Below are 126,323 nucleotides of genomic sequence, written 5' to 3' on the forward strand. Positions count from 1 at the left end.
AAATAGAAGGCATGAGGCATACCTACAAATCATTGGGAGGATGTGGAAAGATAGAAAATCCTAGAGGAGGCAGACATTAAGGAAAGCACCTTGGATCTTCTTTCTTGCTTTTCATGCTTGTAATGGTCAATATAAGTGACTAATTCTTTCCTTTGGGATTGGAAGTAACATGTTCAAACTCTTATGTATTGAGGTGATATTTATTTATAATATTGAGTTATTGATTGATGATTTATATTATCATTTTATTCTCAAAACTTGAAACTATTCAGGATTTTGATCCTTAGATTTGACTGAAAAGTACTTTTGAGTATTTGACCTAAATGATAATGCATAACATATTTGAATGTTATGAATAGATTTAAAATGTTAATTTCTTTATAACATATGTTCATAATGATAAGGAGTTTTTATAAATATGAATGATTTTTATATGTGCATCGATATTTAAAAGACTCTCTTAATAATTTTGTATGCGAGGAATCAATATGAATGATTTTTATATGTACATCAATGTAAATCAAGATGGGATGTTATATGTTTTTATGCATTGAAACTACAAACGAGTAAGAAAGATTAACTTCATTCCCAATTTTCCTAATTTACTCATCCAAATCATTTACTTTACTTTTATTTAATTTTCAGGCAAACTATGTCAATATTTTTCAAATAAAATTATTGTACATATTCTTATACTTAGTGAATGCTACAATTATGATTTTAAATAATTATTCTTTGTGAGTTCTATATTCTTCCTTAGGAATAAATTATTACTTTTGTCTCAGTACACTTGTCCTTAAAAAGAGTCCTCAAGTTTTTGATCCCGTTGTCGGGAAGTATTTAGTTTTAGTGTATTTATTATTTTATTTTATTTATTTTTTGTTTTTATTTATTTTTTATATTTTATTTTATTTAGTTTTAGTGTATTTATTATTTTACTTTATTAAGTTTTTGTTTAGTGTAATTATTTTATTTAGTTTTTGTTTATATTTTTATTTTCTTTAATTTTAGTGTATTTATTTATTTTATTTTATTTTGTTTTAAGTGTATTTATTTTATTTTATTTTTGTTTTTAGTTTAGGTAGTTATTTTTTATTTTATTTTAGTTAGTTCTTTATAATTATAAGTTTTTTTTAGTTTTCTAGTTAGTTAGTTATAATTATAAGTTTTTGTTTTAGTTTTATTTAATTTTATAAAGCAATTAACATTTCAAATTTATTCCTAGCATTCATATATGTTAAGCATTATCATTTAGGTCAAATAATCAGAAGTACTTTCCAACCAAATTTAAGGATCAAAATCATGAATAGTTTCAAGCTTTGAGAACAAAATGATAATATCAATCATAAATCAATAACTGAATATTATAAATAAATATCACCTCAATACATAAGAGTTTGAACATATTACTCCCAATTTCAAAGGAAAAAATTAGTCACTTATATTTGTTGATCAAGAGTGATCAAGGGCTTTGAAGTATCCAAATCCAAGTGTTTGATGCAAGGCTGAAGTTGTTGTTGTGTTTAGGGTGGGATCTGGGCAGTTTAAAAGTATAATCCACTTTTTGTTGAATCTAAAGCTAATGTGTTTTAAAACGTTTTTGAATTTAAGTGTTTTTCAAACTAAGTGAAAAACAACCTGTTGTTTTGTCAAAACAACCTGTTGTTTTGTCGAAACAACCGATTGTTTTACTCTTAGGTGTTTTTGAAAAGGTTGAAAATTGTTTTGGTTGGTTGACTTGCAGTCAAACCAAAACAATCGATTGTTTCGTGGTTTTAATCGATTGTTTCTTTGAAAATTCTAACAGAATTCTGTTTTGGTGGTTGAATCTGCTTTAAATGATTTCCAACTGAATACGCTCCTTCATTAAATGCTTTGACCAATCTTTGGAAAATATAAAAGGTTTGTTTATGTTTTAAAACAAACAAGAGGAAACAGATTTGAGTTTTTCAGTTGTGAGAAAGATTGCTTTCAAGTTTTGAACATTCACATCAAGTTTTGGGTTTTCTCAAGAAAGAGTGGAATCTGTATTGATTTCAGATTGTTCTGTAAACAGGTGTAATTCTTTCTGAATCTTCTATATTTTCTGGTGTTGTTGCCAAGGAGTGTTGTGTGCTTTTGAGGTGGTCAAGATCAATACTCTTGGTGTGTGTTGTGGCAAAGTGAGTGTGTTTCTTAAAGGGTTCAAGGTCATTGCTTTGGTGGTTTGTGTGTAATCTGTTTTGATTGCTTAGTGGATTACCTAGTGGCTTCTGGGGACTGGATGTAGCTCTTGGTTTAAGAGTGAACCAGTATAAATTGTTGGTGTATCTCTTTTTTCCCTTAAACTCATTTAAATTCAGTTTTTATTGCTTTACTAGTATAAACAACTGATTGTTTCGCGGAAACAACCGATTGTGTTTTCTGGTGCTTTGTTGTTTTGTGCTTAAATTCTTGGCTAACTGAAATTCTGATATGGATTCACACAAAGGATTTTGTTCAAGCTGAAAAAGTTTTCAAAAACCCCTCTTAAGCGAGTTTTAAGAGAAAAAAACCCAACTTCACTTGAGCAAACTCGCTTAAGCGAGTTCCTTTGGAGTGATCTTGCTTGGACGAGTTTTCAATGTTCCAACTTTATCTTTTCATCTTTGTATTTAACTTGTCAAATCTACTTTAGCCCTTTTATCTCCATTTTCCCTTAGAATCCAAAAATTTAGGAATAAATCGTTCACATTCATCTTATAATCCAAAAAGATGTAAAAAGATTCAAATTCCTAAATTAGTAGTGGAATTATAACTATTTTATCAATTAAAGTTCATAAGTGCCTATCTTTTTGTATGAAATATTATTGAATTATGACACTTATCAACATATTACTAAATTATGACTCTTATCACTAGGGAGTCATGAACATTGAATTCGAAGAACTTTTATTTGAATTCTTTGTACTTAAAAGTTTAAAATTTTTGTTTGGAGTAGAGTTACAATAATGGGCACGATTTCGCTTATTGGAAGATTCACTAAATCTGGTTTTGTTATCCTACTGGTTGTTTGGGAACCTTAGACTCAAGGCAAGATTTTCTTGAAGATAATTTTGTATAGCAACTTTATGCTTTTCAAAACATTCTTCCTTATTAGAAGAGTAAAGCTTCAATTTCTGTAACAATGTATGGATCAATCCAAGACAGAAAAAACGTGACAAATATAAGCATAGTCTTCAGACAACCATTCAAGATGTCTTCTACATGATCATCAGTGGAAATAGAAGATCCTATGGTATCTGAGGTGTCAATAATCTTATTTATTTCAAGAAGATAAACATATATGGAAATACCTTTCTTTGGTGTGCACAACTGTATCTTGAGTTTCTTCACCTTTTCTCTAGTATGAGAAACATAATAAACACAGTTTTTTCCATGTTTGGAAAGAAGTATTGAGACCTACCATTTTGGTTAGAATTGGTGTGGTCATAGATGCAAGAAGGCAAACAATAAGTAATTGATCTTGTCATTTACAGTTGAGATATTCTTGGTTGAGAACATTGACAACATCTTCTAGAGTGTTGAATTTTAGAGGAATATCTTGACCCTCCAAGAACTGTGTCAATTTAAAGCCTTGAATAGTGGCTAACACTTGTTCAACATGAAAAGTTGTCATCATCTAATTTGAGAGATATATGGGTGTTAAAGGTAGGAGGAAGAAAATAAGAGGTAGTAGAATAATTTTCAAAGTTCTTGTGGAAGAAAAAGAAGTGAAAATTGTGGTCAGATTTATGAAGCTCCGAATACCATGTTGGAAAACATAAAGGAATAAATGAAAGAAAACTATTATTCATTTTTTATCGGCAAGAAAAAATAAATAAATGTGTCTCACTTAAGGGGTGATCTAACCCTTATACAGAACATAGAAACACACACTCCTCTCTCCAAACACAACTAACCCCACAAAGTACCTCCAACTTCCAACAGTAACCGTACTAGTTAAAACACCCTATCCTCTCAAAGACACCAAGAACCATTCAGCCTACCTAAAAACATCATAAGTTTTTAATCGATAGCATAGATACCAGGGGTTTTAAGCACAATTCTGAGAAGGAAAAGCCCACAAAATGCAACTTTGAAGAGATCCAAGACTAAACCTTTAATTGTCCAAGGAAAAAATTTCAGAGTGGTCAATCACTCCACTTTTAAACATATAGTTATTCATATGTCTCCATATCTAGCTTACCAACACAATCCAAATATTACCCATAATAAGATTAACAAACATAGGTGCATCAAGAAAAATGAACTGCATAATGTGAGACAAGTGTAAGAGGGTCTATCGAACTCATTCCTAACCATGCGTAGGAAAGATTCTAAACTAGCCAAGAAACCTTGCACCCAAAGAACAAATGACTTGTTAACTCCTTTAGAGCCCCACATAAACAGCAAAGGCTACTCCTTTCCGCTCTTTCAGGCATCTCCAACCACCATACTTGGACACAATGATCCCCTGCCACAACCCACCCTTGTCTAAACTCAAATGTCAGATCCACTTTCCCAGCAAGGCTACATTGAAAAACATAAGGTTAATAATGCCTAGACCGCCCGCTTCCCGAGACTTGCAGACCTTATCCCAAGCAGCCCAACCTATCTTCCTCCCTTCAGACCCCCAACACCACAGAAAATTCCTCTATAAACTCACTATCTTCTTCATCACACTAGAAGACATCTTGAACAAAGAAAGATAGATCAGAGGGATAGACAACATAATTGACTTAATCAAGCAAATCCTCTCAACCAACAAGACGAATCTGCCCTTCCAACTAGCTAATTTGTTTTTGACCCTATCTACCACTTCATCCCAAAACACACCCCTCTTATGACACCCCTTACTAGTATTCCCAAATATTTAAACGGATTTTCATCACTTCACAATTGAGAATTAACAATTGAGAATTAACGTAAAGCGAAGAATAGATGTTTGGTTGATCCCACTCTACCCCACCAATTTTGCTCTTTAAGAAATTTATCTTTAAGACCAAAAGCTAGCTCAAAGCAATTGAGAATAACCTTAATGTTAAAAACTATTATTCATAAACTTAAAAAAATATCACAATCGCACCGTGAGTGTAGCTAAGCCAATATAAATAGCTCACAAAACAGAAAAGTAACTACTGATATATCATATCATTCTTATATAACAAATTGACTAACATATCGAGATAAAAAAAAAATAAAGTAAAGAGAAACATTAAGTATAGTTTTTCTGTTATAAAGAAAGAAGCATAAGACAGTTAATTCTTCTACTTTCTTTAATTCAAAAGTTTATATATTTTTAGTTTCCCTTCCAATAAAAAATATTCTAATAAAATTAAATTTAATTAAGTTTTAAATAATTTATAAATTTAGATATTTTTAATTAAAATATTTTTAATTTTCATCTAACTACTCATTTTTTTTGTCATCAATGACATCATTACTAGTCTTGTTTTCTCATCTCCAACTCACCAATCAATTTACTTCTTTATTTTTTAATCCCTTTCAACTCGCTTATTCTCTCTTTAAGAAGTTGATCGATGAATTAGAGAATATTAGAGAGTAAAAAAAAGAAAAAAAAGAATCATTTCATTCACAACAAAATCAAACACCACAATACTTAAATGAAAAAAAAAACATTTCTAACACTCGATAGAATAATTTTTTAATAAAAACCTAATTAAAAATACAGTAATTTATGAAATATTTAGAACTTAATTATTCCTAAAAATTAATCTACTTCTTTCTACAGAAAATAAAAAATAACTATAAGCATACATATACTTTTTTTATTATATTTCTACCTCATTTTCTTGCTATCTCTTCCATAGGGCACATTTATCATTTCTTTTCATCCTTTTAGAGAAAAAAGAAAAGTCCTCCAAAATCATTCTACATTCCTATAGTATTTCTCAAACCAAACTCCTACAAAAATTGAGGTCTACAAAAGTCTTCCCTATGTTTCCAAGTTTCCTAGGTCATTATTGTTTCAGGGAAAACCACTAATAATATTTCTATTAAGTAGAGTTGTTTACCATATGAAGTAGTATTTTAATTTAAGTTTCATAAACTTTAGTTTCTTAAATTTAATAAAATTATCTATATAAATTTCTAATTTTAAAAGTTATAAATTTATGAACTTCATTTTAAAATATTATTTTTATCGATGAAGAGAAATTTTATATTTGTGAATTTTTTGGCAGACTTCCTATTAAGTCAAATTAATCAACCGATATGATTTCATTATCAATGTAATTAAATTAATGTCAGATCAACGACCACTTCTTCCACAGTTCTTTCAAAGGAATCTCAGAAGAAAAGAAAGCTGAAAATATCTTAAAACATTAACTACTTTTATATTATAAATTTAAATACTTAATTTTAAATAAGGAAAGGGTTTATTAAAAGTTTAAATTTTAAATTTTCAAATATAAGTAAAAAATATAGAGCTGGCATATCTTTAATGTAAATATTTGATTTTGAAAATTATATAAGTAATAAACACTATATTTTGTTTCTTGAAATATATGTCGTTGATCATTATTTATTTGATAATCATTTTTATTTTATTTTTACTTTTAAATTTCACATATTTCCAAAAACACCCATATAAGTTACCATACACAAGAAATAAGCTATTGGTATAAACTATTTCAATCGATTATTCCTTATTATTTATTAAATTTCGTTGTTCACTTAATGTTCAACATTTTAGAGTGCATATTAGAAAGTCATTTTGCATCATACTTTTTTAAAATATAAAATAGAGAAATAATATTTTATGAATGTCCACTTAAACATCATTTTAACCAATAGTCAATCAAATACTCACTCCTTTGTGAACATTGTTCCTTGAACACAAACATTAAAAAAGAGAAGATATTTTATATTTTATAAAGACTTGGTATTTTTTCCTATCGTGACAACAACTACAGCAATATTGCATTAAAATTAAAAAAATGTCAAGCCAAAAAGGGGTAAGGGATGACTTTGAGTGGGTGGGTATTGAGCAAGAGTTTTGGTCTAGAATATATGATCATTATCCATATGGACCAACTTGTGACTAAAGTAGTGCTGCTATAAAAATGATTTTTTCAATCATGCATGATTGCCTTGTATGAAAGATATCCCAGCTGTGATGCCCACTATTGAAAGAGAATATACTTTGCATAAAGACACCAATTCAATTGCTACTACATGCACTCTCACACTGGAAGGTGATGTTTGATTTATTAGAAATTATAGTTTTATTCTCATTGGAAGATGCTATTTCATTAGAAATTATACTTTTATTTTATATATACGGAAACCATTAACTTGTTATCCCAAGTTATCAAAAGTTATGCAGAGAAAGAGTACTCCTATAAATTATCATACTGTTCTAAACATGCCAACATGTGAACTAAACTCAAAACATTAATTGTTGGAGATCCCACATCGATTAGAGATTAAAGCCTTTCATTGTATATAAGTGGATGCAAACCTCAACCCTATGAGCCGGTTTTATGGGGTTGAATTAGGCTTAAAGTCCATTCTTCTATAACATGGTATCAGAGCCATTTCAAGCCTATTCTAACGATTTCATTAATTCAAATTATATAACTCGATCTCTAAGCTACTTGGTTCAAGGTCGGGTTGCCCATAACCTTTACACATACTTATAGTATTATTTATAATTTTGATAATAATAACATATATCATATTTTAGTTATGTTTAACATTTTATCTAGTGTAAAAAAGTACAAAGATAGATTGAGAGAGACATATAGAGAGAGGGAAAGAGAGAGATAATGATACTAAAAGATCTCCTTGTTTATTCGTGAAAAGCTAAATCTAAGAAACAAACATATCACCACAAGCTCAAACTAATAAATATTTATCTTTTCTAGTTGAATAATATCCACATTGGAAACATAAGAACAGAAAAGAGTGTTTGAAATTCTAAGAGCACAACAAACCTTACCTCGAACAAAATTCTTTTTAGTTAAGTTAGACTTACTATCAGTTATCTCCAAACTTGTAAACTTAAAAAGAGAAGGATGAAAATGAAAATCAATTATATTTTGAGAAAATGTAGAGAAGAGTTAGATGATTTAAGATTTTAGAAATACTAATTTTTAAAAAAAAACACAAAATAAAATTCTTTAATTTTCTATTTATAACCTTTAGAATTTAACTTTAGAACCCAATTATCAATATTCATCACTTTTTACCTTTTTTTTTCTAATAATTATCAAAATATAATCATATATTCATGGTTTAGAATTAATTGCTAGTTATTTAATAGTTGTCAGCTGTATAGTTGTGAACGAAGAAAAGAGGTCCAAAATAATGAATTTATTTTAGAAAGAAGAGAAGAACTGCGAAATATATCCTTTGATAAAAAGAATGAAAGAAATGAATTTAACCAACTTTAATATCATCACTGTTGAACACAAGTTAGAAATGTGTGTGTATATATATACTTATTTTTCCCATCACTTGATGATGAAGAAAGATATAAATATATAATTTGTAAATAATATCTCAGTTTCTGATTGAAAAGAATAAGAAAAACTGAAATGAAAGCATGCAAGTTAAAGTCTTTTGGAAAAACCGATGAAAAAAGTTAAAGGTGGAGTGGATAACTTGGAAAATCCTGAGTGGAACTTTTTGACCCAAAAAAACTCTATATTTGATAAAGTAGTTGTTTCACCTTCTCCACTGTTCTTTCTTTTTGGTGTGTTATTCTACACTCATTGGTGTTGTAATTCATTAGGGTGAGTCATGCCCAAGAAGTTTGGATGATAAACAAAAACTTATTCAACACGAAATATTTTTTCACCTCCTAATTTTTTCGAGATTTTTGTTGTTGTAGTCTCTAAGTAAATGTTTGATCCATTTTTGTTTCTAATTTTTTGTTCGTTAATGCTTTTAATGTCTCTAGATAGCAATTAGGATGTGACAGTCAATGCTAATTCTCACATTACTTAGTAATATGGAGAATGCAAATTTAACATTACAATCATGTATAATTTTTTTTGGATAAATTTTGTTTAGTCTCTTTTACTTTATAAAATTTACTTTTAATCTCTTAACATTTTAGTCATTGGTTTTGGTCCTTCGACGATCTTTTTACGAGTCTTAATTCTTCAATTTTTGTGTATTTATTTTTATGTCCTTTTTAAAAAAAAATACCTTTAATCTCTCAATTTTAGTTTAATGTGAAATATTATCATATAAATGCATGATTTGAGATTATAAGACAGTATAAATTTCCCTTACCAACAATAGAAACTTGTTCAGAAAGAGTGAACTTTAAAACAAAATTTAAAACAAGAAAGCTAATTTACTACCCTTTCAAACTCTATCCAGATCTCACTTTACATTCAATCTAAAATACTTGGATCACCGTAGGATGATAGGTTAAATAGATTGGCACATCCTAAATTTAAAAAAATCATTTTTGAAAAAGAAAATAAATTTTTAGATTTTTTTTACTAGGATGGGCCTTTAAAAGTACGAGGTGGTGAAAGTATGCAATATGTGAGTTGGAGCATGTTGGATTCTTAATATATTAATGGGTGTTTCTTCCTGCATCCCAATAAATTTCTCCCTGCACCTCATTATTACTTGGAAAGACTGTTCTATCTCTTTTAAAAATGACTTTTTAATTACTCATCTCGAAGTGTTTTTGGAACATATTTTTTGAAAAACATTTTATGAATTATGGATTAATCATTCTGTAAGTCAAAAAATATGTTTAAGAAGATATTTTAGAATGATTTTTTTTGTCTTCCGAATTTTCTATTTTGGAAACACATTTTTCTTACAGAACACTCTCTATTTTAGAATCACCTAAAACTATCAAGGGTAATTTGGGTATTTCGGAAAAGGTAAGGGTATAAGAAGAAAAATGTAGGGGTGTAGGTAAAAACACCTTATATGTATAGTTATTTTAGGTGCGTTGGTGGACAAGGTTTCATTTCATGATCAGGCTTCTTCTTCCTGCACCCCCATAATTTTAAAAATTCCATAACTAGCCTTGATCTTTTATTTGGAAAAGGACACTGTGGTGGAGTGTGCTATGGATTCATCAATCCAGAAGTGAATCATGTTGTTTTCTGGATGATGAGGTGTTCCAGAAGTAAATTGTTAATAGATTGTTGAATCTGGAAACCTAATTTTTGTTACGGATTGATGGATCCGGAAGATTTATGAATTTCCCAATTTGAAAGATTTACGGATTCTCCAATCTGGAAGATTTATGGATTTCCAAATCTGAAATTTGAAAAAAAAAATGTGGATTCCTGATTCCGTAAAATTACCGAACTGCATTATCTGGAATACTAGATATAAACTGTGGAAGCGATAATCCGAGACACTACCGACCACCACCAAAAGAAACACCTTCCAATACTAAGAGATGAAACAACATCGCCGCTGTTCAGAGAGAAATGAAATCCGTGTGTGCAATCTATGGGCAAAGGAAGAAGAAAGAGTAGTGTGGGTCTTATGTGCATTTTGGAGTTTTTAAAAATAACAGGGTTATTTTGGTCTTTGCATAATATTGTGGCCGTACAAGAAGAAAAACGTAGGGGTGCAGGAAGAAACTACCTCATGACAAATGGTAAAAATACTAAGGTTTTTTCTTTGTGCACCCTATTATTACTAAATGTGCACCCTATTATTACTAAATGCACCTTTATACTAACAAAAAAAGATTGCAATATCCTTCTTCACTCTATCACGTCATCGCCGATGTCGCCATTACCATCGCTGCACCTTCGTTGTCCACTACATCTCTTTCCACTGCACTAAGAGGGTGAATAAGATGAAGGAGAGCTTATTCTAGAAGCCATCATTTATGTAAAACTTATTTTGGAAATTTTATTTTAAAAAGCTCATTCTATAATGCATTTCATATATTTCAGAAAGTTTGTTTTGAAGATTATTCTGAAAATCTTGTTCTAAAATATTTCATATCTTCTAAAAAAACTTGTTCCATAAATCCTATTCTAAAAATTGTGTTGCATAATTCATGTTTTTAAAATTTTAAAAAACTTGATCGGAAAGATTTTCACAACAGATAATCTGTTACAAAAAGTAAAATGATCATTTTAACAATTATGAGATGCAGCTAAAAGTTATAGAAATGAAAGAAATAAAAGCCCAAATTAACTTTTTAATTAGATCCAATATGAAACCTATAATAATCTAGATTAACTCATGAGTTTGGAGTTATTTCGACATATAAAAATTAAATGGTTGAAATTGGTAAAAAAAATTATTAATGAATTAAAACTAAATTTTGTAAAATAATATAAAACTAAAAACAAAATTTACCTACAAATTTTGGTGACATCATATTCACAATTGACGTGAAAATCAACATGTTAGTCAACATCACTACCATGTCACAACTTAAAAGGAAATTACTAGTGGTATAAAGGTAAAAATCTTTAAAATGTTGTGTTTGGTTCTAGTGGTAGGCTCTTCATGATAATGGAAAAATAGGATATACATTGGTTTGGATCTAGTGATGTGCAAGGAAATGGGAGTGAGAAAAAGTAATGATAGGTACTGTTGAGTGTCTCGCTCACATACGAAGAAAATCACGTCTACATGTGGGAAAATATCGTTTTAACCTCACTTTTGTTGGGCATGACAAGATCATTTTGCATTGTTGAAGCTTAGAGATTCATGACAAGGTGCATTGATTCCTTGATTTGATTAGTTGGGGTAGATGGAGTTTGAAGTTTTGAAATAAATACATGTGTTGGCACATGCAGATTCACACCTTGTCTTGTTTTTGTTGGTGCTGAGTTTGTTGTGTGTGAGTTCATGATGCAAGAATTGTTGGTGTGTGAGATTGTTGTTCAAGGAGGGTGGTGGTCTATGTGATTTGTTGTTGTGGTGGTAACGATAGTGTTGCATGGTGGTGAGTGGAGAAGATGAAGAATGGTAAGCATAATTGATTACCTTGTATTCCATAATTGATTATTCAAAAAAATTGTCTCTATTAATTGATGTTGTGACTGTGTTAATCGATTATGGGATGTTTTATGTATAAATAATCAATTATCGTGCATGAATAATCTATTAAGAGGAGCGAGTAATCGATTATGTGTGTTCTATGTGCATATTTCTTGGTTTGGACGTTGGTTCAAGCTTGGAGTCCTCGGTTGTAGCCCTGGGTGTCCACGATGGTGCATCGATGATGGTCCAGGTCAAGTGTGGTTGTCTTCTTTTCCTTTGAATGAGTTGCAAATTTTTAATAACATTTTTTTATGTTTGAATAGGTGCTTGTAATTGAGTTTATATTGTTATTGGAGTGTTGGTGTTGGCTCGTGGTGGGGTGCAGGTTCTTGGTTGAAGGTTTTGGTGCTCAAATGAAGGCCTTGGCATACAGGGTGGTGCAACAGGAGTGGTTCAAGTATTGTGGACTTGTGTTGTTAGACTTGAATGAGTTAGACACGGTTAATATGTTGTTTTTTTAGGTCCTTGTAAAACATAATGTTGTGGTGTTGTTGGAGTGGTGGTGTTGTGCTTGTTTTCCTTGAAGCCCATTCTATTTGTTGATCAAGGTCAGAATAAAGCATCATTGTTAGTTATTGAATGTGTTTTATGTTTTGGATGATTTGTTGAGCCAAAGTTAATTTGAAGTGAAATTAAATTTCTTTGAACATGTTACTTTGTTTGACTTATTGGTTCCATGTGTATTTTATTAAATTATTAATAATTAATTGAATGATTTTTTTTATATATTTTAGTTAGAAAAGTATAAACCTAAGATATTAAAAAAATCATATTCATTTCTCACCCTTTTTTATATGCAATGACAAATTTGTAATCATACATTTTCATCAATTAAAAAAAAGTACAATTTCAATCATACTCATCACATCACTCTCAAATTTTCATAAATTGTCCATACAATTTACCATAATTCAAACAACCTCACTTTCTTACATTTTCCCTTCAATAATCTAAAATTCACTTCCTCAAATCCAAATAAAGTATAAAAGTTGAGAAATAAAAGCACACTCTCTTTAAAACTCTTGTATAATAATAATTATTTTCATAATATACTTAGTCACTCCCTTTTTAGTTGTAGCATCAACAAATGTTATAACATTCTAAATAGGACGACAACAGGAAGGGGTAAGTGTGAGTTTGACTATATCATATCCATATCTATTTTTGAAATAAAAATTCACTTCCATCTTCGTTCCCATATCTAAGGATATGAATTTTTTTGTTCTATCTTCATCCCTATCAAGAAATGGGAATACTTGTATCCACCTCTCTATTGTTCCAAATATTAATTTTTTTTTTAAATTACAATAAAGGAAACAAGATATTGTTAAGTATTCAATATTAAAAAAATATACATTTTCTTCTCTCCAATGTCCAATATCAAGAAAGAAAAGGTCAAATCATTGTATAAAAGAGTAAAAATGATCAAAAAAATATATAAATAAGTTACAAAACTATGGACCAAAGAAAAGATAACATATATTTTTTTAGGTTACTTAATAACTTAAAGGTATTTTAGTTATTAAAATGGGGATGGGTATGAGGAGAGTGATGGGTATTTGGATATAGGGACATGGACGTGACAAATATGTACTTACACATCCCCATCTCCATACCAAATTTAAAAATCGAGTATTACTCATACCCAAACTTGTATTCAGTCAATGCGATAATTCTCCATCAAAACCAGGACGGGTTCAAACAATACCGAGAATGGATTCATTTGCCATCCCTAATTCCAAATCTCCAATAATGCTATTATTGATTCATTATGTAGGTTGGCGGTTAATATTCTGAATAAAAGATAGATTGCAAAATCATCTTTGAAAAAAAATATAGAAAAAATTACAAAAAGAATGCAAATTTAGGATATTTTAGAAAAAAATTATGCTTAAATATTTTTTTCATAATTTTTTAAATTTTATATAGTCTTTTAAAAAATTAGTTCTCATTCTAAATAATTTATTTTTAATTTTATTATTTACTAGCATGTGTTAATTGGTCACATGTTAGGTGTATGGAAGAGAAATTAACATAAGTTATGAGTTTTTTTTTTTACATTTTTGTTTTCTTTCGTATAAACTTTTTATTATTTTTATTTTTAGAATTAAATATGTTTTTCATCCCTATACTTTACATGAATTTAGTTTTAAATATTTTGTGTGGTCGTAACTGATCCATGGTTATATTTTAATATTTAAATTATTAGAATTTATTTATTTTAAATTTATTTAATGTATAATATGGTAATAAATATTTTAATTTTTAATAGTTTATTGTATTTATTTTAAATAATTTTTTTAATATTATAATAAATATTTTCATTTTAATAATTTTGATATATGTTAGTTAAATTAAATTTATTAAATTGATTAAGTGTTTGATTTTAAATTATTTCAAGAAATTATCTTAAAAAGTTTAGAAAGAATTGAAAAATGTTGAAAAATAATAATTGAGTAATAGAAAATACGTATTTAAATTTTATAAATGTTATATAAAATACTTTAATTTTTTTAAAATTATTTATTTTATTGTAATTTAATTTATAGTATTATAATAAGTATTTAAATTTTGATATAAATTAGTTAAATTAAATTTATTAAATTGATTAAGGGTTTAATTTTAAAGTTATTTAAAGAAATTATCTTATAAAGTTTATAAAGAATTGAAAGATGTAGAAAAATAGTAATTGAGTAAAAAGAAATATGTATTTAAATTTTGTAAATATTATGTAAAATATACATAAACTTAGGAATATGAATTTAACATGAAGTAATTAATTAATGCAAAATGTAATGGATGTATTTAAAAATAGAGAATCCATTTATCTTAAAATCTGAAGTAAACTTAAGAAAATAAAAAGTGAGATAAAATTTTTTATTGATAACTTAAATAAATTTGAATGTCATATTTATGTAATGGATAAATGGACTAATGGTTTTACTTTGATATCCATTGTGATTTAAAAGATGTTACTTCTCATAAATGAATCATAAGATCATTTTAAAGATTTATCGAGAATGTTTATGAAACAAACATATTAAGAATAAATGTGTAAGTAAGTAACTTATTCTTAATCCTTAGATTGCCCCAAACTTGACCACATGTTCTATAAATGCAATTGTTATAGATATTTTCCAACTGAAACACATAATAATGTAGTAAATTTTGAGTCACGAGATGACACATGTGAAATTATTTCATATAAGTGTGTTAATACAGTTTTCCAACACATCGAATAACAGATTCATAGATTTAGGTTCTTTTATTGTATGTCATTTACCTCGTATTAAAGAACATAAATGTTGTACCATGTAAAACAATTCTCAATGCATGAATAATAGGTTTTTGATATAGTAATTTTAGTAGACTTAGTTCTTAATAAATGTAACATATATAACTCCATTTCGATTGTGTACGGTATAGAATGAATTTAGAATCATGGAATAGAGTTGATCATTAGATTTTGGATTATAAGTTCATAACCCTAACCCATTGGCATTTTGGGTGGAGCATATGTACTTGGTGTTTTTTTATTACCGCTAATAAGGTAAGAGTTGAACTAAGAACTCGATTGTAAAGGCTAAAAGAGAATTTCATGAGCAATTTCAATAATAGAGTTCATTGATATTCGTGGTAGTAGATGCTATGACACATATAAATTATACTTAATTTGATGGAATTGTTGATAGGGAACTTTTTTTCGATATCACACCTTAAAAGTTATTTTTTTATTTCATCAAGACATTAATAAATTGATTATTTTTAGATAATAGTAGATAAAAAGAACACTTGTAAGGATAAATGGTTTTTCAAACCAAAGTTTTAATTTAATTATGTATTTATTTTTTTTGTATATATTAAATTAATTAAATTAAAATAAATTTTTGTTGTATAAATTAATATATTTTTTATGTATAAATTAAATTAAATTTTTGTTGTATAAATTGAATTAAATTTTTGTTGTATAAATGAAATGAATATTTTTTTTGTATAAATTAACTTAATATTTTTTGTGTAAATTTTTTTTATATAATTAAATTAATTTTATGTTGTATAAATTAAATTAATTTTGTATAAATTAAATTAAATTTTTGTTGTATAAATCAAATGAATATTTTTTTTTGTATAAATTGAATTATTTTTTTATATAAATTTTTTTTTCTATGAATTAAATTAAATTGTTTCATATTAATTAAAGAAATTTTTTGTTCTAAAGATTAAATGAATTTATTTTATACATTGAATTAATTTATTTGTTGTATAAATTTAAAATAATTTTTTAAAGTTTTAATTTTAGTTTTTAATTAAATTAAGTTTTATAAAGGCTATGCGTCGCCACATCCGACACATAGTCTACCTATTTCCCCCAAATAACAAAACCTAAATTTTTCATTTTCCCTCCCTTTTACACTCTACCTCCACTGCCCACTGCACTCCATTGCCCCCTGCACTCCACCGATGTTATTGCTTTGTTGCTCTAGTGCTCTCTATTGATTTGTGTTAGTCTATAAATGTTGTTGTGTGAATGTAATGACACATTTGACTTAACTAAAGTTAAATTTTTAATGTGTTAGTCATTATGATGAGATTAAAATTCTAAAATTTCTGAGCAAGTTAATGGACATATTTCTGAACTTTTTAAATATGGAATATTAATATGGACTTTTATTAATGTTGTTCTGGAATGAGAATGAAATTAAATTTTGAGTTTAATAATTGATAAAATATGGTTGAAAATTAACATAGAGAGATATAATTTGGAGAATTAATTAATAAAGGGATATGGAGCACTCATTCTACCTACATAGAGAGATATAACATATTTTTGCTCTCATTATTTCAAACGTGTCAACTTGTTGTCAAATAGAAGTTTGAGAAATGATCCTCAAACATTTGTAAACGAGGAAGACCCGTACACATTATTGGTTTTGAATAATGTGGACGCCCAAGTGGTTCTAGCAAGGACTATTGGTTCAGTGATAAAGAACATAGTTCTGCCCATGTTCATATCCTCATCAATTTCGATGAGGTCAAACCATTTCCTGAGTAAGTTTAATTGTACATAATTTGAATTAAATTATTGTAGGTTGTGGAATTCGCTAACTAATTCCGATCAATGTTTAAAGATTTTCTTACAAGTGTACTCAATCAATAACGAAGATGCTTCGACAATCATACATGCTAATTTTTCCGAAGGGTTCAAGAGCTACGTAAGTGTAACCTAAACCCATACGTGCTTCTTATTAAATCACAATTTCATAAATAAGTGTAATTTTTTCTTATCACTGAAACACAGGTTCTTGATGAAAGGAATGTAATCAACCAAAACTTGAAGGGACTTTCTTGGGGACCTAATTCAAATACAACATCATGGAACATTTACTTTGTTAATGGATATAAATTTCATACAAAGGCATGGGTTGATGGTAAGAAAACAACAAATAGTGGGTTGCATGTTAAAGGTGTCACTGGCGGAGGAGAAGATGATTTTTACAGTACAATTCATCGTATATATGAATTGGAGTATGTTGCTATCAATAAGAAGATCCCACTTTTCTACTATGAATTGTTTGATCCTACAATTAATGTTGGGACTAGATTTCATTCATAATATAATCTAGTGGAAATCAAGTTAAGTGGAAGATATGAGCCTTATGATCCATTCATTCTTCCACAGAAGGTCAAACAAGTTTATTATGTCACTTATCCAAACATATGTAAAAACCTTCATGGATGGTGCGTTCCAATTAAAACAAAACCTCGAGGACATGTGCAAGATGACAACATGAACGATGAATTGCCATATCAAGCTGATGAGACGTCTAATGTGTTACCAGTTACAAGAATTGAACATTTACAATGTTTAGCTGACACATCTAATGTTGAAGTAGTTGATGACAATGATGATATTGAAGCACATAATGATGACGATGATGAAGATGTTGACTTCTTAAATGAAGATTATTCGAAACATCACATAGACAATGACGATAATGAAGATGTTGACCTCTTAAATGAAGATTATTCGGAACATAACATAGAAAATGACGATTCAAATTTTGATAACAATGATGACTAACATATATTACTTTTAATAAATTTGCCGATAATTTTTTTTTTAATAAATTATAAACAAACATATCATCATTACATAATTATACTAATATTATGAACGGATAATTTTTTCAGGAAAAATGGTTTGGACTAGAGGGAGGGATGGTAAAATTGTTAGGCATGGGCAACTGAGACGTAGAGTTTCTACATCAATGCACGATAAGCTAGCTATCGACTTAGGAAGCATCCCTTATTTTGGTATTTACCACCTCTAATCCTGGTAGTCCATATATTTCATCCCATTCCTCAACACCGTCTTCTAGCCCGACATCTTCCATCCCCTTGTCCTTTGGGCATGAAGAATTTTGGTATGCTTATCCACACCCCACTATATCACCTCATCACACACATATTTCATCATCTTCACACCCTCCTAGTATTCCAATACCACCAGGGCCATCACTGTCTGTTCCGACTTACCATCAGAGTGTCCCTGCACCACTCCACCAGACTTGGAGTTTTCCACTCCAACCTACCCCTGCTACATTTCTACAACCCACCCGTGGTACATTTGTGCAGACAACTCCTCATCTCATCGTCCACAACGCATCTAATCCCTCTGTCCCGGCTACTATTGGCTTTGTGCAAGGCCTCTCTGACCATGTTGACCATGGTGTCGCTGCTGCTTTAGAGCACGACCTCCCCCCTAAGGAGGTCCAGTGTGACCCTACTAGTAGGGTCATCATCCGACTTCTTGGTAGAGGGTAAGTCATCCTAAATTTATATTTAATTTTATCTTCATATTACAATGTCTATAATTTGATTTGTTTGTATTGTAGTTGGACGCCAAATCATTTTGCTAGTGAGGCCATTGGACATTGCACTCAGTCTCAATTTAGAGGTCCATATCATCATTATGATGTCATGCCTGAGGAGGAAAAACTGAAGTGGTGGACTGACTTTCAGGTAATTTTAATTTTTAATTACAATTTCATATAGATCAACCAAAATGGGAAAACTGAAATGAACTATTTTATTGTTTTTAACAGAGTGGAGTCACTTGGGCACCTCAGGAAGAGTGGAAGATTAAAAAGGTCTATGAGTCTAAAGTCAGAAAACGACTTTGTGACATCTTGACCAAAGCCAGGGCAAAGGGTGTCTGACCTATTTGGATTGGCAAACAAGCATGGGCTAAACTTCTGAACTACTGGGATTCACAATAGTTCAAAGATAAATCAACTCAGAATAAAGTCAACAGGGCTTCAGCTCGTGGTGGAGCACTGCACTCCAAAGGTCGAAAATCACATACAGATATTGCAGTAACCTTGGTAAGTACTTGTTATAGCCTTACATGAAATTCATTTTACATTTGCAACCTATACTGCTTCTAATTGTACAACATTATTAGGAATGTCAATATGGTCGTCCTCTAGAACCTGATGAACTATTTATGGCCACCCACACAAACAAGGGTGATTGAGTTAATACTTGTGCTCGTGAAACTTATGTAAGTTATTCCTTTAACTTTATTTTATATTTATATTTTATTTTCCTAACATTTTCATCTCCTAATGACCTATGTAGGAAAACTATCACGAGCGCTTGAGGGCCCTTCAAGTAAATAGTTCTCAAGACTCTAGCACTGATGTCCATCAACTTGATCCCACAACAAAGTTTCAAATTTGGAAGGAAGTTGTTGGAGGAAATACTACAGGTCGAGTGTATGGTACAATAAACTTGGATGCTAACTTCCGCCAAAGAGTCTCTTCCCTCACTCAACCCTCTGCTTCTGGCACTTCACAATCTGATCATGTGATTGAAAATCAAATGCTTCGTGTTGAACTTAGTATGTGGGTCAAAAGTATGCACACTTGGATGATGAAATTAAGGTTATAAAGGAAAAGCTTATCTCAATGAAACGTGACAAAAATGCTTCCACTAGCACAACTCAATTTGACCACGAGTATGATCCAGAGCAGGATGACCAGTCTGTCTTTTAAAGTGCATCCCAAACTGTAAGTTTAATTATTTCACATATTTATTATATACTAAGTATTTTAATTATTTACATTTATTTATTCATAATGTTTGTATTTTTTTTTACAGGTTTTCACGTATCATATCACTATAGGATCCATTTTATATTTTCATTCACATATTCTTTAATGTAATTGAATTATCTAACATTTTAAGTTTTTGTAGTACAATCTTAATTGTAAGTATTCATATCCACTTTGAATATTTGCATGGATCACATTATCTAAATGACTTTGTTTAACTATTTGAATTATTTTTGTATTGTGAATGTGGTGTGAATGATAACAATTTGTTATGTTGAATTCTAAATTTGATTTGGTTCGTATTTGTTGTCTTACAGGGTAAAATGGTTAGACAAAAAAATAAATGATTTTTTTCTACCATTTATAAGTCGGCCAAGCCCACACAAACTTTTATTTTTTTATATTAATTAATGTATGTGTCGGCTTTTGCGTGGGCCTAACCCATGCAAAGTCAGATGCCATTTTTTTTTTTATTTTCCAGTTCGTCGGCCAAACCAACGCACAAACGATTTTATAAATTTGCATCGATTTGGCCCACACATAAATCGCTGCAATTGCATCCCTTTTACGTCGGCTTGGCCAACAAAAGTTACGTTCATTTTTCATCGACTTGACCCATCCAATATGCGTCATATTTGCTGACCAACAAAAATGTTCATTTGCTTCTGTGGTTTTTTCGTGGAATTATTGACCCACATAAATGTGACGCTTATGCGTTGGTTTTTCCCTATTTTCGTGGGTTTTTGACCCATGAAGCATCATGTTTTTCTTGTAGTGACTATATAGTTCTCCGAATATTTTGTATATTGTTTTTTTATTTTAAAATTTAGAATATTTAGGATGGTGATAGTAATAACGGTAAATGAATAAAATTTTTATAATTAGAAATAGTTTTGGTTAAATATATAATTAATTATGTTAAAAGTGACATTCTTGTAAGTTTTCTATTTACCGTTATTATCAAGCAAGATCTAAAAATATGTTTAAATTTTAGAAGAATCTAAAAAATACATTAAGATTTTAAAGAAATAAATATAACACGAATTTTTTTAAAGAAAATATTTAATATTTTATAAGTTTACAGGCACTTTACCCAATAATTAGGTGATGGACACTTGGAATATTGAAGATGCACATAGTTCAAATGCTGGTAACAAAAAAAAATGCATTGTAAAGTAATTATTTTTAAACATTTTAAAGACGTAATATATGTTTAGTTTCTGTGAAATAACGGGTTTTAATTTAGTCTTTATAGTTTTCATTTTTATTTATCTCTAAAAGATTTGAAATAAGGAATTTTAGTCATTAAAAAGTGTGAATTTTTAGTTTCAGTTTCTATGAAAAAAAAATTATTACTCCAAAATTTCAAATCACTATTTTCAATATCCTAATATTTATTTTAAGATAGATAAACTATTTTGTTTTATGAATTTTAAGAGTCGTTTTAGTCATCTATCATAAAATTAGTTTGTGTAGTTAGAGTGATATATATCCTTAATTTTCAATATTTAGTTTGTGGTATTTTTATGTTTGTGTTATTATCTTCAGTGATATTAATGGGGAAAAAACTTTGTTATATATTATGTCATTTAAAGAAGAAGTGATTCATTTAAAATAAAATATTTATAGTTCAGTAAATATTTGTTCTCCTACGAAACACACTCACATTTTTTCGTATAATAGGGAGATGAGTTTCATTAATAAAATATTGGTAACACATTATTAAACTATTTAAAATAGTGCATTAGAGAAAATATACATTAATCGATTAGGATAGTAGAAATATTGTAAAAAAAATAACAATTCAACAAATAATGTAATTATATGTGAATAATGCATATTTAATTTTTTTTCTGTAAAAAGTTATATTTTAATGTTTAATGGATATTCTTGTTGTTGTTATTTATAAGATCTAATTACTTAATTCATCAATATTAAGAAATTTTATTGATCTAATTGACAGTAATAAATGTGTCCTAAATTTATATTGTTTCTCAAAGTTACCCTCACCATTAACATTACCCTCTTTTATTAATGTTTGACAATAAAATATAATAGATACTTTAATTTAAGCAGTGAGAGAGGGAAAAAAGAGGGGAAAAGGTATTAAAAGATGGAAAATTTGAATGAAAAAGAAAGCATGGAAAATACATCAAACACAATCCAAAGCTAACAAAGAAACACAATTGATAAATTATAGTTTTAATACAATTTACTTTTTGTTCATGCATAGATAAAGTTGCAATAAAAATGTTTAATGAGGAATGAAACTCTAGACGTATTAAATCAGAGTGGAAAATACAACTAAACTTATAAATCAGAGAGATAAAGTGTTTCTTTATCCACTATTTTCAATATAAAAGATGTAGTTTAAATGTTTGATGAAATGTTTTGGTTTCTGTTCAGGACAAGGCACATGCGAGGCTATAAAAGACAAACTTTAAATTTTTGACAGTGTAGTTAATGATAAAATTTCAAATTTTCTTTCAATGGAACAAGTTCACTCTCTCATAAATTGTTTCCTTATCCTTGTGAAAATGAAGTATCAAACATTTGAAATTTAAGCGCCATGAAAGTGAGAACCAACTTTATTTAATTCACAAGATGCTTATGAAGCAAGAATTAAACAGGCTTTATTCTTGTTTCTTTTCTTTTTTTTTCTCTTTTTCTCTTTATCTTTTCCACCATTCTTTTGTCACTTTTTTCCTGCCAAATACAAAACAGGTACACCATACAGGGGTCCCTACTCACCTCTTTGTCATGTAGTACTTGACTCTAGTCACAAACTTCGATATAAGGAACTTTCCATAAACACAATTTCTCATTTTCCCCTTAATTACCAGAATATCGATTATTAAGGTAATTTAGTAAAAGAACATTAACTAATCACATAGGGAATGTTACGTGGCAAATATTGAATTGTTCCAGTGTCCTAATCAGTAATGAAGAAGTTGTTTTGTCCGTGATGTTGATGCACCAAATGGTAATAACTATGTTTGTGACATAAATAGTAGAGACCTGAAATTTTATAAAATGAAAGAGTGAATAGAGAAAGTGAAAGCGATGTATCTAATTTTTTGCATTGTTGGTAATCTTTAACTTTTGCATTCACAAATCTTGAATGGTGTGGTCACTTCCTCGTTTAACACCTAGAGACGCAATTCTGAGGACGTTCGTTTTCTTTGCAGTGAAAGTGCCAGGATCTTTCCTTGTAGAGCACAATTGAAAGTTCAAATGTGTGGTACACGTTTTGGGCGGTCGAAAAAACATAGAAACAAGCAACAAATTTAGCCTTGGCTAAACAAATTTGGGAAACATAGAAAACCATGTTTCTCAAGCTTGTAGCGGTGGTGTTTGTGCTGGCAACGACAGTGGCTAGTGAAGATGCCGTCAGTTTCACCTATAACGGGTTCCAGTCATCATCCCATTTGTATCTTGATGGCGGCGCTGAGTTCACCTCCTATGGCATGCTTAAACTCACCAACCACACCAGGCAACAAAAGGGTCATGCTTTCTTCCCTAGTCCAATAGTTTTCAAGAACACCACAAATGGAAGTGTATCTTCTTTCTCCACCACGTTTGTGTTTGCCATAAGTTCTGAGTATCCGAATTTGAGTGGTCATGGAATTGTTTTTGTGATTTCTCCAACAAAAGGGCTTCCAAATTCTCTGCCAAGCCAGTACCTAGGCCTTTTTGATGACACCAACAATGGCAACTCCGGCAACCATGTTTTTGGGGTGGAGCTTGATACTATTCTGAATACTGAATTTGATGATATTAATGACAACCATGTCGGAATTGATGTCAACGGATTGAAGTCGGTTAAATCAGTTGCTGCAGGATATTACAGTGTCGGGGGGTTTAAGAATTTGAGTCTCATCAGTGGCTCCCCAATGCAGTTATGGGTGGAATATGATGGCCCAAAGAAGCAGATTGATGTTACTTTAGCTCCAATTAACATTGGCAAACCAGAAAGCCCCTTGTTATCTTTGAGCAAAGATCTTTCTCCAATTCTTAACAATAGCATGTATGTTGGATTCTCATCCTCAACTGGGTCAATTCAAAGTTATCATTATATTTTGGGTTGGAGCTTTAAGGTGAATGGGCAGGCTCAACAACTTGCCATCTCTGAACTCCCCAAGCTACCTAGACGAGGCAGTAAAGAAGAGTCGAAGGTTCTTATTGTTGGGTTGCCTCTTATATCACTCTGTTTGCTTATCATGGTGGCTCTTGCCGTGGTTCATGTCATCAAAAGGAAGAAGTTTAAGGAGCTCCTTGAAGATTGGGAGCAAGACTATGGTCCTCATAGGTTCAAGTACAAAGATCTTAGCCTGGCAACAAAGGGGTTCAGGGAGAGGGAGCTATTGGGAAGTGGTGGATTTGGTAGGGTCTACAAAGGTGTGATGCCAATTTCAAAAATTGAGGTTGCAGTGAAGAAGGTGTCCCATGAATCAAGACAAGGGATGAGAGAATTTGTGGCAGAAATTGTTAGCATTGGCCGTCTTAGGCACAGGAATTTGGTTCCCCTTCTGGGGTATTGCAGGCGCAAAGGAGAGTTGCTATTGGTCTATGACTACATGCCAAATGGAAGCCTTGACAAGTATCTCTATAACAAACCAAGAGTGACCCTAAATTGGAGCCAGAGATTTAGAATCACCAAAGGGGTTGCTTCAGGTCTGCTTTATCTACATGAGGAATGGGAGCAAGTTGTGGTCCACAGAGACATTAAGGCTAGTAATGTGCTACTTGATTCCGAATTGAATGGTAGATTAGGGGACTTTGGTCTTTCAAGGTTGTATGAGCATGGAACTGACCCTCACACTACTCATGTGGTTGGAACACTTGGGTATCTAGCACCAGAGCACACTAGAACAGGTAAGGCCACTACAAACTCTGATGTGTTTGCTTTTGGTGCATTTATGCTAGAGGTTGTTTGTGGAAGAAGGCCAATAGAGCAAGTGGGGGGGTCTGGGAGTGAAATTCTGGTTGATTGGGTGTATAATTGTTGGAAAAGAGGTGAGATTGTTGAGGTAAGGGATCCAAACTTGGGCACAAATTATAAGGCAGAGGAGGTGGAGTTGGTGTTGAAACTAGCTTTGTTGTGCTCACATTCAGATCCTTTGGCTAGGCCAAGCATGCGCCAAGTTGTGCAGTACTTGGAGAGAGATGTGCCTCTGCCAGACCTGTCTTTGCTTAGCTTATCTCCCACTGGCTTAACATTTGGTCTGCATGAAGACTTTCAGGATTGTCCAATGTCTTATCCTTCATCCATGGATAGGCCAATCTCCCATACTTCTTCAATTGCTGAATCACTTCTCTCTGGGGGGCGTTGATTTTACAAAAAACACACATCAAATGTGCATGCCTCATTCCTCCATTGTATTTCATTTCATTGCATTCTTAATATTTGTTATTTCATTTTGTATTATATTCTAAAGAGAGATGAGTTATCATACATCTATAGTTTGGGTTATGCACTGTTTTTCTTAACATTGCCTTCCACACACGATATCAATAGAAATGTAACACATCAATGTCATCTTGCATTTGGCATGTTAAGTGAGTGTTCTTTAGATCCTATTTTGAATTCAAACCTTAAGTACTTAATTGTTCAACTATCAGTTTGATAAATCACACAAAATAACTCAATACTATTTAAATCAATCAAATTCATACTAAACTTAAGCTTCGATTGAACACAACCTTATGGTGATTTTTCAAGTTTTAAGAGGAGAGATAAAAAAAATGTTACGAATTTATTTGCTTTTATCTTAACAAAAATTACTTTTATTTTTAAAAAAAAATTATTGATATTTTCTAATATAAAAAATCGTTTAGAAGTACTTACGCCCCGAGTTTTTTTTCCATACTTTTATGTACGTTTTATGTACGAGACTATCTCAATTTCTTAATAAATTTTAGTTAATATTAAAGGACATATTTAATTCACATTCCAAAAGACTTTTTTTTAAAGAAACAAGTCGTGTAAATTTCAAAATATTTGTTCAGAATTTAATAATTTTCTAAAGATTTTTAAAAATGTTTTAGAATTAGGATTTTGTAATTTGAATTTTAAATAATTTATAAAATATGAAATTATGATATTTTATAAGAAATTATAAATTGAAAAAAATTTATTGATTTATGTAAGGATCTAGAAATTTACCCTAGAGTAGAAGTGATAAATTTTAAATGACACCTAAATATTTTATTATTAAAATGAAAAGAACATATAAATAGAAAACTTAATTATTCAGGTTTCATTTCAAAAGAATCACCATTTCTCTAGAAGTTCCTTTTTCTTTTCCTCTTCCTTCCCTCTAAGATTCTAACCTCCTCATTCATCAGTTTGACGATCAGAGTCTGCCATTAGACTCTTGGCAGCGAGATCTTGATAGAGTAACTTCAATTTTTACTCTTTTCTTTGAGTCAAATTTTGAACTTGTAGGTTTGTCTCAATCTAAGCTTATGCATGTGCCTCTTTAAGTTATAGCATTAGTCTTTGTTAGATCAGAGTTCTAGTGTTATAGTTCAATTTTTTATTAGGACTTTGTGGTGCAGATTAAGATACTCTTAAAGCTTTTGGTAGGTTTGGAGCTCTTCATGAGCATCTACTCAAGTAAAGGTAAGGGAAGCTAGTTTAAATTTTCAAAAGAACCCTAGGCTAGAAGATCTGGATGTGGAGGTGACGTGGTCACCAGCTCAAAATTTTGTTTACAGGGTTTCTTGTTTTGAGTTGATTGGAAATTGATTGAAATTGAAATGTGAAATGATAGATATAGTAGATGTTGTAGAATGTATTTGAATAGTTTGTAGAATCAAGTTAAATGAAATGTTTGATGAGAATTGGTTGTTGATTTTAAATAATTTTGATTTAGAAATCATATATATGTATAGATTGACATAATAGCTTAATGAATCAATGAGAGTGCTTGTATAATTTTGAGTAGGAAGTGTCAATGTAATGTGTAGATTTTATAAAATTATAAATTGAATGAAATGTTGATTTAGAATCTAACAGGTGTATCTGTTTATGCAAAAAAATTCTGCATATCTCACTCAGGCTAGATAGTTCTAGCTCAAGTTAGAATAAAAATGAAATTTTGGGTGCTCTCATGTTGATTCTATCTCAAGCTAGCAAATTCTAGCTCAAGCTAAACTCTTAAAAAAACTTTTTTTTTTGCTTTAAAAAGGTTGGTTTATTTATTTTTGTATAGTTTTACTTATAAATTATGTAAACTTTTATTTCATGTATATTTAATTTAAAATCTCTTTAATTAGACATTTATATGATTAGTAAATGAATTATTGTTATTTTGAAAATTCTAAACATTGGTATGACTTGATTGTTTGATGTTGGATATTGTGAGATTTAGAATGTGAATTTTAATCAAGACATAGTATTTTCAAGAAAGAAAATACCGTGTTAAGATTGTTAGGATGTGCATTAACTAGGGATTTGTCTAGAAAGAGATATTCTGACTCTCTTGAGATAATGGAATCATATAGATAAAGTTATTCAGGTGGTGAGAGTTGAAGGAGGTTCATATGAATGAGTAAGTTGTTTGAAAGATAACTAAATTAACCTGTTATATGAATTAACCCTGTCATACTAGGAGAGATGATATTGAGATTTATTTATGCGCATAGGTGTGTGGATTTCACATTGAGATAGTATGATAGGTGCAGATCTTTGAGTCTGAGTCAATGCACGAGTCTTCCGGAAGTAGAGTCAAGTATCTATGTGTTGTGAGTCAGTAGAAGTATGACATATGAAAGATGAATTTTAATAGACACTTGATGGTTTGCGAAATTGTATGAGACTTATTGAATTATGTTTATTAATTTGAAATTGAAATGATATAGAATTTTTTTATAGTTAGCTTACCCTGTTATTTGTTTGTGTTTGTTTCTTTATCTGTGATGATCATGATCATGGGAACATATGAGATTGCAGGTAATAGAGCTCTTCAGTGAGTAGCTGGAGGATGTAATAACTTTAATTTGAATGCTTTGTTTGTTTCAAAACTTTTGATGTATATATTAAAATCCCTATGAAAAGGAATATTTTTTAGATACAATTATGAGATAGTTGTATATATTCATATGTTAAGTAGATAATGTTTGTTTTACTTTTATTTTATTATATATGGGTAAAATTATGGATGTTACAATCTACACGAACTCAAAGAATTTCATGAATTTTAAAAAATTATAAATATTTTATATAAATTTGAAGCTAAATGCATATTTAAAGTTTTGTTTTGCAGTATCCATCTATTCACTACAAGAAAATGTGTTGATAGTAACTAATTTAAAAACAAAAAATAATAGTTTCTATAGAAACTAATTTAAATACTATTTTATAAACTAAAAATTATTGGTTACTAAAAAGGTATCTATTATTAATAAAAATTATAATATAATTAGATACTATAATTTTGGTAGCTAATAATAAAAAAAATAAAAAATTTAAAGACCATTTTTATAGTCTCTGGTTAAGATGTAATTAGAAACCAACTTTTTAAGTCACCTTAGAAACTAATTTTTAGTTTATAAAAATAATAAAATTAGAAACTAATTTTTTAATTTCTAATAATCATATAATTAGTTACTTAAATTTTTAGTCACTATTATTTAAATTTAGACACCAATTTTAAATTTAGATACTAATTTTGAAGTAATTTATTTTATTTATTTCTTTGTCTGACTCATTTTTTCCTTACTTTGTTTTTTCTTTCTTAAACCCTAAATTCCTTTCCCTCCTCGTACCGCACCACCGCACTGCACCCCCGCACTGCACATCGCACCTCATCTTCCTCTCTATCTACCGCTACCACTCTGGTGGCGCCATCACAGTTTCCGCAGACTCTGGCTGGGCTCCGGGCACGGTTGGAGGAGGAATCACCGTCGTTGTTGGACTTCATCTCGCTGAGGTCAGAGATCGCGTATTTGATAGAGGTCGAGACGAAGAAGAAACTGCTTCCGAAGTCAAAATGGATGAAGGAGGTCGTTCCCGACAGCGAGAAGTAAGTGCATATCAAGAAGAAGCTCCGCGAATTGAAGTTTCACATTGTTTGCGAGGAGGCTCGATGCCCTAAATTGGACGAGTGCTAGTCCGGCGGTGAGACCGACACTACTACAACAACTATCATGATTCTCGGTGACACTTGTACTCAAGGTTGTATGTTATAATCCAATTGTTTCACCTTCTTTTTTGTCTTTAATTATATGTTTATTTGGTGATTGGAATATTATAATTATATTGTAAAAATAATTGTTATATTTTCGTAGAACTTGACTGGAGTTAAAGGTCGATAAGATCTATGAGGCTGCTGAGAAGATTGTGGTAAGATATCATAGCATATGAAATTTAAGTTTTCCAATATACTATTTTAGCTTTTCATAATTTGACATTTCCTGCAATGCAGAGTTTTGGATATATTAGTGGAAGTGACTTATATTTTAAAGTACATAATCTTGTTCTTGGTGAGTCATTATAATTACACAAAATCTTATTCTTGGTGAGTCACTTTTAAGATGATTTAACAGCTATTGTTTGTTTGAGCATGTAAAACTTTTTTATAGCTAAATCTGGAACAACAAAAAGCTAACATTTTAATGCAAAATAGTCTTCAGTATTTGAACTTTAAAAAAAAAAACTAAATGTTTGTGTTGATCAAAATTCTTTGACAACCTGAAGGCCTCTTCTTAGAATAAGGTGACAGGGGGGATCCACATTGTTGATTTTGGCAATTAATGTGATGTTCTGGTTGCAGGATAGCATACACATGGTTATTACTACCTTCAAAGCAGTCTCTTGCGTTTCTTTTGGCGGATAATGGGTTTGATGTTTGGGTTGTTAACACACGTGGAACCAAATATAGCAGACAGCATACAACTTTACTACCTAATAGCTTGGTTAGTTTTGTTTACTAAAATGTTAATGCATTTCTATGGTCAACAATTTTGTTTGGTTCTATTGATTATATCAAATTTATTCTTTAAGATTATTGATTGGAACTGGTCATGCGATGAACTAGTTGCATATGATCTTCCAGTCACATTCAAGTGTGTGCATGATCTAACTGGACAAAAACTACACTATGTTGGTCACGCACAAGTGAATTTCACATTCTACGCTTCCCATTCTTGTTTTTGACTTCTTCAATGTGATGCTCACTGCAGAGTGCTGAATTCCTTTGTAGGGAACTTTGATTGCATTGGCTGCTTTTTCCCAAGACCAATTATTTAACATATTGAGATCAACTTCCTTGCTTAGCCCCATTGCTTATCAGATGACTTCACCCCTAGCTAAAAATGCAGCTGAAAACATCATTTCTGAGGTATTAGTTATAAAAATGCTTTGATTGTTTGCCAAAAGAAAAAATTCCTTTTAAAATTCAAAAGATTAACACTGAAAATCTGTGTTTTCCTCTTTACAGACGCCATACCATTTTGGAATCTTTGAATTTAATATGAGAGGGTAAGTAAATCATTATCTATATCATTCATTGCCATTCATTTCTTTGCTTTGTGGCTAGTAATAAGAAGGCTCCAATGTTGCTTCCTCATAGTTCAAACTTTAATGTTGTAAGAAAGTACTAACATTTCTCAAGAAAAAGATATAACAATATAGTTTTACAATAACTTTCTTGTCCTTATAATATTACTGACATAATATAACAAAAATTAAAGATGATAATATTGATAAAGTACATAAAAGCAAAATCATGAGAGAGATGCACAGAAAAAATAATAGGAATAGAAGAATTGAAGAAGTAAATAGAAAAATGTCAAATTAGAAGAAGTGAATAAAAGAATAATGATAAGGCTACGGGGCTCCTAAGTTAGGAGTGTTTACAGTGCAATCCAATCTATGTTTATAATTAACTAACTAAATTATTTTTTTTTCTTGTCCCATTACCCTATGTTTATCGAATGGAATAAACAAATAAAAAGAATAAAGTGTAGCCTCTTTCTTTGTTTTTTATCTTTTTTATTCCTTGAATGTACTACTTACAGTTAAAATTTCTTAAAAAGTTTGAAATCATGAATGAATACCATTAAACAAGATGTGTGACTCAAAATTTTGTGATTTACAACATTTTTCTACCAGTAACGAAAAATGTGTTCAGAATTGTTTTAGAAAATGTGTTGCTTACCTTTTACGTAGAAATAATATTATCTGGAAATGGGAGATACTTTATTATCTTCAACTCAACTCTAGTATTGCTTTTAGGCTTCTGGTAAGTGAGTATTAAATTTTAATCTTTAGTTTGTCTTCCACTTGATTTGGTTTTGAAATGTTAACATTAATGGTTTAATGCTATTGTGTATTGGAGTATGTTGAAGATCCTTGGTTTTAGTTTTATTCTTAAGTACACTCTTTAGCACTATTATGTGGGCTACTTTTTATATGAACAATCTTTAAAATTTCAATCTTGCTAATAAATTTTATTTTACATTTTTTTACAGGTAGATGATTATTGTTATAGGTAGCATCAAAAGCTCTCAGGAGTGGCTCTTCTTGGAATAAAGTTCACACAAAAAATTATAGATAAAACTTTTTACTTAATTGTTGACTTTGTAGGGTTTGATTGACCAATAATTGTTGTTTTCTTTTACTTATTGTCTTTTCTAAAATTATATAAAAGAAGAAAAGTATAAAGTTTTTCTATTGCTGTTTTTTTTTCTCCACCTGATAGTAATTTGTGATATTGTTTTGTCCATGATATCTTGTGACACATCTAAGCTATTTTGATTTCCATTTAAATGACCTATTAATTGAAGAATATTAATTCTTTTCAATAACTCACTTATTATTATATTTGTCTATTTCTAATAAGCAGTAGTTAGTGGCATTAAGCATAAGGCTATAAATAAATATAAAATATAAAAGACTTGATTTGATGAATTTTATAAATTTATTTTAAAATTAGTGAACTTAAATATATAAATAAATATAAAATATTAAAGAGTAAGTAGGTAAATAAAATAATATTTTATAATAAATTAAATTATTTAGAGACCAATATAGTGACCATTTTTTTGGTATTTATATATTTGGTTACTAAATGAGTTTCTATATATTTTGGTCACTAAATTGGTTTCAATGAAATTGGTTGTTAATTTGGTTTCTATATAATTGGTCACTAAATTAGTTTCTATATATTTGGTCACTAAATTGGTTTTTATTTAAAGGTAACTAAATTGGTTTCTAAATTAGAATCTAAATTGGTATCTAAAATTAGCGACCATGATTTTAGCCACTTAAGACTATTAGTTTTTAAATTAGTTTCTAATTAAGTTAGTGACTAATTTTATCATTTTAGAAATCAAAAATTTAGTTTCTAAAAACAGTTTTTCTTGTAGTAAATTATATATATCCAATGTTATTTATTTTATAATACTAAAAGTGTAACTCACATAAATAAGAAGAAAGTTAAATTGTATTTTTAAAGATTTTTAAAATATTTTCACAAAAGTGATAGGATATCTTTTGTATATTGAATAAGAGAAGAATCAAACTGAGAGTATGATATGTCTCAAATGATGAGAAAAAAACAAGACTGTACGTTAGCTTAAAATTTTGTTTATATAAACTGAAAACACAATCCCAAATTAAGGTAAAATAATAAAAAAAATGTTGATGAAGATAGAAGAATAACATAAAAAGATGTTTTTCTCTAATAATTATGGAAAGACCCATATTCATGTTAACTATCTTTTCAAACTTTTTTTATATGTATCAGGTCGCACATAACTAGTTATAAAGTAGAACAAGGCTAATTCTTAAAGTAATGATTGTAATTCTATAAGTAAATTACATTTTGTATTTTGAGAAGACATCTAAGAAAATGACGAATACAATTAAGATTGAGAAATTCATAGGGAAGAACAACTTTAATATGTCGAGAATAAGATGAGGATTTTTTTGAAAGAACCATCAAGACACCACTTTTTTGGAAAGACATCATACTTGGAAAAATCAATTTTGGAAGATCAAGAAAAGAAAGCTCACTCATTGATTCTTTTGTTGCTTGCACGTGAGGTTCTTTATGATGTCTTAGAAGAGCAAACTATTGGTTGGTTATGATTGAAGTTGGAGAATCTATTTATGACATAGAGTCTTTGTTACTAAGTTGCTAAAGAAACAATAGTTTGGTGTTCATATGAGGAAGTGGATGTTTCTCAAAGATCATTTTGATGAAATGAATGAGATTCTAATAAAGTTGAGTGAATATGAACATGGAGATGAAGGAATATATCTTGATATCATTTTGTTGACAAGTCACCTCATTGCTAAAGAATTTTGTAAATTCTTGAGTGCTGGAAGAAAGTGCATCATGTTGAAGGAGATGAGGCCTACCTCTATGCTACAAAGCTTAAACACAAAACATATAGGAAAGATGACAAAGTTGGAGCCTCTCAACTAAGTGTGTTCGCTACTTCCAATGGTAAGAAGAAGTTTAGGAAGATGGATAAAGTCGATCCCGTAGACATTTGCAACTACCACAAAAGCACTGAGTTATAAGAAAAAGTGAGACAAAAATTCTTTTGTTGCTACTATTAAGGATGATTCATCATCCATGGCTAAATTGGTGTTGGTTGTAGCAAAGCAACTAGGTTATTCTAAGTAGTGGGCTTTGGACCTTGGTTGCTCTTTTCATATGTATATGAGCTAAGATTGATTCATGATATATGGTAATTATGTTCTAATGGGAAATTATGCACATTGCAAGATCATTAGCATTGGGTTCATCTAGATCTGGATGCCTGTTAGAATAATAAAGACATTTTCCAATGCTTGTCATGTTCTTGGACTAAAGAAGAGCCTGATTTCAATGGGTGTATTGGATGTTAGAGGTTTTTTCATTTAGTGTTGAAGGTGGAGTGATGTGTATAACAAGGAAGAAGTTTGTGGTAATGTAGGGGAATAAGAAAGGTAACATATACAACCAATAGGGTTTAGGGTCCACTATGGCAAGTTTAACTTGGTATGTCCAAGAAGTCTTCGTGGTATCTTCGGCTAGCCCATATGAGTGTGTGGAAGATGGAAACGTTGTGCAGGAAGGGATTACTTGATAACCATAAGATGAATGCTCTAAAGTTTTGTGAGCATTATATCTATGCCAAGTAACAAAGACATTTGTTTTTTAAGATAATGCACACACTGAAAGCCTCATTAACTACATTTATTTAGACTATTATAGTCCTTTGAGAGTTCTTGTAGGCTATGCAGTAAGAGTTAAAGGATTAACAATCTGGCCACCATTAAAACAAAAGGTAATTCTAATAAGGGATGTGATGTTTGATGAAACATCCTTGCTAAATCTTAAATCTAAAGAGAGATCATTGATATGTGTCATATTTAAGTAATATTTCATATTAAAAGACAAGCACTTATGGATATTTATTGATAAAATAACTATAATTTAATCCCTAATTTATGAATTTAAACTTTTTTACATATTTTGTGATTATAATATGAATAAGAACGATGTATTCCCAAATTTGTGTTAATTTCAGGATTCTAGGGAAAAATGGAGATGAAAGGGCTAAAGGATAATAAACAAGATGAAAAGGAAAAGTTGTAACTCTCAAAACTCGCCCAAGCCAGATCACTCAAGAGGAACTCGCCCAAGCAAGTCCAATCTCGCCCAAGTGAGATCACTTTAGAGAAGTTGGGCCTTTTCTCATCCAACTCACCCAAGCCAGTTGTAGCTCGCCTAAGCAAGAAGTCACTTAGCCCAAGCCCAACTAGGTTAAATATGAGGCGTGATGCATAACCCAGGACATCATTGGGAGAATAGTGTTAGAATATATGGCCTTAAACAAGAAGGGGGGTGAATTGTTTATGAAAGATTTTCACAATCAAATAAAAAACTGTTTAAGTTGATTATCAGAAAATCAACCGGTTGTTTATATCAGCAGAGTTAAAAACAACTTAAAAGCATAAATTAAATGAGTTCATAGTAAGAGAAAAGCACACAAGTAATTTATATTGGTTCACTCTTATCTCAAGAACTACATCCAATCCCTAGAAACCACTGAGTATTTACTATGCAATCAAAATCCATAATACAAACACACCACTAAAGAAGTGACCTTGAACACCTCAAGTCACACACTTTCTTTGGCACACAAACACCACAGAAATCAAAACACCCTCTGATTTTGCACTTACACACTAGTATTCAGAAATACAAGAGATACAAAAAGGATTACATCTGATGTAGATCAAATCAAAAGATTACATCAATCCTATTCCATTTCTTTGAGAAAACCCAAAAGCGTGAATGCAAATCTTGAAAACTCAAATCTGTTTTTACACTTTCACAAATGTCTCAAAATTGTTATCAAACTTTAAGAAAGTATAACATCCTCTTTTAAATACTCCAAAAAAAATTTAAAACATTTAAAGCAAGAGCCTATTCAGTTAGAAAACATTTAAAGTTGATTTGCAAACATAATAGAAATTATGTTATGGATTTTCAACAAACAATCGGTTGAATTCTCGAAACAACCAATTGAATTGGTTTGACAGCAAAGTCAACCCTGTCAAACAACTTCAAACCCTTTCAAACCCTTTTCAAAAACCTATTCCATTTCTTTGAGAAAACCCAAAAGCGTGAATGCAAATCTTGAAAACTCAAATATGTTTTTACACTTTCACAAATGTCTCAAAACTGTTATCAAACTTTAAGAGAGTATAACATCCTCTTTTAAATACTCCAAAATTTTGTTAAAACATTTAAAGCAAAAGCCTATTCAGTTAGAAAACATTTAAAGTTGATTTGCAAACATAACAGAAATTATGTTATGGATTTTCAACAAACAATCGGTTGAATTCTTGAAACAACCGATTGAATTGGTTTGACAGCAAAGTCAACCAAGTCAAACAACTTCAAACCCTTTTCAAAAACCTCTAAGTGTCAAACAACCGATTGAAAAGATAAAACAACTAGTTGTTTTTCCACTTCTTTATAAAACAATCTTTTTCAAAAAGGTTTTTTCCAAACTGTTTTAGATTCAAACAAAGAGTGGATTACACATTAATCTACCCAGATCCCACCCACACAAGCAGCAACTCCAGCCTTCCATCAAACACCATGGATTTGGAGACATCAAAGCTTCAAGATCATCCTTGATCAACAAAGGAGACAAAAAACCCTAGACGAGGTAGTCGTCAAGGAGAAACATCTTGGATCTTCTTTTCTTGCTTTCCATGCTTGTAATGACCAACATGAGTGGCTAATTCTACCCTTTGGGATTGAGAGTAATTTATTCAAACTCTTATGGATTGAGATGATATTTAAACATAATATTTAGTTCTTGATTGATTATTGGTATTGTTATTTTATTCTTATCGCTTGTTTTATCATGATTTTGATCCTTAGATTTAACTAAAAAATACTTTTAAGCATCTAACCTAAATGCTAATGCTTAACATATTTGAATGCTAGGAATAGATTTGAAATGTTAATTTTTATCAACATTTGTTCGTAACGATAAGGAGTTTTTATAAATATGTGAGAAATCGATATTTAGGAGACTATCTTAATAATTTCATATGTGGGGAATCGATATAAATGAATTTTATATGGGCATCAATATCAAGCAAAGATAGAATATTATTATGCTTTTCAAAATACAAAAGAGTGAGAATGATGAACCTCACTCCTAATTTTCCTAATTGAATCAAACAACTCATTACTTTGCTTTATCTACATTCTTGTAATCTCATACACAACAAACTTCCAACAAACTTTTATATATTGTTTTCTATTTAGTGAATATTATACTTGAGAATTCAATTGTTCCTTGTGGGTTTGATATTCGTCCTTAGGGACAAATTTATTACTTTTGACACGGTACACTTCCCGCAAAACAGTCACAGTAGCATAACCTTTTACACTTATTCATGATTAATGTGCATAGCATACATAGCATATAACCAGGTTAGAGTTGAAAGACTCTTTATGTCAGGAATTTGATGAAGAAAATAATTTTACCTCATGTCTCAAGAGATTTTTTATATTTGATTTTGAAGGGATCCTTTTGGTATATGAACAATTGCAGACATAGAGTAAACATATGAATATTTATTTTTTAAGTACAAAGTTTGTTTAATCTATGTGTAGTGTTTGATATGTAGTTGATATGAGTTGATTTTATAATTACACATATTTTTATAGATTTCATTTAAATTAGGAATTGAATTAACAATTATGGTGATGACTTAGTGAGTATTGTCACTGGACACAAGCTTAACCAAATGATTAAGTAAATGTAAAGGTTTTCTTCAAAGAGCAAAAGAAAAAGACTCACACAAGGAATAATTGGAAATGGGATTAAGCATTCAAAAATAGACTAGAATTGACAAAATTGGAAAACATGGAATAAGATAAGAGAAATGGAAGACTTAGATAGTTGTAGACATCCATGGAGGTAGAGGAATGGAGGAATTACACCACTTGGAGGAGGAGAGGTCCAAGATAAGTGATGAAGAGAATCGCCACTTGAAACATCTTTTCCAAGATAAGACTTAGAGAAAAATAGCCACTCAGAGATTCACTCAAGCAAAGTTTCTTTATTCAAAATATGTTGTGATTTACAATAGGGGGTGATTACCTGTTTATAGTGATAGGTGTCATGTGATTAAGGCATAGAGGGAAATTTGAAATTCAAAATAAGCTAGCTTAACTCTTAAAAATGTGCCATTAATTGTGGATCTAGAAAGGTTCATGCTTCTCACATTTAAGCATGTGCTTAATGAGGAAAGTGTGACTAGAGGATGTACATGGGAAACCTTCTAGATGTTAGGATTTCTCTATTGGCCAAGAACAAGCCCAATTTTTATGTTTTTTACAACCTCCTTTTTAAAAAGACTAAAATAAAGAATAGTTGGTATCCTAGCCCATGCTCTGGTGTTTTATTCTTGATGATCTTCTGAGGGATATTGGAGCCTTGTGTCCTAGCCTGAGATGCTTGACTTAGCCTTGAATAGTCTTTTTTGCTCTTGGTCATCTTCTTATAAAGTTGGGATAGATTAGATGGTGATGCTCCTTTACGTTTTCATATGTTCTTATGTCAAACTTTGATAAAAGACTACAATGTTGTATAGTTTATTAGACAAAATATTTGGGTATTACATTATCTATTATTTTTATAAAATCCGATGAAGTATGACAATGTTTTATACTTAACTGAATTTTAAGCATTAATTAAAATTCTTGATGTGTTGGACTTTTGTCTTAACAAATTATTTTTGGCAATTTTAATTTCCAAATTTTAACTATTTGTAATTTTGGTCTCTGAAATTTTTTAATGTAATTTTAATTCTTTAATTTTTAATTACCCGTAACTTCATTCAATTTTCAGCTCAAGTATCATTTTCTTTTAGTTACTTTGGACATTATGAAATTGCGAAAAAGCACATACTATATACTATGTGACTTTTTTAAAAGGATTGAAAAGGATAAAAGAGGTAAGTAGCTAATAAAAAATATAATGTAATAGTGATTTAATATAATTTTTAAATTAAAAATTGAAAAAAGTTATAAGTAATTAAAGATTAAGGGATCAAAATTGCGAAAAATGAATTTGATGACCAAAATTATAGGTAATTAAAAATTAAAGGACTAAAATAATGGGGGAGAAATTAGAAGAAAAAAAAACTAATTAAACCTTAAATTTAATGTTATGCATATACGTCAGTCCAACAGTAATATATTATCTGCTAAAAATATAATTTTAGTCCCTAAAAAATCTACCAATTTTGCATTTAGTTTTTAATAAATTGTTTCTTAACTTTGATCCTAAAAAATATTTATTTGTATTTCATTGTGAACTATTTTGAGTGATTTGTTAAATATTTTAATTTTTTTATTTCTAAATTTTTTATCATAACCATCGATATTTTTTATTTTACTTTATGAAGATATATCATGCCAATCTATGTAATGGAATAAAAATATCAAATATAAAATTAAAAAAATTAGAGACCAAAGTAAAGAAAAATTTATTAAAGAGAACATGTAAAATTTGTAAATTTGTTAGGGATAAAAAAATATTTAAGTCCATATTTTTTTTACAGTAAAAGATCCAATATATTAGTTTTTCTGACAAGAATTTCCCTAGTTTTATTGGTTAAAGAATAATCCCGCTCACAATAGTATAATTATATATTTATTTCATTAATAATAATAATAATAATAAGATATTTCTATTTAAATTCTTATAAATATTAAAACTAAAACAAATTCTGAAAATATGTTTTTATATAATTTTAGTATTCAAAGTTAACTAAATATTTATTGTGACTTTAATATTTGAACTTAATATTTCCTATCATATTTATACTTGAATTTATTATTCATATTCTCAAAGTCTATTTTTAATAAAATTAACACTAAAATGAAAATAAGGAGTTAACTTCTGAAAATAAAATAAAATAAGTAATTAGGTTCAATATTTTTTATCTGTAAAAAGTGAAAACACAATAAAAAGCTTACAATAAAATACGTATCGTATTTAAATCATCTAGACCCATAAACATGAATACCGAAGGTAATAATAAGTCATTATAAGTCGATAAACCTTATAATATATATATATATATATATATATGAGAGAGAATTTTCTTATGAAACTTTGTTTAATTCTTTCCTAGATTTATACTTTGATTATAATTTGAAGATACAAAGTCAAATAATTTTTGTTAAGGAAGAACTGATTTTTAAAAAAAACTTAATTATTTCTTTACTTCTTATATTAAGATTTAATAATCGATTCAATTTCAAGATTTGTAATATTATTTTAATTTTATTTAAAATGATTTAATGTGAATTTTATGTTATATTATTATCATTAAAATAAATTTATCACTATGGTACATTTATATTGTTATCACATTGAATTGTTAAAACAAAGTTAAAATTAAATTAAATTTAAAAAAAAAATAGAGGAGATTGAACTTTTTAAAATCTAAAAAATTAAATTAATTTTTAATATAAAAACTAAAAAAATTAATTAAAACTATACAAATAAAGTTATACCATCATCATTGATTATAATAAAAATAAATATGACCATGTAGCACAGATATGGATACAGACACTGACACGACACGGATACGGACACGAAAATACGTATAATCTCTAAAATGTAGGATACGGGGACACGAATCTATATATTATATAATTTTGAATGGTATAAATTAAAAATAAATATTTATGTGCAAAATATGTTTTATATTCTTTTGGGAGCAGGAAGATATTTTTCATGACTGGTTCAAAAGAATTTGTTCCTTATTTTTGTAATCATAATAAAAATTTATACAATAAATTTTAGTTTTTAAAAAAATTATTTTATTTATACTTTTAAAAATTATGTTAAAATCTTCAAAAATTCAACCAATACTTTTTGAATTAAACACTTCCGGATCCATTTAAAATAAATGTACGAGCCTTATAGATATAACCATTATAACTTACCCACGACACTTGGAGTTACACGTAGACACTTTCTCCCTCCCACTTGTTCCAATCTCAACCACACAAAAACAAGAGCAAATAAGAAAGGGAAAAAAAAAGTAGATAAGCCACAGAATCAAGCACTGGTTGTGATTGTGAACCATAGCCATGGCCACTTCATCAACAACTTTGCTGTCACCACTCATACCTGCAACCACCCCATCAATCAACTCTCCAAGCAAGCAATTTCTTTTGCTTCAAAATCGTTCTTTGAATCGATCCAAGAGGGTTTCCCTGGTTGTACACGCAGTCAAGCCCCCTGCTGGTGTAAAACTTCTTCTTTTGCTTCTTATGTCATTCTCATTTCTTTTTGCACTTTTGGTTTGTTCTTTTTTTTTTTTCTCACTTTGCTGATGTTGTTGGTGATTATGAAGCAATTGGGCATGTTTGTTTGCTTCTTTCAGGTGGAATTTCCGAAAGTTCAGCCGCAATTTCAGCCTCCTTTTCTTGGGTTCACTAGGACTGCAGAAATATGGAACTCTAGAGCTTGCATGATTGGAATCATTGGAGTTTTCGTTGTAGAGTTGGTGAGTACTGATTTTAGGTGTTCATTTTAAACTGCTATGCATTTCACTTTCTAGTATACCATAGGCCTTTTATGATTTTGAATTGATAAAAATGTGGTGGTAGAATGAAATGGGAATGGGTTTATTGTGAAATTTGATTTACCATTCTTTCTTTCAGCATGAGCATTGGTTCTGAGTTTGGTTATTGATTGTGTGATCTTGCAGATAATAAACAAGGGAATACTTCAGGTGATTGGGGTTGATGTTGGCAAAGGCCTTAACATTCCTCTCTGAACATTGCTAGTAAATGCTGTCATATATAAATCAACTTTAACTTTTTTTTAATGGTTTCATGAACAATTTTTCAAATTTCCATGTCATTTGAAAATCTTTGTAATCTTGTATTTTGGTACACAATCTTCCCTAATCCAAAATCAGTGTTGAGGTGAATTTCTGATGTTCTTGGTATACTTGATGTTCTTGGTATACTTGAGCAATGCCATTGATAGTGAATGCTGTGATTCTTGGTTTGGTAAATGGAACTCGAGACTGCACATGGCAAGCTATGAACTAAGTTATGATAAATATTTTGAGATATTGTGTTTGTGATCAATATTTTGTTTAATCATGATTTTATTCTAAGGTAAATCTATTTTTTAGTTTAGTCTTTTAAATTTAAAAAATAATCAAATTTTGTAAAATTATTTTGATGATATTTCAATCAAAGTTAGGCTAAGATACTCTTATTGAGGTCGATCTGATGACATTTTTATGGAAGCTGATCTAATGATATTTTGATTGCATTTGCATTATAGTGATCTATATTAGATCATAAGATTGAGACCTGGATTTTATAATATCTTTCTATTAAAGTATCTTGACATACTATAAAAAATAAGATTCAGGGTTATAAAGATTAATAGTTATTTTTCTGTCTTGAAATTTAAATCTACCAATAACTAAATAAAATATTAATAAAATGATGTGGATAATAGAACCTACCAAAATTAAATTAAGACTTCATAATATAACTCTTACAATGAAAATGTTCTTAAACAGGTAGCCCAAGTTCGATACCTTTTGTTGTGAATTAAACAACTATCCCTTCATCAATTACTTCGTCTTTGTTGAGAGTTCATATTTAACTACTTTTCTTTGTCCTTAATTTCATTTAGGACATTTTTCACTTATGTTTGCACATGTGAATGTGCTTGTATATCCATTAAATTCTCCATAATTACTAAACTTTAATCCAACTTCTTTTTAACTTGTTTATAAATTAAAATTAACTTATAAATAAGTTAATTTATCATATCAAGTTTAATAGTAATATCGAACATAAATTTTTTTTTTAAAAGAAATTACTTATCATATATTTTTTATAAATAAGTTCGTGTATAGTTAATTTAGGTTATGAAAATATAATTTTTTTCAATTTCTTTCTTATTTTTCTCTCCTAAAATTCTTTATAAAAAATTATCTAAATATATCCATAATGAAATATAATTATTTGATAAAAAGTCACAAGTTCATGTATGAGTAGATAATATTCCTTTTATATTTTAATTCTGTATAGACTTATACAAAGATAAGTAGATAATATTATTTTTTTTTAGATTTAACTATTTGATGATGAGAGGATAACAATATTATTTTTAGGCAAATAAAGTTGTGTTCACCAATCAATTCTTCTTTGAACATCAATTTTTTTTTTTTAAATTAGAAGCTAGAATTATTTTTAAGCTTTTTCGTGTTACCTATGTCAGTTGTACTACTTACAAGTCTATTAATTAAGTTGTCTCACGTGTTAGACAATCTTTAATGTTGATCAATGATTGATATTAAGTTTCTTTCATTTTTTATATTGATATGATATTCATCCCATAATGTAAAACATATATTTGTTATGATAAAAAATATTTATGAATTAAAAGAAAATTTTAAAAATATTTTAAAGATTAAAATAAATACAAATAAATATTTTATTTAAGTACTTAATTAAACAAAAATTAATTTACTAGATACACAAGTTAAAAGGAAATTTTATTGAAAACTAAAAATAAAATTCAGAGATGACTAACCTAAAACTTATTTAAACTATGATTTTTCACTACACTAAAAAGTAGTTTTTAAGCGTTGTCCTTCAACTAAAGGTAACTTTTTCACTACAACCATTTTTTTTTCGAACTTCTCCTTAAAATTTAAAATGTAGATAACTATTCTTATTTATTTTTTGAAGATAATTTTATATTTTTTTATTGAAAATGATTATAACTATAAATTTTACGAAACTACATTGCAATTTTTCACCACATAAGTATAACCTTATACCATCTTAATTTTTCGATGTGATCTACCATATTTCCATACATCCATTAAATCAATAGTAAGAATACCAATTTTTAATGTTCTTATATGCAAATAAAATTATTATTATTAATTAAAATTTGTAATTTTTTTTTTTTTATGTAAAATATTCACTTCAATCAGTTGTGTTTGTTTTCGTAAGAGGAAAAAACATTTGTATCAGCTATTTGAATATAGTGATGTGCAAGGAAAGAGATCTGAATAGTAAAAACTATGTCCCTCTCACATGTAGAGAATATTGCAAAAAGACATAATGAAAGATCAGATTATATTACAAAATTAAAATATTAAATATATTTATAATAAAATAAAAAGTATTATATATATTAATAAAAATAAAATCAAATAATTATATTATAAAAAGTATATACATAATTAATTATGTATAATATAGTATATAAGTTTGATTATATATAATCGTATATAAATTTTATACAATAATATAATATAATTATAGAATATAAAAATAATTATATATTTATAATAATAACAAATATTATTAATATTAATAATATAAATATTTAGATATAATATATAAAATAATAAATAATAATATTCATTAAAAGAAATTTTTAAAATAATGATAATAAATATAAATTAAATAAAATTATTAAATAATAATATTAATAATAATAATATTTTATTTTATTTTATTTATATCAAATATTTAATAATATAAAAATAAAATTATAATATAAAAATAAATATAATTATTTATATAAAAAAATTATGTCATATTATTATTAATTAAAAGATAAATTAATTATTTAATTAGCTTTTTAAAATATAAAAAATTGTAATATTAATCTTTTATTAATTAAAAAAATTTAAATTTAAATAACACTCAACACATCACTCACAAATTAATTAAAAAATAAATTAATCTTTTATTAATTATGGAAATTTCATATTTAATAAGAAACTCGTTTTAAAAAAAATAATTATTCAATAGTATTAAAAATAATTTATTAAATTTTAATTATCTCAAATTTGTACAAAAATACATCATATTTTATTATTCAAATATTTTTAAAAGTAAGAATAAATTTATAAACTTGCATTTAAAACAAATTCAAAATTTCTTTACAATCATTACATCACTTACAAATTTCAATAAACTTACCTATACTCTAACATACCTTAGTCCAAACACATTTATTTACTTCACACTTTTCTTTTAAATCCTCACACATCCACTCCCTCAAATCCTCATACATCCCTTCTCAATCCAAACTCACCCTAAAGGGATTAAAATATTATGCCTATGTATAGGACTAAAAAAATAAAATACCATCGAAAAGGTTCATATAACATCTTCAGCTTCAATGTCCTGAAAAATACCTAAAGTCATTCAATGTCATGTTGGACAAAACAAAGATGTCATATTGATAACCACGATCAAATTTCAGAAGTAACAAGGAAATCAACAGTAACCTGCATAATTCATACTTCTAATAGCTTTACTTCACTGTTATAGATTAACAACACTTCTAACTAGCTTTACATAACTCTACATTATACATTGATAATTCTATGTATTGCTTCGTAAAGCACAAAGCTTTTCATAAGATCATTTCATAAAATATTACATTAATTAGCTTTTTATTATCAAATTAAAAACATACAAAATCGATTACGACTAGAACCTGTAGCAGCAAAAGGGTACCCTGAAATCGGACCAATTTAAATAATCCTACTAATTCTAGAATCTATGATATTCGTGTCTGTCTCGAGAGCTTCAGCAAGAGACATCCTGCGGTGTTTCCATATAGACTCGGCCAAGTTCTTCAACTTCTCTCCTTCATCCTTTCTATCTTCTTGGACACTAAGTACTTCTGCATATGCCCCTATAACATTAAGCAACATTTAGACAAGTCAGAATAATCTACAAGCATGCACATACTGAGTCTTAAAATTGAATATTAAGGCATAATGTTATTCAGTGGGGACTAGTCATTCCTTTGGCTTGTGTTTACTGTTTCTTAAGGTTGACACTTTGATGGGTGCATGAATGAAGATAAAGAAAGAGACCAAGAACACAACATTTCAACAAGGATAACAAAGAGCATGACAAGAGAAGATGTTCTTGCATTCAAATATAATAGTTTAGTTTCTTTATTTTGCATTTCTTGGACTCATGATATATCGGATTTATCTTTTCCTTTTATTTGTAAAACAGGTGCAAATAGTAATTTTCAGCTTAGGTTAGGTCGTAGTCGGGGGTCAATTGAGCACCAATTGAGCCCAACAAAGCTAGGGGATGATATTGGAAGATAAGGAAACGAAGAGCAATTTGAAATCATCCACGTCCATTAAGCACTAGCAATTCTTGGCCAAAGCAAGCTAAATTCAAGGCATGGGAAATGTAATGTAACTCAAGCATATCTCAGCCATTGATCCAGATCTAGGATTTGAATTTGAAATTTTATTTTTTCCTCCCTTGTATCTTGAACTTCAATACAACACAGTTTTATGAGAATTAGAGAAGTGAGAGTGATTAGGTTTCTTTAGAATCTTATCTTGGTTCCTAGGAGTCAAGTGATGATTCCACTTATGATGCTTATCATGGAGGAAGGCTTCTCAAGTGGCGCATCATTTCTCCCATCTCCTATTCATTTTCTTTTTTTGTTTTTATTTCTTGTATTGCAATTTTCAATTCAATCTTACCTCCTATATTCCATTCATGTATTGTTCTTTTTTAGTTGTAATGTTCATCTTAATTCCATTTCTAATATGTTCTAGTTCTTAGTTTCCTATCCCATATTTGATTCTACTTTTGATGGAACCTTGCAGCAGAAACTCTAAGAAGAAGAGCAATTCAATTCTCATTCAATTGAAGGTGAGTTGGACATGGGACAAGGGGTTCTATATATGGATGACCTAGCTCCCCTTATGCTTGGCCATTTTGATGTGGGACTAAATGACACAATTTGGGACATCCACGGCTAGGAGAAGGAGCGCCCAGAATATACTAAAAATGGTCTATTCTAGGTGATGTGGGGCTTCATGCTTTTCTTCTTCCAAGGCTTGGCCGAAATTTACTGTTTTCTCCATGGGTTGGTCATTAAAATCAAGGCCTTATGGAAGCCCAAGCTAGCCCAGCCCCAAAAACAAGTCGACATTTGACTCTACAAAATCCTACAATTACAATGAAATATGTACACCTATAAAATTTATACAAAACTAAGAAGAAAGAAGAAACTCATAGTATTCTAAGTCTTCTTCTTTAAGACCTCTTCTTTTGTCGTTAGTCAATAGACCTTGTTAAGGCCAATGTGTTGCTTTATAGATAGTCCTCGATCAACTCTTCTTGTGAACTTGTAATTGGAACCATTGAGTGAAGTTTCTCATGAGATTTTCATGATCTGAAACAACAAGGAGATTCAACTCTTTCTAAATTCTATGTTCAATATGCTAAATGCTTATAAGACTTTGTTACATTCTAAGTATTGATTTGTTGTGACTGTTTTCCATTCCAAGATTTTCTAACCTATTGGCCCGTAACTTGGAGCTTAGATCTATTTCCTATCTATACAGTTCCCATCAATTTGGCACTAGAACTCTCCAATCTCATGAACCTGAATGATATTGTCGACACCATGGTAGTTAGAATTGTTTGAATCGTAAGATTCAAATCAAAACTTGACATTGCCAATTCAGATTGGAACATGAATCGTTTTTGGGTGTGAATTGTTTCGTTATTTCTGATTCAATCAAATTCTGGAAAAATCCCAAAAGGAGATGAAAGATCATGATCAATGTTGTCAAACTCGTAACTTGGAGGCGGATCGGAAAGGAGCTAAAAACTCGTAACCCAAGGATCGTAACTCGACTCGGAAGAGTTATTATTCGAGTTACTACTATACATAAGATAATTAAAAATAAATTCATAATTTATGAAATGGTCCAAGAATAAGCCCACAAAACCTAATTTTAACTAGGTTTTGAACTCTTAATTAATTTTAACTGCTAATGCAGTCACAACACATTAAAATTTTATTTGAATAATTAGATTTTCCCTTTCTATCAACCTTAATTAAAATTCTCGGATCTCTCTTCCTTTTGTTGCTTGGAGCTCCCATCCATCCATGAAACATCATTTGGTAGGCAAGGATCTTCCTTTTCGTAATCCACTCATCATCAGATTTCATATCAAATAAACATATAGGATTATAAGTATCTCCTTTTTCCTCTCTAACATTTTGTCTCATCTCAAGTTGAAGATTATACTTAACAAAGACAAGAACATTTAATCTTTGTTGTTACAAGCGATTCTTCTTTTAGTATCCACTTTATATGCTCCAATTTCTTTTGCACTCAGTAGAACTACAAGTTAGACTTAAAACTCTTATTGCTAAATTTTGTAACTCTTTACCTTCTCCACCATAACTTTCCCACCAAAGTTGCAATTTCGAACAAAAAGCTAGCATTAATAAATCGTGATCCAGATTGTTATGAAACTATTTAGGATTAATTAAATGTTTTACCAGGATGCTTCTTATCCTGGTATTTATTATCATGCTTCTTCCAAACAATCTTTGTGCTCTTTTTGAATTTGTCAAGTTGAAATCTAATCCTTCTATCTCGTAACCATATAAAACTTCACTATTCGCATTGAAAACTTTGTCATAATGAAATCTGATAAAAAAAACAAAAATTATTGAAATAAAAATCATTATTAATTTGCAATGATGATTAAGGTAATAATAAATTAATAATAGTTACTTACTTAGGATTTAAGGTAGTAAGCAACAACATGAAGAGGCCTACGTAATTGCAAATTCCAACGAGTATCAATTATTTTTCACACCTTTTTGTATTGAGAGTCTTCATTGTTGAAATTTAATATTATTTGTTGTTTAGCTTTATCCATAGCTTCATATATATATATGGCATAACAGGTTTTGCGTCTCCATCTACCAGCTTTAATACTTTCACAAGTGGAGTTATACACTTGAAACAATATTGCATGGATTTTTAGAATTTATCATCACTTAAACAAATGTTATGCCATATATATATATATATATATATATATATATATATATATATATATATATATATATATATATATATATATATATATATATATATATATGAAGCTAGGGATAGAGCTAAATAACAAATAACCTCAAATTTCAAGAATGAAGACACTCGATACAAAGATGTGTGGAAAATAATTGATACTCGTTGGAATTTGCAATTGCATAGGCCTCTTCATCTTGTTGCTTACTACCTTAAATCCTAAGTAAGTAACTATTATTAATTTATTATTACCTTAATCATTATTACAAATTAATAATGATTTTTATTTCAATAATTTTTGTTTCTTTTGATCAGATTTCATTATGACAACAATTTCAATGTGTATAGTGAAATTTTATATGGTTTATACGAGACCATTGAAAAAAATGATCCTAGATAGAAGGATTAGATTTCAACTTGATCAACAACTTGACAAATTCAAAAGAGCACAAGGATTGTTTGGAAGAAGCATGACAATAGATACCAGGTATAAGAAGCATCCTAGTAAAGCATTTAATTAATCCTAAATAGTTTCATAAAAAAACATAATAATTTGGATTACGATTTATTAATGTTAGCTTTTTGTTTGAAATTGCAGCTCTTTGGTGGGAAAGTTATGGTGGAGAAGGTAAAGAGCTACAAAATCTAGCAATAAGAGTTTTAACTTGTAGTGTTACTGGGTGCGAAAGAAATTGGAGCATATAAAGTACATACTAAAAGAAGGAATCACTTAGAACAACAAAGATTAAATATTCTTGTCTTTGTTAAGTATAATCTTCAACTTGAGATGAGACAAAAGGTTAGAGAGGAAAAAGGAGATACTTATGATCCTATATGTTTATTTGATATGGAATCAGATGATGACGGGTTACTAAAAAGGAAGATCCTTGCCTACCAAATTATGCTTCATGGATGGATATACATGAATCTTTTACTCTTGAAGAGGGAGCTCCAAGCCACAAAAAGAGGAGAGGTCCAAGAAATTTAACTATTAAGGTTGATAGAAAGGGAAAATGTACCGTAACTGCAAATGATAATGAGATTGAAGACATGGTTGAAGATGTGGAGGAAGAGGATGAAAATGAGCTCCAAGAGAATGTTATATTAGAGGAAGAAGATGATATAAGTGACCTTGATCTCGGAGATGATGATTAGGATGTAGGATTTAAATATATAAAGTATTTTACATCATATTATGTTTTGTGATTGTGCGGATTGAACATTTTGACTTCATATTTTGATTTTATAGATTGAACATTAATTCATGTTACTTACTTTTATTTAAAAATATATCATTTTATTTATTATGTATCTTACGATTTATAATATGATTCGATTCACAATTCAAAAAAATCAAAAAAACAATTCACGATTCGAATCTCGATTTTATAACCATGGTCGACACAGATAGAAGGAAGGGTGGAGGCAATGGAAAATGGATACAAGGAGACTGATCAACAGTTTCAAAGGATTGAAAGACATGTTAGCTGTTATTAAGAAATAGATGGAGAAATGCGGATGGAGACAATTACTAGAGAGAAGCCAAGGAGAAAGTGTGTTGAACTGGAAAAGAGGCAGAGGAAATGACTGGTTTGGGAGGTTGTAAGTCCACACACTCTACTGGCGAGAATCCTTATAGTTGATTACAGGAGGTATTACAAGGATTCTTGCCAGTAAAGTGTACTTGGAGAAATAGAGGGAAGCAAGCTCAACAACACAACCAATGAGACCTAGCCCTCTTAAGGATGTAAACATGGCCTTTGGAGTTCAGGGGGCTAACAAAAGTATAAACAAGACAACATTTGTTCTTATGTCACCAACATCTATTGACTCTAGATTGTAAAACAGAGATAAAGACAAAATTGGTGGGATAGTGTCAAGTGGTAATGGTAGGCACGTGACAGGTCTCATTGCCTACTCAACAAGTGGTTAAAGGACAAGTTGTAGTATGAGCTTTGCTTTCACTATAATAAACATGTTGGCTATAGACACTTTTGCCAAGATCACCTATGCAATTTGCTAATTGTAAGGTTTGATAGGAGTGAAGGAAAGGAGGTTATTATGTACAAGTTGCATAAAATAGTTGTCATTAGTAAATATTACCTTCTTCAAGGCAGCATAACTTTATTAATGTCAATGATGGCCCTAAATTCCAAATACTCGTCCATAGTGACATCCCCATTATTAAACAAGGAGGAAATTGATTGATTCATGTTAAGATGTTAGTAAAAGGGAAGATTCAACCAAGTAACAATCCATCTTATAGCACATCGACCTTGATCATAAAAATGGGAGTTGGAACTTGTATTGATATAGGGCCCTAACTAGCACCATCATTTAGGATAAATTCCCAATTTCCGTGATTGAAGTGTTATTGGATGTGTTAAATGGGGAAGTCATTTTTCAATGAACTTAAATTTGGCATATCATCAAATTTGGAAGAAAATCAAAGACATCATGGAGACAGCTTTCCAAACAAAACTGCCAGAGAGATAAGATATTTAAACATACTACCAAAATTTAACATTTGTAGATAAGATAGGTTAAAGGTTCTGCAAGTTAAATGTTAACATTTGTATGTAAGATATTGAACAGTAAAATTAAATTAATTGCAGCAAGATCAACGGATCACTCGCCTTGCACATGCCCACTGGAGAAAGCAATTTATCAGTATAACATTTGCTTTAAATATTTGGCTATCTCACAGGCTTTTGAAATAACAATATTTTGAAATGCTCCAAGACACTTTAATCAGGCTTTAACATCCTAGATTATAGTACTGTAATGAATTAAAGAATCTGACATACCTCTTGCAAGAGCAGCTATATCACTTCTATCTACTAATGGGGCAGCACCTACACAAAGAAAGTTTGGTTTTAATGCCTTCATTATGTGTAGGTAGATAATTTATAGTTGCTACACGAATGTCTGGAATCAAATGGCACAACAACATTACCTTCAGTCTTGGTTTCCTCTGATGGAACCTTCAAAATATCCATCACTTTTCGGTAGAGGCCCTGTCAATGATTCTGTCCTATTATAATTATTGTTTGAATTAAATAAAATTTGTTGGTGATCAATTAGGTATAAAAAGGGAGTGAAGTAATGCTAAATAATTTAAGCAGGCAGTGTGTTATATAAATGGCAGACTACATTAGCCAGGTAAGTTAAATATGCATCTAAATTTGTATCCCCAATGCTCATTCATGCCAAATTTTCAAATTCTTTTACAAAAAACAGTATCACAGGCATGACACTCAAGACCAAACTAGGCCAATCAATTTGTTAAATACACAGTTTTCATTTCTGCATAATCAAATAACAATATTAATTGCATATAGTAGCAGAAATAGATTTCACTCCATAGCACCAATGCTTCAGAATGAGAACACAAGATATAAAACACCCAGGGGCATCCTATTACTTATCATTCTTCCTTTTACTTTTGGGAGACAGTAAAACAAACGAGCCATTGCTATAAGTTAAAATTGATTAATTTTGTTGTTGACAATTCATATATTGGAGAGTTATAACCTCTTGAATCAACAGCGAACTTGAATGTTCCTGAATTGCTTTACGCCTATACATAAGAGCTATGCTTGCTAATGCGACCCCCAATGTAGGATGCTTAGAGTCTTCAACAAATAGATAGCCACCATACATTAGTCAATATCCCATTATTAAGCTCAATGATAAATGCTGAGGTAAGACAAACAGAATGGAAAAGTCACCTCCATAGGCTTCCTCTGCCCTACTCAATGCCTGTCCCAAACGATGCTCTGCCCAGTAGTAGTTACTGAAACAACAATTATTAGTGGTATACAAACACCTCAAGATTAACATAAAAAGGAAGGTAGCAGCACACCTAAGGAAAACCCAAACAGAACTTATTATTAAGCCTACCCCGTAAGTGCCTCAAGCTGTCCTAAAGCACACATGGACCCTACAATTAATTCATCTACACTCATGTTGCCAGCCCCTAAGTATGGATTGCCGGCCCTTTTTATTTGAACCGCACCATGTACAACACTGCGGTAAACTTCTGTTGCCTTTGTATAGTCCTGTTTTTTATGTAGGAATTCTGCGTATGATAGACCAGCAGTACCTACAAAACCAAACATCAATCCAGTGTCGACAAATGCCAGCTACAGTACCTTGTGAACAGGAGGGAATACCATCCCAATACTTGGAGTCATCGTGAGATTTGTCGAAGAAATCGTCAGCTGCATCAAGCAAATAATAAGCACCATCACAAGTAACAGCAATGGGCAAATAGAACTGTAGCAGAACCTGAGTCAACATTGCCATTGACAAGTTCAATCAGCCCTTTCAGTGCTTTAGCACGTAAGAAGTGAGCCTCAAAATCTTTTGCTTGAACCTCAAAATCTTTTGCTTGCCGTTGATTCTCCACAACCTTCATGCACTTGTCAGCCACCGCTGCTGCCAAATCATCCTACATAGAAAAAAGTGAATAAACAAGAATAGTGCTGCAGAAAGAAGCCAAATATTCTACAATTGTTTAGCAAATACCAACCTGCCTCAACTCTAAATAAAGCCCAGCCTGAGTTTCAAGAGCAGCAACTACAACAAAAATCCAACATGACTCAAAATCATTGGCAAAAGTGATGTTAAAATAATAAGTGATGGTGGTGTACTCTCTAATACACCCTTTCTAACACACTCCTTGCTATTGGTCAAAATTTGTTGAAAACTTCAAAATCATAGGCAGGGTTAATTAAATAAGAAGTGCAGCCCACACAATTTTGTGATCCTCACAAGTGCGGTAGAAAGAATGTGATGTCATTTTTCTAATAATAATAAGAAGAAGAAGAAGAAGAAAAACAACAACAACAAACAACAACGAACAATAGCAGTAACCAACAAAAGGGGTGGATAAAATAAAAGAAATTACCTCTAACTCCCAAATAAGAATTGGTTAATTCTTGAACATCCTCGATCTTTTCTATTGCTTCAGTGTACTCTCCTCTGAAATCAACAGAAAAAAAATATCTCTAATGAGTTCAAACAATCACCCAATAAATTCACCAACAATAACACCATTCAACACAACTAAACAATCACAAAGGATTACCTTTCATACAAAATCGTGGACATAGCAAGCATGGCCATTCCCTTCGAATTCTCGCGCTTTGGATCCTTGCCCTCAGTTAACTCAGTGCTAATGCAGTGCTTCAACACACACAAACCCATCCGAAACGCCCCAACTAAAGAAGCACACTCGAAAAAACAAAAAGAAGTTAACTTTGGCCGAAACACTCAAATGGGTCGCCGAAAAACACGATTTTTTATCAAATAACTTACGTGATCTTTCGGTCCTCCATACCTTCAGGGCGTAGTTGATCATGCCAATGGCGTCGGGGACAACCATGTGGTCCTCTAATTCCAAGCCAATGGTAAACGGTCGGAAGAATGAAGTGGGAAGAGGAGAGAGCTTAGTGGGGAATTGGTTTGCGGTGAGAGCAGAGGAAGAAGAAGAAGCTATTGATGATAACTTTGATGCTATGCGAAGCATGGTTGAGTCAGGTGGCGAAAGGTTGGAGAAATGAGTGAGGGTTTAGAATGGTGAGAGTGAGTGAGAGAATGAAAAGGGAATGAAATGCAGGATTCAGGGTTCAGGGTTTTGCAAGCTTCATAGTTTTACCCCTTACCTAGAAGAACAAGAGAGTTGGATATATGTTTATTGTTTTTTATTAATTTTTTTCCGCTCTGTTGATTTTTTTTTTATCTGTCCAATAAGGTTGTTCGTTCGTAAAAATAATAACGATATTGTTATTTTCTCCTTTTGAGGATAAAACATAGAGATGGTAAAATAGGTTGGTGGCACTTTGTCTAAGTTGGTCTGATGGGTAGAAATTTTGAGTATACCAATTCATTCTGGTTCATATTGTTTATTCCATAAGTTAATTAATATAGCAATTTATTATTTTTTTTATATAAAATTAATTTTTATTTTATGATTTTTTTAGTGTATATATAATTTTAAAAACAAAAATAACTAAATTATAAAATAAATACACTGAAATTGTTCTTTGGTGGGATAGGTAAGGTTTTCTAACCCGTTTAATCATAGATTGTTAACCTGGTTTGTTTTTTATAACTCAAAATGAGTCGGTTCAAATTAAGTAAAGTTAGCTTGTTTTGCTAATTTTAAAAATATTATTCTTATCTTAACATTGTATAAAATGTTTTCTTATAACTTCAAAAATTTATTGGTTTAACTACTTAAATCTTCTAATTTATTTGATAGTGATCATATTTTTGAAAAGTTCAATTAGTTCATTATTTTTAAATAAGTTCAATTTGATTAATTAATGAGGGATAAGTAAATATATTTATTTGTTGTCCGATGACAAATATGCTAGGCTGAATAGATACGATTATTTTCTCCTAAATTTTAAGATTTAGTTTTTTGGAGTGTCTTTATATTCTTCTACCTCTTAACAATATTTCGTGATAAATAACAATTTAAAAAAAATTCAAAATCAAATTGACATTTATTCACATTAAAATGATTAAATTTATCTTCAACCGTGTATATAAATATATTGTTTTTTTTGTTATGTTTTTAAAATGTATTTTATCTTAATCTTTGGTATTTATTGAAAAAAAAGGATAAAATAGAAAAATAAAGAAATAAAATCCTTGCTTGAATATTTAAAATACACTAAGGCTATAGCTTGACAATAATAAAAGGTTTTAAATTAGATAATCACATTACTTAAGCATTTAATAAAAAACTAAAGTTATAATGATTCAACTTTATAGTAATGAAACATTAACACTTGAGCCTTGTTTTTCAAATTTAAACACGTTTTGGATGCAAATTGCACTTTGCTTGAGTCATGACAAAACACTCCGTTAATGACACTAAAAATTCAATTTAAAATAATGGCATAAATCACCTTGCTCAACCAACCAATAACAATGTTTAAACAAGGAGAATTACCTTCAAAGTCAAGAAAGTGGCACTATTGAGAACCTTCATAACGCTCAAGTGTTTGTCCTCATTCTTCATAATAGAGCAATCACCTTTCTTGACTCACCAAAAAGAAGTTTGAGCAAGAAGTGGATGCTAAATAATTATAAAAATGATGTATAGTGTTTTACGAAAAAAATAATCAACCACCATCATATCATGAAATTAAAGTGGAATATTTGAAGCAACAAGTTGAAAAGATTAATCTGATTTTGAAAGAACATAAATTATTTTGGAAAAAAAAATAGGTGCACAATAATGACATATAAATGGATTGATAGGAAAAGAATGACTATACTTAATATTTTGGTAAATAGTTCAAGGGGGACTGACTTTTTGAAGTCTATTGATGCTTCTGACATATGCAAGACGGTTGCAAAAAAAAATCACGATGATGGATGATGTTGTTGAGGAGGTTGGGGAAGAGAATATCATTCAAATTGTAACTGATAATGCAACAAATTATAAGACAGTTGGGGAATTGTTAATACAAAAGAAAAAAAAATTGTATTGGACACTTTGTGTAGCCCACTACATTGATTTAATGTTGGAGGATTTTGATAAGAAAATATCACTCCATCGTGAGACAATAACCAATGGTAAGAAAATCAAACCTACATCTATTCAAGAACTGGTATTATCTCCTTGTTGCGCAAATATACTAAAGGGATAAAAATTTGATAAAACTAGTCAATACTCATTTTTCCACCTCTTATTTGACTTTGGGATGCTTAAATGAAAATAAATGATCACTTACTAGGATGTTCACATCCAAGAAGTGACAATCTAGTCAATATTGGACAAGAGATTTTGGAAAAGTATTTTGAATTGCATTAGGGGTGCTCTTCCCCTAATTAAGGTGTTGCACATGGTGGATTCATATGAGAAACCAGTCATGATATTTATTTAAAGAGATAGATATTGCTAAAGAGAAGATACAAAATCTTTTCAATGGAGTCAGTAAAAGGTAATAATAATAACTAATTACTTTTAACATATATTTTACTTCTAATTTGTTTTTTAGAAATGAAGACTTATTTTGGAGATTAATTTATTTATTTTTATCTTACTTAGTTACACCCCCCTTTGGGAAATCACTTATCAAAGATGGGACAACCAATTGCATAGGTCATTGCATGCTACAAGCTATTACCTGATTATGAGGTGAAATGTGGAATGTATGATTGTTTGTTTGGAGAGGTTGGCGGGAGATATTGATGAGATAAGTAAAATTGATGCTCAAATTGAGAGATTCAAGAAAAAGTCTGGATTTTTTGGTAGTTAGATAGCTCAATGTGCACTCAAGACCAAAACTTCATCACAATGGCGATGAACATTTAAAATTACAAAGATTTACAATTAAAGTATTGAATTTGACTTGTAGTTCACGTGGTTGTGAGCATAATTAGAGTGCTTTTGAGAGGGTAAGAATTCAAATTTATGAAATTAATTTTATAATTATTTTTGAGATAATAATATGATGTGTTAAATAATTTTATAATTATTTAGGTCCACTCTAAGAAAAGAAATCATTTTCACTAAAAGATCATGAATGATGTGGTGTTTGTGATGGCTAATTCAAGATTGATGAAAAGGAAATATATTATGAAAACAAAAAAACTATAACATTGATGACTTGTTTCTAATGATGAATAAACGTGGAGGAGAATGAAGCAAATTCAAGTTTAGATGCTTTAGATGAAGACATATTAGTTGAAATTGGAGAATATAAATATGCTAGTAAAGGTGGTGTTGCTGCATCTATGAATGATTTAGAGATTCCTCCCATTTATGATAATGATGAAGGTTACAGTGAAGATGATATTAATGAAAATAAAGATCATGTAGATGAGAAAAATGATTATATTGTGATTAATATAAATTATTTTCTTGGATAATTTCTTTGTATTAAACATTTATGAATTTATTGGTTGTTTTATCCATGAACATTTTATGAATTATGAACTTATTTTTAATTCGTTATGTATTGAATATAATTTTTTATATACTAGTAACTCTTACCAATCGAGTTACGATTTTGAATTCTCTTTTTCGATCTTCTTACTATTCTCAAGTTTCACAACATTGGTGGTAACTTTAAGCTCAACAAATATCATACAAAATAGGAGACTTGAAAAACAACTCTTCCACTTACTCTCGTGAATTTATTAGCATATATATAGGTTATCATATATTACTATTTTAGGATTAAATGTTTATATTCTTTTTTAATTGACCATGAAAGTAATTTAGATGTTATATTGGTGATTTAATATGTCCTTAAATGTTTTCATCTATGTGATAAATGTATGATTCTTGACTTCAAATTCTAACGTGAGACCTCAAAAGTAATATTTGGAATTATGTTTGATTAAAGTCATTCCAATATATTAAATTATTAAGAATATATTTTAATATATATATATATATAATTGTTCTAGTTTTAATGCCTAACTTATAAAAGGAATCCTAAATCACAGCTATTAGAAAGTGATAGAATTACAATTGATTAAATTCACTAAATATGTTAAGATGCCAAGAATAAATTTTAATATATTATTTTCTTATAACATGAATGTTTAATGTTGGGGTATTTGTAAAATATATGAGGAAATTTTACATAAGTAAGGAAATTTTTTAAGGAAACTTTAGAATCATGTTATAAAAATATCAACTAGAAAATGCATTAGATGAAACCATGGATATTAAAATGAAGTTACTTTCAATTCCATGTGTTCCATATTATTTAATTAGTTTTATATCTTAGATCTTTTATGACATTGTTCATAAACGCATCACCGTACACCATACAACTATTAGATGCAAAATATACTATTAAATAGAAATTAAGAAGTAATTATTGTGGCGACAATAACTCTTACTTATAAAAAAAAATACAATGGTAAACTTACAAATTAAAAGACTATTTATCCAAAATTCCTTGTCATTCTGCCATGAATCAAGCTCTTCCATAGATGTACGCTTATCTTAGATTGATAAAAGTCGAGGAATTGTTTCATTATGTCAACGTGGGAGGTTGTTACTCTTTGAACAACAATAACATTTTGCAAAAGCTTGAAAGAAATTTTGGAGTTGCCCAAACCACAAGGTTGTTTGTAGCTTTCTTCACTTTGTAATCTTTAGTTTGATGTATTATGTACGTGATGCATCATGTTTCCATGTTGGTAAATCAGAGTGGGGAAGGAGATGTTGGGGATCAATTTCCTTCTGGGGCTCGTAGATGACCACATTAATAATAGAGATAACATTATTGCTAAACAAAAAAGGAAGATTCTCAATCTATAAAATGCTTTTGAAATGCAAAAAATGGTGATTGAAAATGTTAATATCTTTTATTTGTGTGTGATGGATGTAGTTTGTATCACCACCTTATTGTTTAGTTAATTTATAGATGAGACAAATATAGTGTTTTGTAATTGATATTTTGAGAGACTTTCAAATACTTAACTCTCTTTATGGTTTAATTAGTTGTATAAGGGTCAAATTGCTATTGTGATATTCATTTTCAACAAATTATGTAATTTTGACTAAAATAAAACGAAGTGATGAAGTTGGATTCAATAGTATAAATTGAAATGAAATCAAATGACAAGAAAGTGATTTAAAATTAAACACAGTGACAGTTTCAACTGCATTCAACTAGGATGGGTGAGTTAAAAACGATGGTGTAAGAGTTAGCGTATTTCAACAAGATGCTAAACAATCTTAAGAAAATATAAATGAAGTAGGAGGAAGAAGACAAGATTTTACTACTTCTTAACACCTTGTCAAATATGTTTAAGAATGTTAAAGACACTTTGTTGCTCAAGAAGGAATGGACCCTTATGTTGGAGGAGGTGTAGACCTCAATTCGAAATGAGGAGTTACAAAAGCTTCAAAGAGTCTAAAACAAACTATTGTGAGTTGAGTTTGAATGCCTTGAAGTCAATGGGAAATAAAAAGAAAGAGTGGAAAGGAAAGAAGTAAAAGTATTCATATGATGATAAGGCAAATAAAAAATTTTAGTGCTATAATTGCATAAGAAAGGTCACTTCTAGGAAAATTGTCTAAAGACGGAAAAGAATGAGAAAGGTAAAAATTCTCATTTCGTAAGGGAATCTATTGATGTTGTGGTAACATCTAATAGCTACAAGTATGTTCTAGTGTTAGTGGTGTTTGTGCTAGATACACAAAGAAGTTGGGTCACGGATTCATGATGACTTATCACATGCATTACAAGAAAATCATTAAATATAAACCAATTTTAGAGACTACAAATAATTAGTTGATATATTGACTAAATTAGATATTATTTTAGAGACTAAAAAAATTATTGGTATCTAAATTAGTTTCTATTATTGATAAATAGTTTCTGAATTGGTATCTCATTAGCTAACAAAATTTTACCTACCAACTCTAAAATCTAAATATTTGGTAGTTAAAACCTTGGTAGCTAATTATATACCAATTTAGAAACTATTTATCAACAATACAGATTAAATTAGATACCAAATCATTTTTTTAGTCTTTAAAATAGTATCTAACTTAGTCAATATAACAATTAATTATTTTTATCTCTAAAATTGATTTACATTTAATGATTTTCTATGTGAATAAGTTTTTTTATATCTTAGAACTAAAAGAAGGAGGAGTGATTCTTTTGGGAATAATAAAACATGTAAAGTGCAAAGCATGAGGTCAATTGGGTTGAAGATGTTTGACAACTAGGAGATGTTGTTGCAAGTAGTAAGGTATGTTCCAAAAGAATCTTTTGTCTTTCATATTTTTTTATCTTATGGGTTTGATAACCAAAATTGAACAAGATATGATAAAGATTTTAAATGAAATGTTTATATATAATTGTCAAAAGGGTGAAAGAGAATGGTCTTAAACATATTAGATGATTCAACAATGATTTTGCATGTATCTACAAAATTTTGACACCTAAAAGGTTGGAGCACATCATGGAAAGGGGTTTGGTGGAGCTAGGAAAATAGAACATGTGGATAATGAGCTCTAATGACTTTAGAAGGAGATTAAATATTAAAATTGAGCTTAATTTGAGTATATTATTCACTGTATCCAAATAATTTGTCAAAGATGCAATGACAACAAATGGATTAAGTTGTCTTCCAAGTATTTCTTCATCTCTGTATCCCTTATTTCTTTCTATTTAATGTTCTTCCTTTCTTTTTAATTTTATTTGACATGTTATGTTAATCTTTATGTATTTTTATCATTTATATAACGTGAAACGTTTGTCAACAAAAATGATTTGGTTTAATAACAAATTGAACGTGTTATTTATTAATATAAAAGTAGATATTATTTATTTGAATCTAAATATCTACATTATAGATATTATCATTTAAAAAAAATTTTATGATTAATGATGAGCTAAAAATTATGTTAATTGTTGTTAAAGAATTCATATTTTCCACCACACACATTGTAAACATCTTTTGCTACTCAAAAGCCAATCAAATTAATGAGAACACTAGATTTTGTTTTTCAAAAATAAGGAAATCCTAATTTTTTACTCTTTGGAAACCCAAGAGACAACTTCCAAAATATTTCAAATACCTCAAAATTTCATTAAACTTGTAGAACATGAGCCATTCAGTTATTCTTCTATCCAACATACGTTTTATGCATATTTTTTTAAAAAATAAAAATTCGAGGTATAACAAAACCCACATGGCTTTACTGACGAAACCAAAGGTTCTTTAAAAAAAACATTTGTATTGAAGAGTGACAATAGTTTATTGACCACTAAATCAGGGAAAATTAGTAAAAGAGATAATTTAAATTTACATAATATAATTATGGCTTCCTCTTTTATTTCCTTTGGAGGGGAAGTGACTGTAAAATTAACATTCATATAGTTGTTTGCACCAAAACTATGTAGCAAACAATTGTAGCTACTGCCCTATCCTTTGGTACACAAATACGTCCCCAACAGTTAAACATATGGCATGGAGACTCTTGAACGATAATGTACCAACAAAGGATAATTTGGTATGCAGGCAGTAGGATTACCGGATAGTCTTTGTAAATTCTTCTAAAGAGCAGATGAAATTGTCGCATATTCTATATGGAGTGCGTGATAAATAGGTTGAAATCCAATTAGTACATCATAATAACTCACGGGAACATTTTTTAGATTTTAATCTAATGAAACTGAATAATAAACATAATAAAATTTGATAAGGAGTGTAGGTAGTTATTATTTGCATGATTTGAAATCATAAAATTTGACAAGGAGTATAGGTGTTATTATTTGCATGATTTGAAATCATAAGAACATGATCATATTTAAGCAATGGAAGATGGTATAGAAATTAGGGGTTTAGGAAGAAATATATAGGATAATTTGAGAACTTGAATAGAAAAGTGGTCAAGACCAATGTGCTTTTATTATTATTTTTGTGTTCTACTAACATACTTTCTTATGCAAGAGAAAATAGTAAGGCTTTTCTTGTTATTTATTTGACTTATAATTGTGTGGAGTTGAGCAACAACATGATAAATAAGTCTTTGTAGCCTTATTGTATCGGTGGATGGAGACTTGATCAAAGTAACAAGAAACACTATGTCTACTAATATCACAAAAATACTCTCAACATACTCAAACTATGAAACTTATATTAAATCTATCAATGATGGATGGTGCTGCAAGTAAAGAGGCTTCAATGTGATGCTAATCTACTTAAAAGGAAAAAGAAATTGTAGCCGCATGATGATAAGAAGTACAAGAGCCGAATATTTTACAAATTCTTTACCTAGTTCTCCAAACATTAAAAAAATATTTTTAAAATCGAGATTTTAATATAAAAAATCACCATTCTCAATCTTGAACTAATAAATCGATAATAATTTAGTTTATAAAATATGAAAAAATGATATTTATAAAAGGTGTAACTTTCTAATTTTGATGTATATTTTAATGATAAATTGGTTTCTTAATTTTACACTCTAATATAAATTAATCTTAACAAATATAATTTAACATCAAATTAGTTTTTAAATTTGATAATTTAATAACAAAATAATCTTACAAAATTTAATAACGGAATATAATATATATATATATGTTATATTAACATATGAAAAGTTAAATTAAAATAATTTTATGCAATTTTTTAATTGAATAATTTTTTTGCATTTATTTTTTACAAAAATTAATTTTATCAAAATCCTGCAATCTCATATATGAAGTTATCAATTAATATTTAAGTAGCCGCAATTTTAAATCAAAGCGCATGATTTAAGAATCTGACTATTTCAAATAGTCACATTCATAAATGAAGTTAATTTAAAAAATAAATTACAACGATTGACTTTAAAATTATATTAAATAAATAGTCATTATTTAGGTTGGGTATGAAGTCAAGACTATTTGGGTTGGGCTGACAACACACATGTACACAGTACATTGTTCCTTGACTTCAAGTGGGAGATGGTTGGATATGAAGCCAGAACCAATTGGGTTGGGCTGAGTAGACAACATGTTTTAGTGACATGGTGTCCCTTTATTATCTCTATTTATCTCTATTTAAAGAGATTATTGTACTTGTAATTGGTGTGCAACATGATATAACGAAAACCTAATAGTTGCCCATCAATTCGTGATTGTGTGTTGCTTTCACGTGCGTTTTTCCCATCAATTTATACATTTTGCTAGTGTAAGCTTCACAGGATCCAACCCAAATTATGTTAAATTATACTTAATATGTTTTAAGAATAAAATAAATCTTAGGCAACAAGATTGAACAAAGTAGAAGGCATAATTACTGTGTGCACCAACTTTGAAAAAAAAAATGATTTTGTGCCATACCCCTTTTTCTAGTTTAAGATAGAAGCAGATAATGCTGATGTTATAAAGCAAAAATCCTACAGACATTCTTGTACTTCTATAATTCTCCCATGGAAAAGAATGGCATGTCATTGAAGTTTAAGATGTAAACATTCTCTAATGCAACTAAAGTTCATAACTTCATCTCACATGTTGTAGGTTTTCTTTTTTATTTTTTGTTTCTTGCTTTATTTTTTTCACCCCAAAGATGCTGCAAGTTGCCAAATTAGTACCAATATAATCCCCCAAAAAAATCACTCTACACTATTTAAATAGCAATATTATTATTTAAACCATTTTAATATAATAGTTACTAGAAAAGAAATCTGCAGCTGGAAGCAATGCATATATGCTCCTTTGTTATGAAAGAGAAAGCAGAAAGTAATTAGAGAAAATAAAGGCAAAAAAAGCTTAGCGAGGGTGACAGTGGGAAGTTGCAAAACCGTTTTGTTTTTGTATAAAAAGATAGCACTTGGCACGATCTATACTTGAGACCGAAATATTTGGAACCTTGAAGCCTCACAGCCACTGTCACTCATGCCTATATAGGTTGCATAAACTCTTCAGTCGTGTTGCTGTTCATTGAGCTCAAACAATGGCAAGAGTTTCCTTCTTTCTCTTCTATCTGGTTGCGTTTTGCTACATCATACTCACAGGTAATAACACTATTTCCTCTTCTTTCCTTCTATGCTTCCTTTTCAATTTGTAACTGAAACCTTTTTATGCTTAAAGGATGAAATTGATGGTTTACACTTGTATAACGATTAACATGATACGTGTTTAGTGATGATGTGTGAGAAAATGCTCTGATATGTAAGAATCTGTAGTCCATGAAATGTTATATATCTTTGTGAGCATTATTTATCTTTTGGTATTTGTTGCAGATGGTGCTCAACTTATTCTAGTGAACAACTGTGGGGAAAGTGTGTGGCCAGGGATACTTGGAGGTGCAGGGCAGCAAACTCCAAAAGATGGTGGGATGCATCTTGGAAGTGGTGAAGAAGTTGTACTTGATGTACCAGAAAAGTGGTCAGGAAGAATTTGGGGTAGGCAGGGTTGTAGCTTTGACAATGATGGACATGGGCACTGTCTCACTGGTGATTGCAATGGGAAGCTACATTGTAGAGGGCAAGGAGGGGTGCCACCTGCAACAGTGGTGGAAATGACCCTTGGATCCTCTTCCTCCCCTTTGCATTTCTATGATGTGAGTTTGGTGGATGGATTCAACTTGCCTGTTTCCATGAAGCCCATTGGGGGTGGAGTTGGGTGTGGAGTGGCTTCTTGTGAGGTGGATTTGAATATTTGCTGTCCATCAGCACTTGAGGTGAAGAGAAATGGCAAAGTTGTGGGGTGTAAAAGTGCATGCTTGGCTATGCAATCAGCAAAATATTGCTGCACAGGGAATTATTCTGACCCAAAAACTTGCAAGCCTACTCTTTTTGCTCATCTCTTTAAGGCTATATGTCCTAAGGCTTATAGTTACGCCTATGATGACTCTAGCAGCCTTAACAGATGCAGGGCTCCAAGGTATGTTATCACCTTCTGCCCTCCTCCAGTGTAAAGGGATTCCAGATGACAAATGAAGTTGAAGCTGCTGTTGTAGAATTGCAAAGATCATCATCAGTTATCAGTGAAGAAGTGCTTTCTGGATATTTTAGTTCTGTTTTTAATCTTCAATTTCCATAGTTATCTGTTTTTTAGAGTCTTAGTAATCATTGTTCTTGTCCTTAAGATAGTTGAAAAGAAGAGTAGATTGATAATAAACAACATTTCACATTTTTGCTCTTACTGTTGGTGGTACTTTGCCATGTATGAAGTTTAATTAATGAAGTTAACTAGGGAATAATTAGCTGTATACTACACATTCTACTTGCATTAAAAAGGAGCAAATATTGGAATCATGTGACCAACTTCTTGGACCCAAAATAAGGGGGAAAGAAAATCTGAGTAGCATCATTTGCAGTAAAAATTATGGACAACAACCAAAAATTCCAATTTTTTTATTTCCATGAAAGTTTCATTAAGAAAGATGAAAATTCAATTCATTCATAGAAGCTTTTGCTCATTAGAATTCTAGCAGGGTTGGTGCACCAAGAATCTTGCCATGCTGGGTCATGTACAATTTTATACGCCAAAAAATAGTATATCTCTTCGATACGAGTGCAAAAATTAGTCCTCACGATTTTATCTTTTAAGATACGTCTCAAGCAAGAGAAAGAAATTTATTCAACATTTTCTCCTCTTTATTGGATGCAAAACTTTTGTCATGAGTCATGTGGTATCATTACTTTGCTGTTGGTTATTCCATTAGCCTCAATCTATGCTGGGCTTTCACCCTGTTACTATCCCTTTACATTCTTCTCCGATAAGAGATATGTAAAAATGAGGATTCCCTCGTTGATCTACAAAGACTTTTAGATGATTTTTAAAATTAGGAAAGAAGGAAAAGAAGATCTTCATCATTTACCACAATCTCCTTTTAGGGTATATTTGGTATTAGATATGTCCTAGGTTGTTCCATGTTGGAAAACAAGAATTGTTATCCTTCATGAGAAGATTTTAGAATGGATTGAAAAGAGAATATTGAATGACATTTCACATTTTGCTTTAGTGTTAAGGAAGCCTTTTCCATTTTTGCATTAAGATTGTGTAATTTTGCTGATTTATTACTAGAATGGGTAAAAACAAATTTACAACCTTGAGTAAAGTTGTGCCTCGTTGCACAACTTCGTTCGGTTTGAATTTTCTCTTATATTAAATCAATTTTTTAATTATAAATTTATATTAATATATATACTTTTAATAAATTTATTTATTTAATTTTTCTTCAAAATTAAAGATTAAAAATGGAGGTTCTTAAAAAAGAAAATTGCTCCTATTGTGACAACATTAAATGGTGGTTCTTACAAAAATGTTACAAATGACGACATTTTATTGTTGATACAGGCAATTGGTCCTATTACATTTGGACGGTAATAACATTTTTGTTTATTTGTTTGTTTTTAATAAGTTGATTTTTCGTTATGGATACATGTAGTTGTTGGTTTTCCAGATTTCTTACATCACATGTGAGGGTTAGGAATGAAATTTGGTCCAATATAAACAAACTAGTAATCCTCATTTTGCACGGGATGAGATTGAAATTCATGAACCTTGTCAATATTGTGGAGACGTTAAATTGGATTGACAAACGTCATTAGTTACAAATGACAATAGTTACAAAGAACAATGACATAAGGGAAAGACAAGGGATGAACTTTAAACTCTCCACAATCACTACAAGAAAATCACTAAATAGTAACAAAAAATTTATAAAATAGTTTCTAAATTAATATTTAAATTAGCTACTGTACCCTCCCAGATTTGATCGAACATATATCGATCAAGCCTTAGTCGGATGTATTCCATTTCGGTCTAAATCATGAGAAAGCACACATGACGAAGTAAAATTGACCATGATTTTTTGGACTATTATTATAAACCTCACATAATTATGTTAGTGCAATGATATTAATTTAGATAAATATATTATGAGAATCAATTTTATTAATGCACAATTAAGGTGATATTGATGCACAATATCCGAACCTCTTTGAATACTCAGATTACCTGCACAATGTCCCTAATTATATTGCATAAATGCTCTTATTTACTTATGCAATATCCCTTATTATATTACATAAATGCTCTGATTATATTACAGAATACTCTGATTTATATACATGATATTTTATAAAAAGATACTATAGTATGCCACATTAAAACCTGGAGAAACCAATGTAAAATATTAAGTCCATGAAGGCTTATAAATAGATGACCACTCACAGGGACTATCTCAACTCAAATTTTAACAATATATTCACCATATACATAAAATTTGATGCTTTTATTAACTTGAGCGTCAAAGTATTTTCTGCAGGTGAAGCTCTGACCACTCGGAGTCCACCCGGATTCCGATCAACCTCATCTTGGCAAGAACATTTGACGCCCACCGTGAGACAGGTAAAACTGTTCCTACTACTACCACTCACTTAGAATATATTATTTTAATATTGATTTTACTTTCAATAAGATATAACTTTTATTACAACCTTAACTACTAGTTGTGAAATAGAGAAATAAAAAGTAAATCTAAATGAGTGGAAATTTAATTAAATATACTATAAATATGCAAATGTTTTATTATGGTTTTGTAATCTGATTTTTTTTTTATTTCAAAATTTTAATCTATGTGTAAAAGATAATTAAGGAAAAATATTAAAAAGGTCAATTTCAATGCATATATGATTTTCAATTTTTAATATGATAACTACATTAAAGGGAGAAAATTAGATATTTTTGTAAAATAAATCATTATTTTTTTATGTGAATAAAATAAAAGATACTTTAATTTTATAGAACAACGAAATATAAAGATCATATTGTTTCACGTTCATGTGAAAAATTCTCAAAGAAATAAATATTTGTTATGATTGTTAAACGCTCATCTTAAAATATTTTACATCTTACACATAAAATTATATGTCATTGCATATATGATTTCATGTAAAGATGATTAATTTTAGTATGTATAACAATTATTTCTAACATTGTCGTCTTCAATAAAATTGCATTTTTCGTATAGAATTTGTGTTATGTATTTTTGGAAATAGGCTGGAATAATACTCAAATCTGAGAAGTTCGATAAAAAGCAACTCAGACCGTATCTAGTTGTCTCCATCTCAGACTCGAGAAGTCCAATAAAAAATAACTTAGACCGTATCTGGTTGTCTCCATCTTGAACCAAGGAAGTCCGATAAAAAACAACTCAGATTATATCTAGTTGCCTCTACATCGGATTGGGAGTCCGCGAATGACAAACAACTTGGAACAAAACCAGTTGCCTCTACATCAGACTCGGGAGTCTGCAAACGACAAGCAACTCGGAATAAAAAACAAGTTGCCTCTACATCGGACCCGCGAGTTTGCGACCGAAAAGCAACTCAAAATAAAAACCAGTTTCCTCTACATTGGACTCGAGAGTCCGCGATCGAGAAACAACTTGGAACAAAAACCAGTTGCCTATACATCAAACCTGGGTTTCCGCGACCCACAAGCAACTCGAAACAAAAATCAGTTGCCTCTACATCTGACCCGGGAGTCCGCGATCGACAAGCAACATGGAACAAAAACAAATTCCCTATACATCGGACCTGGGAGTCCACGATCGACAAGTAACTCAGAACAAAAACCAGTTGCCTCTTCATCTACATCGGACCTAGGAGTCCGCGATCGACAAGCAACTTGGAACAAAAACCAGTTGCCTCTACATCGAACCCGGGAGTCCGCGATTAACAGGAAACTCAGAACAAAATCCAGTTGCCTCTATATCGAACTCGGGAGTTCGTGACCGACAAGAAACTCGAAACAAAAATTAATTGCCTCTACATTGGACCCGGGAGTCCGCGATTGACAAACAACTCAGAACAAAAACCAGTTGCCTCTACATCGAACCCGGGAGTTTGCGATCGACAAACAACTCGAAACCAGTTGCCTCTACATTAGATCCGGGAGTCTGCGATCGACAAGTAACTTGGAACAAAAACCAGTTTCCTCTACATCGAACCTGGGAGTCTGCGATTGGCAAGCAACTCAAAACAAAATCCAGTTGCCTCGACATCGGACCCAAGAGTCCACGATCGACAAGCAACTCGGAACAAAAACCAGTTGCCTCTACATCTGCATCGAACCCGAGAGTCCACGATTGACAAGCAACTTGGAACCAAAACCAGTTGCCTCTACAATCTACATTGGACTTAATGAGTCCACAATTAATCACACGATAATTTCAAAGCAACTCAGAATCAGCTCAGAACTGAGCTTCCTGACCGAACCCACACCCTCACCAAAGGATAGGCCATTTATTGCTTAGAAATATATTCTTTTTTAAAGGTAAATCCAACAAGTGATCGAGCTTAACTGCAAATGACTTTGACAAATGCTCGCGCACATGTGTCAATCAAAGCTCATGTTTGATTTTAACTTGACCTTTCTCACATAAAATGTATATTACTCTTCAAAATAGATGTATTGAATGATCAAATTTTGCCATAAACAACTTTGGCAAAAAGGCCACCTGTTTCTATGCAAAAAGCTCTCAGAGCATGTACAAGTCTTTTTGGAGATATTTTCGACAAGCCTTTTCGCCTCGCTAGCTTTGCTCAAGGTTGGGAGGTTGTGTACCCTCCCCGATTTGATCAGACATATGCCGATCAAGCTCTAGTCGGATGTATTCCATTTTGGCCTAAATCATGAGAAAGCCCAAGTAAAATTGACCATGATTTTTGGGACTTTATTATAAACCCCACATAATTATGTTAGTGCAATGATATTAATTTAGATAAATATATTATGAGAATCAATCTTATTAATCCACAATTAACGTGCACAATATCTCGACCTCTTTGAATACTCTGATTTACCCGCACAATGTCCCTAATTATATTGCATAAATGCTTTGACTTACTTACACAACATCCCTTATTATATTACATAAATGCTCAGATTATATTACATAATACTCCAATTTATATACATGATATTCAGATTTTATGAAAATATACTATAGTATGCCGCATTAAAACTTGGAGAAACCAGTGTAAAATATCCAAGACCATGAAGGCTTATAAATAGATGACCACTCACATGGAGTATCTCAACTCGAATTTTAGCACTATATTCACCATATACACAAAATTTGATGCTCTTACTGATTTGAGTGTCAGAGTATTTTCGGCAAGTGGAGCCCCCTCATTCCTTGGAGGCTTAATCACTAGAGCTTGAAGGGAGACCACTTGGAGCCAACGCGGATTCCGACTGACCTCATTTTGGCGAGAACAACTACCAAGGTTTTTTAACTACTAATATTTTGTATTCTAAATTAGTCTATTTTCTGGTTGTATTTGATCTATCTAGGAATATGCTTGTCAAAATTCAGATCACATAACGAATAACTTAGCTTGGATAGTAAGTAGTTTCATTTCATAACATGATACAATTTGATAAATAAAACTACATAAATTATTCAAATTAGACAATTTGTATATAAGCACTCATGTTTATTAATTGTCTCTTCAACACCACACTTTTGAACTTCTTGTTGAAAATGCTATATGACGGATGCAAAACACTGATTGTTGGCCATTTGCTTCCCAACCAACTTATGGAGATTGTAAGGTTGATAGTACAATTGTTCTTTTGTCAGTTATCACGCATACATTTGGTTGGAGTGTGATGTATATGCACGCAATAATTGAAAGCACCATATCATGACTTCTTTTGTTTCTCCTTCAACAATTACAAAAGCCAAAAGAAATATGTTGTGGTTTTTATCTTGACCAATTGTAGTCAACAAATTTCCATGATATTTTTCAGTTAGAGATATTTCATCAACTTGCACTATGAACTTGTAATAATTGAACAATGCAAGATTTGAAAGACCATAACACAAGTTCTATAATGTAACACTAGTTGTCTTGCACATCATCAACAACAAACGACAACAACAAACGAAGGACAATGACATATTGTAGCATATTATCACTAAAAATACACTTTAATTCATATAATCTTTCATAAAAAGATAGTAAATAAATAAAATATTCCACTGAAAAAAAAATCAGAGTATTTATAATTTGTTTTAGTATATGAAATCCTGTAATAAATTCTTTCAAATATTATAAATCCTTCGTAAATCACAGAATTCTAATTATAAAACAGGTTAAAAAAAACTTTAAAATCTTCACATTTTTTACAAAAAGAAATTAAAAATCTACCTAATTTATATATATGAATATATATATATATATATATATTTTTTTTTTATTATTTTTTTTTTTAAAAAAAATCCCCTTGACATACAATCCCTATTTTAAGGATTTGTCTTTTATACTAGATAAAAGCTTTATAAACATATATTCTTATATAAGAATAACCATTCAATCTACAGAAGACATTACCACTTCGAAAAGAAACCGTCTTTAAGTTTATTTAGAAAACTAGAGACCCCTTTCTCAAAAAATAAATTTATTAAGATATTTTCATGGCCGTAGAAAATGATGTTGAAACGTGTTTTCCAATGCGTGAGTTTTTGTGTTTATTTTTTATCCTTTGATTCTCGTCACTTAAACATAGACATCGTTTGGCCAAAAGATTGGTGTCTATGTCAAACTTATAGACGATCGTTTAGATCAATAAACTCTTAGTTTTATCTTGAAATAACGCTTGTTCGTGTTAATTTTAAAATTGTCTGCACGTTTTCAATAGATGTTTCGTAATTGTAAACCAGCGTCCATAACTACTCTATTTTGCACTAGTGCTAGTTTTTAGAAACTGTTGCAACCTTATGATTTTTGAATCCTACGCATGATAGTGTTGGGATTTTGTCCTCCCATTCCATTCCATTCCTTTCTGAATTTTTTCTTGTATAATCAAAGGCAAATTCTTCACATCCATTCTATTTTAGGATATTAGAAATAAAGAACTAAGATAAAAACAAAAGACGAAGACAATGAATATGAGAAGAAATATTTTTTCTATTTTCTTTTTCTTACTTAGATCAAAGCAGTACACTCATTCTAGGGTTTAGCTAAAAAGACATAATGTAAAATAAAAGCCAATAAAGACTAGAATAAGAAAAGACAAATTAAAGACTAGACATTAAGTACAAAAAGAAACAATTAAAAATTAGAAAAGACCAAATTAATATTAGTTTCCTTCTATAAACCTTGTATCCATAGCCTTTGTTAGCCCTTCGCAAGTGGTGGAACATATATTGATGAGACCCAGCTTGAAATAAATACTCTTGAAAGATTTAGGATTTAAGGCTTTGGTATAAATGTTAGCCAATTGCTTTATGGTAAAAATGGGAAAAAAATGTATGAGACCTTCTTCAATTTTCCCTAATAATGTGTCAATCTATTTCTGTGTGTTTTGTACGCTCATGAAACATTGGATTTTGTGCAATATATTTTTCTGAGCCATTGTCACAATATAAAAGAGATGGTTGCCCAAAAGGAACTTTAAAATCTTGAAGAAGATAAGTTAACAATTAAATTTCACGTGTAACAGTAGTCATTGCCCTGTATTCAGCTTCACAAGAACTCTTTTATATTGTTCCTTACTTCTTTGGTTTCTAGGATATAAGATAATTCCCAAGATACATACTAAAATCCTTCATTGATTGTCTTGAATCACTATAGGTACCCCAAACACTATCACAAAAGGCTTATAAATGAGCAGAAGTGTTGGAAGAGAAAAATAAACAAGACTCAAAGCTCCTTTAATATATCTGAGAATTCTAATTGTTGCATTATAGTGAGAAATTGCAAGCTTAGCAAGAAATTGAGAAAGTTATTTCACAAAAAATGTTATGTCAGGTCGGGTATTAATGAGATACATAATCTTTCCAATCAATCTTCTATAGGAACATTTCCAGAAGAAGATAGTCAATGCCTTTTGTTTGTGTGTATCACTTTGCTACTAACCTTTCTTTATACCTTTCAACTGTCCCATTAGCCTTATATTTTATTTTGAGTATCCATATGCAACCTATGGATGTTTTTTCTCTAGGAAGAAGAGTAGTATCCCATGTTTGATTTGACTCCAAAGCAAATATCCTACATTGTATAACTTTTCTCCAACAGTCATGTTTCACAGTTTCAGAATAAGTGTTTGGCTCAACATGTGCAGAAAGAGACATAACAAAAGATGTATAAGAAGCTGATAAATTGTTATAAGAAAAAACATAATTCAAAGGATATTTAACTCTTGAAGATGTATTGAAAACATTAAGATTACAATGATAGTCCTTTAGATACTTAGGTGGTTTTTTATTTTGGTACTCATTCGGTTAGGCTGATCTGATTTAGAATTTTGAAACTAGGAATAATAGAGACTTGATTAGAAATATTGTCACTGGACTTGGACTGTTGTAAGATAGCTAACAATGTTTGATACTGCTAAAGAGTAAAACCAATTTGTTGAGACTGCATTTTTGTCTTTGAACTAACATGGTAAGGAGAACATAAATTTTATAAGGGATCAACAAATTTACCCATGAATAATTGTAGCAACCAGAGCTCTGAAGAGCTCTGATACCATATTATAAATAAAGAACTAAGACAAAAATAAAGGAGAAAAAAGGAAGGCAATGGATATGAGAAGGAATATTTCTTCTATTTTCTTTTCCTTACTTAGATCAAAGCAAAAAGTCTGAATATATACAAGCAGTACGCGTGTTCTAGTGTCTACTTAAAGGGACATAATGTAAAATAAAATCCAATAAATGCTAGAATCTAGAATAAGAAAAGACAAATTAAAGACTAGACATAAGTACAAAAAGAAACAACTAAGAATTAGAAAAAACAATTAATATTAGCTTCCTTCTAGAAGCCTGGTATCCATATCCTTTGTTAGCCCCCCGCAAGCTGTGGAGCAAATATTGATGAGACCCAGCTTGGAACAAATACTCTTGAAAGATTGAAGGCTTAAAGCTTTGGTATAAATGTCAGTTAGTTGCTATGTGGCAGAAATGAGAAGAAAATATACAAGACCCTTCTTTAATTTTTCCCTAATAATGTAACAATCTATTTCAATGTGTTTTCTACGCTCATGAAACATTGGATTTGATGCAATGTATCTTGTTGAGTCATTATCACAATATAAAAGAGATGGTTGCTCAAAAGGAACTTTGAAATCTTGAAGAACATAAGTTTGTCATTGAATTTCACATGTAACAGTGGTCATTGCTCTGTATTCAACTTCATAAGAACTCTTTTATATTGTTCCTTGCTTCTTTGGTTTCTAAGATATGAGGGAATTCCCAAGATACACACTAAAATCAATCATTGATTGTCTTGAATCACTACAGGTGCCCCAATCACTATCACAAAAGGCTTTTAAATGAGTAGAAGTGTTGGAAGAGAAAAATAAACCAAGACTTAGAGCTCCTTTAATATATTTGAAAATTCTAATTGTTGCATTATAGTGAGCAATTGCAGGCTTAACAAGAAATTGAGAAAGTTATTGCACAAAAAATGTTATGTCTAGTCAGGTACTAGTGAGATACATAAGCCTTCCAATCAATTTTCTATAGGCTTGAACATCTGTGATAGTAACACTTCCAATAGAAGATAATTTTGTATGATTTTCAATTGGAGTAGGTGCAAGTTTACAGGGTAAAAGACTTGCATCTGTTAACAATTCTGGTGCATATTTCCTTTGATTCATCATTATCCCTTTCTTACTTCTTGCTATTTCAAGACCAATAAAATATCTTAAATTCCCAAGATCCTTAATCTTGAATGTTCGATTCAAGGCTTGTTTGATTCACTCAATCTCCTCTTTATCATTTCCTGTCAATATTATATCATCCACATACACCAATAATGCTATAAAAGATCCTTCAGAAGAATTAATGAATAGTGAATGATCATTCATAAATTGAGTATATCCCATAAAAGGAAAAAGGATGACAATTTGGCAAATCACTCTCTGCTGCCTTGCTGAAGGCCATATAAAACCTTTTTTAATTTACAAACTTTTCCTGATTGAATAGAAGTCAATCCAGGAGGAGCAACCATGCATACATCTTCTTTCAAATCTCCATGTAAAAATGCATTGTTTATGTTTATTTGTTTCAATTCCCAATTATAGATAGAAGTTAGAGAAAGAAGCAACCTTATGGTGGTCATCTTTGCTACTGGAGAGAAAGTATTAAGATAGTCATTGCCTTTTGTCTATGTGTATCACTTTGCTACTAGTCTTGCTTTATACCTTTCAACTGTCCCATTAGCTTTATATTTTATTTTGAGTATCCATTTGCAACCTATGACTGCTTTTTTCTCTAGGAAGAAGAGCAATATTCGATGTTTGATTTGACTCCAAAGCCGATATCTCATATTGTATAGTTTTTCTCCAACAGTCTTGTTTCACAACTTCAGAATAAGTGTCTGGCTCAACATGTGAAGAAAGAGACATAACAAAAGATGTATAAGAAGGTGATAAATTGTAATAAGAAAAAACAGAATTCAAAGGATATTTAACTCTTGAAGATGTATTGAAAACATTAAGATTACAATGATAGTCCTTTAGATACTTAGGTGGTTTTTTTAATCTGATACTCATTCGGACAGACTAATCTGATTCAGAATTTTGAAACAAGGAATAATAGAGACTTGATTAGAAATATTGTCACTGGACTTTGACGGTTGTAAGAGAGCTAACAATGTTTGATACTACTCAAGAGTAAAACCAATTTGTTGAGACTGCACTTTTGTCTTTGAACTAACATGGTAAGGAGAATATAAATTGTGAGGGATCAACAACTTCACCCATGAATAAATGTAGCAACCAGAACTCTGATACCATATTATAATTAAAGAACTAAGATGAAAACAAAGGAGAAAAAAATGAAGGCAAAGGATATGAGAAGGAATATTTATTCTATTTTTTTCCTTACTTAGATAAAAAAAGAAGTCTTAATATACAAGCAATACAATCATTCTAGGTATAGTTAAATAGACATAATGTAAAAATAAAGCCAATAAAGACTAGAATAAGAAAAGACAAATTAAAGACTTTACATAAATACAAAATGAAACATCTAAGAATTAGAAAAGACAAAATTAATATTAACTTCCTTTTAGAGGCCTTGTATCCATATCCTTTGTTATAGGATGAATTGGAGTGAAAGAAAGAGAAAAGTAGAAAAAATAGAAAGAGTGATAAATATGATCATTTGTAGGTAGTATCTAGTAAAGAAATAGGAAAACAATGAGACAAAAGAGTTGGTCAAACTGAAACATGTTGGAATCAAACAAATTGTTTGAACTTTTTACGATTTCCAACTTAGCTAATCCCACCAATGGATAAAAGGGCGTTGCTTTAGAAGTAAATAAATATCCATTAGGAAAAAAATAAACTCAATTACCAAAGAAAAGTTTATAATAAACTAATCTCCACCAAACACACGTTGAAAATATCTAATCCCCACAAATAATCACTTTGCTTATAAAAGCAAGTATACTTTAGAAACACGGTAACAGTCATAACAGAAGAAAGATGAGTCTCGATGTAGATGAAGATTTAGCAACGGAAGTGGAGGAATCACCCTCCTTTGCTCCATATCATTAGATAATGTTCAAGAAATGGTAAAGAATTGTACCGATATGAGCGAGATCGACCCCTGGTTTCCCTGACCGAGACCCACCTGGCCGCCCGAGACCTGATCTACTTGACCGAGACCAGGGAACCCCGACCGAGACCTAAGAGACTTGGTCGAGAGGACAAGGTCGACGATCTACTCGATCGAGACCAGGGAAACCTGGCCGAGACCTCGGAGACTTGGCCAGGACGACCGGGACCATGGAATCCTGGCCGATGGCCGACCTATATTACCGTTAAGGCTCAAACCAAGGTCAGTGAAGTTAATCCGTCATTAAGAATTAGGTAATACAACCCTAAGCAGGATCCACTCCGATAAACGGGCCCAACAAGGTAGGCCTATTAGAATAATATAAATAGCACGCATCCCAAGGAGAAAGGTACGACATTTATTACTGTTCACCTACCAGAACACCATCACCCGCTTTACTGACTTGATTGTCGGAGTGCCTTCGCAGGTACTCCCACCATCCGGTATTCACTCGAGACCGAGCCCCGAAGGAGAAGCAGGAGGATGAGAAGAATCCCAGTTCATCACCCAACACCCTGACCGACCAAAGGAAGGAGAAGAAGACTTCTATAGTTCTCTAGGTCCCATCTCCCTAGTAGGAACAATTGACGTCCATCGTGGGGCTGAGGGAAACTAGCTGAAGGAAAAAAGTAGATGGTCTCAACCAGAAGCATGGAGAGAATGACCGAAGCCGACCAAACGATGTTGCTACTGTTTCTCTAGAGAGAGATGGCCGAGATGCGGAGGAGAACCAAAGAGACTGCTCAGAAAAACAAGCAGGAGCTGCAAATTCTCCGTAGGGAGAACGAAGAGATGAAAAAGCAGCTGGGGGAAGGAGAACCTTCTATCATACCGACGAACGTTGTCGGCAAGTCCTACACCTCTCCCCCCAACCCAAACGTGGTCGAGGGGACGAGAGGCCGACCCCTTCCCCGAGAGACCGAGATGGATGACGAGTCGTGCCTGATCAGGTCCGCCCGGACGACCGTGGCGGTCGACTCGACCCGCCGACATCCTTTTGCCAACACCATCATCGAAGTCCCACTGCCTGAGAAGTGGAAGGGTTTCAACCGAGACCGATATGACGGGTCTACCGACCCGAATGAGCATATGGACGCTTACACCACCCATATGAGTCTCTACACCTCGGATGACGCTGTGTTATGCCGAGTGTTTCCCACATCCTTGAAGGGAGCATCCCTTAGTTGGTTCACCAAGCTCTCACCCAACTCCATCGACAACTTTGCCACACTCGTAGCAAAGTTCGAGACAGTTCGCGACCAGCCGGCCACTCCACCTAACCTCCATCGCCTTGGTAGGCATCCGCCAGGAGAAGGGAGAGTCGCTGATAACCTTTGTCGATAGGTTTAGTAAGGTGGCAATGAGCATCCAGAATCTGAGCCCAGACGTTGCCATGCACCACATGCTGACAGCCCTACGCCCAAGGCCCTTTGCCGACAACCTATGCATGCAGCCGGCCGACAGCCTGAACGAGCTGAGGAAGAGAGTCACTAAGTACATGCAGCTGGAAGAGCTCAGAGAGTTTCGCAACCAGGCCCGCGCTGATGCCAGCGGGGAGAAAAACAAAGAGGAGAAGGACCGCCAAGGGCGGCCGAGTCAAAGAAATGATCGACGTCGAGACAACCGAGATCGGCCAATCCAGTTCTCGAGATACACACCCCTGACGACCGAGAGGGGGAGGATTCTGGACGAGGACCTCAACACCGAGTTGACCCATCCTCCAAGGAAGTTGGCCAGCCCAAACAATGTCGACCAGAGAAAGCAGTGTCGGTACCACAAAAACACCGGACACTCGACCGAGGAGTGTCAGGCCCTGAAAGATAAGATCGAGGAGCTTATCCAGACTGGGCATCTCCACCGATTCGTCAGGAACGATCGAGACCCACCCCGCCGGGCGGATCCACCCAGACGAACGAGGTCACCTCAACGCGATCGAAATGACCGGGATAACAGAGGCGACCGACAACTCGCAAGGGACGACCCCCTCCCCCCCCTCAAAGGGACGACCCCCCAGGGAGGCCGATAGGAGAGGTAACCGGGAGGTTATCAACACTATAGTTGTTGCTTCGCCGGGGGAGAAAGCACAAACAACGCCCGGAAGAAACACCTGTGGGCGGTACACCAGGTAAACGCGGTAGCGTTCCGACCGAGGATGTCACCCATCACATTCACGGGCGAAGACTTTAAGGGCGTGGACTATTGCCAGCAGAACGACCCGATGGTGATAGCGGTTGATATAGACCGATTCACCATCCGGAAGACCCTTGTGGACAAGGAAAGTTTGGTAGACATCCTCTACTGGAAAAATTTCAAGGCCATGAGGATAGCCGAGGTCGAGATGATGCCATACGACGATCACGTGGTAGGTGAGTGAGTTTCGTGATAAAAGCAGGATTCGATAGGCCGCCTGCAAATTCTGGGCGTCCAGACGGTACAACACAAAGGTCCGGCCGAGGAGTTTCCAGAAGGGCGATCTCGTCTGGAGAATGCGCAGCGATGCGAGAAAAAATGAAGGGAAATTCTCGTCCAATTGGAAGGGACATTTCCGAGTCTGAGAAGTCGCAAAGGGGGGAGCCTACCATTAAGATTGGCTTTTGGGAAAAATTGTACCGAGGACGTGGAATGCCACACACTCTTTTCTCACCCAACTAGGGAGGTTTTAACAAGGGGTTTTCATCTAAGTACTAGCACTGTTCTTCTGCAGCATCTCGGCTCGGTCTGGACCAAGCCTTAACCAGGATACCTTGCCGAGACCGACCCCTCAGGTTTGGTCTGGATGAAGCCTTAACCGGCATACCTAGCGAACACCTCTCTCGGCTCGGTCTGGACGAAGCCTTAACTGGTATACCCTGCCGAGACCAACCCCTCAGGTTCGGTTTGGATGAAGCCTTAACCAACATACCCTACCAACACCTCTCTCGGCTCGGTCTGGACGAAGCCTTAACAGGCATACCCTGCCGAGACTGACCCCACAGGTTTGGTCTGGATGAATCCCTAACCGGCATACCCTGCCAAAACCTCTCTCGGCTCGGTTTGGACAAAGCCTTAACAAGCATACCCTGTCGAGACCGACCCCTCAGGTTTGGTCTGGATGAAGCCCTAACCGGCATACCCTGCCAACACCTCTCTCGGCTCGGTCTGGATGAAGCCTTAACCGGCATACCCCGGCCGAGACCTATCGAAACACACTGCGAAGATCATCGTAACTTGTTCGATTAAACTATCACAATTAATGGCCGATCGCCCACACGTTACTTGTTCGATTAAAATCACAACTAACGGCCGATCGCCCATACGATACTTGTTCGATTAAAATCATAACTAACGACCGAACGCCCATTTGTTATGTGTTCGATTAAAATCACAAGTAACGGCCGATCGCCCATGCGTAACTTGTTCGATTAAAATCACAACTAATGGTCGATCACCCATACGTTACTTGTTCGATTAATATAACAATTAATGGCTGAGCGCCCATGGTTTATTGTTCGATCAACATCGCAAATAGTGGCCGATCGCCCTACTTATTCAGTCAACACCACAATTAATATGGCCGGCCGCTCGATTCAATTAAAAACCGACTTGTTAACTTGTGAATTTCTCATGCAAAACAAAAACATTAAAAGTAAAAATTGGGCGATGCTTTAAAAAGCCAAACTTGGGCGATAGATTAAAAAGCAAAGGGAGGAGGCCACACCCTAGCCTCGGAGGAAAGTAAAAGCAAGAAAAGGCTACAACCCGGCCAAGGGCAAACCTAGTCTTGGATCTCTATGCACTCCCCCTCCTCGGCCTCGGCCTCCCCCTGTAGGGTCTCGGCCGTTTGAGCCTCTTGTGCCGCTAGAGCCCCCACCTCAGCGCTTGGAACCAACCGACCCTGGTGAACTTCGCAATCTATATCGAAATCACCAAAAGCCGGCGACCCTCCATAAAGAACGTGAGCCTGGCGCACGGCTCCTGGGTCTTGGCCGTTTCAGCCTAAGAAGAAGAAGAAGAAGAAGAAGGAAGAAGAAGAAGAAGGAAGAAGAAGAAGAAGAAGGAAGAAGAAGGAAGGAAGAAGAAGAAGAAGGAAGGAAGGAAGGAAGGAAGGAAGGAAAGGAGGACGAAGAAGAAGAAGAAGAAGAAGAAGAAGAAGAAGAAGAAGAAAGATAGAAGAAGAAGAAGAAGAAGAAGGACGAAGAAGAAGAAGAAGAAGAAGAAGAAGAAGAAGAAGAAAGAAGAAGAAGAAGAAGAAGAAAGAAGAAGAAGAAGAAGAAGAAGAAGAAGAAGAAGAAGAAGAAAGATAGAAGAAGAAGAAAGAAGAAGAAGAAGAAAGATAGAAGAAGAAGAAAGATAGAAGAAGAAGAAGAAAGATAGAAGAAGAAGAAAGAAGAAGAAGAAGAAGAAGAAGAAGAAGAAGAAGAAGAAGAAAGAAGAAGAAGAAGAAGAAGAAGAAGAAGAAGAAGAAGAAAAGAAGAAGAAGAAGAAGAAGAAGAAAGAAGAAAAGAAGAAGAAGAAGAAGAAGAAAGAAGAAGAAGAAGAAGAAGAAGAAAGATAGAAGAAGAAGAAGAAGAAGAAAGATAGAAGAAGAAGAAGGAGGAGGAGGAGGAGGAGGAGGAGGAGAGGAGGAGGAGGAGGAGGAGGAGGAGGAGGAGGAGGAGGAGGAGGAGGAGAGGAGGAGGAGGAGGAGGAGGAGGAGGAGGAGGAGGAGGAGAGGAGGAGGAGGAGGAGGAGGAGGAGGAGGAGGAGGAGGAGGAGGAGGAGGAGGAGGAGGGGAGGAGGAGGAGGAGGAGGGAGGAGGAGGAGGAGGAGGAGGAGGAGGAGGAGGAGGGGAGGAGGAGGAGGAGGAGGAGGAGGAGGAGGAGGAGGAGGAGGAGGAGGAGGAGGAGGAGGAGGAGGAGGAGGAGGAGGAGGAGGAGGAGGGAGGAGGAGGAGGAGGAGGAGGAGGAGGAGGAGGAGGAGGAGGAGGAGGAGGAGGGGAGGAGGAGGAGGAGGGAGGAGGAGGAGGAGGAGGAGGAGGAGGGAGGAGGAGGAGGAGGAGGAGGAGGAGGGGAGGGAGGAGGAGGAGGAGGAGGAGGAGGAGGAGGAGGGAGGAGGAGGAGGAGGAGGAGGAGGAGGAGGGAGGAGGGAGGAGGAGGAGGAGGAGGAGGGAGGAGGAGGAGGAGGAGGAGGAGGAGGGAGGAGGAGGAGGAGGAGGTGTAAAAGAAAATAATATAATTTTAACAGTCCCCTGCTTCAAGCTCAGAAAATGTTAAGAATATAATATAAATAAGACTTCTCATCATGTAATTAGTGCATCATCACTTTTGACATCCTTGTAAAAGTTAGATATTTACTTGTTTTCATCAGATGCAGACTGCAATTACTTTGAAGATAGTAAATCATGGAATGCAAAAAGAACTCCTGCAGAAAATGAAGGATGCAGCAACTGAGTTTTTCAGTCTTCCAATAGAAGAGAAAAACAAGTATGCAATGCCCTCAAATGAGATACATGGTTATGGAAAGGCTTACTCAGTTTCTGAGGAGAAGACACTAGACTGGTCAGATACACTGATGTTACTCACATACACTACGTGACCCATATTTGCAAATAAGTTTATAAACAAATCCTAGGTCTTCATCTCTTTATTATGTATTATGGTTTATTATGTGGTTGTGTGTGGCTTCACTACCCGAACAGAACAGGAAGCTTCAATTTTGGGCAAAAGCTCCAGAGGGGTTCAAGTAGATGCTCCTCTCAATTGATGAAATTTAACTACTAATGCAGGGAGTTAATAGAGGGATATACAAGTGAAGTTAGACGAGTTAGTAAGGAAATACTTAGTTCATTGTCAGTGATCATGGGGATGCAGAAGCATGTTTTTCTTGGACTACATAAAGAATCATTGCAAAGTTTTCGTGTGAACTATTACCCTCCTTGTAAGTTGTAACACACCTGGGCAAGTGCTTGGTCTGAGTCCACACTCTGATACAAGCACCATCACCTTGCTTATGCAAGATGATGATATAACTGGGTTAGAGATTCGACACCAAGGAGGATGGGTGCCAGTGATTCCAATATCAGATGCTCTAGTTGTAAATGTGGAGATGTTATTGAGGTACTTAATTGATCTCTTTATGTCATGTATTTAGTTCCTTCCTTCCTACACATAGGGTTGTTTTTAGTTCTTGAAGAAAAGTGTTTCCTTTGATTTTTCATTTATGGAAGCCTTGGTGTAAACTGCAAATATAATTTTGAAGAAAATGTTTCCAATGACTAAAGACATATATTAGAAGATTAATTCTTTAATCATCCACTCTTGTTGTGAGTGTCTTCCTTTTGCAATCATGGCAGATCTTGACTAATGGCAAATACAAGAGTATAGAGCACAGAGCAGTGACAAACAAGAACAAGAAAAGGCTTTCTTATGCATTATTTGTGTGCCCAAATGGTGATGCGGAAGTTGAGCCCCTTGATCATGTGATAGATGCTCAAAACCCAAGGTGTACCAGAAAGTGAGGTATGGAGATTATTTGAGACAAACTCTGAGACAAACACACCTAGATTTGGCAAGGATAGAGGATCCTGATCTTAGAAATCAAGATGATTAAGAAAGGAAAGTAGCAGTAAGAGAAAATGGGAAAATAAAAGAAAGTTTACAAGTACTCCCTCATGTTATTTACCAAGTGTTTGAACAATAATAAATGTCATATACATCAACCACAGTTACAGTCTCCACTCTCTTATCAATGCAAGTCCATTTCACTGAAATTAGATCTCATTCTAAACCAACTTTTGTAATCTAAGCTGTTATTCCACAAATCTTGCCATCTTCATCTCAGTTTTCTCTTAGAAGCATGGCACTTTACTTCATCTCGTAGCCAACTTAATCATTGATTGTATATTTATCTTGACACTCACATCTGTTGAGTTGTAATGCTGTCAGTTCAATTGGAATCTTGCCAACGAGAAATTACTCTATGAACTGACACTATCACATGTTCATTGTTTGGACACAAATCTGCACCTCACATAATACATTTTTTCAAGTCACAGGAAAGAGTTTTTTTTTTAATATATATCATATGAAGATTGATCAGAACAATTAACATGTTTTAATCTCAAACCATACAATTTATCCTCCAAACACCCAATGATAAAGGAATTCGAGCTTATCAATTTTCAGATGATTTCCAAATTCCATCACAAGATTTTAGGACCACTTCACTATGCCCCTCTAGAATGTATACCAGAGCTGTGTCCTCTACATATTTCATAATTGAAAATAAACTTCAGGAGAATCACCAGTAATATAATATTGGCCAACACCACCAATCAGTCTAACACAATTTGTTAGAAGAGCAGTGTGTTGGGTTCCATTTATACTTTTGTCATGAGCTGTAATAGGAAGAGAAATTTTTCCGTCCAATATTTGCACATTTTCATCAGAGATCTCATTATATTGTATGATATATCAAGTATCTTTTCTTAAAATATTCTTAAGTAATTGACATTATTAGGAAAAGTAATAATATTATAAATTAATGAAATAAAGTTTTTCTCTTTTAATATGATCAGAATGAGTTGTATTAATACTTAAGTCTCACTCTTCTATTTTACCTTTATGTATAAAGAAATAACATTAATTAACTTTGAAAAAGAAATATGAATAAATTGAAACAATAATACAAACTATTGAAAAGTTTTTCATTAACCTAATAAGCTAAATTCCTTAAAATATATGAAGTAGTTGAAAAAAATATTTGGAAATAGAACAGTTTGAATGGGTAAGTCTAAAGAGCTAGGACAGTTTGATGCATATGGCATCTTAGTGGTCCCCAACTTGTCAGTCTCAAACCCATTTGTCAGAAGTACAGGTGGTAGCAGAGGACCACAATGCCTTAAAAACATAAATTCCAGCAATTTAACCACGTTATTCAAATTCCAATGCACACAAATGGCAATGAAAATTCAATGACAATTTTGGGCATACTTGACTTCCAAATACAAAATGAATGTTCACATTTGCCAAGTCCAAATTTCCTTCTCACAGCTAATTTATTAAAATATGGTCTTTGGAACCCAATTAGTGTGTAGAGAGCCTCTCTAAATCAAACTACAATTAGACAGTTTCTCATGTAACATGAAAATTGCCTTGCCAAAAGTAAACTAACACCTTACAGAAAATAGAAGCAAAAGCAAAAAAGACTAACAAAAAAAGGACATGCAAGAATGTAAGTTTCAGATCTCAGTTGTGTCTGAGCTTATTACAATCTCTTCCGTTGAAAAAATAGGTAGTTTGCTCCCAGAGCTCAGTTTGTGCACATCCTGACTGGAGCAAATGAAGATTCTTCTCACCATATTACAGAATTCACTGCAAGAACATAACAATGATACCAATCCTTATAATTCATATTTATATTAATGACAAGAAAGAAGTTGTTGCATGAATAATTGGTTAGTATAAGCAAGAAAGTTTAATGAAGTAGTTTACAGTATCACCATTCTATTAACAAAGAAATTCAGATATTCTCTACTTTTCCAGAGTTATTCTAATTTAACTTTAGCAAATATGATAATTAAACAAATAAAACATATACAGTGATCATAAAAAATATAAAAAAATATAGTTACCTAATCATCAGCTGAAATCCGTCTCCTTATTTATTGATCCATGTTCTGTTACACTTTCTCTCTTCACTATTCTAACTAAAACTCATCCATATTTCTAACACACCCTTTTGAACATGTTATGTGCTATAAGTGGAAATGTGTTTGAAACTGCAACTTTTGTGTGTCAGAAGGAATATGCCATAGAGTGTATTGTTAATTTTCCTCATTAATTGTCATTAGTCTCCAATATCTCTAAAACTTTTCTCTCTTATCCTTCTTCCCTTTCACTAACAAGGGTGCATGTTCCTATTATTAAGTACACAGTTCTTAATAACTTCTACACTCTCAATTTTTTATATATAATTTTCTTATTTTATTCATTTTCTGCATTACCTATTTTCTAAACAGCACTATTTATTACTGGGTATAAAGAGATTACTCACGGCCATGGATCATCACCAACAAGCATCATATCCCCTTCATCATCAGTGAAGACAATTTCCCACTTGTTCCTGTGTCGAAGCTGTCCCTTTATGTCAAACATCTTCTCCAATTCATCTACAAGTTTCTCATACCCATCCAATGTGGTCAAGTCCACAGCACGACCCACTGCAACCCCCTGCATTTGAACCTTTTTGGCATGTTTTGGAGCCCAACAAAAAGGCTTACTTCAGTAATTTTTCATACAACACCATAAAACACTAGCTTTTTTTTATCTAAATAATCAACACATGTGACATGTCAAACACCTTAGTGCAACTTCTGCTACAAATTTGCTTGCTTTGAGTCTCTTTTGGGGATACTTGTAGCTGTTCTTGTTTCCATCCTTTAGAAGCCTTTGAGATATCAGGCTCATGGTTTACATCAGTTCTGCCCTCCGATGTGACTCCAGATGCATTATCTACAGAAAGAGAGCTGCTCCTTGTATGATCAATAAGGTCAATCCCAAACAATCTGCAGCCGGTTGCAGGCTCTACTTTGCTGATCTCCTTGTCAACCTGGTCAAGGCAATGGTCATTGTTCAATCTTTCCGAGTGAGTTTTTGAAATAGGCGAAGCTGATACGCTCTTGCTATCATCAGTTGTGTCAAGATATAAATGAGAAGGACAAGACAGCCAACTTGCTTTTATCTGATTCATTGATATACCATTGCTGCTGTTATGATGCCACATGTGAGCACTACTTTCACTCCTTTTGCTTTCGGCCATAACACCAAGTTGTGTAATATCAGACTGTGTCAGACCAGCATCCCAGAAAGTAGGGGCAATTAATGGTGTGTCTCCTTCGAAAGTGAAATACCAGTGTCAAAAAAGATTGATCAATACAAGACTTGGTAGTGAAACATCAATTTGGACCCTGAAATTAGCACCACCTGGAACTTTGGTCCTTGATATATTATGAAAAACAACAACTTAGTCTTTAAAATTGAAACCACTAGTCAGTTTAGTCATTGATATTATGAAATGGCAAATTTAGTTCCTGAGTTAAGCTGTAGTTAAGGACTAGATTCTCTTTGTTAGGAACTAAATTGATTGATAATGCCAATCATAGAGACTAAATTGACCAGGGTTATAAAATTTAGGAATTAAATTTTCTTATTCACAATTACGAACCAAGTTGATAGGTGATATCAAATTCAAGGACGAAATTGATGTTTTATTTAGAACATCGAAGGATTAAAAGAGGTAATTCCTCACCAAGATCTGGAACTTCACTTGCTTGTCGAGGCCTTTTATTCTTTATAACAACAGGTTGAGATGATATTGTTGTAGGAACAGAAGCCAGAATGGGTTCTATCTCCCATGGTGAAACTCTATCAGGTCTTGGAAAAGATGGAGGTTCATCCCATTGAACCTGGAAATTGATGATAAGAATAGATTAATACAGCAGAACCACAAGAAATAAATGTGAATAGTTGCAAATGCAAAGAGGACAATACCTTGAGTGATCGCCATTTTGAATTTACCCAATGAGGGGAAATATCCTCAACTCCAATTATTGTGCCCGAAAATCTGATAAACCATGTTTTAGAAAATCTAAATGAAAATGTTACACCACAAAGACACAAACTGCAGCAGTAAATTTTGGTACCTTTTGTCTGTTTCAGTAGAATCATCCCCTTCAGACCTCGTCTTCAATCTCATGCCAACATTACATTTTTGGTTGATAGCCTCTAAATACTTGTTCACACTTACAATAAACTGGCTTGTCCTACGTAAACAAAATCTCCATATCAACAATCTTCCATTGATTACTCAATAGTAACATTATAGTATGCATTTTAATTATGTTTGCAAAAAAAAAACTTGAGAGTATGACATTAGAGATTCTACTTTCTACTTATTTTTGCAACAATTAGAATTTTTACCTTGGCTTATAATATACAACAAAAAGAGTCTGAGTTGCTACCGCATGAGATGCAGTTGCAAGAACTCCTAGGTGCATGCTCTGACTAGAAATCACAGATGATGGCATGCTGTTTTGAACAGGAGTAAGACGCCTCACTCCAACTCGCAGTTCTCCATTGCTCCCTCTACACACAAAATCTTATTTAAATAAGGCTTGTAGATTCAAAGAGACGAAAATATGGTTTTATAGTTAAAGATTTTCTTCTGAACTATATAAAGGAAGCCAAGAAAAAGGAAAGCATCAAATCAAATGTATGTACCTCAAAAACACAAAGGTGTCTCCAGCAACTAATCTCTTGGAAGTCACAAAAGTACTCCATCCGGTTGTGAGCAAGTGTCTGCGCGGCTGACCTGGTTAAAAAGGAAAATAGATTAAAGGCAGCAACATTAGGCCACTAGTAACCAACCACAAACCAAGACCCAAATGAAAAATGTCCATATACTTTACCTCTAAATATATGCTTAAAGCGCCATTCATATCCATGAAGATCCTTAGCAACCAATTCTTGAGTTGGGGTTGATTTCGACATGTCCTGAGATGGAAAAAAAAGAGTAAGAACATTGCCTTTGTAAACATCACAAGGCAACCTAGAATCGGTGATGGAACCAAAACAAAATCAATAAAAAGTTAAACCAAAGAGATATATTACCAATGCTGGAAGACATTCAGTGGCATGCTTCCGGAGGACAGAGAAGCCACCGTGGGTGCTTGTATCAGAGGCGGTTAAGACCTTGCAGAAGGAGTGAACTCTTGGCCTTGGAACTTCAGAAGGGCACGGATCAGGGCATGTAGGCTCAGTTTGCTAAGACATTTGTTCCATTAGAAATCTAAATAATAGAGAAAAGAATCTAAGGTTGACCATGATTTTTTTTGAGAATATACGGGGTAGCTACATCCTTACATTATTTTCCGGCACCAGAGTAATCTGTGCATAAACCTCATCTGTTTCTTGTTCAGCCTAAAAATATCAAAATTCAAGCTAACTTTTAGTTTTCCATCCAACCTTTACGACACAATTCAAGCTAATCTAATCGTTTTATCAGAGACCAAACAAGATATCCATGAAATAGAAATAAGGAAAATTAAAATAGGAAGTAGAATCAGAATAGTAAAAAACTCAAGACCAAATTTTGCATGTTAACTCCAAAACCAAGATGAATATTTGACCATTGAACCAAACAACAATTTTCATTTTATTTTCCTTTGCCCTCAAAAAATAAGGGTGAAGAAAAACGAAAGAAATTAGGATCAGATAGAATTACCAGTAAATGGACGTTGACGACACGGCAAAGGATCTCGGAGGGAAGTTTGAACAGTGGAATCCTTTGATTTAGTTCCTGATTTGTTGATACTTCTAACTACAGCCGCAAAAGCATATAAAGTAAAAGAACAGTTAAACAAAACTAGAAAAAAAATAAAATAAAAGCCTCAACCAAAGAAGCATGCATCCAACACCAGCACCACCAACATTCTGAGACAACCTACGACCCCAGATAAAAAGCACAAAGATTTTTCCTTAACTAAAAACCAACCTGTTCCATGTGTCCCTGAGGGAAGTAGAAGACCCTTTGGCCAGCACGAGGAATTTCCACATGGGGTCCTGCACACGCCTTCCATAGCTGCTCGTAGAGCTCGTCTTCTTCACCACGGTGCAACGACATCGTTTAAAGTTGAAACCAAAAACTGTTGATGTTGCTGCTTGTTGGTGATTTTGTTTTTTCAGTTGAGAGATGTTACTTACTTTGATGAACTAATCTAAATCCGTGACATCATTCATGATTGTCATAAGGGTGTGGAAAGCAAAGTAGTAGCAGTAGTGATGATGATCACCGTGTGATGGTGTCACAGATGATAACTGAAACGAATGATTATGCGTTGACAGGGAATTTATGAGAGGAAGCAGCTTTTGGAATCGTGTCTGCTATGCTACCTCCTGCTACCGTTACAGACAGCTCTCTCTCTCTCTCTCTATATATATACATACACACCGTGTATCTTTGTGTAAGGAAACGGCGTTCATGGAAATGCTACCACATAACAACTCCGTTGGAGGGTGTGTCCATTTTATAATAAGACCCTGCTATTTTTTTTGTGTTGTGTGCGTAGCACCTGTTCATACTGTTTCTAACTATTAACAACATGCAGTGAAAAAATCTCATAAAACTTTTTGAGATATTGTTAAAATAATAATATTAAATAGGATTGGGCTAGTTGAAATTTTCTTATATTTGAGTTTAAAAGGAATATAATACTAGTGTCATGCTTAGTTTCGGGAGTGAAATAAAAAATAAATAAATTGAGAATAAATAAACAAATAAAGGTGAATGTTAACATGTTTGATAGAAAAAAAAATAGTTATTTTAGATTTAATAAAAATATTAGTTAAATTCTATAACTACCATTATAGTCGAGAAATTCAGTGACTAATTCATTATATTCAATTTATAATTAATTGTAGTTTTGGATTTGAACAACCAATTAAAGTAAAAGTCTGGAATAAATTTATACATATAGTAAATTTCCAGCTCAGCGTTGACAAGTTAGTAATTAGCGACTATTACTTGGTTTAGATAGTGTGAAATTTCAGACATATTGAAAAAGAGTATTAAGCAAACAATTTTATTTATTATTTTAATGTATATTAACTTTTATTAAGTATTGTTATTATTACAATAAAAAATAAAACATTGATAATCTAATTAAAAAAATTGTAATCAATTCTATAAGTAACATTTCAAAATACCCAAGGTTGCATAAATGGAGCTTCACTGTAATAAGAAGTGAAAGTGGGGTCTCTTCCCTTAAAAATTAAATTACCTAAAATCTATCTTTCTCCATCATACTTGCCAAACAGGGCGTAAAAATTACACAGGAGAATATAAATTACATTAATTACTTTTAGAATGTGAAATTACACAAATATTTTTTCAACACTTGCCACAAACTTTCTTATAGGTATTTTTTAAATACTTAGTTTGGTAAAAAATATTTTTTTTTATGTAACAAAATTATGACTTTTAGAAATAATAAGCATTGTAATGGTTGGAAATCATAAATTAGTTGCAATTAAGGGAACTTATTAAATTTCATTTGATAGATAAATATATCGTAAGAAATATTTATGAAAAATATTTTAGAAATCAAAGAGTAACACTATTCCTTCTACCACATGGATTGTTGAAATATAAAAATGATGTTGGTGTAATAATTTCAAAACAATTAAGGAAGTTAAGTTAAAAAAGAAAAGAAGCCAACAAATATTTATTTTTCTTTTAAAACCCAAACCAGTAGGTTTGAAAAATCGATGTCTTAAACTAGTGTTTGGTATGTTTAAATAAAAATAATTAATCTAAAAATTAGTAAAGCAGTCTACGTACAGAAAATTGATTCACAACAAGTCAACACAAATATTTTTATAAAATTAATTTTAAAATAAATCTTTCTTAATCCAATGTTACTTTTTCCTTAAAAATAAAAAATGTAAAGTATTTTTTTCAATTATAAATAAAAATGTGTTTTCCTTAAAAATGCTATCCTATATTGTTGAAACCTAAATATAAATATTATGGTATGTTATGTGTGTCTATATCTATAATTTTTAAGTATTTAACGTAAATTTTATAAAATATGATATTTTTAGTTTTAAATATTATTAAATAATGGCATTATACTGATCTCATGTTATTTCTTGTATTATTTATTGATACATGATCAACCATTCAACCTTAAATTGTGTTTTAACTAATTCATTTTAAGAGGTAATTTATATCAAAACTTCATGAATAAGTGAATATAATTTAATTTATCTATCCATCACTATTACCTTTTTTTACTAAAAGGGTAGTTTAAAATAAATAAACTTGCCTATAATAAAATACGTGGGACTAAAAATGTCTCAGTTTCTCAAACAACTAATCTATTTTTTTAATTTTGTTACTATTGTGTATATATAATGTTTTGTGCTTCATATTTTTATTTATAATTTCATCATTTCTATATTAATATATTTTGAATTGATGATTACAGTATTCAAATATTAATGAGTACAGAGATCAGATTGAACTACTGTAAATTATAAATTCTTTATATTTGTTTGCACTTACGTATTTAAAAATAAAAAAAGAGAAATTATATTCTCTATTTTAGTTTAATATATATTATTTTTATTTACTTGCAATAAATTATTATTTAGGTGAGAAATTATGTATATTAATACCTTTGACAGATGAAATGGTAGGCAGAATAAATGGGCAGTGCTGCTACCCGTAATAATAACAAGTTGGGTACGACGCATTGAAAAGTGTGAGATTGCCGTAACGGAACGTGAAGTTAACGGAAACGTTAGGAGAAGTCAGTCACCGTTAGCACCCGTCCTTTTCCATGTCTGCTTCGAAGCAGGCAACAGGATTGGCTCAAGTTACCCGGCAGTGCCAATTTCTTAGGTTTTTTTTTTGTAGTAATTCTCTTTTATTTTCATAAACTTCCTCTCTATACTTCTTTTAACAATTTCTACCCAAATTTAGATTAATAAATTGTTTTTAGAAAGTGTTTATTTATTAGATTTGAAGTACTGTTTTAATTTTGTTTTGAATAAATTATATGAGACTATTAAATGTATTGAAATATATTTTATATTTAGTATTCTTTTAATGTTATTGTTTAATTTAATATTATCTAACATAATAATCTCTTCACCGTTAATAATGAATTTTATATGAAACTATTTATTTAAATTTAAAATTACATAATATAAAAAAACTTGTTAGTTCTTTTTACAGATGGAAGTTGTAGAAAGTATAAAGACATAATAAACATGAGATATAAAATGAAGAAAAATAACGAAAATAAAAATGTATTTAAGGTAGACTTAAATACGAAAAATTAGTGATAATTACGAACTTGCCACTGATATATATATATATATATATATATATATATTTGTGGCCCAACTAAGCACGACATAATCAGCCTTTGAACGGGTCCAAGCTTCTTTTTTTTTATGTCTTTCTCTCTCTCTTCTTCTTCCTTTTTCTATTGTTTTTTAGGTTTAACAAAAACATTTTCTAGAAAAAAATAAAGAACGTTTTAGCAAAATATAGTTAGTGGTCCTCGTCCACTTTTATGAAAACCCTAAAAGAAAATAATAATAATAATAATAATAATTTTAAATTAAAATTTATTTAAAGATTACCGTAGTATTAAGAACATTTAAATAATTTAATATTAATTTTATAAGTTACTTTTTATAGTTTTTAAAAGTTTTATAAATGTTAAACTTAAAATAAAGCTTAAATCATTAAGTTTTGAATAATTAATTACAATTTTTATGCTTTAATTTTTAATTTATGATTTCAGTCTTTATATATATATTTTAAATATATTATTCAAACCTCAAATCTAGAATGTTCATATAACAACCTTCTATTATGTCCAAACTGTTTCACTAATATTCTATATAAGATAATTGTCTCTTTCTTTTTTTCAATGGCTGAAAATAATGTTCAGTATGACATGATTAAAGATGCTCCTAAATAAGAAGTTCTCATCCAATAATCCAACCATTGAAGTGGTAGTTGTTCATTAACACCTAAGTAATAATAATTGCTTAATTCTTTCATTAATTTTTTATTTATTTTGTTAGTGCCAAATATTTATCTTCAAATATGTAGGTCCTTTTTGTTTCAAGAGTCTCAAAGAATATTTTTTTATGAACAACATATATGCTTATCTCTTCCACCAAACACTTTATGAGGGAATAGTCTATATGATCTCTAATGTAAGCTATCATTTCTGAAGTATTTGTCATATTTTTTTAATCTAGAAATAGGATAGTATATTTTGAATTACATTTTTCTCAACAATGGACTCCTTTAATCAATCTAACTCAAGTTTCACAAAAAGATGATATTCTGAATCTACTTCCTACAGTGTATTATTCAAGAATTGAAAGAGCTAAATCAGGTTATAAATCAAGAATTGAATTATTATTATTATTATTATCATCAATATTAGTCAACATTATTAAATTTTCTCCTAATTAATGCAATAATATTAAAATAATCTCAACAATTATGATTTTACATTTATAATTTTAAAGATGAACAAAGAGAAATTTTTCAAAAAATAACGGAAGTTGTCAACAAAAATAGGGAAGTATGTTCTTTTTATATGGATATGGAGGGATAGAGAAAATATTTATTTGGAAGATATTATCATCTACACTACTATCCAAACAAAAAATTATGTTAAATGTTGCATCAAGGGAAATTGCATCTCGTTTACTTCTACGTAGAATTTTAGAACAACACATTCCAAATTTAAAATTCCAGTCTACACTCTAAATAACATGATTTGTAATATTTTATAACGAAGTGAGATCTTAAAGTTATTAAAACAAATTCAATTAATAATTTGGGATGAAGCACGAATGGTACATAAATTTCATTTTGAATATATAGAATTTTGAGTGATGTAATAAGAAAATAAAATAAATATACATAATTTTTGTGTGAGAAAATAATCGTGTTTGGAGACGATTTCAAGTAGATCCTCCCAATTATTCAAGGAGGAACCATATAAAATATTGTTGATGAAACAATTAATGCGTTCTATATTTGGGATCATTGTTAGATATTAACTTTGACGAAAAATAACATGTGTTTATTACAAAAGGAATTAGATTCCAACGCAATAAGATTTAAAGAGTTTATAGTTGGATAATCAAAATTGGAGATGGTAAATTATCTTAACCAAATGATGGTTTAGTAGAAATTCAGATCTTATCAGAATTTTTTATCTCAGACTTTAATAATCTTATTGAAGCTATAGTCAGAACCACATATCCAAGACTAATGGAAAACTACTCAAATGAAAATATTTTGCATTTTAGAGCAATTTTGGTTAGCATAATTGAAATTGTGGATGAGATTAATGATTATGTGTTGTCCTTAATTTCAGATATGCTCTTGACATCAACAATATAATACATATGCAATTTATATAAATACATAATTACTATCATATATGACACAAATTGTATGACTTATTATAGAACAACAAAAAGAATATCCCATCTCTGATACAATTGATAATATGAAGTGATGACACTTGATGTGTAATGAAAATAGATTAATAGTAACCATACTAGCTAGTCATGTTATTTGGGGCAAAGATTATTACAAGAAACAAAAAGTGGTAATGATGTATATATACCACAAATATCTATGTCACAATCACAATCACCATGACCTTTTAAGCTTATTTGAAGAAAATTACAATCATCGTATCCTATGTCATGACAATAAACAAATCCCAAGATCAATCTTTGACTTTGGTAAGATTTTTTGTCATCACCAATTTTTAGCCATGGTCAATTGTATGGTACAGTTTATAGAGTTAAGAGTAAAGTTGGATTGAAGTTACTAATTTGTAACAACCAAAAACTACCTTCTGAATTTTATATCCAATGTAGTTTTCAAAGAAGTTTTCTAGAATCCATAGCAAGTAAGCACCAAAAGGGCATGTAATTAATTATTTATATTTTACCAATTTATTTAACTTGACAAAAATGTTTCTTTTTTATGTTGACTTGAATGTTTGTTGAAAATATGTTATAATTCATAATAACATTAAACTATCGTTAACAACTCAATACCAACCTACACATTTGATTTCTCTATTTAGATACTTGAGTCAACAATGTCTCTGTAATGTTTCCTAGGCTAATATGATTCCTATGTTTTGATGCAGTTTCAAACTATATTTTATTTTCTAATACTAACTCTTTTAGACCTATTAGGTTAGCAATTTTTTTATATACCAATATTCTTTTTTTGTTTATCCCTGATATGTGAATAGTTGTTCTTTCCTTAATTTTAATTATTGTCTTTCATTACATCACCTCATTAGCTAATTCATTTGTTTAGTTATAGGTTTCTAGATATGTTTATCTCTTCATTCTTAAATTAAGTTTTTATACTCTACACACAAATTTTCTTTGTATATGCATACATAAGTTGTTACTATGGTGATAACAAAAAGAGTTGTTACTATGGTTAGTTTGCTAACGTGCTTCCCTTGTTTAAATAAAATTGAACAAATTGAACCAATCTCATGAAAGATAGCTTAATAGATGCTTCATTTTACTTGCATCACAAAAGGAGTCCAACAAAATAATTGAATATCAACATCTTTCAATATGAGATTACTGCGTAACACAAATACATAAAACAAACAGGTGCAAAACATTATCTTTAAAACATCTAGATTATTACTTCTAAGAAATATCGGTAAATAACATATAATGTAGGACTTTGTGCATGCCAAACATTTTATATCCTTTTATATCACATATTTCTTATTATTTACATTGACTACTACTTCTTGAATAATATTAAACATACAAAATCAAACTAATAAACAACTAAAAACCAAATGTAAATGGTTGCATGACGTGAGCTATCAAATCAAACCCAAATTAAAAAAATTTATTGTAATCTACTACTTATCAACATACCTATTGAACTTAAGTACTGCAGATATGTTCTCAGAACAACCACCCCTTACTTTGGACACTTTGACTTGAATATTGTATTGTCCAAATCTTCCATAGAATTTCAATAGATTTATTCAAGATTCAATCCAATCAAAGGAAGGGGTTTGTTAAGCCTAATAACTAAATCAAAGAAAATTCAACAAACAAAAACTAAATCAAACTTAGAAGTTACTCAAATAAACAATCATGACACCTTGAGAGCACATGTTGTCCTCATATCTTTTGTCAAACTTTATGTGTCTTTGTATGCACAATATTTTCACTACAAGCACAATCTATACATTATATAGTAACCAAAAAACATTTAACCCCAATCATTAGTGTGCACCCTATTAGCCAACACAAACCTATGCACATAATAAACATGATTATGACCTTTTGTAACTACACCCCACTATTTTCTTTTTGAACCACCTTTTAGTATCAAGTTTATCTTTCATTGTGATTTTTGTCCCAACACAACATATTTACTTACCAGAAACTTCCATGAATTACACAAATCCTAGTTGTAAAAAATTCAATGTTGTATTTATGATTTCACAATCAACATAATCTTCCAATTTTTTCTATATTTCTATAGTGTCATTAAAAATGTAATTGTGATTTTTGTCCCAACACAACATATTTACTTACCAGAAACTTCCATGAATTACACAAATCCTAGTTGTAAAAAATTCAATGTTGTATTTATGATTTCACAATCAACATAATCTTCCAATTTTTTCTATATTTCTATAGTGTCATTAAAAATGTAATTATTAATGGTCCAATGTAATATACATATCTCAGTACAAGAAAATTATTAAATATAAATCGATTTTAGATACAAAAAAATAATTAGTTACAATATTAACTAAATTAGATACTAGTTTGGAGACTAAAACTATTATTGGTAAAATTTCTATTATTAATAAAAATTTATAAACTAGTTTCTAAGTTTGTATCTAATTAGCTACCAAGGTTTAACCAATTATTTTAGATTCTAAAGTTAGTAGCTAAAACATCGGTAGTTAATTAAATATCAATTTATAAACTATATTATAAATTTTATTAATAATATAAAATACTTTAGATATTAATAATTTTGTTAGCTTCTAAACTATTATCTAATTTAATTAACATTGTAACTAATTATATTTTATCTTTAAAATGATCTAATGATTTTCTTGTAGTGTCTATTATTCTGTAATGCTTTTATATAAGTATAATGTAATTGTTTTCTACGAATAAGTTTAAATTATAAATCTAGATTTTCCATTTGTGACCTTAAATTAGGTTTATTTTATCATTGTTTTATCGTTTGTTGTTTGTTATAGATAATGCATTATATGGAATTTAACCATTATACCTATGAATTGTACTTAGCATATAGTAACTATTATATTTCAGCATTATACTATTTGTAATTATAATAAATATACATTTTTCCCCGTGCAATAAATTTCTACGTTACTCAAATAATTGTGTGCAGTATGTTCTAAATTTTATTATATTAAGTATTTTACTTTCAGAAAGTTTAATTATAATTTTATATCATTATTTACTTAATTCTTTCTTTAAAATTATGAAATTTATGATTTTAGTATTATACCTATAAAACTCTATGTAACCATAATTTTTACATTAAAAAGAGCAAAGTGATAACATTGCATACAAATAAATAGTTTTTTTTATGATTTCGTAACTCCAATAACTTTAATACAGAGTTTTTTTTTTGAAAATTACAATATTCTTTTTAAATCATGAAACTTTATTGTTAGACATATTTTTTCAATAATAAGGTGTATATTTTTTTTTATAGACGATTATGGGAAGGAAAGGGATGGGTATGAATCTTTTTGGAAAATCAATGTTTTACCTCTTGCATAATTTCTAGTTTGGAGAGTTACTAAAAATATAGTGGCCACAAAAGACAATTTGAGTGAAAGGGGTTTAATAGTAGGTTGTAATTTGTGTGTTATGTGTGGTGAGACAGAAGAAGAATATGTGAGTCATTTATTTTTAACATGTAAAATTGTAAAAGCAGTTTGAAATGCATACTACATATGTATTGAAGAGCTTACACTGGCACACTGTGAACCATTAAACACTTTGTTATTCAGTCCTTAAATAAGGTCGGAAACAACGCTTGGGATTGTATGTGGATAACAATAATAGGTGAAATATGGAAACAAATACATAACATAGTGTTTAGAAATGCAATAATGGATCACAAAAAAGTCTAGTGTGTATGGATTAAAATTTGAAAGGACTACATACAAAAATTCCAAAAGTAGTTTGCATTGTCATACACTATGATTTCTTTTTTTACCAATGAAATGTGCATATTTGTATCAACCAAAAGTAAGAATCTTTGACATAAAAAAAAATCATTCTCCACATAATTTTCCCTATCGACATAATTTGCTCCCTATTTGTATAATCATTAATTCTCACTCTTTGCATAATCTTCTTCCTTTCTCAATTGATTTTATTTTTTTATTAGCAAAAAATAAAATAAATAAATTTGAACATTTCAGGGAGGTTTCAACCCTTATACAAAATGTTCGAGGCATATGTACCTAATTGAGGATTACAAAAGATCTGAATACCATTAATCTTGAAATAAAATCTTAGAACACAGGATCTAACAAACAATGATTAAAACATATATTAGTTAGCCAAATTGCAATCAATAAACTTTGTCCTAATGTTCATACATACATTTAACCTTACACATGAAATGTATTCCTGGAACAAAGTGTTCGCAGACCTAAAATCACTGCAATAATGTAACAGAAAAAGTCTTGTGTGTATGGATTAAAATTTGATTAGACTACGCAAAAAAAATTCAAAAGTAGTTTGCATTGTCATATATTATGATTTCCTTTTTTAATAATGAAAGGTGCATATTTGTTTCAACCAAAACAAAGAATCTTTGACATAAAAAAAAAATATCCTTCTCCAAATAATTTTCATTATCGACATAATTTGCTCCCTATTTGTATAATCATTAATTATCAGTATTTGCATAATCTTCTTCCTTTCTCATTTGATTTTATTTTATTTTTTATTAGCAAATAATAAAATAAATAAATTTAAACATTTCAGGATGTTTCAACCCTTATACAAAAAGTTCGAGACATATGTACCTAATTGAGCATTACAAAATATCTGAATACCGTCAACCTTGAAATAAAAACTTAGAACATAGGACCTAACAAACAATGATTAAAACATTTAGCCAAATTGCAATCAATAAACTTTGTCCTAATGTTCATACATAGATTTAACCTTACACATGAAATGTATTCGTTAGCATACCTAAATTCACTGCAATAATGTAACAGAAAAAGTCTTGTGTATATGGATTAAAATTTGATTGGACTACGCAAAAAAATTTCAAAAGTACTTTGCATTGTCATACATTATAATTTTATTTTTTAATAATAAAAGGTGCATATTTGTTTCACCCAAAACTAAGAATCTTTGACATAAAAAAAATAACCTTCTCCATATAATTTTCACTTTCGACTTAATTTGCTCCCTATTTGTATAATCATTAATTATCAGTATTTGCATAATATTCTTCTTTTCTCATTTGATTTTTTTTATTAGCAAAGAAAAAAACAAATAAATTTGAACATTTCAGGATGTTTTCACGCTTATACAAAAGTTCGAGGCATATGTACCTAATTGGGATTACAAAAGATCTGAATACCATCAACCTAGAAATAAAACTCTAGAAACGGGACATAACAAACAATGATTAAAACATAGATTAGTTAGCGAAATTCCATTCAATAAACTTTGTCCTAATGTTCATACATACATTTAACCTTACACATGAAATGTATTCTTGGAACAGAGTGTTAGCAGACCTAAAATCACTGCAATAATGTAACAAAAAACGTCTTGTGTGTATGGATTAAAATTTGATTGGACTACGTAAAAAAATTCTATGATGCATTATGATACATTATGATTTCCTTTTTGACAAATAAAAGGTGCATATTTGTATAAACCAAAAGTAGGAATCTATGACATAAAAAAAATATATCCTTCTCCACATAATTTTCACTATCAATATAATTTGCTCCCTATTTGTATATCATTAATTCTCAGTATTTGGATAATCTTCTTCCTTTTTTATTAGCAAAGAATAAAATAAATAAATTTGAACATTTCAAGGATGTTTCAGCCTTATACAAAAAGTTCGAGACATATTTACCTAATTGGGATTACAAAAGATCTGAATACCATCAACCTTGAAATAAAACTTTAGAACATAGAACCTAACAAACATGGATTAAAACATAATAAACTTTGTCCTAATGTTCATACATACATTTACCTTACACATGAAATGTATTCCTGGAACAGAGTGTTTGCAGAACTTAAATCACTACAATAATGTAACAAAAAAGTCTTGTTTGTATGGATTAAAATTTGGATGGAATACGTACAAAATATCCAAAAGTAGTTTGCACTGTCATACATTATAATTTCATTTTTTAACAATGAAAGATGCATATTTCTTTCAACCAAACCTAAGAATCTTTAACATAAAAAATATATCATTCTTCACATAATTTTCACTATCGACATAATTTGCTCCCTATTTGAATAATCAGCAATTCTCAATATTTACAAAATGTTTTTCCTTTATTTTATTTTTTTTATTAACAAAGAAAAAAATAAATAAATTTAAACATTTTAGGGATGTTTCAATCCTTATACAAAAAGTTCGAGGCATATGTACCTAATTAGAAATTACGGAAGATCTGAATACCATCAACCTTGAAAAAAAAACCTATTAAAACATAGATTAGTTAGCCAAATTGTAATTAATAAACTTTGTCCTAATGTTCATACATACATTTAACCGTACACATGAAATGTATTTCTGGAACGGAATGTTAGGAGAACTAAAATCACTGTTATAATGTAAACGTAAAATAATTCCGAAAGTAGTTTGCATTGTTATAAATTATGATTTCCTTTTTTACTAATGGAATGTGCATATTTTTATCAACCAAAAGTAAGAATCTTTGACATAAAATAAAATATCCTTCTCCACATCATTTTCACTATCGACATAATTTGCTCCCTATTTCTATAATCATTAATTCTCAGTATTTGTATAATTCTTCCTTTCTCATTTGATTTTATTTTTTTATTTGCAAAGAATAAAATACGTAAATTTTAACATTTTAGAGATGTTTCAACCATTATACAAAAAAGTTTGAGGCATATGTACCTAATTGGGGATTACAAAAGATCTGATACCATCAACCCTGAAATAAAACCCCTAGAAACAAAACCTAACAAACAATGATTAAAACATAGATTAGTTAGCCAAATTGAAATCAATAAACTTTGTACTAATGTTCATACATACATTTAACCTTGCATATGAAATGTATTCCTGGAACAAAGTGTCAGCAGACCTAAAATCACTGCAATAATGTAACAGAAAAGGTCTTCTGTGTATGAATTAAAATTTGAATGGAAAAGTAATAAAATTTCGAAATTAGTTTGCATTATCATACGTTTGATCTCCTTTTTTAGCAATGAAAGGTGCATATATATATCAACCAAAAGTAAGAATCTTTGACATAAAAATAATAATCCTTCTCCACATCATTTTCACTATCGACATAATTTGTTTTCTATTTATATAAATTTCAACCATTCAGGATGTTTCAACCCATTTACAAAAAGTTCGAGGCATATGTACCTAATTGGAAATTACAAAAGATCTGAATACCATCAACTTTGAAATAAAACGTTAGAACACACGACCTAACAAACAATGATTAAAACATAGATTAGTTAGTCAAAGTGCAATCAATAAACTTTGTCCTAATATTCACACATACATTTAACCTCTTACACATGAAATGTATTCCTGGAACAAAGTGTTAGCAGACCTAAAATCACTGCAATAATGTAACAGAAAAAGTCTTGTGTGTATGGATTAAAATTTGAATGAACTATGTACAAAAATTCTGAAAGAAGTTTGCATTGTCATACATTATGATTTTTTGTTTTACCAATGTGCATATTTGTTTCAACCAAAACTAAGAATCTTGTATATAAAAAAAATAATCCTTCTCCACATCATTTACGCTATCGACATAATTTGCTCTCTATTTGTATAATCATTAATTCTTAGTATTTGCATAATATTCTTCTTTTCTCATATGATTTTTTTTTATTAGCAAAGAATAAAATAAATAAATTCGAACATTTCATATATGTTTCAACCCTTATACAAAAAGTTTGAGGCATATGTATCTAATTAGAGAATACAAAAATCTGAATACCATCACCCTTGAAAGAAAAATTCTTGTGTGAATGGATTAAAATTTGAATGGACTACGTAAAAAAATTCTGAAAGTATTTTGCATTATCATACATTATGATTTCAATTTTAACCAATGAAAGATGCATATTTGTTTCAACCAAAACTAAGAATCTTTGACATAAAAAAAATATGTTTCTCCACATCATTTTTAGTATCGACATAATTTGCTCTCTATTTGTATAATCATTTATTCTCAGTATTTGCATAATCTTCTTCCTTTCTCATTTGATTTTATTTTTTTATTACCAAAGAATAAAATAAATAAATTTGAACATTTCAGAGATGTTTCAACCCTTATACAAAAAGTTCGAGGCATATGTACCTAATTGGAGATTACAAAAATCTGAAAACCATAAACCTTGAAATAAAATGTTAGAACATAGGACCAAACAAACAATGATTAAAACATAGATTAGTTAGCCAAATTGCAATAAAAAAACTTTGTCCTAATGTTCATACATACATTTAACCTTACCCATGAAATGCATTCCTGGAACAGAGTGTTACCAGACCTAAAATCACTAGAATAATGTAACAGAAAATGTCTTGGGTGTATGTATTAAAATTTGAATGGACTACGTACAAAAAGTCCGAAAGTAATTTGCATTTTCATATATTACGATTTCTTTTTGTACCAATGAAAGGTGCATATTTGTTTCATCCAAAACTAAGAATCTTTGACATAAAAAAAAATATCCTTCTCCATATCATTTTCAGTATCGACATAATTTGCTCTCTATTTGTATAATCATTAATTCTAAGTATTTTCATAATCTTCTTCCTTTATCATTTTATTTTATTGTTTTTATTAGCAAAGAATTAAATAATTAAATTTGAACATTTCATAGATGTTTCAACCCTTAAACAAAAAGTTTGAGGCATATGTACCTAATTAGAGATTACCAAACCTAAAATAACTACAATAATGTAACAAAAAAAAGTCTGGTATGTATGGATTAAAATTTAAATGAACTACGTACAAAAATTATAAAAGTAATTTGCATTGTCATACATTATGATTTCATTTTTTCCCAATGAAAGGTGCATATTTCTTTCAACCAAAACTAAGAATTTTTGACATAAAAAAAAAGAAGCTTATCCACATCATTTTCAGTATCTACATAATTTGTTATCTATCTATATCATCATTAATTCTCAGTATTTGCATAATCTTCTTCCTTTCTCATTTGATTTTATTTTTTTTATTAGCAAATAATAAAATAAATGAATTTGAACATTTCAGAGATGTTTCAACCCTTATACAAAAAGTTGGCATATGTACCTAAGTGGAGATTACAAAAATCTAAATACCATCAACCTTGAAATAAAATGTTAGAACACCGGACCAAATAAACAATGATTAAAACATAGATTAGTTAGCCAAATTGCAAATAATAAACTTTGTCCTAATATTCATACATACATTTAACCTTACACATGAAATGTATTCCTGGAACAGAGTGTTACCAGACCTAAAATCACTGCAATAATGTAACAAAACAAGTATTATGTGTATGGATTAAAATTTAAATGGACTACATACAAAATTTTTAAAAGTACTTTGCATTGTCATACATTATTATTTCATTTTTTACCAATGAAAAGTGCATATTTCTTTCAACCAAAACTAAGAATCTTTGACATAAAAAAAATATCCTTCTCCACATCATTTTTAGTATCGACATAATTTGCTCTATATATGTATCATAATAAATTCTCAGTATTTGCATAATCTTCTTCCTTCTCATTTGATTTTATTTTTTTTATTAGCAAAGAATAAAATAAATAAATTTAAACATTTCACGAATGTTTCAACCCTTATACCAAAAAGTTCGAGGCATATGTACCTCATTGGAGATTACAAAAGACCTTAATAGCATCAAGAAATAAAACTTTAGAAAACATGACCTAACAAATAATGATTAAAACAGAGATTAGTTAGCCAAATTGTTATCAATAACCTTTGTCCTAATGTTCATACATGCATTTAACCTTACACATGAAATAATGTATTCCTGGAATAGAGTGTTAGGAGACCTAAAATCACTAAAATAATGTAATAGAACAAGTCTTGTGTGTATGTATTAAAATTTGGATGGATTACGTACAAAAATTTCGAAAGTAGTTTGCATTGTCATACATTATGATTTCCTTTTTTTACCAATGAAAGGTGCCTATTTGTTTCAACCAAAACTAAAAATCTTGGACATAAAACAAAAATATTCTTTCGCATATCATTTTCAGTATTTGCTCTCTGTTTGTATAATCATTAATTCTCAGTATTTGCATAATTTTCATCCTTTCTCATTTGATTTTATTTTTTTTATTAGCAAGGAATAAAATAAATAAATTTGAACATTTCAGAGATGTTTCAACTCTTATATTCGAGGCATATGTACCTAATTGGAGATTACACAAATCTCCTAACCAACAATGATTAAAACATAGATTAGTTAGCCAAATTACAACCAATAAACTTTGTCTTAATGTTCATACATACATTTAACCTTACACATGAAATATATTCCTAGAACAGAGTGTTAGCGGACCTAATATCACTGCAATAATGTAACAGAAATATGGATTAAAATTTGAATGGACAAAGTACAAAAAATTCTGAAAGAAGTTTGCATTGTCATACATTATGATTTCCTTTTTTTACCAATGAAAGGTGCATATTTGTTTAACCAAAACTAAGAATCTTAGACATAAAAAAAATATCCTTCTCCACATCATTTTCACTATCGACATAATTTGCTCTCTATTTGTATAATTATTAATTCTCAGTATTTGCATAATCTTCTTCCTTTCTCATTTTATTTTATTTTTTTATTAGAAAAGAATAAAATAAATAAATTTGAACATTTGAGTAATGTTTCTACCTTATACAAAAAGTTTGAGGCATATGTACCTAATTTGTGATTACAAAAATCTGAATACCATCAACCTTGAACTAAAACGTTAGAACACAGGACCTAACAAACAATGATTAAAACATAGATTAGTTAGCCAAATTGAAATTAATAAACGTTGTCCTAATGTTCATACATACATTTAACCTTACATATGAAATGTATCCGTGGAACAGAGTGTTAGCAGACCTAAAATCACTACAATAATGTAACAGAAAAAGTCTTGTGTGTATGTATTAATTTCCAAAATAGTTTGCATTGTCATACATTATGATTTCCTTTTTTACCAATGAAAGGTGCATATTTGTTTCAACCAAAACTAAGAATCTTGGACATAAAAAAAAATATACTTCTCCATATCATTTTCAGTATCGACATAATTTGCTCTCTGTTTGTATAATCATTAATTCTCAGTATTTGCATAATTTTCTTCCTTTCTCATTTGATTTTATTTTTTTTATTAGCAAAGAATAAAATAAATAAATTTGAACATATCATGTTTCAACCTTTTACAAAAAGTTCGAGGCATATGTTTCTAATTGGAAATTACAATATATTTGAATACCATCAACCTTGAAATAAAACATTAGAACACAGGACCTAACAAACAATGATTAAAACATAGATTAATTAGCCAAATTGTAATCAATAAACTTTGTCCTTTCATACATACATTTAACCTTACACATGAAATGTATTCCTGGAACAAAGTGTTAGCAGACCTAAAATCACTGCAATAATGTAATAGAAAAAGTCTTGTGTGTTTGAATTAAAATTTGAATGGACTACGTACAAAATTACAAAAGTAGTTTGCATTGTCATACATTATGATTTCTTTTCTTAACAATGAGTGCATATTTGTTTTAACCAAAAGTAAAAATCTTTGACATAAAAAAATATACTTCTCCACATAATTTTCTCTATCGACATAATTTGCTTTCTATTTGTATAATCATTAATTTTTAGTATTTGCATAATCTTCTTCCTTTCTCATTTGATTTTATTGTTTTTATTAGCAAAGAATAAAATAAATAAATTTGAACATTTCAGATATTTGAACCCTTATACAAAAAAGTTCGAGGCATATGTACCTAATTGGAGATTACAAAAGATCTGAATACCATCAACCTTGAAATAAAACGTTAGAACAGAGACCCTAACTAACAATGATTAAAACATAGATTATTAGCCAAATTGCAATCAATAAACTTTGTGTTAATGTTCATACACACATTTAACCTTACACAGTATGTGTGTATGGATTAAAATTTGAATGGACTACGTACAAAATTTTTGAAAGTAGTTTGCATTGTCATACATTATGATTTCCTTTTTTACCAATGAAAGGAGCATATTTGTTTCAACCAAAATTATGAATCTTGGACATAAAAAAAAAATATCATTCTCCACATCATTTTCACTATCAACATAATTTGCTCTCTATTTATATAATCATTAATTCTCTCAATATTTACACAATCTTCTTCCTTTCTCATTTGATTTCATGAATATAGGTAAATGGTGTATGTATTGGATGACAACAAAATAAAATCCAATTAATACATGTTAATTCACGAAGAGAATATTATAATAGTTTACCTACTAAAGTATTATTACTGTTTTGTTTATAAATTTATGTTATCTTCCTTAAAATTAAATTAGCTATTTTATTCTTTTTAGAACATACCTCAATCAAAACAAAAGGTATATATAGTATATTTTTGTTTAAAAGGTCTTTTCCAGATAATTTTTTGTCAACTGCACACACTCACGCATATGCATCAGCATATATATATATATATAACAAATATTTAGTATGAAATAATTATTTATCTCACACAAATTTTTGTTCTAAAGTTGTTATAAAAAGAGATGAGAAGATGAAAAAACATATTATTTTATCACGATGTTAAAAATATCTTACAAAATTTTATTTTCATAAAAAAATATTTAAAAATCCAATATTGTAATTCTTTTTCAAATTATAATAGAAAAATTAGTTATAAAACATTAAATTGTTTAAGTGAATGAATGGTAGCTTTAAACTAGATGAATACATGACTTAAAGTGATATCACAGTCGTTGTAAACGAAATAATCACATAAAGAAATTTGTTAGAATGTTGCTGTAAAACATGAGATTTCGGTCACTTAAACAGTTTAAATTATGACTTAAGTGAGTAACAAAATACAACACATTCTACTAATTAGAATTTAAAAGAAGTACACTATTAATAAATATTAAAAGTAGAATATATTACAATCACAAAATATTTTACATGTACGAGTTATTTGACTTAAACAACATAATTGAATAAAAATACTCTCACTTAAGTGCAATACTTACTTAAGTAGCTTTATTTAAGTAAAATATTTTTGTTTAACTGAGTATATTATTTTAAAATTAAATTTACATTTTTTTTCGTAGATAACAAATATTATAATAGTTATAAAATCAATACAAGTTACTTAAAAATAGCACATATAAGTTCAAAATTTACCACACAAAGTATAACGCAAATGTGGGTGTCAAATAAAGTGTAGCTATGTTAAAAATTGAGCTTTTACGCTATATTGTACAAAGTATAAAGCAAATGTGGTGGTGAAATAAACTGTACCTACTTTGAAATTGAGTTTTTATGCAGTAAAACCACCCTACAACATTTTCTTTAGAATTTAGTATCAGATTTGTTTTATTAACTCTTGCAACTATTTTTTAATGTATAATTATCGCTTATTTTCATAATTATATATAATTGAGATTCAGAAACTATTTACACTTCCAATTCCCATCTTTGAAATAATTTTATTTAACTGTTTAAATTTCAAATAAACAAATATATTAGGATTACCAAAACTACAATAATTAAAATTCATCCTTCGATGAGGACTCTTATAGCACATTTAACTTGTGTGTGTTGTTAATATTTAGGAGAAAAGTGAAATATCTTATGCATAACCTTGTTTATTGACACATGTCTTTCTGACAACAACAATGAAATCAATGATGTCGTAAAGTAATGATGAATTGTGTGCTTAGCAGTGTCCTTTGCTTTATCCACTACTCATTTCCTTTTCTTAAATGGTGTAGTTGAGGCTTCACATGAGAGAGAGGTTTATTATAACTGACACCTTCTCCGTACATGTCGTATAATTAATTTAATCCATCAATCAGATTTAGTACAAAATATTTCTCAAAGTTATCACGTCAATATCTTCAAAGACTTACTCCATTATATATATTAACAATTGTTAATATAATATAAAATAATAAAAAAGTTCTAAACATATTTCTCAAATTTATTGTATAAAGAATATGAGTATAAAAGAATTCTATCTATTTGTTCTCAGAATTATTTATGAATATGTATAGTCTATCTATGTATAGTTTTTGTTAACATATGTATTTTGGTCTAGTCCTCTAAGATGTTAAGTTGCATAATAATGTCTAACATGAAAATTTTTATAAAAAAAAACTACCAAATGATAACATTTTCTTGTGAGTACCACAATCCCCTACACAAGATGCATTAGATGCTTCCCACCATACAATAAACAATTTCTAAAGATTTAACTTATAAGTCAATATAAAAAAATCTTAAAAATTAGTCAAGTAAAATAAGATAAAGTAAATAACTAATCTTTTACAAGTTAATCTCCACTTTAATGTAAAATAAATATAATTACGTTTGTTAGTGCTTTTTTAATATTTAATTCCATACCTTAAATTAGGTTGTAATCCTTTTTATAAGTTTTTTATACTTAAAAAATTTATCCTAATAATTTATAGAAAGTATTTTAATTATGTTTATTGTGGTTAGAAGAAATATAGTTATTATCATATTATTTTCTTATAGTTATTTTTCATTTTAGTAAATAAAAAATGATAAAGAAATATAAATATTAGTATTCACTAAATAGTTACTCATTTCACATTTTGGAAGATGCTGGTAAATTCAATTGTGTTTAAGGATAATTCGGAAAGACATGGGGTCGCAGTTGTTAGACATTTATGTTGTTTTTGAGGGTGGAAGTAGAGACAACAAGACATTTATTTTTTGTTTGTAGAAATGTTTGACTAGTTTTGAACCAGTGTTATGTTTGGTTAGGGTTAACGTTAGTTGATCACCATGACTCTATTCCACACTTTATGCATTTTAAAATTGTTTCTGTTTGTTTTTCTTATTCAGATTGGTGTCTTGATCATTTGGCTTGTATGTATTTGATTAAGAAATTTTGAATTTATATGAGTTTTTAGAAGGTTGGGATGAGGTGTTTGTCTATTCATGAACTTATTTTGTGGTCTCTGTTAGCCTATATTTTTGTTTTAGTATTTATTCTAGTAGAAAGTTAGTGGCAAGTCTCTAGGAGAGGTGTTGTTCGTATTTATTTATTTTTTATTGTTGGTAAAAAAAATTAATTTCTTATAATAATTATTTTTATAACTAAATAATTGATAAGTCAATCTAAGGAAATGTTAGAGATATTTTCTTAGTTTTATTTTTCTTGGTGTTTGTTAAAAAGTTTTTTTTAATGATTTTTTTAAATTTCATTCTTTTATTCATAAAACAAAGTTAGAATTTTTTATACCTACGAAAAGTCAAACAGGTATTAAAACAAGTTTCTCCTCATCAAGTTATTACACTATATAGATAATGCATATAAAATTTAATATCCATTTATATATGGTTCCTAATCGCAAATTCAAGTAATAAATCATTCTTACACTTATTTTAGATTCGGTAAGGTGGTGTATTCTTTTCATATTATTTCCTCGTCTTTTTTTTTTTTTTTTCATTTTGGTCTTTTGTCCTCCTTTTTTTTCCCTTTGACCGAAAGAAACATAGAGTTTGGGTGATATATTGGTTTCAAATGCTTCATGGAGTTGGAAAGACCATTCCTAAGTCTAAAAGCACTCCATCTATTCTTTCTTTCTTGGTTGTTTATTCCTTAATAATCAACCTTTCACCACTTCCAAATGACTTGGATTCCATTATTTTCAATTTTATTATTTCATTTAGTTCCTTGGAACTTAGTGCTGATTGAACTTCATTGACAGACAGAACTTCATAGAGAGATAGCTTATTTTCCATTCAACAAAGTTTCCTTTAAACGAAAATGCATATTTCGATGACCCCAAAAAATAAAGTCTAATCCTTTATCTTGAATCACAATATCAATGTTTTCAACAAAAGTGCTATGATATTCAAATACCATAGTATGAACTCATTAATAATGATTTCAACCTCTTATTTTGAAGAAGTTATAAAGGCTTTTTTGTTCCACACTTATTGCACCAATTTGTTGTAAAATAAGTCAATTCACTTGGAATTTTCAACAAGAAAAAAAATCTAAATCGTAACGGCAAAAAAATCAATGTCAAAGAACAAGAAAAACACAAGAAAAGAAAATAGAACATGCACAATATTAACAAACTATAACTTACATTCACGAAAAAACCACAATATAAAATAGACCAAGTTCTTTATGAGAGAATTAGAGAGAATTCTCTCAAAAAGTTACAAAATACCCCCTCAATGAGTTATAGAAAACTTCATGTATGTAATCTCACAAATGCATTCTTATACACTATTATATACCTATTATAAGGATATATAACTATATATGATAGTTAACAATATAACACACCAACTTTTTTTTAACAAAAATTATATATGTAATGGCTAGAGAACAAATAGAGGTTTAGCATACTCAAAATTAGATATGTAATGGCTAGAGAACAAATAGAAGTTGAGCATACTCAAACACCGAGTATAGATGACATATTAATAGATTCTTTATATTTTGTGAGGCTTTTTCTGCAAATATTTTGTGAGACATTACAAAATTCATTGGAAGTTTCTTGCCTTTTTTTAAGAAAATATGCAAGGAAAGTATCATCTAATATGAAAATTCTAGTATTAATAATACTAAAACACGGTAAAACACGGGACAAAGGAAAGCTTTGGTCATAAAAATAACAATACATATGATAGAATAAATCAATAATCACTATTAGAAAATCATTCAATTGAAATCAATTCTATATACAAATAATAATTAATTACTATATTTACTATATTGATTAAATTAGATACTATTTTATATACTAGTTTTTTTTTATCTAAAGTAATTTCTACCATTAGTAAAAAAAATTATAAACTAGTCTCTAAATTACTATTTAATTAGCTACCACGGTTAGTTTGTAGCTAAAAGTTTGACAGTTAATTAGATACCAATTTTAAAACTAGTTTAATTTTTTTTTTTAATAATAGAAACTACTTTAAATATCAATAATTTTTTAGCATATATATAAAAAATAATATTTAATTTATTTAATATAGTAACTAATTATTTTTCTTCTATTGATTTTTATTTAATGATTTTTCTTATAGTGAATTACGAGCATATTAGAGACAAATGGTACAACTTATTGACTATGCTAAAAAATACACGTGTCCTTCTAAAATTTCTACTAAGCAAATAATTCCCACCAAGCCTCTATTTTCCATTACAAAATTAATTTTCATAATTATTAAATCTCCACTAGAATTTGTTACAGGATACATCAATTGTTCTGTGACATAGGTAAGGTGAGCTAAGTCACAATTAAATTGTGATACTTGGTTATTATACTCTTAAGTAGAAAGAGTTACGTCTTAAGTTGTAACTTTTGGCATAGTGTTAACAATACAGTCCAACAATTTGTATCAAAGTCAACGTCATAAGTGAGTTTAATTCTCTCAAGAACAATTGTTCAGGAAAGATTATTGTAGGCTACCCAATTGTCTGTCTTATGACGTAGGCCAGATGGATCGAATCACAATCAATGAGTAAAAACCATAAAAAGTATCTAAAACATATAAAAAGTCATTTGAACTTATTACATAAAATTATCTATAGAATTTTATGGAAATTAAAATTGATTGATTCTTTAGCCCAAAAACTATGTAATCCACCTAAATAAATTTCAACCTATAGGTGCATATTGAGTATAAAGCATTAGAACTTTGCTCTAAATTACTATCCTTAAGATTTTATAATTTTTCTTTTAGACAATACCTCCATGACTAAGCTTTAAGAAGCCCTTAGAGTTGTCTTAGTTCTTGTTTTAATCATTGTGTCTTTTACTATTGAAAAATATATTAAAAATAAGATTTGACATAAAAAAAAAATTAAAATTTTATACGTCATTTTCAACATGGACTTGAGTTTGAAGGCACACATTCTTCCAATACTCCTTTGTTTAGTTGTTGTATTTTGATTATAGACCAATTCAAATTTATTGTATGTATATCATTACTTTCATGTGTGATTGAGAGTGAGATATACATATAGATAGACGTATATCAAACTATGCATCATACATATAATTTGCAATTAATTTGAACATTTTTAATTTTTTCTATAAAAAAAGACTTAAAGAATATTTTAATTGATTGTTTTTAATATATTCAACTATCATCTATTATAATCGATTAGATGAAATTTGACTTCAAAACATTATTCCAAAGATTTGATTTAGTTAATGAAGTTAAGTTTCAAAGATTATTCTAAAACCTCAATAAAAAACCTCAATAAATAACGAAGGTATTTTAACATTCGTTAAATTTCAAAAGTTTATTTTTAAACCTTAGCAAAATAATTGAGGTTTTTTTAACTTTCATTAAATTTCAAAGGTTTATTTTAAAACTTCAGCGAAATACTAAAGTTTTTTAGCCTTAGTTAAATTTCAAAGGTTTTATTCTAAAACCTCAACAAAATAATGGAGGATTTTTTTAACATTTGTTAAATTTTGAAGGTTTATTCTAAAACCTTAGCAAAATAACAGAGGTTTTTTTAACCTTCGTTAAATTCTAAAGGTTTATTCTAAAACCTAAGAAAATTAACGGAAGTCTTTTTAACCTTTGTTAAGTTCCAAATGTTTATTCTAAAACCCTCAACAAAATATATAACAGAGATTTTTTTAACCTTCGCTAAATTCCAAAGATTTATTGTAGAACATCAATAAAACACTCAAGATTTTTCAAACTTCAATAAATAAATATAATTAAATCTATTTATAAATAAATAATTAAAAAATATATACTTTTAATATATTTTACATATTTTATAACTAAATTCTCTAAAATTTTGAAAGTGTAACTTTACATTACAAATAAGTTTTCTAAAGTTTCAAAAATTTATCTTAAAAATTTAGCAAAATAACATTGGATAATATGTATTTTAACAACTAATCTTGGATAATAAGTATTTCAACATTATTTGCATATTTCTTATGATTGATGGTAGTTGGTTTATAAAATTCCTAGTGTTTTTTTGTTACGAGCTCATACTTCAAAAAACCTTACTTATTTTGTTTTAGCTTTTGATGTACGTATATTTTATATGCAATTTTAGTTTTAGTTTTTTTAATCAACAAGTAAAAAATGAATAAATATGAACCACTTTAGGAGTGATCCAACCCTTATACACGAACATAACACAATAATACCCACCGAACCCCTTCCAAACAACCTAATCCTTACAAAACTAAAAACAACAAACAACCCAGCCAAAGGAAGAACCCTTGTTGAAGCTCACTTAATCGAAAACATACAGGCCACATGATTGAAGCACCACTTAGAATAAATAAAGCAAGTAGAAACAAATTTAGATGTTACTCAAGACCAAACCTTTAATTGAGACACATTTTCGAATGATCAATCACTCCACCTTAGAAAATATTCGGATTTATGTGCTTCCAGATTTCACTAATAATTGCAATCCAAACACTACCCCCAAACAACATTTACCTAGACAGGAACATTTAACAAATTAAAATGCAAGAAGTGTGAAACAGGATCAAAATGATCTACCGACGTTGTCACCAACCATGCATAACACTATTTCCAAACTAGCCAAACAATCATGCATTTAAAAAAAAAACTTGTTGACTCCACTTCCACCCTGCGAAAACAACAAAGGTTGCTAACAATCGAGATATCGCGTCTTTCCAAATTATCTTTAGTGGCAACCGAATCAAGCAACACCATCCAAGCAATAAACTGGGCTGAAGCAAAGCAAAAGTCTTCCATAGGGAAACAAACAGACTATCTCCCTCGTAAGGGCCTATTAAATTAACATATGCAGACTTTACTGAAAACACACTATCCTTACCAACCTTCCAAACCCAATTATCTTCAAAATTCAAGACAGGGGTCTTTCCATGCACCTCTTGTAACAACTGGACTTCCTGATTTTTCTCCTAATCAAACAAACCCTTCCTCCAGACTAACTTCCACTCCCAACTATCATTGAACCACTCCCCACAAGACTCGAAATTACCTTCTTTATTACCACCCAAAGAAAACAGTCTTGGAAATTTGCTTTTCAAATCTTTGTTGCCCACCCAAACATTTTTCTAGAACAAGACTTCCTTCTCGTTTCCTACTCTCCACTCAAAACAATTCTCAAAGTTTCTACCCCATTCCTCCATCCCCCAAACCCCCTTCAAATCTCTCCACCAGCTGGAATCCTAAGCATTGATCCCTTGCTCTTGCAAGTTTCTCCAACCTCTGTATTTAGACTCGAGAATTTCCTTCCACAAACCTTATTCAAATCTCTCCACCAGCTGGAATCCTTAGCATTGATCCTTTGCTCTTGCAAGTTTCTCCAACCTCCATATTTAGACTCCAAATGCCAAATCCACTTTCCCAATAATTATAATTGTTAATATTTAATTCTCATAATTTTGAAATATTTTAAATTCAGGCATTTATTTTAAAATGCATCCAATAATTAATTTATTGTGAAAGTGAGAAGTAATAAAGTTAATTTGTCCTTGCAATATTTGAAGTCCTCGTAGCCAAGAACACACATGACTTTGAAGCCCACATCTGACAGATAATGCAATTATTTAGGATATATAAGCAGTGATAAACACAAGTTGTTGTCGAGCTAGGTAACGGTGGCTTATGACCCAAGTTGGGGCAGTAAGCTGATGGAAGAAGCAATATTAGAGTAAGAAAAAGATATTGCCTTATTTAGTGTTTCTTCTCCTTAAATACAATGGACATAAGTGTGGCTGAATTTTGATTCCTTGCTATGAATACCGTTGGTTGTCATTGAGCCTGTGCTGGAGAGTAGTGTGTCTATGGTCGAAGGGAGAAGTCAAGAGAATCATTAGAGTTGGTGGAAAATGGGGTTGAAGGTTGATGACAAGTCATTTTACAAAATTTTTGAAACCCATGATATTTAACCGAGGTTTTGAAACCCATGGTATTTAACCGAGGTTTTGAAACTCATGGTATTTAACAAGAGTTTTGAAACCCATGATATTTTACGGAGGTTTTTAAACCAATGGTACTTTTACGAAGGTTTTTAAACCCATGGTATTTTACAGAGGTTTTGAAACTCATGGTATTTTACGAAGATTCTTAAACCCATAGTATTTAACAATGATTATGAAAAACTTTTCCTGAGGTTTAACAAAACCCAGGGAATACGTTCCCCAAAGATGGTTTAGCGGGAAAAGTTGTAACCCTGAGTACATTATTTAATAAAGGTTTTAACCCTGGATAATGTAAAAAAAAAACCCTATTAAAACTATTTTTTCTTGTATTGAAGGCAGTTTAGCGTCTTGCATTTTCTAACTGTTCCAAAAAAATTTACAGTGTCACTTGAATTTCCAAACACTTTGGTGATCTTTTATACACTTTAGGTGTTTGTCAATTGTGGTTTGTATTTGTTAGGTTTTTAAGAGGTTAATTCATGGAAAATTTGATTGTAATCAATTTTATTAAGAGAATAGAATTAACTCCTCTAATGTTGATGTGAGTGTAACTCATGTAGACTCATATCTTAACTCCAATCTTTTAGATTGACTTGAGTTAAAGATTTTATTTTTAAAAAATTATTAATAACATACAACCTTTTTCTTTCTACATAATATAACAAGACAATTCAATTTTAATTTTACATTTATTAACAAATTATCCTTTGTGTGTTTGATTCTGGTAACATGTTTACATTTGGCTTGATTTTTCTGATTTTTCAACTACAAATAAATTCTAATCTTGCTATGTTCTCATCGTGGACAACAACATATAATTTGCTAGTCGTTTTCTTTGTTAGGATAACTACTTCATCTATTTTGACACAAGGGGATCATGTCTCCTCCTTTTTGGCTCTATAAAGTGTATAATGGTGGATGTATTTTTTGGATATACTATGTTTGTAGTATGACACTACAGAGAGATGTGTTCGGGTTATTATTAATGTTGATTCACTCGTGAGTTTTGCATAAATGTTATATAAATGTTGTAATTTTGTGGATTGTAATATTCTTCGTGTTTTTTTGAAAGAGCTTTTGTTCATAATCAAATATATGTGGATGGGGTACCAATGTACCATTTTATTTATAAATTCTTTTTTGTGATTAAAGAAAATAAAAATTAACAAATTATCAATTAATATGTTAGGTTTAAAGTGAATAATGGAATGAGTTAGTAAAATCAGTGAAAGATTAAAAAAAAGTCTACTAAATAGTGCAATGTACTAAACAATAATATTTCCTTTATAATATTATTTGATTTGATTTGGGAGAGCAGTGAACTAAAACAAAAAGGTTAGTGAAATGATATTATAAATGGAAGCACCCACCATGATGATTATGGATAGGTTATTATTGTGGTATCGCTCTACATGCTTCTAAGGGACATTCTGCTGATTGGTCCACCACCACCACCACCTCACCCTCAAACCAGGAATGCTTTTTCAACTTTTTTGAACCTCAACAGACTAAAGACCATGAACTTTAAACCCTAGTTTAATCACTGTGCAATGAATTTACACTTGGTTGCAGGTGTGTGTAGGTGATAGAGAAAGAGAGATAGTACTGTTTCTGGTGAGTATTGTAATATAGTATTCAGAGTAGACCCCATGTGACCACCAACGTCCCTTCCTTGCTTGGTTTTCCATACTTAACCTTCTTGGCCTGCACAATCAATACATTTTCATTTGGATAATCTACTTTCTTATCTTTTGCTTCAAGCAAGTGAATTCATCAAATGTCATTAATTAGTATTTCTTTAAGATAATTATTTTATTTAGTAAATTGATTTAGGGATTATGTTAGATTGAATTTTAAAAGACTATTTGAACAAAAGAAAGTTATAGATTTTGAAAGACAGGTAGAGGAACGTTATGGTGTATAAATTTCATTTTTTAAAAGACTTTATAAACAGTATAAATTAATAGAATTAATAGTATAAATTTCATTTAAAAGACTTTAATTATAGTCAAAATTTTGTAGTTCAAATTTTTATTTTGAAAATTTTAAAAGACTTCATGACTATTTAAAGTTTGGAAGAAAACGTTGTGATTTTTTTAGAAAACGTTCAAACTTATAAAAGTTAATTAAAAAATAATAAAAAGTGTCAATTTTTGGATATAAAAAGGTAAGACTAATACGTTCTTTTAGTCTTTCTAAGTATCATTTTTTCTATATATTCAAAACTATACTGGTCATCCATGCATAAACTTCTTCTGTTTTCTTGTTTTTAATGTGAAAATATATTTAAACTATGATCTTCATTATTAAATAATCCTGAAAATATTTTTTCTCTTATTTAATTGAAAATTCATAGAGAGAAGAGTTTGGTGTAATAAAGAAAACACATCTAACAACCTACAAATAATAATAAAAGGTCAGGAAAGTCTGGAGATTTAAGGTGAAATTGTTCTAAGGGTGTAATATATATATATATATATATATATATATATATATATATATATATATATATCCTAATACAAATTTACATGAAGTTCATTCTAAGAAATAGTCTATTCAAGTTGGAATATTTTTTAATATTTAAAGACTTTTAATAAGGAGTAAAAGAATTTAATTAAATATGACCGAATTTTCTTACTCTTCTTAAAGAAAGCCCTTTCTGAATGTCATGAGTTATGATATTATTTAAAAATCTACATTAAATACCATAAGTCTTTTTAATAAATAAAATATTTTTTTTAATTTAACCTAATCTGAAACATGCTAATGACACTCTATAATTTGAAAAGTGGAGAAGGGAACTTAACTTACACTTGTTGAGGGAGAAAAAAAATGCAATTTACATAATTTATATTTATATTTTGGGTGCCTTTCTCTTAAAAAACCACTGAATAAATAAGCATTTTTAGTTAGGAAATATGGATCCATGTGAGGACAATCATGGGCAAATGGGAAGAGCTTATTTTGGTTTGTGGGTGCTGGAAAGCTTAACCATTTAATTGTTTTATGCTTACACACATTTGGTCACAATGAATAAAATAAAATAAAAAGCATACAAGTTGAATGTTTGGTGACCCTAGTTGACCTTACCTACTTTTTGACCTTATTTTAAGCCTTGCCTTTTATACCTTCTTGTTTAGGTATAGTTGAGCATTGACTGGCCAAACTTCTTGTCATGCCTATAAATAAGGGTATCCTCTCAATTACACAAGAACCAAGGCATGCATTGGTAATCTCACATCCTCAATCACTTTTATTCCCTCTTTATATAACAATTCTTATTTTAGAATATAATAAACCCAACAAAAGCTAAAATACAATTTTCAATCACGATTCTTTTAACAAAATACCCTTCACTCATCATTATACAATTTGATAGAAACTTATTTTTTATAAAAAAAATATATTTTTCGATCAGATATTTTTACACGAAGTTGAGTATTTTCACATTTCAAACTTAAAACTTAAGTTATTATGATTTTTTTATGTAACAAATAATTTTTTAATATAAATTAAAATATTAAAACATTTTATATTAACTTATCGTTAATATATTATATTATGTTAGAAAATTTATTTATTATGTTAAAAGAAGTGAGAATGCGTTCTAAAAACAAAAATCTATTTCCTTTGTGGGTATGAATATATTTAAAATGTTTACAATTTGTGTTGGAGATCCAACATCGACTAGAGATGAGAATTTTTCTTTATATATAAGTGGGTGCAAACCTCACCCCATGATCCAGTTTTATGGGATTGAGTTAGGTTTAAAGTTCACTTTATAATATGGTATCAGAGTCATTTTTGAGTCTAATTATCGGACCACCCATAATATGCTATCCCACGCACGAGTTGTCACTCTCGGCGTGAGGGGGTGTGTTGGAGATCTCACATCGACTAGAGATGTGCAAACCTTAACCTCATTGAACCGATTTTATGAGATTGAGTTAGGCTTAAAGTCCACTTTTTAACAATTTGAAATAAAAACATAAATCTGTTTTAGAGATTTAAATCTATAATCACCGTTTTTATTAAAGGATTGTCCAGAAGGCACGTACAGCTTCCAAGGTAGTGATTAGATAAGCATTCTCTATGCAAGAAGAGAAAGATCCATTATTGAAATAAAGCACTCATTGCTGAACATACTATTATTAGTAACATAAAATGCGCCCATTATAGATAAACTATTTGTTTAGTATCACCTATATAAACCATTTTAAATTGAAGTAAGAAATTGCACACAATTTACATTGAATAATTAAGTCACTAAGCTAGGGAAAGTGCTAGTGGTGAACAACATAACTCACTAGTTTGTATGAAATCGTACATTTGAATTATGTTGTCACTTGTTGGACATTCCCAAATGTCAATTTCAAATCTCTTCTCCACCATCCACGATTATCATTGGCACATAAATAATTAAACCTTATAAATTGTGCTTCTACATTTGTTATGAAATCAAATGATAAAATGATTGAAAGAGAGTGGAGGTTAAAAGAAAATGAAAAAAGGGTTTGAGAAAGTAGTGGATAATTTTTTTAGTGCATAATATTAAAATCAACCAGAGAAGTGTTTGATGGTGAGAAATAACAATATTTAATCAAATAGATGTTTTGATTAAACCTTACATTTTTATGGAGTCAAAATAATCTTTTAAAAAACTCAATTTTACATTCTAAAATATTTCAAATTTAATATTTATTTTTTATTATTCTTAATTCATCACCATTGTATCTATCATTACCTTAATCACCACCATCATAATTTACACATCATTATTATCTATATTATTGGCATTTTCAAAAGATTTACTTACTTAATATAGTGTTATCTATTTTTTTTATCTACAATATACTAATTATATTAAATAAAATCAGACAATTAAAAAAGTGTCACAATCTATATACACAAAAAAATTAGATATTTCCAAAACAGATAACTGATTACTATCATACCATCTCAAAATAACTTAACCTTAACCTAATCTCTAAGAGTCATATTCATGTAAGTAATATGAGAAAAAGTGAGTCATGTAGTGGTCATATAATTGGTGATGATCAAGTAGATATGTAGGTAACGGGTAATCAACTAGGAATCCATGTTACAAAATTTTGATTAGTCAGTTAGATTAGGAATTAGGAAGAAGATTAGTAATGGGTGTGGCTTAATGGGTGTGGCGGCTTAAGGTAAAATAAATAAGTAAACAAATGGATCCAAACTCTTTCTAATTTATATATATAAACTTGGTAGTGATAGCAGAGCAAAGATCATAGCAAAGATTTGCCACACAATATACAAGTCATTATATGTTTTATTGAAATAAAGTGTCATATAATGAACTCTATTATTGTGCATATTTATATTCAGTTGTAGAAAATGAACGAAAGAAGGTACAAGAGCTTCTCGAGCATAAATGGTAGAGAAAAAGAAGAAGAAGAAAAAATGCTCAACCTGAGACATTTAATTCCTACTTTGCCATATTTAATTGGTTTCTTGTTCCTTCTTTTGTGGGGCATTGTCTGCAACATGCGAAGTAAAATATTCAGTACCTACCACCAATATGAGAGTGCTACATGCTGAACCACACATACTTTACATGAATGGCTAATTAAACTTGATAAGTTATCATTTTGTCAAAATAGCATTGATGGGCACTGAATGAAGACTAGCTTTTTTGGTAGCAGTAAAATCAACAAGTTTCTTCTCAGCTACTGTGAAAATGATATCAAGAAACCGAAACAAATGATGCATGTGTGTGCCATGATGTAGCTTATTTGAAAAAAAATGGAAGAGAAAATGATGAAGGAGGAGAAAATATAAAGAACACAACGACACTCCATGAGGTATTCGTGAAGAAGCAGCAATATATAGTTGCACATGATCCTATGTTGTATGTACATTTTTTCAGTCTTTTGTTTTCTGTCAAGAAAACTTGGTTTTCTAACTACGAAATTTCAGAGATTTGGTGGACATCATGATTGTTCGACCAGTACGCATTTTTAAGATATCTGTTAAAAGGGTTTTTAATTGAACACACTGACAATATAGAAAATAACTAATATATATATATATATAGAATTAAAAGTTGTGGATTTTTAAGGTAGTTTTATTTCTAATTAGTTGAGAGAATGAATATTTTTGTTCATTATAAGTATATTAAAACTAAACTCATTATGAACATTCTATCTCTTAATTTCTTTTTGAAGAAAATATTTCCCATACATTTTTTTTGTTAAGAAAATATACAAGGAAATGTTTGACTTTTCTTCTTTATATATTTATAAGAAAAATAACTAATTAACAATTAAATTTAAAGATATAATATAATTAATTATTATATTAATTAAATTAGATACATTTTAGCGACTAAAAAATTATTGATATCTAAAGTGATTTTTATTATTAATAAAAATATATATGGAAATTAATTTAAAATTTAAAATATTAGTAACTAAAACTTTATAACTAATTTAAATACTAGTTTAGAAACTATTTTATAAATTTTATTTAATAATATAAACTATTTTAAATACTAATAATTTTTTTAATTTATAAAATGGTTTCTAATTTAGTTAATATAATAATTAATTAATCTCTAAAATTAAAATTAATTTTTATTTTACAATATTTTTAATAAATGGATGAGAGTGTGAACACAATGTCATGTAAAAAACAATAGTTTTTTTTATCCCAACAATATATCCTAAATCCTAACCAAAAAGTTAAATAAGATTTTTTTTCTCTCTAAAATAAATAGAAAATTAAATAGGAAGCTAGTTTTGCTCTTTAATTTTTTTTTCTTACTTTACTATTCCATTTTTTTTAAAGTTGTTATTATCATTAAAATCGTTAATCATGTTATCATAACATTATCATATATCAGCATAACATTTGTCAAATCAATTATATTAATGTTACCATAACGATCACATCAACATATTGTTAAGAGTAGAAAAATAAATATGTTAATATTAAAATAACTTATTTTTTCCTGATGTATTTTATATTTACAAGTATTTTTTTTTTCTCATCCAGTTTGAAAATCTTTAATATTGTTCAACCACTAAAAGAAAATCATGAAATAAAAATCAATTTTTTATACCAAAATAATTAGTTAGAATAGTAACTAAATTAGAAACCATTTTAGAAACTAAAAAAAAAATATTTCTAAATTAGTTTCTAAATTGATATCTAATAGAAACCTTTCTTTTTTTAGTTTTTAAGATGGTTTTTACTTTAGTTACTATTACAACTAATTATTTTGGTCTCTAAAAATTGGTTTCTATTTCATGATTTTTTTGTAATGAACTATTTGTTTAAAAATGAGTTAAATTAATTATTTTAAATAATAATATCATTTATTTTTTAATAGCATTTAACTATCATAATATTTATTATTATAGAAAATTTACAATCACCGGAAAAAATTATTAAATAAAAACGAATTTTAAAAATAAAAAATAATTAATTATTATATTTATTAAGTTAAATACTATTTTATAAATTAAAAAATATTAATAATTAAATTAATTTTTATTATTAATTAAAAAAATTAAATTAATTTATAAATTAATATCTAGTTTTAACTATTAATTACTTTCAATTTTAAATTAATTAACATAAAGATTAATTTAAAATCTAAAATAATTAATAAATAAAACTTATTAACTAATATTATATATATGAATTAAAAAACTAGTTTATAATTTTTTATTAATAGAAACTATATTAAATATCAAATAATTTTTTAATTTATAAAATAATATCTAAGTTAATCAATATAATAATTAATTATATATTTTTTAAAAATTAATTATTATTTAATGATTTTATTGTAATCAATATTTAACTAAACTTATTTTTTTAATAATAACATAATTAATTTTGTGATAATATTTATTATTATCGAAAACTCACCATACTTAACTAGATTTATAGATTTAGTTTTTTTTTTAAATAAATTTTTTTATGTTAACCATCACTATACAACTTGACATGTCAGTTATGCTCAAGTAACAATCATCATTTGTCATGAAAAAAAAAAAACAGTCTAGATGGTAGCTTATTATATCAATGAAAAATATTCTATAGGAATAACTCCTAAATTAACTAACTTATAAATTAATATTTAATTAGATTTAGTTGGTTTTACTAATATGTTTATTTAGTCCTTATAAATATATTATTTTAAAATTTAATCTTTTACAAATATTTTATTTTATTTTTAGTTCTGTGTTATTTTTTTCATTTTGGTCTCTATATTATTATTATTTTTATTATAATGATATCATGATATAACATTTTGGTGATATCAACATAGCCTTTTTTTTAACTACTTTTATTAACATGTTATTATGATACTGTGAACATTAACTTTGACAATCAAATTATCACAATAATTGATAAAAGTAAAAAAAATTATAATCGATAATGAAAAACCACATTTATCATGATAAAATAACACATACTGAAACTGTTGAAATGAAAAAACAAAAAAAGTCACTATATACACCAAGTGTCCTTGAGAATAGGCTCATTCTTCCTTGACCCATTAAATTTCTTCATCCACCCCATCAATTTCAAAAGAATTATTTTACTTTTTTTTTTTCTGGAACATACATTTCAAAATTGATGAAATACGATTTAGAAAACGTTTTCGTATACTTTTCAGAATTCATGAAATACAGAAAACGTTTTCGTAAACAGAATTTTTGAAAAACATTCTCTGGAACAGAATTTTCGGAAAACATTTTTTAAAAGATTTCCAAAATAAACTTTCTGGAATGTATATAATATATTCTGAAATATATTTTTCGAAATAAATTCTTCAGAATATATTCTAGAAAATAATTTCCAGAATAAGGACAAATCAGATAAAAATTGATGGAGTGCAGGAAAAAAAATTGATGGAGTGCAGGAAAAGATTTGACAGAACACAGGAAGAAAACACCTTGAGAATATCATAGTTTCTTCCTGCACCTCCATATACAATATGAAAATACATTTTTATCTTTTTTGTGTCACCTTCATAGAGTAGTTTTTGGATTATGTAATCCAAAAACTAAATAAGACTTCCGAATTATGTAATCCAGAAAGTAATTATGCATCTGAAAAAAGGCTTCCAGATTATATAATTCAGAAGCTAATTACAAATTTGAAAAATGACTTCCGGATTACGTAATCCAGAATATTATATAGGGGCATTTTTGGAAATTCGAAAATTTATAGAGGTGAAAGAAGAAGATATAGAGGTGCAGGAAGAAATAGTCTCATTTTATCATACATATTGGACTACCAAAACTATATTTGAAAATTGCTAAATGCATCATCTACCCTACTTGATAAATGCATCTTCCTTATCACGTCGGAATTTAAAAACCAACCTTTATGTAACTTTGTTATTCATTATTTTATGTATTTGATTTAACATGTAGAATCTTAATTCACTTTTTAGATATAAACAAATATTCAAAATAGTTTCAATCAAAATATACATATAATATCTTCTAGTGAACATTTTGTTAATGTTCTTAATGGACGAAATGTTTTGACTTATACATGAAAATTAGTTCGAAAAAACACAACAAGCCATTTTAACTTCACTTAAACTATTTCTATAAATACTCTAGAAAGTAAGTTTTAATTTTTTTAACAAGTCATGTTGAATGAATAACACATTTTGTATAATTTAAAATTAACTTATGTAATTTGATTTATGAAAAAGCAAGATTCAGTCCTGTATGTCACAATATCAGAGTTAGATCACTGCATATAAGACAAATATTTACTTTTTTATATTTCAAATGATCAAATTAAATTATTTTTAAGAATGAAAATCGAAGTAGTATTATCTAATAAAATATCCAATTGTGTGATGAAAGTGTGGTGTTGGATGAACAAAAAGTTTGAACTTATATGAAAGTGTGTGGGTAAAGTCATTCAACTTCGTCAAAATTATGCAATTTTTCAATAAGCACTTCTCTTATCAAAATGATGTGATTTGTTTGAGTACAAGCAACACCAAAATACATCAGAAGATGAAATAAACACAAAATCTTCAAACTTCTTGTCAATGTTCCCCTCTAGTCTTGCTCTTCAATTTGTTTTTCTTTATTTTCCACCCCTTTTTCAACATAAAAGAAAGTGCATGAACCAACAACCAACATCATAAGGTTGAATGTTTTCAATGTGATTCATTACTAGTTGAGCTTCAAGTGTGGTGTGGAGGAGGTTTGAAGCTATAAATTAATCTCTTCTTCTTTATTGTAAAATATTTAAATTTGTAATATTTTCTCCCACATTAATAAAATTGGGTTGTTTCAGCTGTACTTGGAGATTAAGCTAAACTGACGGAACTCCGTTAACAAGTTTCGAAGTTGTGTTGTTTTGGTGGAGAAATTACCCGATTGATGGTAGTTATAAACCATACGACATTTTTAAAATCACATATCGACTAAAAATAAAAATATTTCATAGTATATAAATGATTATAAACCTCATTAAATTTATTTGATAAAATTGAATTAGACTTAAAGTTCTTTTTTTTTATAAAAGTTTTATGTTAGGTATCACTATACAACTTGACATCTCAGCTAGGCT

General features: G+C 30.2%; 6 protein-coding genes and 1 pseudogene across 9 annotated transcripts; 5 read left to right on the forward strand and 2 right to left on the reverse strand.

Annotated features, from left to right (window-relative positions):
• The first annotated feature begins 23,155 nt into the window (after window positions 1–23,155).
• On the forward strand, window positions 23,156–25,694 carry LOC137825963 (L-type lectin-domain containing receptor kinase IV.1-like). The gene has a single exon (XM_068631783.1). It carries the CDS (start codon window positions 23,462–23,464, stop codon window positions 25,466–25,468), a length of 2,007 nt encoding a protein of 668 aa, XP_068487884.1. The 5' UTR covers window positions 23,156–23,461; the 3' UTR covers window positions 25,469–25,694.
• A 3,165-nt stretch (window positions 25,695–28,859) lies between these two features.
• On the forward strand, window positions 28,860–31,823 carry LOC137826877 (triacylglycerol lipase 2-like). Of its 2 annotated transcripts, none has more exons than XR_011083603.1 (6): window positions 28,860–29,316; window positions 29,430–29,484; window positions 29,915–30,056; window positions 30,324–30,481; window positions 30,581–30,621; window positions 31,614–31,823. XR_011083603.1 is itself a non-coding variant. In XM_068633032.1 (6 exons), the coding sequence occupies exons 2-6, from the start codon at window positions 29,462–29,464 to the stop codon at window positions 31,615–31,617; spliced, it is 348 nt and encodes a 115-aa protein (XP_068489133.1). In that variant the 5' UTR covers window positions 28,861–29,316; window positions 29,430–29,461; the 3' UTR covers window positions 31,618–31,823. The 2 variants fall into 2 exon arrangements, 1 of the variants encoding a protein (XP_068489133.1); XM_068633032.1 differs by having other exon boundaries at window positions 28,861–29,316; window positions 30,344–30,481.
• An 8,839-nt stretch (window positions 31,824–40,662) lies between these two features.
• LOC137823383 (light-harvesting complex-like protein OHP1, chloroplastic) lies at window positions 40,663–41,631 on the forward strand. Its single transcript, XM_068628489.1, has 3 exons — window positions 40,663–40,942; window positions 41,080–41,202; window positions 41,407–41,631. The coding sequence occupies exons 1-3, from the start codon at window positions 40,784–40,786 to the stop codon at window positions 41,473–41,475; spliced, it is 351 nt and encodes a 116-aa protein (XP_068484590.1). The 5' UTR covers window positions 40,663–40,783; the 3' UTR covers window positions 41,476–41,631.
• A 3,340-nt stretch (window positions 41,632–44,971) lies between these two features.
• On the reverse strand, window positions 44,972–54,252 carry LOC137825945 (uncharacterized). Of its 2 annotated transcripts, none has more exons than XR_011083381.1 (12): window positions 53,896–54,252; window positions 53,666–53,798; window positions 53,486–53,559; window positions 53,108–53,154; window positions 52,864–53,026; window positions 52,749–52,796; window positions 52,477–52,678; window positions 52,305–52,369; window positions 52,108–52,208; window positions 51,530–51,607; window positions 51,381–51,428; window positions 44,972–45,395 (listed from the first exon to the last, which is right to left on the reverse strand). XR_011083381.1 is itself a non-coding variant. In XM_068631763.1 (12 exons), the coding sequence occupies exons 1-12, from the start codon at window positions 54,104–54,106 to the stop codon at window positions 45,232–45,234; spliced, it is 1,317 nt and encodes a 438-aa protein (XP_068487864.1). In that variant the 5' UTR covers window positions 54,107–54,252; the 3' UTR covers window positions 44,972–45,231. The 2 variants fall into 2 exon arrangements, 1 of the variants encoding a protein (XP_068487864.1); XM_068631763.1 differs by having other exon boundaries at window positions 51,530–51,590.
• Window positions 54,253–63,853: 9,601 nt separating this feature from the next.
• LOC137826842 (thaumatin-like protein) lies at window positions 63,854–65,213 on the forward strand. The gene is made up of 2 exons (XM_068632988.1): window positions 63,854–64,081; window positions 64,310–65,213. Exons 1-2 carry the CDS (start codon window positions 64,021–64,023, stop codon window positions 64,984–64,986), a joined length of 738 nt encoding a protein of 245 aa, XP_068489089.1. The 5' UTR covers window positions 63,854–64,020; the 3' UTR covers window positions 64,987–65,213.
• An 11,286-nt stretch (window positions 65,214–76,499) lies between these two features.
• On the forward strand, window positions 76,500–83,353 carry LOC137824626 (protein LATERAL BRANCHING OXIDOREDUCTASE 1-like; annotated as a pseudogene).
• A 1,286-nt stretch (window positions 83,354–84,639) lies between these two features.
• Window positions 84,640–89,673, reverse strand: LOC137824023 (auxin response factor 9-like). Of its 2 annotated transcripts, XR_011083204.1 has the most exons (14): window positions 89,170–89,673; window positions 88,900–88,995; window positions 88,539–88,595; window positions 88,287–88,439; window positions 88,085–88,169; window positions 87,897–87,987; window positions 87,597–87,761; window positions 87,320–87,439; window positions 87,168–87,240; window positions 86,926–87,082; window positions 86,376–86,510; window positions 85,978–86,226; window positions 85,672–85,859; window positions 84,640–84,989 (listed from the first exon to the last, which is right to left on the reverse strand). XR_011083204.1 is itself a non-coding variant. In XM_068629444.1 (13 exons), exons 1-13 carry the CDS (start codon window positions 89,296–89,298, stop codon window positions 84,857–84,859), a joined length of 1,980 nt encoding a protein of 659 aa, XP_068485545.1. In that variant the 5' UTR covers window positions 89,299–89,673; the 3' UTR covers window positions 84,640–84,856. The 2 variants fall into 2 exon arrangements, 1 of the variants encoding a protein (XP_068485545.1); XM_068629444.1 differs by having other exon boundaries at window positions 85,978–86,510.
• Window positions 89,674–126,323: the final 36,650 nt, after the last annotated feature.

This window comes from Phaseolus vulgaris, chromosome 8 (genome assembly GCF_000499845.2).
Source record: "Phaseolus vulgaris cultivar G19833 chromosome 8, P. vulgaris v2.0, whole genome shotgun sequence".
NCBI lineage: Eukaryota > Viridiplantae > Streptophyta > Magnoliopsida > Fabales > Fabaceae > Phaseolus > Phaseolus vulgaris.

Coding starts and splice junctions, on each gene's coding strand:
- LOC137825963 (XM_068631783.1), top strand. CDS start 23,462: ATGTTTCTCAAGCTTGTAGCGGTGGTGTTTGTGCTGGCAACGACAGTG.
- LOC137826877 (XM_068633032.1), top strand. CDS start 29,462: ATGAGGCTGCTGAGAAGATTGTG. Junction 29,485..29,914: donor AGGCTGCTGAGAAGATTGTG/GTAAGATATCAT, acceptor TTCTGGTTGCAG/GATAGCATACACATGGTTAT. Junction 30,482..30,580: donor CTGAAAACATCATTTCTGAG/GTATTAGTTATA, acceptor TCCTCTTTACAG/ACGCCATACCATTTTGGAAT.
- LOC137823383 (XM_068628489.1), top strand. CDS start 40,784: ATGGCCACTTCATCAACAACTTTGCTGTCACCACTCATACCTGCAACC. Junction 40,943..41,079: donor CAGTCAAGCCCCCTGCTGGT/GTAAAACTTCTT, acceptor TGCTTCTTTCAG/GTGGAATTTCCGAAAGTTCA. Junction 41,203..41,406: donor GAGTTTTCGTTGTAGAGTTG/GTGAGTACTGAT, acceptor GTGATCTTGCAG/ATAATAAACAAGGGAATACT.
- LOC137825945 (XM_068631763.1), bottom strand. CDS start 54,106: ATGCTTCGCATAGCATCAAAGTTATCATCAATAGCTTCTTCTTCTTCC. Junction 53,560..53,665: donor TCCACGATTTTGTATGAAAG/GTAATCCTTTGT, acceptor TGTTGATTTCAG/AGGAGAGTACACTGAAGCAA. Junction 53,155..53,485: donor TTCTTATTTGGGAGTTAGAG/GTAATTTCTTTT, acceptor TTTTTGTTGTAG/TTGCTGCTCTTGAAACTCAG.
- LOC137826842 (XM_068632988.1), top strand. CDS start 64,021: ATGGCAAGAGTTTCCTTCTTTCTCTTCTATCTGGTTGCGTTTTGCTAC. Junction 64,082..64,309: donor TTGCTACATCATACTCACAG/GTAATAACACTA, acceptor TATTTGTTGCAG/ATGGTGCTCAACTTATTCTA.
- LOC137824023 (XM_068629444.1), bottom strand. CDS start 89,298: ATGTCGTTGCACCGTGGTGAAGAAGACGAGCTCTACGAGCAGCTATGG. Junction 86,511..86,925: donor AAGTGAAGTTCCAGATCTTG/GTGAGGAATTAC, acceptor TCACTTTCGAAG/GAGACACACCATTAATTGCC. Junction 85,860..85,977: donor GTAGCAGAAGTTGCACTAAG/GTGTTTGACATG, acceptor CATGCCAAAAAG/GTTCAAATGCAGGGGGTTGC.